Source organism: Felis catus, chromosome D1, assembly GCF_018350175.1.
Source record: "Felis catus isolate Fca126 chromosome D1, F.catus_Fca126_mat1.0, whole genome shotgun sequence".
Lineage (NCBI taxonomy): Eukaryota > Metazoa > Chordata > Mammalia > Carnivora > Felidae > Felis > Felis catus.
This window is the reverse complement of record NC_058377.1, coordinates 64,689,896-64,804,073: the sequence shown is the minus strand read 5'-3', so window position 1 is coordinate 64,804,073 and position 114,178 is coordinate 64,689,896. Positions and strand designations below refer to the sequence as shown.

The 114,178-nt window shown below is 39.3% G+C and overlaps 5 protein-coding genes and 1 pseudogene across 5 annotated transcripts; 4 read left to right on the top strand and 2 right to left on the bottom strand.

Annotated features, from left to right (window-relative positions):
- Positions 1–13,733: 13,733 nt before the first annotated feature.
- Positions 13,734–14,679, top strand: LOC101082942 (annotated as a pseudogene).
- Positions 14,680–23,156: 8,477 nt separating this feature from the next.
- On the top strand, positions 23,157–24,101 carry LOC101089140 (olfactory receptor 10A3-like). The gene has a single exon (XM_011286757.1). It carries the CDS (start codon positions 23,157–23,159, stop codon positions 24,099–24,101), a length of 945 nt encoding a protein of 314 aa, XP_011285059.1.
- A 37,279-nt stretch (positions 24,102–61,380) lies between these two features.
- On the bottom strand, positions 61,381–62,518 carry LOC101088875 (olfactory receptor 1030-like). The gene has a single exon (XM_003993081.4). It carries the CDS (start codon positions 62,510–62,512, stop codon positions 61,577–61,579), a length of 936 nt encoding a protein of 311 aa, XP_003993130.3. The 5' UTR covers positions 62,513–62,518; the 3' UTR covers positions 61,381–61,576.
- Positions 62,519–71,833: 9,315 nt separating this feature from the next.
- LOC101088612 (olfactory receptor 502) lies at positions 71,834–82,557 on the top strand. The gene is given in 4 exon segments (XM_019812948.1): positions 71,834–71,848; positions 81,601–81,679; positions 81,682–82,255; positions 82,257–82,557. Coding segments are annotated over 4 exon segments (969 nt in total).
- An 8,933-nt stretch (positions 82,558–91,490) lies between these two features.
- On the bottom strand, positions 91,491–92,483 carry LOC101088359 (olfactory receptor 10Z1-like). Its single transcript, XM_003993079.4, has one exon. The coding sequence runs from the start codon at positions 92,481–92,483 to the stop codon at positions 91,491–91,493; it is 993 nt and encodes a 330-aa protein (XP_003993128.3).
- A 20,033-nt stretch (positions 92,484–112,516) lies between these two features.
- LOC101088107 (olfactory receptor 10T2-like) lies at positions 112,517–113,509 on the top strand. Its single transcript, XM_003993078.3, has one exon. The coding sequence runs from the start codon at positions 112,517–112,519 to the stop codon at positions 113,507–113,509; it is 993 nt and encodes a 330-aa protein (XP_003993127.3).
- The last annotated feature ends 669 nt before the right edge of the window (positions 113,510–114,178 follow it).

Sequence of the window (114,178 nt, the reverse complement as noted above, 5' to 3'; positions counted from 1 at the left end):
TCAGGAAAAAAAAAAAAAAAAGTCTCTGGAAGCCTAATTCCTAAGCCAAATATTCACTTTTTACTTTTTGTTGTTTCCTTTGTTCATTCATTCATTCACTCATTCAATAAGTTTTTGTTAGAGGTGACCATTTATGGGGCTGCCCTGGGTTTATACGGTCTCTGCTCTGAAGAGTTCACAGCTTATCGGAAGATCACTGACTCTGAGATATCATGAAAGCCACACCACGCTTATGTCTTCATCCCAGGTGAAAAACAGAAGTTGAACTGGCAAGGTCAAGGTTTGATTGAATAATATGATGATGTCTCAGAGTCGTGCCAATTCTCTATTTGGTTTTAACTTTGACAAAAATAGCCAGTCCAAAAGGACCTTGTTGCAACTCTACTCCAAATGGCAGTCGCTTCGGCAGTACCAGCTTCAATCTCATGGCAGCTGGTAGGACTGACCCTTGAAATCATGCTTTCCTGGCGTCAACCACAATCAACATGGATAGGAAAAAAGTGGAACTTTAAAATATAAATCTTGGGGTGCCTGGGTGGCTCAGTCAGTTAAGCACTCGACTTTGGCTCAGGTCATGATCTCATGGTTTGTGAATTCGAGTCCCACATCAGGCTCTGTGCTGACAGCTCAGACATAGCTTCAGATACTCTGTCTCCCTCTCTCTCGGTGTCTCCTCCACTATCTCACACACAAGCTCTCTCTCTCAAAAATAAATAAACATTAAAAAAATAAAGTGTAAATCTTATGATGTCTCTCCTTGTTGAAAACGTTTCAATGGGTTTCTATGTATTCAGGATAAAAAAGCCTTTAGTGTGGTGTGTGGAGCCCAGCTTAACTGGGCCTGCTATGTTTTCTTTCTTTTTTCTTTTTTTAAAGTTTATTAATTTATTTTGAGAGAGAGACAGAGAGACCGAGAGACGGAGACAGAGACAGCACAAGCAGGGGGCATGCAGAGAGAGAATGCTAAGCAGGCCCTGAGCTGTCAGCACAGAGCCTGACACAGGATTCGATCTCACAAACCGTGGGATCATGCCTGAGCAGATATCAGGAGTCAGCCGCTTAACCAGTTGAGCCACCCAGGTACTTTCTGCCTATGCTTTCCACTCATTCATGCTGCACTCTGCCTTTTCCACACTCATTCACTCACCTACATTCCTGGTGCAAGGTCTGCTTTCCATTTTTTGGTGTCGCGATCCCACTCTGAGCTGAAATTGTCGAAACATGCCTTTGTCTCCATCTGATATGTTTCTCACTCCACTTTTCAACTAATTCTTAATCTTCCTGCAGACCTCCCTTTCCTTATGGTGGCCTTCCTTACTTCTCCCATGTCTCAATTGTCCTTAATTTTTTTCTCCCTCTGAAAACCCTGTCCTTTCTTCATGGCCTTTTATCTAAATTTTCTTTTATGCAGCAGAGTGGGATTTTTTTTTTTTTATTCCTAGTAGGAACTTGCACCCAGTTTCTAAGCTAAACAGAAATGTTTGTAAAGTGACACATGGTGGGGATGTAGAGATGTCCTTAGCTTAGTAGATAAAGTGCAAGACAACAACTCAAAGAAGTTCATCTTCATAGCATAAAATCTGATGTGTGCTTTTTCATTCAAACTGATCAGGCCATCTTGACGACCTCTGAAGAGTTCCACCTGCCCGCCTTCCCTGAAGCTCTCCCACTTAGTTTTCAATGGTTTGTTCACCACACTCAGCTTTTTTGTAATCTACCTGCGGGGGTCAAAGAAATTTTATAACAACTATAAAATTCTGTTGTCTTTTGATGTATTATCTCCCATCCCCTCCTACATTTCAGTGCCTTAATCATTGCACTAGCCAGTACATTTCCCTCCTTAGTTATATAATTCCAAGTTATCATTTCTGAAAGTTTTTATCACTGAATTTCCTGTTGTGCCGGGAGATGTCTACACTCCACCTAACAGAAGGGATGGGATTTATAGTCCAGCCAGGTGGTAAAGAGCCAGTCTCCAAACCCTATTTTACTGTCTGCTTTCACTGACTCTTTAAGTACCATCTGCGCTGGTTGGGTTCTCTGACAAGCAGACACTGAGATGGGGCCTCCCCAGGGAAGGAAAGTACCTGGGAAAGATAAAAGGTTGAAACAAGATTGTGCTGGATAAGCCCTTTGACTGCCAACCCGGACTGGAAAAGTCTTCTGCACACCCAACAGGGAGCTCTGGATTGTCCATTAGAGGCGTCCTGCGTGGGTCAGAATTAATAAGACCCATGTTCAGTTGTTGACCAGGGGCCTTTCCCAGAAGAGTGTGGTTTGGCTTGGAAGCTGAGTTTGACCATGAAGGGGCAAGTATCAGTCAATCACCACCTCTGCATTCACCTGGGCTGTGAGTCTATTCTTGGAGAGGGATCTGAGCAGCACATTTCCATATCCGCCGCAATGTGTCTAAATGTTTGATGTATAGATAGTTTAAATTGCAAGAGGGAAAGTATAAATTTCCAGCAATATACCAAGGCAAAACCATGTGGAAATAGATGTTACTTACTATGGATTTGGCTGGCAACAAAAGCAGATATAAACAAAAGAACCTATACAGCTGTTATATGCTTGTCAAAAGCATGTTTGAAGGATATAGTAGAATGTTTAATGAGCTAGAAAACACAAACATAGATTAAGTATACATTTCTCATCTTTGCTAATTACGTATGTGTGAAATATGATTGAAGGGATAGCGTGGTTTAAGAGGAAACACCAGGAACACACAGCAAGAGTTAAAAAAAAAAAACCCTGGGGGGCGCCTGGGGGGCTCAGTTGGTTAAACAGCCGACTTTGGCTCAGGTCATGATCTCGCGGTCAGTGAGTTCAAGCCCCGCGTCGGGCTCTGTGCTGACAGCTCAGAGCCTGGAGCCTGTTTCAGATTCTATGTCTCCCTCTCTTTCTGACCCTCCCCCATTCATGCTCTGTCTCTCTCTGTCTCAAAAATAAATAAACGTTAAAAAAAAAAAACAAAAAAAACCCAGGTCTCAAACACTGGCTCTGCCATCTTCCGTGTTTTGCCAGTTACTTCTCCTTTCTGAACATTAGCTTCTTCATCATAAAAGCATGAGGATAGTAATAATACCATTTGAGATACTGTGAGGATCAGCTACAATAACAGTAATAGTAGTTACAGAAGACAACAACAAAACGATCGCAAGCTGAAGGTCTTGTGTGTCAGGCATTGTGTCAAATGCCGGATACTCTTCTCTCATTGAATACTCACGACAACTATATGAGCTAGATACTATTCACATCTCTGTTCCTTGAATGACTTTTCTCTCTTCTCTTCCCCCCTCCCTCTTTCTCTTTTCTTTCTCTTCCTTCCTTCCTTCCTTCCTTCCTTCCTTCCTTCCTTCCTTCCCTTCCTCCCTCCCTCCCTCCCTCCCTCCCTCCCTCCCTCTTTCTTTCTTTCTTTCTTTCTTTCTTTCTTTCTTTCTTTTCAGGCTTCACTGACAGCACGGAACCAGGAACTCATGACACTGAGAGCAAACGTGAGCTGAGATCAAGAGTCTGACACTTGGCCACCTGGGTGGCTCAGTCAATTGAGTGTCCGACTTTAGCTCGGGTCATGATCTCACAGTCCATGAGTTCGAGCCCCATGTTGGGCTCTGTGCTGACAGCTTGGAGCCTGCTTCAGATTCTGTGTGTCCCCCTCTCTCTGCCCTTCCCCTCTTGTGCCTCTGTCCCTCTCTCTCTCTCAAGAGTAAATAAACATGAAAAAAAAAAAAAGTCTGACACTTAACCAACTGAGCCACCCAGGTGCTCCTTGAATGATTTTTTTGAATTTTTTAAATGTTTATTTATTTTTGACAGAGAGAGAGAGAAGAGAGAAGAGAGAGGGGGAGGGGGAGGGGCAGAGAGAGAGGGAGGTACAGAATCTGAAGCAGGCTCCAGGCTCTGAGCTGTCAGTACAGATCCCAAGGTGGGGCTCAAACTCACAAACTGTGAGATCATGACCTGAGCCAAAGTCAGATGCTTAACCGACTGAGCCACACAGGAGCCCCTTGAATGATTTCTTCAATAGTCTTTTAGATCTACTACTAGAACTGATAAATAAATACAGTAAGGTTGCAGGATACAAAACCAAAATACAGAAATCTGTTACATTCCTATGCACTAGTAGTGAAGTAGCAGAAAGAGAAACTAAGAAAACAATCCCATTTACAATTGCACCAAAAATGATTAAATGCTTAGGAATAAAGTTAACCAAGGAGACGAAAGGCCGGCACTCTGAAAACTATAAAACACTGATGAAAGAAATGGAAGAGGACACAAAGAAATGGAAAGACGTTCTATGCTCATGGATCGGAAGAACAAATATTGTTAAAAGGTCTATACTACCCAAAGCAATCTACACATTTAATGCAATGCCTACAAAAATACCAGCAGCATTTTTCACAGAACTAGAACAAATAATCCTAAAATTAGGATTCCTAAAATTAGGAACTAATTTTAATAATTAATCCCTAAAATTAGAAACCACAAAAGACCCCAAATAGACAAAGCAATCTTAAAAAGAGGAAAAAAGCTGGGGCATCACAAGACCGGATTTCAAGATATACCACAAAGCTGTGGTAAACAAAAGAGTACGGTATTGGCATGAAAACAGATACATAGATCCATTGAACAGAGTAGAGAACCCAGAAATAAACCCATGATTATATGGTCAATCAATTTTTTACAAAGGAGGCAAAAACTATGCAATAAGAAAAAGACAGTTTCTTCAAATGGTGTTGGGAAAACTGGTCAGCTACATGCAAAAGAATCAAATTGGACCACTTTTTACACCATGCAAAAAAGTAAACTGAAAATGGATTAAAGACCTAAATGTGAGCCCTGAAACCTTAAAAATTTTACAAGAGAACACAGGCAGTAATTACTCTGACATTGGCTGTAGCAACATTTGTCTAGATATGTCTCCTGAGGCAAGGGAAACAAAAGCAAAAATAAACTATTGGAACTATATAAAAATAAAAAGTGTCTGCACAGCCAACAATCAACAAAACTAAAAGGCAACCTACTAAATGCGAGAAGATATTTGCAAATGACATATCCAATAAACGGTTAGTATATAAAATATTTAAAGAACGTATACAACTCACTCAACACCAAAAAAAAAATAAGAATCCAATTAAAAATGGGCAGAAGACATAGACATTTTTCCAAAGAAGATGTACAGATGGCCAACAGACACATGAGAAGATGCTCAACATCACGCATCATTAGGGAAATGCAAATGAAAACCACAATGAGATATCATCTCACAACTGTGAGAATGGTTAGTGTCAAAAAGATAAGATATAGTAAGTGTTGGAGAGGATGTGGAGAAAAATGTTCAGTTTTTCAATAACTTTTCTGTATCAATCATAAAATGATTAGGAGACTTTTCTCCATTTATCCATTAATGTGGTGAATTAGTTGATTGGTTTTCATATATTTAACCAACTTTGCATTTCTGGGACTAAATAAACTTGGTCACAATGTATTACCTTTTTAATATACATTCCACTGATTCTCTTTTAGGATTTCTGTATCCACACTCATGAAGATTAGCCTGCAAATTTTCCAGTTGTGCACTGTCCTTGTTCTGTTTTGATATTACAGTTATGCTACCTCCAAAAGTAGTTGGGAACTTTACCCCCTTTTTAATTTTCTGATAGATTTATGGAGGATTGAATTTATTTCTTCCTTCAAAGTTTGGTAACATTTATGAACAAATTTATTAAGCATGGGGTTTCCTGTTCTGTAAGGCTTTAATTACCAATTTCATATCTTGAATAGTTTTTGGACGTAAGTTTTCTGTTCTAGTTGCAATTTGGTAAGTTCTATATCTCTGAGCATTCGTAGGATCTAACCTTCAAATATATGGCACAATATTTTTCATAATGTCTGCACGTTCAGTGGTGATGCCCAGTTTTAAAGTTCCTGATGATGGTTATATTTCTTTTCTATCTTTTATTAATCCAACCACAGGTTTAAGATTTACTGGACTTTGAACTGTGTTTGGCTTGGCTTTTTTGATCCTCTCTCTATGTGTGCTGACTTTCCATTTCACTAAGAGATGCTTCTTCATGAATGATCTTCGCTATCTCTTTCCTATGTTCTGTTGTTTTTATCTAACACCTGGAAGTGCACACTTAATTCATCATTTTTCATGCCTACTTTGTGCAGTGGATGCCTTCTGTGCTTCACTATTATTTTCTGCAGAATACTTTCTAATTTTCTTGCCTATTCATTGTGTTTCAGATGTTATTTACAAAAGTAATCCTCAAGTTTAAACAGGTTGTTATTTCCCAGTTATGTTTAATTATAGACGCCCTGGCAATAGTATTGTGGTCGCACAACATCCTGTATGGTGTAAATCCTTTAACAGTTGTGGATGATTTCTTTGTGGCCCAGTTTATTGTCAGATATTTGAACACGTCCTGCATGTGATTGAAGACAATGTGCTTTCTTCCCAGTGTTGGATACCCAGTTCTCTATGTGTGCTAGAGTAAGTTGTATGGTGAATATTTTCTTTGTCCTTATGGATTTTTATTTATTTCTTCTATCAATTACATAAAGAGGCATGCTGCAGTCTCCTGCTATGAGTGATAGTGCTTTAGGTTCCCTTGTGTATCTGTCCATATTTGCTTGTTATGTTTGCAGCCATATTATTGTTTATCACAGATTTAGAATTGTTCTATCTTCTTGGGGGGGTTGAACCTTTTCTCGTTATGAAGTGTGACTCTCTTCATCCCTAGTAATGTTTCTCGCTCTGATAATGATATAGTTATCTAAATTTCTCTTGGTTAGCATTTTGGAAGATCTTCCTCCAACTTTTTGTTCTTAACCTTCCTGTGTCCTTCTGATGTAGATGTATCTGTGCTGAGGAATGCTGTGGAGAAAAATGAATCAGGACAGTAGGGTGGGGCTGGAGTTGATTGTTGCATATGTTGACTTAGGAAGATGTCCTGGAGAAGCTGTCCCTGGAGCAAAGAGGCATAAGGGAGTTAGTCTTTTGGTGAGTCAGAGTCCGTGTGCAGGGCAAAGCAAAGGCAATAGCTATGAGATGAGAACATAGCTGTTGGAATCGAGGACCAGCAAGCAGTCTAGAATGGCTGAGTGAGAGGGAACAAGGGGATGCAATGGAGCTGGCTCACAGAATAATGGGGGAGGAGATCGTTAATCCATGGGTTTGGCTTCTAACCAAAGGGGACAGAGTGCTGTGGGAGGGTTTTGAGCAGAGGCAAGGCAGGAAGGAGAAGTTGAAAGGCCATGGCTATTATCCGATTGAGAGACAAAAGTAGCTTGGACCAGGGTATTAGCTCAAAGTAAGAGAAAATGCTCACAAGGGATATGCTGTGTTTTGAAGACGGAGCCACAGATAGGTTATGGCGTTGACATGGGTTTGGAGGACAAATGACTCCTTGATTTTCAGCCTGTGGAACTAGAAGCTTTGAGCTGCCGTTCCCTGAGATGAGGAATGCTGAGTGCAGAGCAGGTTTAGGGGAAGACCAGGAGCATAGTTCTGGACACACCGATAAATGAAAATGTGATAAGTTCATTTGCAAATGCTATCTTAGTGGCCTGAATTTCATTTCCAACATCCTGTTAGCTAAAGAGATACTTTCAGGGTGTTTTGAAATTTCCAAGGCTTTAGTTTTCTTTTCTACATTTGGCTGTTGTTCTGCTGTTTTGGTGTATGAGTATGTCATGTGTACAAATGCCAACTATTTTGTATTTATTTATATTTTCATTCTGACAGGTATATGATGACTCTTTGTAAATATCATATACATATTTTGGGAGGAAAACATAAAGTTAGCAATGTAAAAAATGTTGTTTCTCTCTTATATTTACTCTCTCATTACCATCTGTTAAATCAACCTTTTTATTATTATAACTTTCTCATTTTTATGTCTGTATGGTCTATTCTGTCGGCCAATCTTTGAGGATGGTGTTTTGAGAAATGGTTAATTTCTCTACCTTTTGGTTGTTCTTCTATTTAGTACTATTGGCTATAAAATTATAGTTTGACATTAATATTACTTCCTTTTTATCTCTTTTTGCATGTATCTGACATACTTGTACACATTTCATTGACATCCAATCTACATGTAGGAAGTGCACAAATCCTGACTCTACATCTTGACCTCTCCCAAACTGCATATCACCTGTGTTATCACCACTGACATCAAGAAACAGAGCATGTGTGACACAAGTGCCCAAGGGACATGGGTTGAGAATCAGGGAGAATACATCTTAGGCAGAATTCCCAAGCCTGGTGCATGTGAATGCTTCATGCCTGGGGTGTCATTCCAGGAGGGTGAATGACATTCCTGGATGGAATGTGGGAATGCAAAGCCCTTTTTGTCAGGATAAGGGATACATTTCCCATGGACACAGAGTAGACACAATGAATCTCTAAGTGTTGTTGGCAGCCTTATTGCTGCCAGGGGAGGTGAGCTTCCTTGAGAACGGAAGCTGCTCCAGAAACGTGCAGTGAGAAAGAGAAAAAGGTAACCTGCATTCAGCCTCATCGTCTGTCTAGTTCAGGACTGATCCAAGTCTTCAGAGTGATTCATGTCTTCACTCTGTGGGGACTGAGCCAAATGGTCTCCTTGATTGTTCAAGCTAGTGTAGATGGATCCCTGAGTCCCTTGATTTTCACATATACTCAGTGAGATTAACCGCATTATGTTTATTTTACAGAGAAAGTTAGAGAAGTAGTTAAGTTACATGATTTGTTCAAATCATACAAGCTAGTCCAGTACTCCTGACTCATACTTTAAAAGCTCTTTTGATGAAATCAATTGTAACGACACTTTGTCAAACATTTTCAGTGGCTCTATATTTCTACTACAAATGATCAAAAGTTCTTCGATGCTAGGAGTAAGCAATCAGTTTTCTACCCCTGGGCTTCAATGTACTTGCCATAGCTAGTTTCCCACCATTGCCCAAACTGTGCCTTCCATCCAATCATCATCCACCTCTAGCTCACCGACCTTTGCTCACACTGTCATACCACTCATCTCTCCTTTCCCCATTTACGACCTTTAGTCAACTCTCTTTTCACCTGCTATTGGAGATGCGGTGGTGAACTGTGTCTCTTGTGTGAAGAGGCATTTATTCCCCAAAGGACTATGAAGGAGTGGTGCTCCAGGTGTGTGCTCTTGAGGTTTCTCACCTGTGGGGCCAAGGTCCAGCCTCTTTAGTCATCATGCCAAAATATGAGAAAGTGTTTATGAAGTGATTCCAAGTTCTCCAGGGAAGGATTCTACAGGGCATATGATTCAAGGTCATATATAGTTCTAGAATCAGCGCCCTGAAGCATGAACTGTATTCAGAAGGTGGCTTTTGAGTGGAGTTTAAACTTCAGATAAAGTATTTAGAAATTTAAAGAGACAGAGTCAGTAGGTAAGAAAGGGAGGATCCGGCTGTGTGTATGTGTTTGTGGGTTTCCCATGTATACTTCCTCTCCAGCGGATCATTGGAGATGCTGTTGAAGTGGTGTCTCTGTGCTCAGGGGTCACTAGACAGAGCTGACACATTTGACTCCATGGACTCCTTGGTTTTGAAGCTGGTTGATTTCTCTTTCTCTTCTTTGCAGAGAAAAGTTTGGGCAATAATTAGGGGTATAAAGACTTTGCATACACTAATCATCAGATGTTAGAATTTTGCAACTGGAAGGGAACTTGGTAAATAAGTGCAACTCCTACCTTTTCATCTGAAAGTTTGAAGCCTATTTAGGCAGTGCTCTGGCTAAATATTTCTTTTCAGGAATTCTCCAAGACAGCATCAGGGTCTCTAAGTTACAGAGAAAAGGTGCAGCCACTGTAGTCAGTGATCTGTTACCGGTTGTGAACATTTTTTGCCCTCATCAGATGCTTACAATCAGTCCTACAAAGTTTTTCTATTTTATTTACATTATGCTTTAAGTTTTCCAATTTTCAAAACCTACCACTTTAAATATTTGGACCTTAATACACATTACTGTTTTTCTCATTAGAAATGGGTTTTAAGTGTTTGATCCTGTGACCATATTTTACTAATTTCTGGTGACTTTTCAAAATGCAAACTATAATCAGCATAGTTAATATGGACATGTGATTTTAATGAATGATATTGCCAAATTCATAAATAAATCAACTTGCTTTCCACGAATATCCTACTCTTAATATCCTACTGGTCTTTTCTCAAGACTCCATGAAATGTCTTTAGCTTGCTGCGTCCTTCTGTTCTCCTGGGTTCTTCATCTCCCACAGTGTATATCTCCTGGTTTTCAAAACATCACACAAAGGCCAGTAGGCCTCCATTGTAATGCTAGGATGTCATCCAATACTCTTGACTTGAATGAGTCCTCCCTCCTCCTTATGCCTTTTTCCACCTACTGTACCTTCTACTGGTGACATGCTATGGTTGTAGTTGTTCACCCCCCTTCTCCATTCAGAAGAGTTGGATCCCTCACAGAAATGTCTAATAGCCCCCTTGTTTTTACCTCTGCTTCCTAACTGTGTTGTTTTTGGTTTCACTCTTTTCAACATTGGATTCCTTACATATATATTGGATTTCCTCATTCTTTAATTCTATTATTCATCAAACATTGGTTTAGTATCAATACGGGCCAGGGACTGTTGTAGATATTGTGAATCTAGCAAGGAACGAAACAAAATTTTGTATCCCTAGAGTGTATAATTTAGTGATGGTGTTAGATTTTATATTATATTATGTGTAAAATTATAAATATGTAATACATAGATAGGTATACATGTAAAATGTAACTTCCTCACTAAAATTATACACACACACACACACACATACATAAAAATAAAATATCAGTTGCTGATAATGGAGATGAACAGAGAAAGATAGTAGGGATAAGAATTAGAGTACTGAGGTAACAGTGGAATGCTATTTTATGTAGTGTGTCTAGCTTCCTGTGGAGTGTGGAATTAATATGTCCCTGATATTACTTAGTCTAGGAAATGGAAGGTGCTCAATCAGCAGTTAATGAATAATTAATGATTAAGTCAACTTTCTTGATGAGAATGGTAGTAGGAATGAGAGAAAAGGGAGACAGAGATGGAGAGAGAGAGAGAGAGAGAGAGAGAGAGAGCATGTTTTAATCACAGTATTAGACTGATTGAAACTACATGATTCTTAAATCATTATGGTCACAAGGACTAGTCATAAAGAACTGGCCCTTAAAATTTCCCATAGAGGCCAACCTCACTATAATTGACCATGAAAACCTTTACAAAAATCAAGATGTCTGAAGGCAATTCACAGGATTTACACATCACCAAGATAGGTACATCTTTTTTTTTTTTTTAATATAATTTATTGTTAAACTGGCTAACATACAGTGTGTACAGTGTGCTCTTGGCTTTGGGGGTAGATTCCCATGGTTCATCATTTACATACAACATCCAGTTCCATCCCAACAAGTGCCCTCCTCATTGCCCATCACCCATTTTTCCCTCTCCTTCAGCCCCCCAATAAACCCTCAGTTTGTTCTCCATATTCAAGAGTCTCTTATGGTTTGCCTCCCTCTCTGTAACTATTTTTTCACCTTCCCTTTCCCCATGGTCTTGTGTTAAGTTTCTCAAGTTCCACATATGAGTGAAAACATATGATATTTGTCTTTCCCTGACTGACTTATTTCACTAGCATAATACCTTCCAGTTCCAACCATGTTGCTGCAAATGGCAAGATTTCATTCTTCCTCATTGCCAAGTAGCATTCCATTGTATATATCAACCACATCTTCTTTATCCATTCATCAGTTGATGAACATTTGGGTTCTTTCCATAATTTGGCTATTGTTGAAAGTGCTACTGTAAACATTGGGGTACATGTGCCCCTATGAATCAGCAGTCCTGTATCCTTTGGATAAATTCTTAGTAGTACTATTGCTGGGTAGTAGGGTAGTTCTATTTTTAATTTTTTGAGGAAAATTAATTTTTTGAGGAAAATTTAATTTTTTGAGGAAAAGCCACTCTCCAGAGTGGCTGTACCAGTTTGCATTCTCACTAACAGTGCAAGAGGGTTCCCCTTCTTCCACATCCTTGCCAGCATCTGTTGTTTCCTGAGTTGTTAATTTTAGCCACTCTGACCCATGTGAGGTGGTATCTCAATGGGGTTTTGATTTGTATTTCCCTGATGATGAGCGATGTTGAGCATCTTTTCATGTGTCTGTTGGCAATCTGGGTGTTTTCTTTGGAAAAGTATCTATTAATGTCTTCTACCCATTTCTTCACTGGATTATTTATTTTTAGAGTGTTGAGTTTAGTAAGTTTTTTTTTAATATATTTTGAATACTAACTTTTTATCTAGTATGTCATTTGCACATATCTTTTCCCATTCTGTTGGTTGCCTTTTAGTTTTGTTGATCATTTCCTTTGCTGTGCAGAAGCTTTTTATCTTGATGAGGCCCCAAAAGTTCATTTTTGCTCTACTCCCTTGTATTTGGAAATGTGTTGAGCAAGAAATTGCTGCGGCTGAGGTCAAAGAAGTGGTTGCCTGTTTTCTTCTCTAGGGTTTTGATATTTTCCTGCCTCACATTTAGGTCTTTCATCCATTTTGAGTTTATTTTTGTGTATGGTGTAAGAAGGTGGTCTAGTTTCATTCCTCTGCATGTGCTGTCCAGTTCTCCCAGCACCATTTGCAAAAGAGACTGTCTTTTTTCCATTGGATACTCTTTCCTGATTTGTCAAAGATTAGTTGGCCATACATTTGTGGGTCCAATTCTGGGTTCTCTATTCCATTCCATTGGTCAATGTGTCTGTTTTTGTGCCAATACCATACTGTCTTGATGATTATAGCTTTGTAGTAGAGGCTAAAGTCTGGGATTGTAATGCCTCTTATTTTATTACTTTGGCTATTTGGGGTCTTTTGTGTTTCCACAAAAATTTTAGGATTGTTTGTTCTAGCTTTGAGAAGAATTCCGGTGCAATTTTGATTGGGATTGCATTGAATGTGTAGATTGCTTTGGGTAGTATTGACATTTTAACAATATTTATTCTTCCAATCCATAAGCATGGGATGTGTTCCGATTTTTTTGTCTTCTTCAATTTCCTTAATAAATTTTCTATAGTTCTCAGCATACAGATCTTTTACACCTTTGGTTAGTTAGCTAAGATAGGTACATAAGTACAAGTCCCTTTCTGTGTTCCTGTAGAGATTACATATTTAACCAAGCCATTAACAGGCATTTTGAACATGATAAATATTTATGATAAGTAAAAATCAACTCTGCTGTAACTTTGAATATTTATGTTGTTACCAAAACTTATGTGGGTATCTTTTTCCCTTTTTCTACTTTTAATACTTTATTTTTTGTAGTTTTAAAATTTCTACATGTATAAAACTGAGAAAACCAGATGATTCTTTAGCAATGTCATGGAACCTAAGTCATAAAATATCTATGTTTGTTTTAAGACTTTTTAATTTTCAAACTATGTATTGTGCAAGTTACATAAGAATTTTAATGTTATTTTGTACTTTTCAGACAAGACTTCTGAGCCAGTATTCTTCACTTCCTCCTTTTTATTTTAAAAGCTTATTAATCCAAGTAATTGGCCATTTCCAAAATTGCCAAACTGAATTTAGTCAGGATGTGTTCCTTTTTATGTCTTCTGTCGAGAGTATCTGGGGTGAATTTCAGACACAGATTCTTAGCTTTTGGACCGTGACTTCATAATTTATATACATACGTCCACAAAAAAAATATACTCTCCACCACTGAAATGAAAAGGCAAAATCAAAGCTCTGTGGTTGAATTCATCCTCTTGGGCTTTTCTAACTTTCCTGAACTCCAAGAGCAGCTCTTTGGGGTTTTCTTGGTTGTTTACCTTGGGACTCTGATGGGAAATGCCATCATTATAGTCATCATCTCCCTGGAACAGAGCCTCCACGTTCCCATGTACCTGTTCCTGCAGAACCTGTCTGTGGTGGATGTGAGTTTCAGTGCAGTCATTATGCCTGAAATGCTGGTGGTCCTCTCCACTGAGAAAACGTCAATTTCATTTGTGAGCTGTTTTGCACAGATGTATTTTATTCTTTTTTTTTGGTGGGACTGAATGTTTTCTCCTGGGGGTGATGGCTTATGACCGATTTGCTGCAATCTGCCATCCCCTGAGCTACCCAATGATTATGAACAAAAGGGTTTTCATGAAATTAGTAATGTTCTCATGGGTCTCAGGGATCATGGTGGCTACTGTGCAGACCACATGGGTTTTTAGTTTTCCTTTCTGTGGCCCCAATGAAATCAATCACATCTCTTGTGAAACCCCAGCAGTGCTAGAACTTGCATGTGCAGACACCTTTCTGTTTGAAATCTATGCGTTCACTGGCACCATTTTGATTGTCATGGTCCCCTTTGTGTTGATTCTCTTGTCTTATATTCGGATTCTCTTTGCCATCCTGAAGATGCCATCGGCCACTGGGAGACAAAAGGCCTTTTCCACCTGTGCCTCCCATCTCACGTCTGTGACCCTCTTCTATGGCACAGCCAATATGACTTATATCCAACCCAAATCTGGCTACTCCCCAGAAGCCAAGAAGGTGATGTCATTGTCCTACTCACTTCTTACACCTCTGTTGAATCCACTGATCTACAGCTTGAGAAACAGTGAGATGAAAAGAGCTTTGATGAAACTGTGGCGAAAAAAGGTGGATTCACATGCATTCTGACTATGTTGAGAAGCTATGTGCTATTTGCTCACTGCCTGAACTCTATTTAAATTTAATAAATGGTCAAACTTTCTATATTCCTCAGTATGAACATGACTAATTTGTTATTTTTCCAGGCTCAATAATAGGGATCCCTATTTTTGATAGTGTACTGTTGTCATTCATTTTTCATATGATATATAATACAACAGTTCATCATTCCTCTAGTATGATCTAGGCCATTACTGGATCGTGTCATTAAAATGAAGCTTCAATAAACACCTTGTTCCCTACATTCATATGTAGTGATGATTTATTTCTGATACATTCTTCACAGTGATTCTGATGGGATGAAGCATATGCGTCACATTAACATGATAGTAACATTCTTTATAAACCTGTTAGTCAATTATTGCTCAGACACAAGGTCTTCATATGAAATATAACAATGTAGAATCCTAGGTCTTACCCAGGACTTAGTGAATTCCAAGGGATTCATATAGATCCATAGGGATCCCTATTTGAAGTTGGAGAAGCTCTGGTGTACAACACAGCTGATATCTTTACAATAAAGATGAGCTAGTTGTTCCTTTACTATCCTCCGTCATCAGATAATCAGAGCTCACATTGCCCTGTATTATTCTCCTGTTAGATAACTTCCTGAAACCATGGTGTATTTGTGTGATCCTTTGATCATCCATGCCTACCTGCTTTTCCCTTGTGTCAGAGCAGGTCCAGGGAAGCCTTTACCACCAGGTACCCAACCAACTCTCCTGGTTCAAACAGCAGGATGACTGCTCTGTCCACCACGGTGTGGTGCTTGTGATGATTCTCCATTGTAGTTGTAGGGCATCACAATCACCTGGATGGAGATAAAGACATAGATTTCTCTTCTCACAAAGAGTGTATATTTCAGAGATCTGTGGTGGTACCTGCTAATTTGCATTTAGAATAAGTTCCTTGGCGGTTCTGAAGGTATTGCTCCAGGGACTAAACTTTCAGAACCCTAAGTTCTAGAGAACTCTTCTAGCTTTGTCTGAACTGCCCCCGTGGAATCCCCCTCTGAATCTTCATGCATCATGTTTTGACCCTCACTGTTTTTGGCAAACCCTTTCACCTATTGTGATTTTGGATAAGATATGTACCAGTTTTTCTGAATATGAAATTTAGATTTATCTCATTACTATTGCTGTTTGGGGAAATTTCTAGGATGCTAATGCCATCTTTACTTTGATACTTATAAAGCTGCATTTCATTTTGTATTTTTAAACAAAAGCCTTGCTTTTAATTTTTTTTTTTACAAAGGTAATTATTTTTAAAAATTGGAAGAGTACATAGATACATAAAATAATGCAAAGGTCTCGCAAAAGCACCTCAACTCTCATTCCTAGTTCCATTTCTAGAGGTCATCACTCTAAATTGTTTATGTCCAGTCTCTTGAGTTTTTCTATGTACATTGAAGTGTTGGGTATGTGTACATACATGTCTTTTTATCAGAATAGGAGAACAGTTCACAGTCTATTTTCTAACTTTTCCATTTCATGCAATATTTTAAGGATATCATTTTATGTCTGTATGTATATTGCTTCATCCTTTTTTCTTTTTTTTGTTTTTAATGTTTATTTATTTTTCAAGGAGAGAGAGACAGAGCATGAGCGGGGGAAGAGCAGAAAAAGAGGGAGACACAGAATCCAAAGCAGGCTTCAGGCTCCGAGCTGTCAGCTCAGAGTGCAACATGGGGCTTGAACTCACAAACCATGAGATCATGACCTGAGCTGAAGTCAGACGGTTAACTGACTGAGCCACCCAGGCGCCCCTCTTCATCCTTTTTAATAAATGCATCCCATTCCAAATGAGTAAACATAATCAATGTGACCTATTTCCTTAAGTGAATATTTTACTTCCAAGTTTTCACGATTATGAAACTGTTGTAATGAACATCCTTCCACACATCTTGTGCATTTAGTATCTACTGAATTTCAAGAAATAGAACTGCCAAAGAGTGTCATGCTAGATTACTAATGTGGTATTATGTCAGATTTTTCTAACATAAGGTAAGGTTATTCCAACCACATCCTCCACAAGAGTATGTCACTTTGCAAATTCTTTCCAGTTCTAGATATTCTGTTCCTCAATACTTTATTCACCTGATTTGCGTTTTGAATTACTAGTGAGGCTCAAACATTATTCAAACACAACATCAGAAGTCAACCACTCTGATAATCACAGTTGGAGCTTTCATCTTTTACAGCAACATGATGCAAACTGTAATTCAGCTATCTCACTATGGACTTTTTCCCAATGTAGACTTTATACAGCTTTAAGATTTATTCACAAATACTTAATTCTTAGAAATATTTTGAAATTTTCATGTTCCAAAATTTTTTCCTTGTATATAAAAAACACTTTTGTAATAGTGATCCTGTCCTTTTTTGTTAGATTTATTACTAACTTGATACTTCAGAAATTTTTGGATTCAATTTTATACCAGTTGCTGCTGTTCTTAGATATAAAGTTACTTTTGTGGTGATTCCTTATCCAGAACATGTGTTAAACTTTGTTGTTAATGGTAATACATCATTCTAAGATCATTAACGTGTTCTAGGCGCATAATTATAGCATATGTGGAAGTGAGCAGTTTTATCTTCTCATTTCTAATCCTTCTCCTTTTAATTATTCCCTTTGCCTTACAGGCTACACGCTCCAGGGCAATATTGAGTAGAAACAGTGATAGTGGGCATCTTTCTTGTGCTCAGCATCTCAAAGGAAATGAGATTTCATGTGTCTCTCTTAAGAATAATTTTTGCTACAGTATGAGGATATCCATGATGAGACTGAGGGAGCTTTCTCACATCCCTAGTTTACAAGAGAGTTCATCATGGATGGATGTTCAGTTTTTCAATATCCTTTCTGTATCAATCATAATGATTAGGAGATTTTTCTCCATTAATCCATTAATGTGGTGAATTAGTTGATTGGTTTTCCTATATTTAACCAACTTTGCATTTCTGGGACTAAATAAACTTGGTCACAATATATTACTTTTCTAATATACATTCCACTGATTCCCTTTTAGGATTTCTGTATCCACACTCATGAAGATTAGCCTGCAAATTTTCCAGTTGTGCACTGTCCTTGTTCTGTTTTGATATTACAGTTATGCTACCTCCAAAAGTAGCTTTAACCCCTTTTTAATTTTCTGATAGATTTATGGAGGATTGAATTTATTTCTTCCTTCAATGTTTGGTAACATTTATGAACGAATTTATTAAGCATGGGGTTTCCTGTTCTGTAAGGCTTTAATTACCAATTTCATATCTTGAATAGTTTTTGGACGTAAATTTTCTGTTCTAGTTGCAATTTGGTAAGTTCTATATCTCTGAGCATTCGTAGGATCTAACTTTCAAATATATGGCACAATATTTTTCATAATGTCTGCACGTTCAGTGGTGATGCCCAGTTTTAAAGTTCCTGATGATGGTTACATTTCTTTTCTATCTTTTATTAATCCAACCACAGGTTTATGATTTACTGGACTTTGAACTGTGTTTGGCTTGGCTTTTTTGATCCTCTTTCTATGTGTGCTGACTTTCCATTTCACTAAGAGATGCTTCTTCATGAATGATCTTCACTATCCCTTTCCTATGTTCTGTTGTTTTTATCTAACACCTGGAAGTGCACACTTAATTCATCATTTTTCATGCCTACTTTTGTGCAGTGGATGCCTTCTGTGCTTCACTATTATTTTCTGCAGAATACTTTCTAATTTTCTTGCCTATTCATTGTGTTTCAGATGTTATTTACAAAAGTAATCCTCAAGTTTAAACAGGTTGTTATTTCCCAGTTATGTTCAATTATAGATGCCCTGGCAATAGCATTGTGGTCGCACAACATCCTGTATGGTGTAAATCCTTTAACAGTTGTGGGTAATTTCTTTGTGGCCCAGTTTATTGTCAGATATTTGAACACGTCCTGCATGTGATTGAAGACGATGTGCTTGCTTCCCAGTGTTGGATACCCAGTTCTCTATGTGTGCTAGAGTAAGTTGTATGGTGAATATTTTCTTTGTCCTTATGGATTTTTATTTATTTCTTCTATCAATTACATAAAGAGGCATGCTGCAGTCTCCTGCTATGAGTGATAGTGCTTTAGGTTCCCTTGTGTATCTGTCCATATTTGCTTGTTATGTTTGCAGTCATATTATTGTTTATCACAGATTTAGAATTGTTCTATCTTCTTGGGGGGTTGAACCTTTTCTCGTTATGAAGTGTGACTCTCTTCATCCCTAGTAATGTTTCTCGCTCTGATAATGATATAGTTATCTAAATTTCTCTTGGTTAGCATTTTGGAAGATCTTCCTCCAACTTTTTGTTCTTAACCTTCCCGCGTCCTTCTGATGTAGATGTATCTGTGCTGAGGAATGCTGTGGAGAAAAATGAATCAGGACAGTAGGGTGGGGCTGGAGTTGATTGTTGCATATGTTGACTTAGGAAGATGTCCTGGAGAAGCTGTCCCTGGAGCAAAGAGGCATAAGGGAGTTAGTCTTTTGGTGAGTCAGAGTCCGTGTGCAGGGCAAAGCAAAGGCAATAGCTATGAGATGAGAACATAGCTGTTGGAATCGAGGACCAGCAAGCAGTCTAGAATGGCTGAGTGAGAGGGAACAAGGGGATGCAATGGAGCTGGCTCACAGAATAATGGGGGAGGAGATCATTAATCCATGGGTTTGGCTTCTAACCAAAGGGGACAGAGTGCTGTGGGAGGGTTTTGAGCAGAGGCAAGGCAGGAAGGAGAAGTTGAAAGGCCATGGCTATTATCCGATTGAGAGACAAAAGTAGCTTGGACCAGGGTATTAGCTCAAAGAAAGAGAAAATGCTCACAATGGATATGCTGTGTTTTGAAGACGGAGCCACAGATAGGTTATGGCGTTGACATGGGTTTGGAGGACAAATGACTCCTTGATTTTCAGCCTGTGGAACTAGAAGCTTTGAGCTGCCGTCCCCTGAGATGAGGAATGCTGAGTGCAGAGCAGGTTTAGGGGAAGACCAGGAGCATAGTTCTGGACACACCGATAAATGAAAATGTGATAAGTTCATTTGCAAATGCTATCTTAGTGGCCTGAATTTCATTTCCAACATCCTATTAGCTAAAGAGATACTTTCAGGGTGTTTTGAAATTTCCAAGGCTTTAGTTTTCTTTTCTACATTTGGCTGTTGTTCTGCTGTTTTGGTGTATGAGTATGTCATGTGTACGAATGCCAACTATTTTGTATTTATTTATATTTTCATTCTGACAGGTATACGATGACTCTTTGTAAATATCATATACATATTTTGGGAGGAAAACATAAAGTTAGCAATGTAAAAAATGTTGTTTCTCTCTTATATTTACTCTCTCATTACCATCTGTTAAATCAACTTTTTATTATTATAACCTTCTCATTTTTATGTCTGTATGGTCTATTTTGTTTGCCAATCTTTGAGGATGGTGTTTTGAGAAATGGTTAATTTCTCTACATTTTGGTTCCTCTATTTAGTACTGTTGGCTATAAAATTATAGTTTGACATTAATATTACTTCCTTTTTATCTCTTTTTTGCATGTATCTGACATACTTGTACACATTTCATTGACATCCAATCTACATGTAGGAAGTGCACAAATCCTGACTCTACATCTTGACCTCTCCCAAACTGCATATCACCTGTATTATCGCCACTGACATCAAGAAACAGAGCATGTGTGACACAAGCGCTATGACTATGAAGGAGAGGTTCTCCAGGTGTGTGCTCTTGAGGTTTCTCACCTGTGGGGCCAAGGTCCAGCCTCTTTAGTCATCATGCCAAAATATGAGAAAGTGTTTATGAAGTGATTCCAAGTTCTCCAGGGAAGGATTCTACAGGGCATATGATTCAAGGTCATATATAGTTCTAGAATCAGCGCCCTGAAGCATGAACTGTATTCAGAAGGTGGCTTTTGAGTGGAGTTTAAACTTCAGATAAAGTATTTAGAAATTTAAAGAGACAGAGTCAGTAGGTAAGAAAGGGAGGATCCGGCTGTGTGTATGTGTTTGTGGGTTTCCCATGTATACTTCCTCTCCAGCGGATCATTGGAGATGCTGTTGAAGTGGTGTCTCTGTGCTCAGGGGTCACTAGACAGAGCTGACACATTTGACTCCATGGACTCCTTGGTTTTGAAGCTGGTTGATTTCTCTTTCTCTTCTTTGCAGAGAAAAGTTTGGGCAATAATTAGGGGTATAAAGACTTTGCATACACTAATCATCAGATGTTAGAATTTTGCAACTGGAAGGGAACTTGGTAAATAAGTGCAACTCCTACCTTTTCATCTGAAAGTTTGAAGCCTATTTAGGCAGTGCTCTGGCTAAATATTTCTTTTCAGGAATTCTCCAAGACAGCATCAGGGTCTCTAAGTTACAGAGAAAAGGTGCAGCCACTGTAGTCAGTGATCTGTTACCGGTTGTGAACATTTTTTGCCCTCATCAGATGCTTACAATCAGTCCTACAAAGTTTTTCTATTTTATTTACATTATGCTTTAAGTTTTCCAATTTTCAAAACCTACCACTTTAAATATTTGGACCTTAATACACATTACTGTTTTTCTCATTAGAAATGGGTTTTAAGTGTTTGATCCTGTGACCATATTTTACTAATTTCTGGTGACTTTTCAAAATGCAAACTATAATCAGCATAGTTAATATGGACATGTGATTTTAATGAATGATATTGCCAAATTCATAAATAAATCAACTTGCTTTCCACGAATATCCTACTCTTAATATCCTACTGGTCTTTTCTCAAGACTCCATGAAATGTCTTTAGCTTGCTGCGTCCTTCTGTTCTCCTGGGTTCTTCATCTCCCACAGTGTATATCTCCTGGTTTTCAAAACATCACACAAAGGCCAGTAGGCCTCCATTGTAATGCTAGGATGTCATCCAATACTCTTGACTTGAATGAGTCCTCCCTCCTCCTTATGCCTTTTTCCACCTACTGTACCTTCTACTGGTGACATGCTATGGTTGTAGTTGTTCACCCCCCTTCTCCATTCAGAAGAGTTGGATCCCTCACAGAAATGTCTAATAGCCCCCTTGTTTTTACCTCTGCTTCCTAACTGTGTTGTTTTTGGTTTCACTCTTTTCAACATTGGATTCCTTACATATATATTGGATTTCCTCATTTTTTGATTCCATTATTCATAAAATGTTGGTTTAGTATCATTTATTGGGTATGGGCTGTTGTAGACATTGGGAAAATAGCATAGAAAAAAACCAAAGTTTTGTATTCCTGGAGTTTAGATTTTAGAGATGGAGTTAGATTTTACACATGTATAATCTATAAATAGTATAAATATGTAATTTATACTTGTGTATACGTGTAAATCATATCTGCCCCATTAATATATAGATACAATGTCTGCTGGTAATGATAATGGAGAAATGGGGATAATGATAATGGAGAAACACAGAACAAGACATAATATTGGAGTACTGACATAACAGTGGAATGCTATTTTATATAGCGTTTCCAGCTCTCTTTTGAGACGAGGAATCCATTGTGTCCTTGAGATTCCTAACCTAGAAAACGGTAGGTGCTCAGTCAGTGTTTGTTGAATAATTAATGATTACATTAACTCGTGAGAAGGATAAAAGGAGAGAGAGGAAAGACAGAGAGAGACAGAGAGTAAATGTTCAAATCACAGATTTAGAATGATCAAAATTGGATGATTCTTCACTATCATGGTCACAAGGATTAGCCATAGAGAACTGGCCCTTAAAATTTCCCATGTAGGCCAATCTCAATGTAATTGGCCATGACAGCCTTTACAAAAATCAATAAGCCTGAGGGCAATACACCCTATTTACAGATCATCTAAGATAGATACATCTAACTGGAAACCCATTTGTAGGTTCCTGCAGAGTTTTCATATTTAACCAAGTTTCATACAGGTATTTTGAACATGATGAATATTTATAATAAATGTTAATCAACTGTGCTATAACACTGATTCATTAGGCTGTTTTAAAATTTGTTGTGTAACTTCCCCTTTGTATACTTTTTAATACTTTATTTTTTGTAGTTTTAAAAATACCTATTTATATAAAATTGAGAACAAGAGGTGATAGTGATAGCAATGTGATGGGAATGGAACCTCGGTTATAAAATATCTATGTTTGTTTTAAGGCTATGTTTAAAATAAAATTATATTAAGTTGTAAAAACATTTTGATATTATGTTTTGCTTTTCAGACGAGACTTCTGAGCCAGTATTCTTCACTTCCTCCTTTTTATTTTAAAAGCTTATTAATCCAAGTAATTGGCCATTTCCAAAATTGCCAAACTGAATTTAGTCAGGATGTGTTCCTTTTTATGTCTTCTGTCGAGAGTATCTGGGGTGAATTTCAGACACAGATTCTTAGCTTTTGGACCGTGACTTCATAATTTATATACATACGTCCACAAAAAAAATATACTCTCCACCACTGAAATGAAAAGGCAAAATCAAAGCTCTGTGGTTGAATTCATCCTCTTGGGCTTTTCTAACTTTCCTGAACTCCAAGAGCAGCTCTTTGGGGTTTTCTTGGTTGTTTACCTTGGGACTCTGATGGGAAATGCCATCATTATAGTCATCATCTCCCTGGAACAGAGCCTCCACGTTCCCATGTACCTGTTCCTGCAGAACCTGTCTGTGGTGGATGTGAGTTTCAGTGCAGTCATTATGCCTGAAATGCTGGTGGTCCTCTCCACTGAGAAAACGTCAATTTCATTTGTGAGCTGTTTTGCACAGATGTATTTTATTCTTTTTTTTGGTGGGACTGAATGTTTTCTCCTGGGGGCGATGGCTTATGACCGATTTGCTGCAATCTGCCATCCTCTGAGCTACCCAATGATTATGAACAAAAGGGTTTTCATGAAATTACTTATAATTTCATGGCTCTTAGGTTTTATGTTAGGTACTGTGCAGACCACATGGGTTTTCAGTTTTCCCTTCTGTGGCCCCAATGAAATCAATCACATCTCTTGTGAAACCCCAGCAGTGCTAGAACTTGCATGCGCAGACACCTTTCTGTTTGAAATCTATGCGTTCACTGGCACCATTTTGATTATCATGGTTCCTTTTGTGTTGATCCTCTTGTCTTATGTTTGGATTCTCTTTGCCATCCTGAAGATGCCATCGGCCACTGGGAGGCAAAAGGCCTTTTCCACCTGTGCCTCCCATCTCACGTCTGTGACCCTCTTCTATGGCACAGCAAGTATGACTTATTTACAACCCAAATCTGGCTATTCCCCAGAAACCAAGAAGGTGATGTCATTGTCCTACTCACTTCTTACACCTCTGTTGAATCCACTGATCTACAGCTTGAGAAACAGTGAGATGAAAAGAGCTTTGATGAAATTGTGGCGAAGAAAGGTGGATTCACATATATTCTGACTGTGCTGAGAAGCTATGTGTTATTTGGTCGCTGCCCGACTAAACTCTGTTTAAATATAACAAATGGTGGCAAAGTTTGCATTTCTTGGTATTGACTATGCTTTACCTCTTAATTTCTACATATTTGACAATATATAGGACTATCATCATATATAATGTTTTATTCTTTTTCATAGATGTATATTTGTTAATAGTGGGTGTAAACATTTCTTTAAATTTGTTTATTGGTGGCCATACTAGTGTTTGTTAGTTTTTTGTCCCTTGAAGTGTGTTAAATAAAGAAACTAGTTTTATACAAATATAAATATTGTGCTTTTAATTCCTGCACAGTAGGTTTTACAATGTGGATTTGATGGGCCAAAACAGCTATAAATTTGCAAACTTTTATAAATATCACCTAATCGCTTTTTAAAAATGTAATTCATTTTTGCATTGAAAACCCACTCTGTCCTACTGACTGGATTGAGCTCCAAGAAAACGACAAATAACGAGATGGTCTTTTTTTTATTTATTTTATTTATTTTTATTTTTGGGACAGAGAGAGACAGAGCATGAACAGGGGAGGGGCAGAGAGAGGGAGACACAGAATCGGAAACAGGCTCCAGGCTCCGAGCCATCAGCCCAGAGCCCGACGCGGGGCTCGAACTCACGGACCGCGAGATCGTGACCTGGCTGAAGTCGGACGCTTAACCGACTGCGCCACCCAGGCGCCCAAGAGATGGTCTTTTAATCTTTGGAGAGAAGATCTTTTCCATGTAGGAGTTGAAAAGAGCAGTTCCTTATGAAGGGAGATCACACTCCCTCCATTCTGGGACCTATAGAAGTTACAGACCACATCTAGCTTTCTTCAGGTTGTCTTAGAATGTATTCATGTACTGTGTGACTAGAAAGCAGCATGGGATTGCTTCTGAAGGTCATTTATTTACTTGACAACATTTGTTGAATGACTTACATGAACCAAGGACTGTGTCAGGTCCTGAGATCACAAAGATTAGTGAGATAATCTAATGTGAGACAAATATTAAATACACACACTAAAACATAACTATAGTTGTGATAGTTGTGATAACTATTAAACAGAAACTGCACAATACACCCTGAGATCATCACAGGAAGACCTTCTCTTACCTGGAGGGTGTGCAGGGAGAGCAGGGTCACTGGAAAGACCAGGAAGGCCTCCCTGAGAAAGCAGCATTGAAACTGAGCCTCATAGGCAGGTAGGAGTTATCCAGGCTCAACTCCAGGGTGAGGGGGAAGGGGATAGAGTCGTCCAAGAAGGATGGGTATGAAGGTTTGGGTGGGAAGGAACTTGATGTCATTCCAGTAAAGGAAGGAGACTGTAGAGCGAGGGAGGGATGATATGAAGAGGTAGGCAGAAGCCAGACCAAATAAAATCTTGTCAGTGCAAGAACTCTGAACTTACCTACCAATGACAGGTGGGCCGTGAGTTGTTAAGCAAAGCAGTGACATGGATATGTTTATACTTTTAAAATGTCTTTCTGGCTTATAATTGATGGAAGCAGTTCCAGAGTGGAAATAGGCAGGGAAGGCAATTGTTATAACCCAAGGGAGAGTGATGTGCTTGGGCTGAGGTGGTGGCAGTGAATTGGAGCAGTGTGGATGGTTCTACCCATACTTAAGAAGTCAAATGGCCAGGACTTGGTAATGGATTGTATGGGGAATGGGTGTGGGTAGAAGAGAGAGGTGAAGAATGAACACATATTTCTAGTTGGAGCAGAGAGTGGATGGAGTTTCCATCTGCTGAGATGGGGAACACTGGAAAGGAAGAGTTTTGGGGATGAAATCCAAGTTTGGATGAGTAAAGTTTAGATACCAGTGTGAAGTCAAAGTCAAGTAGATAGTTGGGATATATAGGTCAAGCTCAGAACAGAGGTTCTGAATTAGGGGAAAATGGGTACAGGGCAATACCTAGAGAGGGAAACATGATTCAGGGAGGGTCTTCTCAAGGTGGGGAGACTCCAGAATGTTTGAAGTTCCGTGGAAAGAATCCAAAAGAGAAGAAGTAGGAATTCAGTGTGGCTCAGGCCTGATACTGAAATGTTTCTACCTGAGGAAGAGATAGATACAAATGAATAAAGTGTTGCATGGATCACAGAGAGAGGAAGACAGAACTGTGCAGCTGTAGGGCTTCCAGGGACCAAGGAGCTGATTTTAGGAGACTACAGGAAGGGTATCAAGAGTAAAGGAAGTGGATCTGGAAAGATGCTTCAGGATGGTGCCTTCAAGCCTTACATGGATGAAAGCTCCAGGAGGGATTTAGTGAACTATGCCCAAAGATAGAATAAAGTCTCAGTGCCATCTAGTGGCTCAAGCATATAATTGTTACAACCTCACTGCTGAAAGCTTAGGGAGCTAAACTGTTCAGGATTCACTAATATCATCTCTGATGAACTCATAGAAAGTAAGAGAATCAATCACATCAGCTCTGGGATCAAAGAATTTGGACAAATGCAGTGGCAGGTTTCATGTCCTTAATAGGTATAGATGTATCTTTTTGTTAGGCTTAGGAGCAGAAGGGCTGAGGGACATCCCAGTTCTTCTCTCCTTTTCCTATCTCTTTTGCCACCGCTGCCATGACCACCGCCATCACCACCACCATCTTCACCATCACCATAATCATGATCTCACATCCCACACATTATATATTCACACAAGTGGGTTATGTCTGCAATCTCATTTCAATATCCATTCATAAATTCAAAATTGATTATTGGGTACCTACCATGTGCCAGTTACTGTGCTAGATATTAGGCACAACTTCTAGATTACTTTGAGTGATTGAAGCAAACAAATAAACTTAACCCCACTGTGTGGTGATGTCATAATTGTGGCTAACATTCGTGCTGTGAGACTTCACTGGATAAGACTCTTAAGACTAGGAGTCAGGGAAGGCTTCCTGGAGGAGATGATTTTGGTCAAAGTTTATAAAGACTATTAAGAGTTAGTTATATGGCAAAAAACAAGAAAGAAGATTCTACATATAGAGAAAAGCTGGTCTTAAAAAGCATGATAGATTTTAAGATCTTGAGTGGAGTTATGTGACAGCAGCACAGAATACTTGAGGCATGAAAGAAAACGAATTCTGACTATAAATGACTTCATGAGCTAAACAAAGGAGTTTGAACTCAGTGTTGAAAGGTATGGAAGAGTCACTGAAAGATGTTACAGAGGGGAGAAACAACATCAAACTTGCATTTTAAAAATAGCTAGTATTGGCTTCCAGAGAAGATGGCTGCGGAGGTGGATGCTGAGCTCACTGTGTCCTGCGGGTCACTTAGATTCCACCCACACCTGCCTAAATAACCCAAAAAATCGCCAGAAGACAAGCAGAATGGAGTCTCCAGAGCCAAGCGCAGACGAGAGGCCCATGGAAGAGGGTAGGAAGGGCGGTGAGGCGGTGCGCGCTACACGGACTGGCAGGAAGGAGCCGGGGCAGCCCACCGGCCAAGCAGAGCCCCCGAGTCTGGCTTGCAAAAGTGGAGGGGCCGGATGGAGTGTGTTCTAACAGCAAGCAGGACTTAACATCTGGAAGGTTATAAGTTAACGGATCTACTCGGAGAGCGGGAGGGCTGGAGGACAACAGGAGGGAGAGTTGTTGAGCCCTTGAAGACAGAGCTCAGCTTGGTGGGGAACAAAGGCGCTCGCCAGTGCCATCTCCCTCGCCCATCCCCAGCCAAAATCCCAAAGGGAACTGGTTCTTGTCAGGGAACTTGCTTGCACCGTGCAAACACCCAAAGCTGTGCTTCTGCGGATCCATCCCTCTGGTGGCAGGTCTGACTCCCTCCCACTGCTGCAGGGCCCCTCCCAAATCGAATCTCCGAAGGAAAAGCCAGCTGAGCCTGCCCTGCCAGCCCCTGTGCACCTTGCCGATCCACCCCAGCTAACACGCCAGATCCCCAACACCACAAGCCTGGCAGTGTGCAAGTAGCCCAGACGGGCCACCCCACCCCACAGTGAGTCCCGCCCCTGGGAGAGGGGAAGAGAAGGTACACACCAGTCTGACTGTGGCCCCAGCGGGGGGCTGGGGGCAGACATCAGGTCTGACTGCGGCCCCGCCCACCAACTCCAGTTATACACCACAGCACAGGGGAAGTGCCCTGCACGTGGGCACCACTCCAGGGACTATCCAAAATGACGAAATGGAAGAATTCCCCTCAAAAGAATCTCCAGGAAATAACAACATCTGATCAAAAAGGATTTAAATAATATAACACAAAGTGAATTTAGAATAATGGTCATAAAATTAATCGCTGGGCTTGAAAATAGTATAGAGGACAGCAGAGGATCTATTGCTACAGAGATCAAGGGACTAAGGAACAGCCAGGAGGAGCTAAAAAATGCTATTAATGAACTTCAAAATAAAATGGAGACAACCACAGCTCAGATTGAAGAGGCAGAAGAGAGAATAGGTGAACTAGAAGATAAAATTATGGAAAAAGAAGAAGCTGAGAAAAAGATAAAAAAAAAAATCCAGGAGTATGAGGGGAAAATTAGAGAACTAAGTGATGCACTAAAGAGAAATAATCTATGCGTAATTGGTATTCCAGAGGAGGAAGAGAGAGGGAAAGGTGCTGAAGGTGTACTTGAAGAAATCATAGCTGAGAACTTCCCTGATCTGGGGAAGGAAAAAGGCATTGAAATCCAAGAGGCACAGAGAGCTCCCTTCAGACGTAACTTGAATCGATCTTCTGCATGACATATCATAGTGAAATTGGCAAAACACAAGGATAAAGAGAAAATTCTGAAAGCAGCTAGGGACAAACGTGCTCTAACATATAAAGGGAGACCTATAAGACACATGACCGATCTCTCTACTGAAACTTGGCAGGCCAGAAAGGAATGGCAGGAGATCTTCAATGTGATGAACAGAAAAAATATGCAGCCGAGAATCCTTTATCCAGCAAGTCTGTCATTTAGAATAGAAGGGGAGATAAAGGTCTTCCCAAACAAACAAAAACTGAAGGAATTCGTCACCACTAAACCATCCCTACAAGAGATCCTAAGGGGGATCCTGTGAGACAAAGTACCAGAGACATCGCTACAAGCATGAAACCTACGGACATCACAATGACTCTAAACCCATATCTCTCTATAATAACACTGAATGTAAGTGGACTAAATGTGCCAACCAAAAGACATAGGGTATCAGAATGGATAAAAAAAACAAGACCCATCCATTGGCTGTCTACAAGAGACTCATTTTAGACCTGAGGACACCTTCAGATTGAGAGTGAGGGGATGGAGAACTATTTTATCATGCCACTGGAAGTCACAAGAAAGCTGGAGTAGCCATACTTATATCAGACAAACTAGACTTTAAATTAAAGGCTGTAACAAGAGATGAACAAGGGCATTGTATAATAATCACAGGGTCTATCCATCAGGAAGAGCTAACAATTGTAAATGTCTATGCGCCGAATATGGGAGCCCCAAAATATATAAAACAATTACTCACAAACATAAGCAACCTTATTGATAAGAATGTGGTTAATTGCAGGGGACTTTAACATTCCACTTACAGCAATGGATAGATCATCTAGACACAATATCAATAAAGAAACAAGGGCCCTGAATGAGACATTGGATCAGATGGACTTGACAGATATATTTAGAACTCTGCATCCCAAAGCAACAGAGTATACTTTCTTCTTGAGTGCACATGGAACATTCTCCAAGATAGATCACATACTGGGTCACAAAACAGACCTTCATAAGTATACAAGAATTGAAATCATACCATGCATACTTTCAGACCACAATGCTATGAAGCTTGAAATCAACCACAGGAAAAAAGTCTGGAAAACCTCCAAAAATATGGAGGTTAAAGAACACCCTACTAAAGAATGAGTGGGTCAACCAGGCAATTAGAGAAGAAATTAAAAAATATATGGAAACAAACGAAAATGAGAATACAACAATAAAAACGCTTTGGGATGCAGCGAAGGCAGTTCTGAGAGGAAAATACATTGCAATCCAGCAATTTTTCCAAGAAAAATCCCAAATACAAAATCTAACCGCACACCTAAAGGAAATAGAAGCAGAACAGCAAAGACAGCCTAAACCCAGCAGAAGAAGAGAAATAATAAAGATCAGTGCAGAAATAAACAATATAGAATCTAAAAACACTGTAGAGCAGATCAACGAAACCAAGAGTTGGTTTTTTGAAAAAATAAACAAAATTGATAAACCTCTAGCCAAGAAAAGGGAGATGACCCAAATAGATAAAATCATGAATGAAAATGGAATTATTACAACCAATCCCTCAGAGATACAAACAATTATCAGGGAATACTATGAAAAATTATATGCCAACAAATTGGACAACCTGGAAGAAATGGACAAATTCCTAAACACCCACACTCTTCCAAAACTCAATCAGGAGGAAATAGAAAGCTTGAACAGACCCATAACCAGCAAAGAAATTGAATCAGTCATCAAAAATCTCCCAACAAATAAGAGTCCAGGACCAGATGGCTTCCCAGGGGAGTTCTACCAGACGTTTAAAGCAGAGATAATACCTATCCTTCTCAGGCTATTCCAAAAAATAGAAAGGGAAGGAAAACTTCCAGACTCATTCTATGAAGCCAGTATTACTTTGATTCCTAAACCAGACAGAGACCCAGTAAAAAAAGAGAACTACAGGCCAATATCCCTGATGAATATGGGTGCAAAAATTCTCAATAAGGTACTAGCAAATCGAATTCAACAGCATATAAAGAGAATTATTCACCATGATCAAGTGGGATTCATTTCTGGGATGCAGGCCTGGTTCAACATTTGCAAATCAATCAACGTGATACATCACATTAATAAAAGAAAAGATAAGAACCATATGATCCTGTCAATCGATGCAGAAAAGGCATTTGACAAAATTCAGCAACGTTTCTTAATAAAAACCCTTGAGAAAGTCGGGATAGAAGGAACATACTTAAAGATCATAAAAGCCATTTATGAAAAGCCCACAGCTGACATCATCCTCAATGGAGAAAAACTGAGAGCGTTTTCCCGGAGATCGACAGGGATGTACACTCTCGCCGCTGCTGTTTAACATAGTGTTGGAAGTTCTAGCATCAGCAATCAGCAATCAGACAACAAAAGGAAATCAAAGGCATCAAAATTGGCAAAGGTGAAGTTAAGCTTTCACTTTTTGCAGATGACATGATATTATACATGTAAAATCCGATAGACTCCACCAAAAGTCTGCTAGAAGTGATACATGAATTTAGCAAAGTTGCAGGATACAAAATCAATGTACAGAAATCAGTTGCATTCTTATACACTAATAATGAAGCAACAGAAAGACAAATAAAGAAACTTATCCCATTCACAATTGCACCAAGAAGCATAAAATATCTAGGGATAAATCTAACCAAAGATGTAAAAGATCTGTATGCTGAAAACTATAGAAAGCTTATGAAGGAAATTGAAGAAGATATAAAGAAATGGAAAAACATTCCGTGCTCATGGATTGGAAGAATAAATATTGTCAAAATGTCAATACTACCCAAAGCAATCTACACATTCAATGCAATCCCAATCAAAATTGCACCAGCATTCTTCTCGAAACTAGAACAAGCAATCCTAAAATTCATATGGAACCACAAAAGGCCCCGAATAGCCAAAGGAATTTTGAAGAAGAAGACCAAAGCAGGAGGCATCACAATCCCAGACTTTAGCCTCTACTACAAAGCTGTCATCATCAAGACAGCATGGTATTGGCACAAAAACAGACACATAGACCAATGGAATAGAATAGAAACCCCAGAACTAGACCCACAAACGTATGGCCCACTAATCTTTGACAAAGCAGGAAAATGGAAAAAAGACAGTCTCTTTAACAAATGGTGCTGGGAGAACTGGACAGCAACATGCAGAAGGTTGAAACTAGACCACTTTCTCACACCATTCAAAAAATAAACTCAAAATGGATAAAGGACCTGAATGTGAGACAGGAAACGATCAAAACCCTAGAGGAGAAAGCAGGAAAAGACCTCTCTGACCTCAGCCGCAGCAATTTCTTACTTGACACATCCCCAAGGGCAAGGGAATTAAAAGCAAAAATGAACTACTGGGAACTTATGAAGATAAAAAGCTTCTGCACAGCAAAGGAAACAACCAACAAACCCAAAGGCAACCAATGGAATGGGAAAAGATATTTGTAAATGACATATCGGACAAAGGGCTAATATCCAAAATCTATAAAGAGCTCACCAAACTCCACACCCAAAAAACAAATAACCCAGTGAAGAAATGGGCAGAAAACACGAATAGACACTTCTCTAAAGAAGACATGCAGATGGCCAACAGGCACATGAAAAGATGCTCAACGTTGCTCCTCATCAGGGAAATACAAATCAAAACCACACTCAGATATCACCTCACACCAATCAGAGTGGCCAAAATGAACAAATCAGGAGACTATAGATGCTGGCGAGGATGTGGAGAAACGGGAACCCTCTTGCACTGTTGGTGGGAATGCAAACTGGTGCAGCCACTCTGGAAAACAGTGTGGATGTTCCTCAAAAAATTAAAAATAGACCTACCCTGTGACCCAGCAATAGCACTGCTAGGAATTTACTCAAGAGATACAGGAGTGCTGATGCATAGGGGCACTTGTACCCCAATGTTTATAGCAGCACTCTCAACAATAGCCAAGTTATGGAAAGAGCCTAAATGTCCATCAACTGATGAATGGATAAAGAAATTGTGGTTTATATACACAATGGAGTACTACGTGGCAATGAGAAAGAATGAAATCTGGCCCTTTGTAGCAACGTGGATGGAACTGGAGAGTGTTATGCTAAGTGAAATAAGCCATATAGAGAAAGACAGATACCATATGTTTTCACTCTTATGTGGATCCTGAGAAACTTAACAGAAACCCGTGGGGGAGGGGAAGGAAAAAAAAAAAGAGGTTAGAGTGGGAGAGAGCCAAAGCATAAGAGACTCTTAAAAACTGAGAACAAACTGAGGGTTGATGGGGGGTGGGAGGGAGGGGAGGGTGGGTGATGGGTATTGAGGAGGGCACCTTTTGGGATGAGCACTGGGTGTTGTATGGAAACCAATTTGACAATAAATTTCATATATTGAAAAAAAATTTTTTTAATAAAAAAATAAATAAAAATAGCTAGTATTTATTAGGCATTTACTATACACCTGGCTAAGCCCTTTACATGGTTGAACTCATTTTATTCTTCACAACAATACCATTTAACAGAGGAGCCAAGAGATACTAAATAATTTGTCCAAATATTCAAAATTATTTTGTGGCTGTATGGGATAAGAACGCACTTCATGGATGTCAGAGTTCATGCTTTTGGCCCAGAAGCTTGCTTTACTGCATCTCATATGGTGCATGAAAAGGAGCTGAAGACACTCTCAAGTTGGGCTTACATGCCCCAGGCATTTCTCCAATGGCCACGCACTGAGCTGTTGTCCCTAGTGTACATCCCTGGCTGGAGCTCGTTTCTGGAGGTGGCCTCATTGAGTAGACCTGTAGTCCCAGGACAGGTTGTCAGCAGATTGTCAGCAGAGTTGTTCAGATCAAATACTGATCATTCTTGCTTGGGAGGTACAACATCTGGGGTCATCACAGGTCCTTGTGCACGTCTCCCGGCATCCCATCATCGTGGGCAATTAGGGCATAACAAACTGTTGCTTTGGGGAAGTAGACAAAGGCAATTCTTTTCAGAAAGTTCATGTTTCCCTTTTTTTTCCCCACTTTCCCGCCTGGCCTTAAAAGCCGACACCAGACATTCATTGCACATGAAAATTCTTTCAATATCTGTCATTCCTGTTTCCAAGTATGACCTGCTTTTTCCCCTAAGATTTTAGCCTTTGCTAATAAAGTCTGTGGACTTATGATATTTGGCAATTTATAGAACATCAAGCCAGTGTTATAAAAAATATAGCAAACTTGGTTTTGGTGTGAGGGCTTCTAGATGGGCTATTTCTCTGCTTTTCTGATTACCATCTAGAAACAGGAGTAGACCATCCCTGATGTCATTGTAACAACATCCCAGCAGCAGACGGGAACTCCTTGTAGGTTGCAATGGTCAAAAGCAGCGGAAATATCAAGAGTAGGGCATAGACACTTCCATCTTAAACGCTTTTTTCAGCCTTTTTTCTTGGTCTATTTCTTTATGTTTCATTCAGGAATAAAGCTATTCAGTGATCATCTTTTATTGCAGTTTTCTTTAGAGTAGTGGTTCTCAAAGTTGGTTTGGGAACCCCTGAAGGACACTGAGACCCTTTTAGGGGTTCTGTGAGGTCAAAATTACTTAAAAATATGATTTGCTTTTTATCTATCATTCTCTCAGAAATGCAGAGTTTTCCAGAAGCTACATGATGCATTATATCACAACAGATTGAATGCAGAAGATGAGAATTCAGCTATGTTCTTTTATTAAGCCAGGCATTAAAGAGATTTGCAACAATGCAAAACAATGCCACTCTTCTAAATATTTTCTGAAAATATAACTATTTTCCATCAAAATGCGTTATTTCTATTAATGTACAATGGGTTATACTATTGTTATTTTTAAATGAATTAATAAGTAAATATTTATAAATGTCTTAGTTTTAATTTCTAGTATAGTAAGTATCAGTTATTCTAATCTGTATAAATAAAAGCTCTTTGAGGTTCTCTATAAATTGTCAGACTATAAAGGGGTCCTGAGACTAAACAGTTTGAGAATGGTGGTTGGAGAATTCACTGTAGACAATTTCTCAATGACTTTTTTAGAGGAGGATGCATGTCCTGATTGACTTGGCATCCCCCTCGTGCTAAAAGAAAGCAAGAGGCAGCAGAAATACACATGTTTACAGCTCCCTGGTCTCCTCGTGTTAAACATGCCGGTCGGTACAGTTGATCTGTTTCCTTGGTGACTAAACGGTAGCTGCCTTGTGTGGCCTATTAACAACCTCCCTCTGTTGGCTGGATTCCATAGGGTGATGCCTGTCTGGGAATAATTAGGGAACTTGGTAAGGAAGTTTCCTCAGGCAGGAAATTGGTTCCTCTGGAACTTGTTAGACATGAACTCCACAGCCAAATCATGAAAACATTTACTGAAATTAGTGATAGCGTTCAGGTCCCCTGAGAACATTTACCAAGGGTGAATGGTGTCAGGAATCGGGGACTATGAGTTTATTCTTAAAGGTTTAGGTGTCAGTTTTAAGATGTGATGATGGAGCAATTATGTTAAAAATGATTCCTGCATTTCTAATGAAGCCACACTTTGAAGTCTCTTCCCAGAGTTAAACACTGGTCTAGGGGAGGGATGTGTGGTGTAATTAAAGTCTATTTCAATCCAGATGTGCCCTTCACTGAGCCCCTTTTGTTACCACTGGCAAGTAAAAGTAACAAATGCTTGTTGATCCTGGAGAAGTGGGCCACACTTCAGATAGTCTCAGTCAATCATGAATTTCTAACAACTTGATCAGTTTCAAGTCTGAGTAGAAACCAATAGAGTTTTCCCTAGCTAACTCTTCAAGGCATTAAGACTTGTCTAACATAAGCATATGAACCTAAGGTAAAAATGAAACAAATTGATAAGCAAAACACACCTATATTTTTCCTGAAAAAAAAAATGCTGAGAATGCAACAGAAGTGAAAAAAAAAAAAAAAAAGAAAGAAAGAAAAGACAAAGAGCAGAGCATAGAGGCCTCTGCCTCAGTGACATATCCTGTCACCCCCCAGAAGGTGTCCATGCTGGGGGCTGCAGCCTGGGGACCCCAGCTCTGAACCCCAGTTCTGGTAGTGCTATCATCTCCTCTTTCTGGGTGTCATTCAAATGCTTTATAGATGGCCTGAAATGGAAGAGTTTTAGGAGCACCTAAAAGATTATCCAATCACATTGAAAAAAGTATGAGTGGACAAGGTGAACATTTCAACCTGAAGATTTTGAACAGTAGAAGAAGAAAAATAAAGAAGTATGAAAATACAATAAATAACACTGCTGAGTGCCTACCAGGAGCTGGGCAGGTGCTGAGTGCTTTTGTGCTGTTGCATTTAATGCTCTTAATCAATCCTCTGTCCCTACTGTGATGCTCATTTCACTCAGGAGGACACCTAGCTTTGGAGAGCTTACATATGTTGTCCAAGGCTAAGTGGCAAAAGTAGAAACAGAATATCTTTCCCTCTAATTCCAAGTTCCAAGTTTTTGACCACAGCCTCCACTCATCATTCCCTTTTACTTCTTCTACTAATATTTACTCAGGCATCTCTCCACGCCAGACTCTAAAATACGGGGCCAAAGTAGACAGTGTTCCTGCCCACATGGAGCTCATGGTAAATCACAAATGATATAAATCAAATAACCACACAAATTAGCACATCATTGCAAGTTCAAGGTAAGTGTCTGAAGGAATATATAATACAAACCAAGGACTTCACACACACACACACACACACACACACACACACACACACACACATTTCACCTTGTCTGGAGAGGTCAAGAAAGATATCTCTAAGAAAGCAATACTGGCATTAATATCTGAAGTTTAAGTAGGAATTTACAAGAAAGTTTGTGGAGGGTAGGTGGTAGAAAGAGTGTTGTGAGCAGAAACAACAAAGGGCCTGTGGCAGCAAGAAGCAAATCCCAGGAAAAGAACCCAAAGAGGTGCAGTGTGTGATTTATGATTGGAGAGGTAGCAGGAATTGGGCACGTAGGAACCTAATAACTGTGTTAAAGAAGTATTGAAAAAGTTCCGTTGCTATGTTTTCATTTGGAGTTTTGTTTGGTTTGAAATTTCTTTGGCTGTGTTTTCTTCTGTGAGAAATAGTTCATGTATGCAGGACAAAGAAGAATGTAAGGACTATTCATGTAACCAGTACCAACTTAAAGAAAGCATTATACTTAGAGGATGCTTTTGAATAATATGGCCTCAATTATCATTGAAATCTCTTGTATACCCAATGACATTGAACAATTTTAAGCCAACGGCACACATGAACAGATTGGCATTTTGAAAATGTCTGTGCGTAGTTGTGGAGAATGAATTAAAAGGGAACAAGCATGGATGTGGAGAGTCCAGCCAGCTGATGAATGAGGCTGTCCTAGTGAATGGGGTGCTGGTAGAAGGGACAGAAAGAACAGACAGCCTGGGGAGGGATCAAGATAAAACTGGTGAGGCTTCATTGATTGATTGGTGAAGAGGAGTAAGGTGGTAGAATGTGGCTGAAGAGAACTTCTGAAGTACTCTCTCATGAAATAAAGTAATGTTTCTAGGGGGGAAAGTATCTACCCTTAATGATGATCACCAGAATTAAGAACAAAGTACAGCCAAATTAAAATAGAAACAGAACAAATAAAGTGGTTGTTGAAAGTGTACAGTTAGATTATGTGTATGTTCGCTTTTTCTAGATTATGGTAAACTGTATTCTAGAATGGTTGTACTAATTTGCATCCCAAGGTAAATTGGTGTTAAGTTTTTGAATGAGTTCAATTCTGAAAAATTCCAACTTATATTTTAGATTGACACATTGTTCACCAATATCTCTGTCTACTATATCTTTCTCCTTCAGTAAGATTAAAACCATGGAATACTCTTATTTCCTTCTTCCCCAAACCCACTCTCTCACCCTGCACTATTACCTGTCATGTGGAGATTGTTTCCAGCAGTGATCAATTGGGTTTAATTATATGATTTACTTATTTTTTACTTCATCACGTTGGGGTGTGTGGAGATAGGGGAGAGAGAAAGAATGAGAGGGAGGGAGGGAGGGAGGGAAAGAGGGAGAAGGAGAGAGAGAGGGAGAGGGAGAGAGAGAGACATCTTCCCTTAATCTGATATACCTGGAGTATATCTTTGAGTAGTCCTTTCAGGAAGATTCTGAGAACAATAAATTTTCTGAGTTATGTTTGAAAATGCTTTATTTATATGCTAGTTTAGGTATAGGATTTTAGGTTCAAAATCAACTTTCCTCAGATTTTTGACGTACTACTTTGTCGCATTCTTGAAAAAAATGTGTTGCTGAAGAGAAACGTGGATTTTTTTTTATTTCTTGAGAGTCAAATTATATTTTCTCTCAGGAAAAATTTATAGCATTCCCCTTTATTCTTGGTATTCTGAATTTTACTGGATTTGATCCTCTATGACATTTTTTGGATTTGATCCTCTATGACATTCTTCAGGCTCACCATCCAATGGGACTTTAACCTGAAGACTTTGTTTCTTCAGCTTGTAAGGAATTTTCTTAAAGTTTGACTATTTCATCTCTTCCATTTTCTTTATTTGCTTTTCTGGGAACTCCTCCCAAACAGGGCTTGAGTTTCTGGATGTATCTTTCATATATCATCTTTTCTCTCTGTATTGCTTTTGAGGGAGAATAACTCAATTTACTTGTCTAGCCCACTCATCCTTTCCTCAACATTATTCATTTGCCTATTCAGCCCATTCTCCTTCCTGTCTAGTAAGTTCTCCAGTATTTTTTCAACGGTCATAAAGTATTTCCCATGTAATGGAGGTATTGTTTTATAACACATGTGTGATTATATTAACTGAAATAATTTTCACGTCTTTTTGTTTTGTGATTTTATTAGGTATTATCTCTTCTGTTTATAAAATTGAGTTCCTCTTTTTTAAAAAAAATGTTTATTTATTTTGAGAGAGACAGAGAGAGTGTTACACAAGAGCAGAGGAGGGGCAGGGGGAAAGGGAGAGAGAGAAACCCAAGCAGGCTCTGTGCTGTTAGCGCAGAGCCTGATGCAGGGCTCGATCCCACGACCGTGATCATGACCTAAGCCTAAATCAAGAGTGGGACGGTTAACCAACTGAGCCACCAAGGTGCTTCTGGGTTCCTCTTTTTCAAAGCAAAGGGTTTCCTCGAATGCTTGGCATTTTTTGATTTTCATCTCACCTTTAGATTGAAATTACCAATTTATTTAGCTATGGCTCTGGTTTCTGATGAACCTCCTTTCATTGTTTGGAGGAACAGAACACGTTGCCATCTGGAGGATGTCAATGGTTTTAAAATTTGTTTTCTTAGTGCCTCCATCCATCATGGTTTCCCCATCCTACTTGGAAAACTATCCTGTGTCTCTTTTCCCACTATCTAGACTCACTGCTTTAGTTTCACACAAAATGAGATTTTGGCCTGCTGCTCAGCATAAGCAGAGGAGAAGGGATTGAACAACCATTGGTAATTTCTCATTAATCATTCCAATAATTAGCTCTAATGTCTCTTCTTCCTGCTTGCATCTATGGATTCTGAACTTAGAATTCCCCTGGACAACTCCTAACTCTTCTGCTTCTGTTTTTTTCTCAGAGTGTTTCCATGTTTTTCTTCATCAATTTAAGTAGATAGTAGTATGTGGAAAAAATGACAATTTTGGTCATTTTCTTTCCTTCTTTTGCCATTTTCTTCCTCTTCAGCTCCCTTTACCCTCACCTTGGCACATTGCATTGACTAGGACTTCTAGAATATAGTCTCCCACCAGCTGACCATAAATACAGATGTGCTGGGATGGCCAGAACAGATAATCAACTGTTTGTCTGTTGTGTCCAGGCACAGATAAAATCTCTTTTACAGCATTATGACACACACATTATCATTTTTAAAATGTGCTGTGATGTGAAAAAGATTGGAAACTACTGCTCTAAAACAGTGTGGAAAATAATCCCCTTCATTTATATGTTTTTAATTATGTCACAAAATAGCATCATATTGAACCTACCAAATTCTTTTTATCTGTGGTGATATATTTTTTCCTCATTCTAATTTTGTGTTCTCTTCTCTCTTTTCCTATATCTCTTTCTTTTCTTTTTAAAAAAATCTTCCTCAGGCTGACTTGCCCAGGAGGTGCCAATAGGTCATTTCAAAGAAGGAGGTATTTTTCCCCTTTAAACCAAGAATACGCATTTCCTGAAATTTATCTAATTGGTACTTTTATATGTATCAGTTTGTTCTCTTAAAATTTTTTTAATGTTTATTTATTTTCAATAGAGAGAAAGAGAGAGAGAGAGAGCATGAGTAGGGGAGGGGCAGAGAGAGAGAGGGAGACACAGAACCCAAAGCAGGCTCCAGGCTCTGAGCTGTCAGCACATACCCTGACATGGGGCTTGAACCCACAAACCGTGAGATCATGACCTGAGGCAAAGTCGGATGCTTCATCGACTGAGCCACCCAGACACCCCTGTTCTTTTTTACTATATTAGCAGTAGTATTTTTCTCACACTGTTTCTTTTTTTTCTTTTAAAATTTTTATTTAAATTCTAGTGAACATACAGTGCAATATTGGTTTCAGAAGTAGAATTCAGTGATTCATCACTTATATACAACACACAGTGCTCATCACAAGTACCCTTCTTAGTACCCATCACCCATCTAGCCCATCTCCAACCCACCTCCCTCCGTCAACCCATAGTTTGTTCTCTAACATTAAGAATCTCCTGTGTCTTATTTCCCTCTCTATTTTTTCTTTTCTTTTTTTCTCCTTCTCATATGTTGATCTCTTTTGTTTCTTAAATTCCATTTATGAGTGAAATTGTATGGTATTTGTCTTTCTCTGACTGACTTATTTTGCTTAGCATAATACATTTAGTGAATGTTTCATTTTATACATAATTCTCATTTTTAAATAGTGCTAGGGCTACAAGTTATCTCCAGTGTACCATTTTGGACACACAGTGATATGCATTGCTTTCTTTTAATGACAATGGTTCATTTCTAATTATGCCATAAAATGGAAGCTGTTTAAAAACTCAAGTCATTTATAAGAGAGGCATTTATTTCCAAGGGCTTAGAAACCTTTTTTTTTCTATTTTCCACTATCAATTTTCAGCTTTCATTTATTTTGGTAAAACAGTGTACCATATGATTTCTAGCTCTTGAGATTTATTTAGATCTTCTTTGCAGCCTCATATGTGATTAATTTATGTAAGTGTATCACTGGCATTTGAAAAGCATATGCATTCGCATTGGGATCTCACGTTAAGTACACACATTCACACACATGCATTCACAGGTACATCTCATGTTTCCTGCTCCATCATCACCCATCAGTGCACTTGATCATTTGCCTGCAGCCACCTGCTGGCCAGGCAGGAGCTCAAATGCCTTTGTGCTGCTGCTGACCTCCAGGCAGCCTGGTAGTCTTAGCTGCCTGCAGTGCCTCATCCAGAGTCACTGCCATTGTAGAGACGTCTCAACTGCTGCTGGAACCTGGATAGTCTCGGAAGTCCAAAACAAAAATGGAGTCTGGTGGAGAGATTCAAGTAATGTTCACTGGAATCGCTAAAACCAGTATTTTATAGGTCATGAGACATTAGAAAGAGGGAAGAATCAATAATGATATATGCTTTATGACTACTATGGAACCAGATAGCCAAATATGGGAAAAGCACCCCTACCCAAAAGCAGCTGGAGGGAAAGTGGAAAATTGGAAACAGCCACAGAGACTAAACTAAAAAGGGAGAAAAGAGAGGGTTTAAATTCCATTAAGACTGTAAAAAAGGGGAGCACAAAGGCTGCAACTCCACAGCTCGATACCTGGCGGTGCTCTGGTGAGAAGGGCAAATCCCCAGGAACAGAGTGGGGTCCGGGAGGTTCTCGAGCCACATGGGGAAAATCAGTTCCACTGCTGGAAGGACATTTGGTAGAGACTACTGAAGCCACTTGGTCCCAGCAGACCCCAGAGGGTGGCCACATTCACTGGTACTGGGGCAAGGTCGTTAAGGGTAAAGCCTGGTGCCAGATGTGGGTTGTGATTTTCTATAATCCCTGAAATGCTGCTGCTACACTGTCTCGCGAACACTTTCTGGGGTGGGCTAGCACCTGGCCACAGTCTCAGGGCACTGGCAACAACAGGGCCCAGCGGGCATTCCTGGGTGCAGTCGATATTCAGCCATTGACCATTCAGCCATTGCTCGGTGAGACCCTCCTGCAGAGGGGAGGAACAGATCAAAACTGTAGTCCTTCGGAAGTAAGGGACTGGGGAAAACTTGAGACAAAACTTGGGAGACAGGTACTGCCTGGGGCCTGGTTATGGAGAGTGAAGAAGTGGGGAGTGGACGAAAGCTGAAGACAGAGGATGGGTGTACAATTGCTGATCCGGGAGAACAGACTGGGTAGCTGGGTGGTGCCATTTTCACCGCTCCCGCGCATGTGCACATGCACCTACGAGCGCGGCAACAATCCACCCCAGTAGGCTGGCAGCGCCATCTAGTGAAGAGTGGAGAGCGCCATCTAGTGGAGAACCCTGCCCAACTGGGCCAACCTCGCTCTTCAAGAACACAAGTCTCACCACTGGCTTAGTTTATGGACTATAAAGCGCTACATAGACTGACTTCTAGGGGAAATGAAGTAATTTCAGTCCTACTTCAATCTGTTAGCAGGTCCATCTATTCAATTTTCTTTGTTTTTTCTTTTTCTGTTTTACAATTCTTATCTTTTTCTAGAATACAGAAAGAGAAAAAATTCATTTTTATTTTCAATTTTTATTAAAAATATCTTTCTTTAATTTTTATTACTATATTTTTTAATTTTGTATAATTTTTTTTCAAATTCTACTTTACTTCCATAATTTATTTTAGTCTACTTCAGTGTATTCACCTTTTCAAATTTTCAAACAATTTCCTTTTTTTTCTTTTCTTTCTTTTTTTTTCTCTTTATCATTTTTTTCTTGAATGCAGAAAGAGAAAAACTTCATTTTTATTTTCAATTTCTATTAAAAATATTCTTATTTAATTTTCATTACTATATTTTTTGATTTTATATAAATTTTTCAAATTCTATTTTACTTTCATCATTTTATTTTAGTCTACTACAGTGTATTAAATTTTTCAAATTTTCAAACAATTTACTTTTTAAAATTTTTTTAATCTTTTTTTTTCTTTTTTGTTTCTTTTCTTTTTTCTTTAATACAGAAAAAGAAAAAATTCATTTTTATTTTTAATTTTTATTAAAAATATTTTTATTTTTTTTTCTACTATATTCTTTACTTTTGGGTATATTTTTTCAAATTCTATTTTATCCCCATCATCTCATTTTAGTCTACTTCAGTGTATGCATTTTTTCAAATTCTCAAACGATTTCCTTTTTTTTCTTCCCCCCCTTTTCCTTTCTCCAATCTGTCAAACCACTTTCAACACCCAGACCAAAACACACCTAGGACCTAGCATAATTTATTCGATTTGTGTGTGTGTGTTTTTAATTTTTAATTTTAATATTTTTTTAATTTTAATTTTTTTTAATTTCAGTTTTTCTACCTCATTAATTCCTTTTCTCCCTTCAAAATGACAAAGCAAAGTAATTAACCCCAAAAGAAAGAGCACGAAGAAAGGACAGCCAGGGATTTAACCAACACAGATACAAGCAGGATGTCTGAACTGGAATTTAGAATCACGATAATAAGAATACTAGCTGGAGTTGAAAATAGATTAGACTCCCTTTCTGCAGAGATAAAAGAAGTAAAAAATAGCCAGAATGAAATTAAAAATGCTATAACTGAGCTGCAATCACGGATCGATGCAGCGGCGGCAAGGATGGACGAGGCAGAACAGAGAATCAGGGATATAGAGGACAAACTTATACAGAATAATGAAGCAGGAAAAAAAGAGGGAGATTAAGGCAAAAGAGCACAATTTAAGAATTAGAAAATCAGTGAGTCATTAAAAAGGAACAACATCAGAATCATAGGGGTCCCAGAAGAGGAAGAGAGAGAAATAGGGGTAGAAGGGTTATGTGAGCAAATCATAGCAGAGAACTTTCCTAACCTGGGGAAAGACACAGACATCAAAATCTAGGAAGCACAGAGGACTCCCATTAGATTCAACAAAAACTGACCATCAACAAGGCATATCATAGTTAAATTCACAAAATACTCAGGCAAGGAGAGAATCATGAAAGCAGCAAGGGAAAAAAAGTTCCTAACCTACAAGGGAAGACAGATCAGTTTTGCAGCAGACCTATCCACAGAAGTTTGGCAGGCCAGAAAGCAGTGGCAGGATATATTCAGTGTGCTGAATCAGAAAAATATGCAGCCAAGAATTCTTTATCCAGCAAGGCTGTCATTCAAAATAGAAGGAGAGATAAAAAAGTTTCCCAGACAAATAAAAATTAAAGGAGTTTGTGACCACTAAACCAGCCCTGCAAGAAATTTTAAGGGGGACTCTCTGAGGGGAGAAAAGATGAAAAAAATTACATATATATATTATATATATATGTAATATATATACGTATACAGATATATGTATATGTATATATATAATATATATGTATATGCATACATATATATGTATATATATTACATATATATGTATGCATATACATATATATTATATATATATGCATATATATATATGTATATATATATATTTATATAACCAAAAGCAACAAAGATTAGAAAGGACCAGCAAACATCACCAGAAACTCTAACTCTACAAGCATCATAATGGCAATAAATTCGTGTCTTTCAGTACTCACTCTAAATGCCAATGGATTCAATGCTCCAATCAAGAGACATAGGGTAATAGAATGGATAAGAAAACAAGATCCATCTATATGCTGTTTACAAGAGACCCACTTTAACCTAAAGACACCTTCAGATTGAAAATAAGGGGATGCAGAACCATCTATCATGCTAATGGTCAACAAAAGAAATCTGGAGTAGCCATACTTATATCAGACAATCTAGACTTTAAAATAAAGACTGTATCAAGAGATTCAGAAGGGCATTATGTCATAATCAAGGGGTCTATCCACCAAGAAGACCTAACAATTGTAAACATTTATGCACCAAATGTGAAGCACCCAAGTATATTAATCAATTAATCACAAACATAAAGAAACTCATTGGTAGTAATACCATAATAGTAGGAGACTTCAATACCCCACTCACAGCAATGGACAGATCATCTAATCAAAAAAATCAACAAGGAAACAATGGCTTTAAATGACACACTGGACCAGGTGGACTTAACAGATATATTCAGAACATTTCATCCTAAAGCAGCAGAATATACATTCTTCTCCAGTGCACATGGAACGTTCTCCAGAATAGACCATATACTGGGACACAAATCAGCCCTAAGTAAGTACAAAAAGATCGAGATCATACCGTGCATATTTTCAGACCACAATGCTATGAAACTCGAAATCAACCACAAGAAAAAAATTGGAAAGGTAACAAATACTTGGAGACTGAAGAACATCCTACTAAAGAATGAATGGGCAAACCAAGCAGTTAAAGAGGAAATTAAAAAGTATATGGAAGTCAATGAAAATGATAACACCACAACCCAAAACCTTTGGGATGCAGCAAAGGCAGTCATAAGAGGAAAGTATATAGCAATCCAGGCCTTCCTAAAGAAGGAAGAAAGGTCTCAGATACACAACCTAACATTATGCCTTAAGGAGATGGAAAAATAACAGCAAGTAAAATCCAAAACCAGCAGAAGACAGGAAATAATAAAGATTAGAGCAGAAATCAATGCTATTGAAACCAAAAAAACAGTAGAACAGATCAATGAACCAGAAGTTGGTTCTTTGAAAGAATTAACAAAATTTATAAGCCACTAGCCAGTTTGATCAAGAAGAAAAAGGAAAGGACCCAAATAAATAAAATCAAGAATGAAAGAGGAGAGATCACAACCAACACAACAGAAATAAAAATAATAATAAAAGAACATTATGAGCAATTACATGCCAATAAAATGGGTAATCTGGAAGAAATGGACAAATTCCTAGAAACATATACACTACCAAAACTCAAACAGGACGAAATAGAAAATTTGAACAGACCAATAACCAGTAAGGAAATTGAATTAGTAATCAAAAATCTGCCAAAAAACAAGAGTCCAGGGCCAGATGGCTTTCCAAGGGAATTCTACCAAACATTTAAGGAAGAGTTAACACTTATTCTCTTGAAACTGTTCCAAAAAGTTGAAATAGAAGGAAAACTTCCAAACTCTTTCTATGAAGCCAGCATTACCTTGATTCCAAAACCAGACAGAGACCACACTAAAAAGGAGAATTATAGACCAATTTCCCTGATGAACATGGATGCAAAAATCCTCAACAAGATATTAGCCAACCAGATCCAACAATACATTAAAAAAAATTATTCACCACGACCAAGCGGGATGTATACCTGGGATGCAGGGCTGGTTCAATATCCACAGAACAATTAACATGATTCGTCACATCAATAAAAGAAAGGACAGGAACCATATGATCCTCTGAATAGATGCAGAGAAAGCATTTGACAAAATACAGCATCCTTTCTTGATAAAAACCCTCAAGAAAGTAGGGATAGAAGGATCATACGTCGAGATCATAAAAGCCATATATGAACGACCCAACACTAGTATCATCCTCAATGGGGAAAAACTGAGAGCTTTCCCCCTAAGGTCAGGAACAAGACAGGGATGTCCACTCTCGCCACTGTTATTCAACATAGTATTGGAAGTCTTAGACTCTGCAATCGGACAACACAAAGAAATAAAAGACTTCCAAATCAGCCAGGAGGAGGTCAAAGTTTCACTCTTCGCAGATGACATGATACTCTATATGGAAAACCCAAAAGATTCCACCAAAAAACTGCTAGAATTGATTCATGAATTCAGCAAAGTTGCAGGGTATAAAATCAATGCAGAAAAATCAGTTCCATTCCTATACACCAACAATGAAGTGACAGAAAGAGAAATCAAGGAATCGATCCCATTTACAGTTGCACCAAAAACCATAAAATAACTAGGAATAGATCTAACCAAAGAGGTGAAAAATCTATACGCTGAAAACTATAGAAAGCTCGTGAAAGAAATTGAAGAAGCCACAAAAAAATGGAAAAAGATTCCATGCTCCTGGATAGGAAGAACAAATATTGTTAAAATGTCGATACTACCCAAAGCAATCTACATATTCAATGCAATCCCTATCAAAGTAACACCAACATTCTTCACAGAGCTAGAACAAATAACCCTGAAGTTTGTATGGAACCAGAAAAGACCCCAAATAGCCAAAGCAATCTTGAAAAAGAAAACCAAAGCAGGAGGCATCACAATCCCAGACTTCAAGCTATACTACAAAGCTGTAATCATCAAGACAGTATGGTACTGGCACAAGAACAGACACTCAGATCAATGGAACAGAATAGAGAACCCAGAAATGGACCCACAAACATATGGCCAACTAATCTTTGACAAAGCAGGAAAGAATATCCAATGGAATAAAGACAGTCTCTCCCAGCAAGTGCTGGGAAAATTGGACAGCGATATGCAGAAAATGAACCTGGACCACTTTCTTTTTTTTTTTTTTAATTTTTTTTTCAACGTTTTTATTTATTTTTGGGACAGAGAGAGACAGAGCATGAACGGGGGAGGGGCAGAGAGAGAGGGAGACACAGAATCGGAAACAGGCTCCAGGCTCCGAGCCATCAGCCCAGAGCCTGACGCGGGGCTCGAACTCACGGACCGCGAGATCGTGACCTGGCTGAAGTCGGACGCTTAACCGACTGCGCCACCCAGGCGCCCCTGGACCACTTTCTTACACCATACACAAAAATAAACTCAAAATGGATGAAAGACCTCAATGTAAGACAGGAAGCCATCAAAATTATCAAGGAGAAAGCAGGCAAAAACCTCTTTGATCTTGCCGGCAGCAATTTCTTACTCAACACGTCTCCGGAGGCAAGGGAAACAAAAGGAAAAATGAACTACCGGGACCTCATCAAAATAAAAAGCTTCTGCACAGTGAAGGAAACAATCAGCAAAACTAAAAGGCAAGTGACAGAATGGGAGAAGATATTTGCAAATGACATATCAGATAAAGGGTTAGTATCCAAAATCTATAAAGAACTTATCAACCTCAACACCCAAACAACAAATAATCCAGTGAAGAAATGGGCAAAAGACATGAATAGACACTTCTCCAAGGAAGACATCCAGATGGCCAACCGACACATGAAAAAATGCTCAACATCATTCATCATCAGGGAAATACAAATCAAAACCACAATGAGATACCACCTTACACCTGTCAGAATGACTCACATTAACAACTCAGGCAACAACAGATGTTGGTGAGGATGCAGAGAAAGAGGATCTCTTTTGCATTGTTGGTGGGAATGCAAGCTGGTGCAGCCACTCTGGAAAACAGTATGGAGGTTCCTCAAAAAACTAAAAACAGAACTACCCTATGACCCAGCAATTGCACTACTAGGCATTTATCCACGGGATACAGGTGTGCTGTTTGAAAGAGACACATGCACCCCCATGTTTATAGCAGCACTATCAACAATAGCCAAAGTATGGAAAGAGCCCAAATGTCCATAGATGGATGAATGGATAAAGAAGATGTATATCTTACACACACACACACACACACACACACACACACACACACACAATGGAGTATTACTCGGCAATCAAAAAGAATGAAATCTTGCCATTTGCAACTACGTGGATGGAAATGGCGGGTATTATGCTAAGAGAAATTAGTCAGAGAGGACAGAAATCACATGAGTTCACTCATATGAGGACTTTAAGAGACAAAACAGATGAACATAAGGGAAGGGAAACAAAAATAATATAAAAACAGGGAGGGGGACAAAACAGAAGCGACTCATAAATATGAAGAACAAACCGAGGGTTGCTGGAGGGGTTGTGGGAGAGGGGATGGGCTAAATGGGTAAGGGGTATTAAGGAATCTACTCCTGAAATCATTGTTTCACTATATGCTAACTAATTTGGATGTAAATTTAAAAAAATAAAAAATTAAATAAAAAAAATCATGTTATTGACACACTGTAAGAAAAAATGGAAATAATTATTCAATATTCGATATTATTACAATGTAATTATTACAATTACATGACTGGTGGACCCCAAATTCAAACTCAGGCCGCCTGACTCTAGAGCCTTTAACCACTACGTAATCCCAGTAATACCATCCCTAATTCTGGCCAATGGGCTGCTGACTCCTGGCCCCACGACTGGCCAAATGTTGTGGCATCATTCCTCATTACGGAGAAGAATTCTACATTCTTACTTTTCTGGGTCCTCCATTCACATAATAAAAAAAGGTGCTCCAAGATTTAAAGGCATTTAGAGACTCCAGAAGTGTATTTACTATACATAAACCCTCTAAATGCTTTCTGAGGTTATTTGAAACATTCACATTCTATCAGTCTTGTAAAACCATTATTTGATCAATAAAATCAGTGAACCTCAAGGTTTCCTGGTATTTTCAGTGGCTCCCTATATTTTCTTTAGTTAGTGCCTCCTCCTGATTGCCTTCTAATGAATCTTGTCCTATTCCTGGAGGGTGTTTATGGGAAACACACCTTTCTCCCAAAATGTAGATGGCTCCTCTCCTACACCCAGATAGAACGAATGGTTTTCTTTTGCTCCCACGGTGCCCATACAGTCCTCTACCATAGCACACAGGACATATTTCTTCCACTTTTCACTTGTGAGACTCTTGCGGTGTGGGATCATGTCCAATCCAGCCTATCCACTCAGCACTGAGCCTGGGGCTGAGGACATATGAGAGAGAATGGTTTTGGAGGTAGGCATGTTATCCAAAAGGGGCCAACTTGTGAATGCACTATCATCCTTGCATAGGAACTCTCCCTCTGTCCCAGAGTTTATCTGATTTGTGGATTCTGAGTCACTCTAATAAAGCTCACAAAAGGCTTATGGATATATGGTCAGATGCCACTTTACTTAATTACAAGAAGGAAAATTTGAAATCTAAGTTCAAGTAAGCTGGAAACCTTCCTCTCCCCTAAGGCTGGAATCAGAGTAGGGGAGTTCTGCTATGATGTAGCCATTAAATGGCTAGAGGTCCTGGTGTCTTGATGCATCCATTCTCTAAATCAGGAGGACCAGATATTAGGGTTGGATCCACAGAGCTCCTCTCCCATAGATGTTTGATGTGTTGTTGTTGTTGTTGTTGTTGTTTTGTTTGTTTGGAGAGAGAGCAAGCAGGGGAGATGGGCAGAGGTGGGGGGAGAGAGCGGTAGGGGTAGGGGGAGAGGGAGAGGGAGAGGGAATTTCAAGCAGGGTCCACACTGACTCTGAGATCATGACCCAAGCGAAAATCAAGAGTCAGACACTCAACTGACTGGGCCATGGATAGTTTTTAGATGGTACTATTATTGGTGGCTATGAAAACCTTTTTTCTTCCTTTGCTGATACATTCTCCTTTTAAATGGCACACTGTTCTGAAGTATGAACAATCCTGTGTACTATTCATTAAGGACCAGGACCATAGGATATGAATGGAGGATGATGTAAACATCAACAAAAATGAGAGAAACTGAGCATCCACATGAGATTATGATGCATTCCTGTCCTCAAGGAGCTCACAGTCTGGTGAGAGCCATAGGCATGTCAATGACCATTGCAACATAAGTGGTGGGTGCAGTGGAGGAAGCCTGTGGAGGAGAGAGTGGACAGTTTTCTTCTGGCCTGCTCAATCTTTTGTTTTTGTATTATTTCTACTGGTTTCTTTTAGACTGTTACTGCTTTTATAACTAAGAAAGGCATACAAATAAAACCACTTACCAAAAGCAGAAATAACATGTGACTTGATGTAGAGTTTACAAAGGCTACAAAGACCAGGGGTGCCTGGGTGGCTCAGTTGGCTAAACAAAGGCTACAAAGACCAGCTCCTTTTCAAGAGGGTCCAAGTGCTGTAACTTTCCTAATAATATCCTCATAATTTTCTCAATAGCAGGATTAGTATTAAATCCCGGGGGAAAGTTGCAAGAACCCATTTTCTCAAGTTATTTAAAACTCAGACTTGACAGACTCCCCCCATTTATACCACAGTATGAACCTGGAGACCAGACATTCAAGGTAGCAAGGGCATGCATGTACATGGCTGCTAGCTGCAATGCCTCAGATCTTTTTTGAAAAGTGAATTTAAAATTATACAGCCCATAGGCATTATATCTGGCTTAAAGAAGATTAAAAAGTTAGATTTGAATTCATCAGAAGGAATGTGTAATATATCTGACAGTTAAGCTCAACTTGAATTTTAAATCAATATTTTAAAATATTTTTATTACAATATGCTTGAATTCTGCAAAGTTTTTAAGTTATCATAACTTGAAACATTTTTTAAATAATGCTTTAAAGGCTCTTAATTAAAATGTTTCTTCTTAGTTATGGGTTTTTTTTTTTTCTTGCAGGGGCTTATGAATTATGTGTTGCTGCTCTACTAATCAAGCAAAGGTTTGTAAGGTTTTAGAGGCTGTTCCTTTCTTTTCTTTTATTCTTAGTCCAGAATGTTAGCAATTGTTAGGTGCTCATATATCACATCTCAAAATTTGATTTTCATTACAAAACTGGGAGGTTTAAATGGGATTTAAATTGTCAAAAAAATTGGGTCCACTCTCATGCTTTTTGAATCATGCCAGTAATTTGATCCTGTAGCTTAAGAATATTGAGAAAATGAGAGTATAAAGAAATAGAGGGCTCAGACATCTCCTCTGAGGCCAATGATTTACCAGAATGGCCCATAAGAGGAGACCCACCTCTTACCATAAGGAGCCTGAAGTGAGTGTTCTTTGGAAGAGAGGAGGTAAAGCCTTCAAAAAGCCTGCAGAATATAGTAACTCCTTATTATATTTTGGTCCCTGAGAACACTTGGGACAAAAGAACACTTCTGGAGCAGAGGGCGGACTGTGTATGGAAAGCTATGCTGTGCTAGGGTAACCACCAAGAACAGTCTCTGGCCAGGCCAGCCGGGCCTCAGCTTTCCTGTGTTCTCAGCACTAGGCTCTCCCACCTGAGCCGTGGGGAAGCAGGTCATTCCCACCAGGCAGGAACAATATGTCACAGCCCACTACCAAGCTCCCGGAAAGCAGTATGGGGTCCAAAACCAGCACCACCCTTTACTTTTGGGTTATACCCAACCAGCATTCCAATAACATGCCTGCCATACTGCTAGATTTCTTCTCCCCACGTTGGAATCTGACCTCCATCAAATGCATGCTCTGTGATCCAGGATGTGTCACTTAGCTTCTCTAAGTTCGCTTAAGTTACATCTGCTATTGTGATGATGAAGGGAGACAGACCCTTGCAAGCAGAGTGCTCAGCGCTGCCTGAGAGCCCAAAGCAAGGTAAGTGCAGGGGGTTAGACCCCTGAGAAGGGCCCACCTCTTTGGGGCTGATACCCTGGGCATTCTGAGCAGACTTCTTGGTGCATTCTCTATGTTAGTTAAGTCCAGCACACAATAAGGAAACGAAATATGCCAGTGACAAGTTCAGATGAGAAGGGCAGAGATTTGTACTTTCCTAGGCACCAGCTGAATTCTGACAACTAGACAAGTGAGAACAGGAGGACTGGACTTCCTTCTTTTTCTTGAACCTGGAAGTCACGGAAGACCTCTCTGGAAAAGTGGCATTGCAGTCCCAGGGCAGAACCCCCACACAGAAGAAAGGCTGAGGTGACTGGGTAAAAGAGATCCGATTCCAATTGCAATGTTTTCTTTATTGTTTTGAACTGCCTTGATCAGTCTCTTCTTGGAATCTCCAGAGAATATTGCCAATAGAGTACTGATACATCAAACTATAATAAGGATCATATGGAACCACATTCATCCATTAAAGAAACATTCAATCACCACTATGTTCAAGGTTCTGTGTTAAGTGTCTAAATACCCAACATCTTCCAGCTAAACCATCTTCTCTTTTGGCCAAGGGCCTCCCTGTCAGACAGATCTGAAACTCCAGCATCATCTTTAACTCCTCCTTGTCTAATTTCGCCCTTTTCCTGCTATCCTTACTCACTATATATCTAGACTGTGGTAGCATCCTTTAACTTGGCTCCCTGACTCTGGGCTTGAAATTGGGTATTAGAAAGGTAATTTGGAGTTAAAAATGTAGGATAGAATCTTGGCTAAGGGTTTAAGACTATATGTGAATTCTTATTTTTTTATTTCTAAACAGCCAGTAAAAAGAACCTGGAAATGACCAATACCAACCACTGCTAGCAATTTGTATATCTCTATATATTTCACATAATTTTTAAAAATAAAATGACATCATGTGCATAATTGGAAATCCTTTATACATAAACCATGAGCATTTTCATGAAAATAAACTATACCCACATTTTTAATGGATACATTATTATATATACTATTGTATCACTATTCCTTAATTTATTTAGCAAATCCTTCATTGATTTACCTTTATATTGCTACTGATGTTTTACTGTTATAAACATTATTATAGCAACTTGCAAAATGCATAGATATTTGTACATTTCTTGGTGTATTTTCATCAAATAAAATCTCATATAGGAAGTTGCTGGATCAAAGAGGTATTTAAGGCTTTTGGTAAATAATGTCAAATGGCCCTCTGGAAATTTTATACAAATTTACACTCCCAAAAGTAGACTAGAAACATGGCTCTTTCCTATACTATCACCCAGTTATTAATATTCTTTAATATCTTCGCCAATCTGACAGGTGACAAGTGATCTCATTATTGTGTTAATTTTATATTTCCTTGAATACTAATGAGATTGAGCAATTTTTGCATATTTTAGGCTATTTATATTTCTTGTTTTTTGAGTTGTCTGCTCATATCCTCTCATTATGCTATATTGATTTACCTGATTTGTCTATATTAATTCTGCTATGTATATATTAAATATTCTCCCACTTGATGTTTGTGTTTACCAATTATTGGAATAGAAATTTAAAATTTTGATTTCACCAAAACTGTCACACCTTTTATTTACAATTTGTGACCTTAGTTTTTTTTTTTTTTTTAGAAAGGCTTTTCCTATTTCCAGACTAGCAAATATTCATCTATTGTTTTATTCCAGTATTTTCAAAGTTACATTTACTACATTAAAATCATATTGATATTGGATTTATTTTGATATAAGGCATAAGACAAAAAAGTATATGTATGGCATCATTTGTTCTAATTTATTGATAAATCCATCATTTCCCCGCTGGTCTGAAATGCTGATATTCTCACTGACTATACTCACGCATCTGTGAATCTGCTGAGGATCTTTGAGGTGGGCAATTAGAAGCAAAGACACAGGGAGGTTCAGATATGAAGTTATGATAAGGGCGGTAATAGGAATGAAAGGATGGGGATTATGAATGAAAGGATAGATTAATAATGGATAAATCTTATCTTCTCTTTGAAATGTGAAGATAATAAGGAGAGCTAAAGAGTAACAATAGCTTTTTTTGAACCAGGAAAGTGTCATGCATAAAACTGTGAAAAGCAGGAGTTGGTTGTGAAATAGAAGATGATGATTATTTGATCATTAAGATTTTGAGCTTGTGGACTCCATGGAGCATCTATGTGATGGTGATGATGATGATGATGATGAGAGAGAGAGAGAGAGAGAGAGAGAGAGAGAGAGAGACAGGAGAGGGCCAGGGAGAGAGTGAGGGAGAGAAAGTAAATTAAACTAAGATTCAGATGAATTTTATTGAGCATCTCCTGTATTTCATAGGTAGTGCTGCAATTTCCTGGATGGTTCATTGGCACTTGAAAGATTTTGCTTTCTTCCTCAGAGAAGTAAAGCAATAGCCAGGGGCACCATGGAGTCTGAGAAATGGCACATCAGCTACTCCCTAATCCTCCCTCATCCTCCTCCCTCCCCTCCTGCCCAGCCTTAGAGCCTCACATCTCATGTCCCTAGTCACCCTCCTCCTGGTGTGAGAGGAGGTGGAAATCCCATCCTGGAAGCCCACATGGAAGGTAGAAAACACTGGAGAGGAGATGGGAGGGGAAGAGGACTGGCACTCTGGGGTTATCTCCCCTAAACTTCCTCCAAGTCTATGGCCAGGGCAAGCAGAGGTTGAGGAAAAGGAGCAGGAGAAAGTGAGCGAGAGCCCCAACGCTGCTCCACCACACAGTCTGGCCCCACAGCTCACTCTTAGTTGCTCTTTCACAGGCTGGGGTGCAGCCAGAGAAGCTCAGGGCAGCCACATTCGTGGGCATGAGAAAGCTGCCTTCCACAACAGTAGGTGTAACAAGTAGAAGTGGAGTTCCCAGTGGCCTGATTTGGAACGTCAGACCTTTGTTCTATGGGAACATGTGAGCTGAGTCATTCAGGGTCAAAGAAATGTCTGTGGAGATTTATATGAATGAAGAAGACTTTCATGGTCTGCTCCCACACGCAACTGTGTTTCCTTGGACAGTGTGTCCATGTTCCAAGTCACTGACTTGTGAACAGACATTAGGACTGAGGCTCCTGGAAGTTGGAAATGGGCTGTACTAAGTTTCCCAAACAAGCAGATGAAATAAAGAAAATCAATCATTGGAGACATACGCAAACTTCCATACTTCATAGAAACATTACAGGCAAGGATTTTCCAAATTCTTGCTTCAAATCAGAGATCCTTGAAGTTGAACACTAGTCAGAAGTAGTAGAATCCGGTTATTAAAAATAAATGCTTTATACTTTTTAAATGTTTTTATTTTTATTTTTGAGACACAGAGAGACAGAGCATGAGCAGCAGAGGGGCAGAGAGAGAGGGAGACACAGCATCCGAAGCAGGCTCCAGGCTCTGTGCTGCCGACGTGGGGCTCGAACTCACAGACTGTGAGATCATGACCTGAGCTGAAGTCAGACGCTTAACCGTCTGAGCCACCCAGGCGCCCCTAAATGCTTTATACTTTTAAACATTTCAAATATACTTTAGCATACCTCTACTATTTTAACCCATGATGACCCTGCAAGAGATGATTTCCCCATTTTCTAGATGAAAGCTGAGACTAGGATGGACCAATGCACTTGACTGATACCATGGTTCAGAGCAGAACTAGGACTCATGAGGACCTTGTATTCTATCCCCACTCTCTATTACCCCACCAACATACTGCCATCCTTGAAACTCTGCCTTTTGAGGCCACTTTTTTTTTTTCAATAGCAAATCTTCACCTCCCAGACCATACATTTTTTTCAGGCCTCAGCATGGTTTATTTTGCTTGTTTGGCATGCAGGCATCCGTTACATATCCCAAATATGAATTTACAGATATGATCTGAAGTCTGTTATAAATTTAGCGAAGTGGTCACATAGACAGAGCCTCCTTTTGATAAATGTAACAATTTAATGTCCTGGGAACATGTATAGGTCAGGATATAAAAGCTTAGCAGATCATGTTTTACTACTTAATCAATGAAAGCAGAGAACGTTGTACTCTTAGATAAACGCGTATAGTGTTCTTCTGTGCTTATGGACACTTTAGGACATACTTGTGATTTGTGGTAAATATAAGAAGGAAAGATCGCCCAACGTTTGTGAAAGATACTTTAACATTTTTTTGTAAAAATCACTCCTCTCAATATAAATAGCATTAATCAGAATTTCTTTTCAAGTTGCTTCTCTATGGCTATATTAATTTTACCATTAATTTAAACTCCACTCATGAAAGATTTTTTAGGCAGGCTTCTCCCTAGTTTTGGTGAGCAGATGATAAGGAAAACATACTATTTATGATATCAGCCTTCAGATGAAATAGGAAATGATATGATAAGGAGAGTTAAAAATGAGTCTACTAGGAAAGACACTAAGAATGGAATAAAAACCTATGGGAAATCCAGAGATTAACCTAGGAGTCCTCCCTAGTCTTGCCCAAGTATGAGAAGCCTGTGTTCATGCAGAGTTGAGTCAGACATGGGCTTGAGAGTGCAAGCCTGGCTGGCCCCTTGCCCTATCCCTTCTCCTCATACCATGTCCCATGTGGTCAGAAACAGGACTTCCTGTAAAGAGGGGAAGATGCCGCAAGTTGTTAGGTGTCCAGGTGCCAGAGTGGTCAACACACCCAAGCAAAGAAAGTGATCTTGTAAGCATAAAACATTCTCTTTCAGGACACAGAATAAAACCATCTGGGAAGTGTCTGTTAGGGCAGGTAAGCTGTTGCAATGGTGAAAGAGATAATTATTTGACTTTTATTTAATTTTTAAAAGTTTACTTATTTATTTATGAGAGAGAGAACATGAGAATGAGCAGGGGAGGAGCAGAGAGAGAGAGAGAGAGACAGACAGACAGAGAGAATCCCAAGCAGGCTCTGTGCTGTCAGTGCAGAGCCCAACGCGGGGCTGGAACTCACTAACTGTGAGATCATGACCTGAGAGGAAACCAAGAGTCAGAGGCTTAACTGGTTGAGCCACCCAGGTGCCCTGAGATAATTATTCGATTTTTAAAACAAAAGATTATCATTTCCTCACTGCAATTTGCATTGTATCACCAGAGATGGAAGTTTTAGTTATTTTTAGAACATTTGTATTTTTACAGCAAGAAAAGAGCTTGGAGGAATAGGCTAAATCTGTCACCTTCCCAGGAGCCTAAAGTCCCCAAGTTCTGACATTAGTGGTTCCCTATCTCTCTGGTGGATGTGCCACTTAATTGTAGGCAGAAGCCACTCTGAAGCACTGAATTAACATTTTCCTGTCTCACCTTGCTCTCCAAAGAATGCTGGAATTGCACATCCAGGGCAGAGTTGAAGATTTGGGGGCACACATTTGAGATTTTAAAATTCTAAGTTTTTGAAATACTATACATCAAATAATACAAAAGAAAATGAATAGTATTTGCCTTCTCATATTTCCTTTTTCATGATCAACATCATAAAAAAATCCTCTTGGTATGTTTTTAAGTATGACAAATTACTAGCGTAGTAAATGAGGATAAATAAGACATCTAAAATTAAGCTGATTAAAAATTCAGCATTTATATGCGAATCAGTATAAATTTATAGACACATATGTAGGTGTCCAATGTTTCGGTAACATATTACAATTATTAATGGAAGTTGTCTATATGGTAAACGTTGGCAACTAATACGTTTTTAGGATTACCATGAGGAAAACAGATTTCCATTTTATTTATGTGTGAGAGAAGTTTTATTTTCACTTTTAATGAAATGTTGGACTCTGAAAATCCAATGAAGATAAAACATTTTTATTTTGGCAACATTACATATTGAGTTATTTATTTTGGGCTGAAAAATTAGTGTAATTATTATGAGTATTGATTGAAATAGGTTCACTTTATAAGTGAAAAGATCGTATTGGTTTCTTATATGGCTTAAATATTGTCATGTTAATACTACACATGTGTATAATGTGCTATATATTTTTTTTTAATGTCACTAATTTATTAGAGAATTCTGCATCTGAGACTTTTCTTACCATAAGGCCCAAATCAGGGAGATAAACTTTTAAGAGTAAGGAGCCCCAATGAGAAAGGAAATAGAAAATAGTATCTCAAATTCAGCTAATTCAGACCCTTCTTCATAATCAACTCTTTGCTTTATAGGTCTTCAGGAAATTTGTGAAAACATAGATTCATATCCTTCATAACTTATGAATATATTATTATTAAAATTTTTTTTAATGTTTACTTTTGAGAGACAGACAGACAGACAGACAGACTGTGAGCAGGGGAGGGGCAGAAAGAGAAGGAGACACAGGATCCAAAGCAGGCTCCAGGGTCTAAGCTGTCAGCACAGAGCCTGATGCAGGGCTTGAACTCACAAACTGCAAGATCACGACTTGAGCCAAAGTTGGATGCTTAACCGAACGAGCCACCTAGGTGCCCCACTATGAATATATTATTATTAATTTTCTACTTTGTTTTACAGAAAATCAAGGAAGCACTTGGAACAAAGTCCAGAAATTCAACAGCTGGGAAGGCATTATGGAGAAAGCAATTTTGATGGGTTTTCTTCAATTTTCTCTAAAAAGAGCCAAAGAACTGATGAAATTTACTCTTAGACCAAATATTCCTTTAAAAACATGAGTACAATACATTCTCTAAGAGACATGTGTTAAAACATGATATCTACTTACTATTTTTTTGGTTTCTAAACTGACATGAAACTAGTTCTAAAAATATTTAAGAAATGGGTATGATTTTTTTTATAGGAAACATAATTTTCTCATTTGAGTGTTGGTACCTGCTCATTTTCTTCACCTAAAAGCAACTCTTCCTATTGTAACGGTCCCTTGCCTGCCACTGTCCATTGTCAGCTCTAGCTATTGCCATCTTCCCAACAGACCAACTTCCTGGATGCATCTTTTTCACTGGCCAGGATGTGTTGCATTCATACATCTTTCTGCCTTAAAGATGTAGCCTCCTTGGGGGGACATTAAAAAACGGTGTTCCTGTCATGACTGCTGTAACTTCCTTTTCTCTGTTGCTTCCCAACCACAGGGCCATTACTGGGCACCATGTCCTCCCATCCACCAGAATCAGGAATAAGTATGGAAGAGTTCATTTCGGTAGAGCAAACAGATATGGTGTTTCTGTTCTGCGCCAGGAACTGTGGTAGGTGTTGGGGTGCAAAGTGAAGAAATAATGTTTAGTCTCAAGGAGTTTATGGTTCAATAATCTGTCTCAAATTATCCTTCAGTGTGATCCCATCCACTTTGCTTGCTCCTTTCTTGTTCATTACCTGTGCAAGCTCTCCTGGGCTTGTTTCATATCTTTCCTCCCTTTGTTCTTTAATCCTGTAATATCTTTCTTTTTAACCCCATTCCCAAGTGTTCAGGAATACAGCTTGCAATGGAGGTCTCAGAAAGGCTTTCTGAGCTAAATAAAAGAAGCTATAAACATTTAACTTTTTTTTTTTTCTCTAAATTACCAGATCAAAAGCAGCAATAAAGCAAAAGATCACATCTCATTATCTGAAGTGTTAATCTGGGGACAATAGGAACCTCTTAGTTTCTTGATTAATTTAAAATTTCTATGTAATTGATTGACAATATATGATCTTAGCTACTTAAAAAAATTTTTTTTAATGTTTATTTTTATTTTTGATATAGAGACAGAGCATGAGCAGGGGAGGGGCAGAAAGAGAGGGAGACACAAAATCTGAATCCGAAACAGGCTCCAGACTCTGAGCTGACAGCACAGAGTCCAACGTGGGGCTAGATGTGGGGCTGGATGCAGGGCTCGACACAGGGCTCAAACCCACAAACTCAGATCATGACCTGAGCCAAAGTCGAATGCTTAACCAACTGAGCCACCCAGGTGCCCCTGGTCTTAGCTACTTTTTAAAAAATCAAAACAATAATCACATTTGAAAACAATTTAGGGAGAAAATCTAATGGTTTATGGAAGATTTGTACATCTTAAGAATTATTTTGGATGAAATATTAAAACTGAAACTTGGAAAAACCAGAGAATGCTCATATCCTTGCTTAAATTAAAAAAAAAAAATTAAAAGAGATTTTTCTTGTGCCTATCCCCAACAACAGCAAGAACCTGTAGATTTATAGTTTCAACTCTAAGGAAATTGGACTGTCAGATCTGCAAAAACAGAAATAAAGAACATGGAAAATGTTGCGAAACTAAAGTATTTCTCTAGATTATTCAAATTATTTAAGACAATAATTTTATTTCTCAGAAACATGCATACTCTGGCCTGGTACCTTAGGAGACTCTCTCTCTTTCCCTTTCTTGAACTCAGGTAGGACTCCCTCCTCTGCCCTGTAAAATCACTGTAGCTGTGGTTTCCAGAGACTAGAAAAATTAAGCCCTAGATATTGAATAAATGACCACTTATAGCATCTCTGAAAGTAGCCTAAACCTTATCTCTTCTTTTTTTTTTTCAAGTTTATCTATCTTTGAGAGAGAGAGAGTGTGTAAGTGCACATATTCTAGCATAAGCGGCAGGGGGTCGGGTGGGGGGTGGGCAGACAGGGAAGGAGACAGAGGATCTGAAGTAGGCTCTGGGAAGTCAGCACAGAGCCTGATGCAGGGCTCTAACTCACACACCGTGAGATCATGACCTGAGCTGAAGCCTGACGTTTAATGACTGAGCCACCCAGATGCCCCAAACCTTATCTCTTCTAATTAAACAAACAATTTCACTGATTTCCCCATATTCCCCCAGTTTCCCCATATTTCACTGATTCATGGTTTTTCTGTTCTCCTCTCCACTTATTCTTACTATAATACTATTATTTCTATTGTTCATTGTAAGCATGTAGTATTTCAACTACATTTATAATAAATAAGCTTCTTGCAACCTGGTCTTGAAACTTAACCACGATCTATAGTAATACATTATGAAGAAATATATTTAAGACTAACAAGTGATTTGCTACAAAACAGTGTGTTAAGCTGGAAAATATTTCTAACACTATAGATATTCATGTATGGATTTTGTACTTAGGTTCATTAATTTATAGTTTTACCCAGAATATTGCTTCTTAGGATCCTTTAAATTTTAGAACTCATATTATTATGTAATTGGTAATAAGTCACTTCACATTCAACATACAAAAGAAGTAGCTGTTAACAGTATAGCTTGTAAATCAATTCTGATTAGTCCATGATAATTGGTTGGATTCATTATTACTACATCAAGCAAATGGCCCAGTACATTTGCTCTTAAAAACATGCAAATTGGATTGACCGAATGGGAATGGGCTGCTAAATTTCCATCATGTTGGTTATACTATGTCAGAGTATCACACTTGCCCAATGCTACCTTATGACAACTCACTCACTATGGCTCTTTGCCTTCTAGCATCTTTTTCAGGGTGTCCTTTACTTCTGTGTTCCTCAGGGTATAGATCAGGGGGTTGAGCAGGGGAATGACAAGACTATAAAACACAGAGACCACTTTGTTGTACTTCCATGAATTCCCTGCTTTGGGTTGCTGCATGTACATGAAAAACAGCGTTCCATAGAAGACGATGACCACAGTGAGGTGGGAGGCACAGGTGGAAAAGGCTTTGCACTTGCCTTCAGAAGACTGAATTTTTATAATGGAAAGGAGGATGCAGATGTAGGAGATGAGGACAGTCAGGAAGGATCCACTGAGATTCACTGCAGAGAAGATCAAGAGCTGCTTCTCTTTGGTGCGGGTGTCAGAGCAGGAGAGGGCAAGGAGAGGAGGGTCAGCGCAGTAGAAATGGTGGATGATATTGGAGTCGCAGAAAGACAATTGAAAAGTCAGAACTGTTTGTATTACAGAGTTCAGGAAGCCGTAGGTATAGACGCCTATCACCAACTCCTTGCAGACCCGCTGAGTCATAACGGCTGGGTAAATCAGGGGGTTGCAGATAGCCATGTAGCGGTCATAGGCCATTGTGGCCAAGAGGAAGCATTCAGTAGTGGCAAAAGCACTGGAGAAGTACAGCTGGGCAAAACAGCCTGAAAAGGAGATGGTTTTTTTCTTTGCCAATAAATTTTGTAGCATCTTGGGCCCAATGGAAGATGAGTAGCAAACATCGATGAAAGCCAGGTGGCTGAGGAAATAGTACATGGGGGTGTGGAGCCTTGGATCCACCTTGATGAGTAGGATCATGCCAAGGTTTCCTACCAGGGTGATGAGATAAATTACCAGGAATACCACAAAAAGGGGAAGCTGCAGCTCAGGACACTCTGTGAATCCCATAAGGACAAATTCTGTCACTGTGGTACGGTTGCCTCTTGCCATTTTCTTCTCTTTCTTGTTGGAAAAAAAAAAAAAAAGAAATATGGCTTCAAAATGATTAGACTAAACAAAAAGGTTCTTACCTCTTTGTTCCAGTACCAGATGACAAAAATTTGGCTTCACAATTTCAGTGGCTAAAGGCTGTCATTAGTCATGGGGCTTTAGTCTGCTCACTCAGAGGGTTGGAATTCATTCACTTTCTTTTTTGATGGAAATTGACCAATTGACCTCCACGTAAGTTGCACCAAGTTACACTCCCAAAAATGTTGTACAAGAATGCTGATTTTCCCACCAACCCTAAATCTTATCAAATTTTAAACCTTTGCCCCCATGATGGTGAATACTGGGTAACTCAGGTCCTCTTGATTTTTAAAAATTATGAGTAGGGATTAGCATTTTCTCAAACAATTATTTGCATGCGTATTTCTTTTTCATGACCGGTCAGTTCAGTTCCTTTGCTAATTTTACTATTAGGTTCTTGATCTTCTAAGCATTTTATTTACAGGGCCTCTGTTTATTAAGGAGATTAGCCATTTGTTTGCTACATGTATTGCAAATTAATTCTTAGTTTGTCACTTAACATTGGTATGGTATTTTTTTTTCTTTCTGCTACGCAGTAAATTTTAAAGGGTTTTTGTCAACTTTATCGATCTGCTTTTTGAATTCTGATCTTTGTGACATAGTTAGATACATTTTTCTCTATTTAAACTTATTTTAAAAAATGTCTCTTGCTCTGTTCTAGGGCTTTACGGATTTCATTTTTACATCATTATCTTTGCTTTATCCAGAGTTTGAGTTTGATATAAAGAATGAGGTAGTCAACTCATTTTACTTACTTCCCCAAATAGCTAGCTGGGTGTCTGTCCTAAGGCCGTTTGTTAGTGAAACAATTTTCTGGTTGATTCTGCGGATTTAAAACTCCAGCCTTAATGTACAGTTAAACATCGTAAGTACTTGGGTCAATTTCTGATTCTTTTTCTTTGTCCTCTCTTCTAGAACAAGGACCAAACATTTAATCCGAAGCTATAAATTTAATTTTAATATCTGGTAATACAATTTCTGGCTATTTTCACACGTATATTTTCAAGATGAGCTTTGGCATTATTTTATCAAGTTCCAAAAAAAAAAAAAAATCCTGTTTTCACTTAGAGTGCTATTGTATTGAATCGATATGTTAATTTGCTGAGAATTGACAGCTTTACAATCAAAACTTCTATAACTAAGGAATGTATGTATTTATTAATGACGTCCCTAAATAGTCTTTCCTTAGAGTTTTCTTTAAACTTTCCAGATAAATATCTTATATTGTTCTTTAAAGTCTATTCACGAATGTTTTATATTAACTATTGTAAATGAAGCTTTTTTTTTCATTTTGTGGTTTATTTAAGTACTGTTTACATATGGAAAAACTACCAATTTTTGAAAAATTGATTTTATAACTATCTTCTTTACCATAGTTTCCTATCATTTAAAAATAGTTCTTAGCTGATTCTTTTGGGTTTTCAAATATAGATTCATATAATATGAAAAGGATATGAACTTCTTCCCTCATTTCTGTAGAGCATCTCTCATTTTTTTCACTTTTCAACTTGTATTGGCTAGTACTTCCAGAGTATTACCTTTCAACCTTTTAAAGCATGCTCTAAAAGTGCAAGGAGACCCCCAGGTATATAGACATACAGCGTAGCCTATGTAATATAACTGATGTTTGAGAAAGACAAGGCTTTAAAGAACTGCACATATTTGGTGTGGTTAAAAAACTGACTCCCCAGAAGCAAGCCCACCTTTGACACTGGAAGAGCCCAGGGCAAGAATAACAAATGGGGGCTCACATATCTACGACTTAATAAGAAAAAGTTAAAAATGAAAATAGCAAATTAATAAGATATGTTCTAGATTTCCTCCTCAACAAATATACCCTCATAATAACCTGGACGATGGAATCCTCAGAATTCCATGCTGGAATGAGGTGGTGGGAGAAATTGTCTCCAGCTCACATGTGCACAGCCACACGTGTGTGCATCTGTTCACACCCCTGCAAATAGCCATCCCTTGGTTACCCCTAAGACCTAAGCATGTGAATATCAGCATTGTGGTTTACCCTTACAAGGGTGATCTTGGAAAGTGACTCTTGTAGACTCTGGAAATAAGTTGAGGGCCATCTGGGCAAGGAATTTTAGGGTCCTGTTACCTGGAAGATGGTCTAGAAGGGGTGGATAGGATAAATGTTGTGTGGGCACATCCCTTTGGCCTTGTCCACTGGAGTGAGGTACAGTAGGAAGAGGCCCAGAATTTCCCTAAAGAATGTGACCAAGGCAGTGTCTCTTTTCTTTGGCTCTAAGGGTAACCAAACTTATAGGTTTGCCTATAAGTAAATGCATGTCTGGGCTAGATAATTGAGGGTCTCACTCATTTTAAGGAGTTTGGTCTGTATCCTATAGGGAGTGGGAAGCCTTGAAATGAACAGAGATGGTGATTGGAAAATGGAAATAACCTCAAAAGATGAAAGATAGATTCAAGGAGAGCATTTTAGGAGGGGGGTTGAGTCAGAGCAGCTCAGAGCATGTTTGGGAGACTGCGCATCCCTTCTGTTAAGAAAAGTACATCTGAAAGAGAGTAGTGAGAAACAAACTGGAGGGGGGGAGGGGGTACCATATTGTTCAGAGCTTCCCATGTTAGGGAGATTTTAATGACTAGATCAGTAGTGAATGTGGACATAGTGAACATCTGAGCAGTAGAATGACTTGGCCAGTGTTCAACTTTTAGGGAGTTACTCTGGGAGCATGTGCAGGATGGGTTGAAGGGAGAGAATAGTCAGAGGGATACCAGCTAGGATGTTAGGAAGGAGAGATAGCCCAAAGGCAGAGTCTGTGTCACTTGGCAATTAACTGGGATTCAAGTTTTAAGTCTGAAAGACCAGGATAATGGTAACCTGATAATTGGTAGTTTAATTAAATTTTATCTTTTATCTAAGGTGATCTGACACAATTTAAATACACACACACACACACATGCACCAATAATATTGAGAACATATTAAGGGGAAGATAAAAAGATTTCCCACTGTATTTATAACTAGTCACTGTGAGGTGGTGCTTTTAGTAGGAACAGAAAGTCTGGGCTAGGAATGGAGTAGGAGGGAAGGAGGTTGAATTCAAACTGAGAGGATTGTGGATGGCTATCACACAGACACAGCTGGTGACATTGATTTGGGAGTCATCAATGGACAGAGGATGGTAAAAGCTAGGGAATCAACGAGATGGTTCAGGGATAGGGAAAAAGGTAACAGAAGGTTCAAAGACAGACCTTTGGGAAAATTGTATCTTTAAGGTTTGGGGAAAGGAACAGCAGTCTTAGATGCCTGAAGATGTTCAGGTTAGCTCATATCAGGAAATAGTAAGGGGTCTTTTAATATGGCCTTTCTAGCTCTCCTGGTGTATTTATGGTAGACAGAGCCTGTTTGGTTGTGGTTTTGCTTCTCTCATTAAGAGCTTAAAGCAAAACCAGACATGGAGATCTTCAGGAGTTACACATAAGCAATTTTTTAAAAATATGATTTATTGTCAAGTTAGCTAAAATACAGTGTATACAGTGTGTCCTTGGTTTCAGGGTTAGATTCCTGTGATTCATTGCTTACAGACAATACCCAGCACTCATCCCAACAAGTGCCCTCCTCAATGCCCATTACCCTTTTCCCTTATGATATATGTATATATAACATTTATTGCGTTTAATATATTCAATGTCTGATGATTCAAAGTATTGGTTTGTGTTTTACCACTCATTATTTGAGTAATTCAAGTAACTTTGTTGAATGACCTAAGAAATCTTCTTAGCCCCTGGGAAGGGAGGGGCACATGAACTACTTTGAGAATCTGGTAAAAACTAAGTATCTGATCCTAGGAAAGTTTCACTCAGACAACATCCTACATGCAATTTCAGAGGTTTCATGAGTTTATCAGGTCTATCCTATGGTTTCCTCATAGAATGATACACTGACAAAAAATCCCAGCTTTCCTAAGGGTCAACCAATCCTCTCCCATTGGCTTCTCCGACAGAAGGAAAGCATACCTGTCCTAAAGCCCTGTACTCTTCACAATCCCAGAACTAAAACCCTTCTCTTCACTGCCTTGCTTTTACTATAGCAGCCTTGGAAATGAATACAACATACCGAGCACCTATTGGGCAGTCAGTCAGGGTTTCCAACCTTCTGGAAGCATCCACCTCGAGTATTTCCAGTGAGACAAACAGACTTCTTCATGTCTGACTGGAAGACTTGGTTTCTATGTTCTGCACCGGCAAACCTACGAGTATTTATAAAATGTAATGAGTCTGTTATGTCTTGTTATTCCAGAGCTTCCTGGGTACCAAGGGAAAGGTGTATACAGAGTTTCTATGAGATACTTTACATTTGATTGAAACCACCCTTGGGAATTATATCTCTGAATCATCCTGGTAACATAATGATGGCCTGGGTTATGATGCTTTGGTGCATGTACTCAGGATGACTCTCAAGTCCAGAACCTTCAGTGTGATACTTGGAGACAGCCTTTCTGCCCTTGGCAGGGCATATGCAGTGGGGTGGCCTTGAAACTGTGGCTGGCGTGGGTGCCCAGGGAATGTGTTTTAGGGGACAAGGTAAGATTATGCAGATTGTAGGACCAGGTTGCACATGAGACATTTTTTGCTTGCAAAGAAAAGGTGGCCTTGGCTAGCATATTTATCACAACAGACAATGAAAGAGAAAAGCAGTCTTCATTTTCCCTATGGCTATATATTTCCTGTTGAACCAAATTAAGGAATAAAATCATATGCAAAGCCAGGTCAGCAACTAAATGTTCTAATGGCTCCATAGACCTCCCTCCCTTTCTCTCTCCCTTCCCCATTCCCCTCTGGATTGAAATTGGGGCAATCAGCACACCTGATATGGCCAGAGGCAGTTTTCCGGTTTTTGGACCCTGGCCCTCTAGGTCATTAATTGTAGTGATTTGGTACATTCTGTAAACTATTGCTGCAAAGAACATTGCCCTCAATGTTGGCACTCAAAGCAACGCAGAGCTAATGTGAGAGTGTTCTCCAACTGGAAAGTGCATTTGCTGTCTCTGGGCATTTCCCAAGTTCATTAACTCACCACACAAGAGGAGGAAGCTGGAAGAGAAATGTGTTTGTGTCAGACCTAGAGACATGGTTCTAGTGGCCATTCCTAGTCAATTTTTGCCATTTTAAGTAACTTACAGCGGGTAAATATATGGCTTTTCATTCTGGTTAGAGGAGAAAATTTCTAGGCTATAGAGGGCATAGACTGAAACAGAAGTTTGATTTGGTAATTGAAGTAGTCCATGATTTTGCAAATGGCATATCTGATCACAAGCAGGTTACCCTGACACTAAGAAACCAGACTTCTATTTTGAGATTCCCTAGGACTGCTCCCCTATGTAGTGACCAAGAGGGCTGGAGAAAGGAACAAAGCAAGAGTCAGCTGAACTACTTCCTGTTCTGTCACATCTCATGTTTGGTTCCAGTTCAAATGATAATCAGTGTCCTTTTTATCAAGAATTTTTTTTTTCTAAGGATTTCTCATTCCCAAATGAGCCAATTACAGGAATTAAATATCTGGATGTGGGAAAAGCTAGGCCTCCTAAAGGCTGTTCTTGCAGAAATGCAGGTGATATTGTACATCTTGTCTGAGCAAATGCCTAGCAGGGGGAAGGTGAGGAGAGAAGCCAATACTGACAGAGCTGAGGAAAAGTGGGCCATGGCACTTTTGAGCCAGAACTTACACTGTGCCCCATTCCTCAGCCCAACTGGGAAAGAAGTTCTAGATCTAAGACTAGCGGATAGTCTCCAGTGATATTCTCAAGGGGAAGGCATCTTGAAGAATCTGAGTCATGAGATTTCATTGCAGTTTTTAGGAAGGACTCGTATTAAAGGAAGGTGCACATACGATTCATGCATTCAGCTGGGGACAAACTTTAAGAAAGAGCATTGTCTGGGTGGGCAAGAATCTTGGTAACATTTGGATCTAAGGGTGGTGACTAGTAAGGGCATCAGAGGCATAACTCAAAACCGTTCATACTTTTTGTTCTACCACAACCAGGAATCATACAGGTTTGTCGATTCTTTCACCGAACTGTGAATCAGTGGGTGCTCTGACTTACCATGTTTGCCTCAGAGCAGCGTTGCACTTGGTTTGAGGCTTAAGTATACATTTAGATTTTCCTTGGTGGAAAGTCCCCATGTTAATAGGGTGGAGTAAGTTAAGCAACTGGGAGTGTTCACTTATAATTCTGCCCTACTGTTACTAAAAATTTAAATAGGCCTGAAAGAAATGTGGGTGTTATCATCTGAGTGGAAAAAGCTCAGCTTTCAGAGTAAAGAAAGGCTTCTTCACTCGTATATTTACTATCTTTGTGAGTCATGCTCGTGCTGCGACTTCCCATCAGTTTGGCTTGTTTGGCCTTTTTACGATCTGAGGAAAGAGACACGGTGGCCAGTGATTCTACTGGGGGTATTGCAATTCAGCTGCCTGACTGATGACATCCACCTGTGGCCAATTTGAGTGGTATCAACATATTGACCTATAGGATTTGCTCAATAATGTGCTATCAAATAATTTTGCAATAAAATGAGAACCCTTGGAAATGACAATTTGCTATGTATTTTCCTTCAGATAGAAAAGCCTGCAGATGAGAGTAACTCAGGATTTTCGCTTGTTTACTTTGTAAGCTCAAAATAAACAAGGTATGTTCCACAATATGAGAAATGAACCCCTTCTGTATTTACTACCCACAGACCCCACAGTGTGCAACAGAGACAAAAGGAGTGGTATAAAGAAAATTTTTATTTGAGAAAATAATAAATAAACAACCGCTAACCAAAATTTCTAATATGGACTGTTACTCTTGTTTTATGCGCAACATTTTGGTTTTCTGCATTTGATAGATTTTGTAATTCAAGCATTGTATCCCAGCTTCCAAGGCCACTGACACCAGTTCAGCTTAATTATTAGCGGCAAGAACTGCTTTCCTTTGAAGTACACTTAACAATCTTTCTCTTTGGTGCTGTCCCTGAGAAATTCCTTCCCTAAGAAAGCCTTGAGGTGTGTGACAGGGGAGCCAGAATACTTAGGGCCAGAGTTACCTGGTCCAAGTCAGGATAAGATTTGAGCCAGTTTGTTTTGGAATCTCAAAGAAGAAAGTTGGATAGACCCAGGAATGAGAAGTGGAAGATGTAGCTAAAAAAAAGTTTCAGATGGGAGAATTGTTGGGACTAAAGCCAGGATGGATACCTGAGAGATGAAGACAGTCCTAATAGCACTAGGGATCTTTACAGAGACATAATAAAAAAGTAGGTTTTCTGTTGAGTAAAATTCCCAACATCCAAGAGCTAGAGTCTGTGGGACTATATAAGACAAGAGGTGGATGATGGTCCAGTCAGCAAGCAGCAGTAAAAAAGGCTATGATTGCATGTGCCCTTGAACTCAAGTGAGCCCTGGCCAGCAAGTTATTTTGGATTTCTTTAGACAGCATGATTGCATAGTTCATAAGGTGACCGATGGACATGCATTTCCCATAGGATACTCTGGCCAGGAGACAATCATTCCTGGTGAGGGGAGCATGTAAGAAATGACATCTGTGTGAAGGTGCCCATAGTAACAATGGTTGTTGTCTGTAACAGGAGACTGTGCAGTAACCTGAGGGAAAGGCAGCGCCCCCTGCAGACTAAAATGTGCATAAGACAAGAGAAATTCCAACCAAAGGGGTTTATCAGGATTGTCTCCTGTTTCCTTGCAAGGATGATGACATTCAATGCTAAGAAAAACACAAAGAGGGAACTTTGATGTTCTTGATTTTTCTGGGAACTAATGGGGGAAGTGTTTGGGTCTGGTACACTGAATTTCTTCAGTCATTTTGTTTGTTCTTGAATTTTTTTCTTCTGGAGGGGAGAATGAGAAAATAACAGACATTAAGGGAAACAATGAGTGATTAGGAGGATTGAGATTAGATGTCAACAGGGATCCTTCACCACCCCTCCCGTATCGTTAGTGTGGATAAAGAACATTGAACATAAACTTTTAAAAAATGACATTTGCTTCTATGGATCTTCTCAGTCATATTTTCTTCACTCCTTCCTTGAATTAAGCACTACAGGCTTGCATTCAGGTAACACCCCACTTACATTACAGACCAACTGTAGCAATTGATTTCTGAAGAATAAAAATGTCTGGGTAAAGAGATGATCTAAAAATCTTCAATGGAAGGAATTCTGATGATAGATCATGGTTTGATCTTTACCTAAGAAGATATTAAAATAACAGCTACCCAGCATAGTAAGTGCAAAAAAGTCACATACCAAGTTATACCACCATAAAATTTCAAATCCTAAAAACTTTTCAGAGAGAGAGATTTTTAAAAAGGTGTTAGAAAAGCATCAACACACCTCACAACAGCTATGCTGAAAACTGGAAGACAATACATTGGTTCAAAATGCTAATGTAAAAGTATTTCTTTCCAGCCAAGAATTCAGTAACTAGCCAAATTGTTACTCAGTTGTGAAAGATAGAATGTATTTTCAACCTCGAAAAAAAGAGGATATTAAGATATAACTGGCATGGGCACTGTTGACATCTTCATATGGTTTAAAGAGTGATGGTAAGATAAATAAAGATTGAATGAATGAGATAATAAGATGTTGGTATTTGGTACTCCATTTGTGTCCTCCTCCCCTACGGATAGATACTCAAAGAGCTCACAGTAGAGTTCATTGCTAGACTAAACCATCACATCCGTTTCTTTCTGCTCTTTGCAATACCAATTTATGTGAAAAATGTCCCATATTGACCAATTGAATTCCTAGAACTATAACATTAAATAGCTAATTCATGTTTCAAAGCTATTGTTGCATACTCAGCTCTATTGTCTCCAGCCATTCTTTTTTTCAGAATTATTCTAGCTTATTCACAAGCACATGGAGTTAAATAAGAGGAACGTTTTGCTTCAGTCCACATACTTACTTGTGCGCAATATGAAATTTCAAATTCCTTTTTTGTGTGTCTCATATTGCTTTTGCATTTGTTATTGTACTATTACTATATGTTTGGATATTCTTCCCCCAAGTACTTAAAGCTAAGTAAATGGACAAGCTTAAAAATACACTTTGCATGTAATTTGAAAAGAAAAACAAAAATTGAAATATTCATCTCCTTAATTGTGAGAGAACCCAGCTGAGAAAGGCAATTTGATAAAACAGGGCAGAATATGACATCTGTGATGACAGAATATGAAGATGTCAGTAATTCTTTTAAGCGTTTTATGGTGCAACAAAATGGCGAAAGATTCGGTATCTTTTTGGCCATGGGTTATTTCTACAAAGGCTTTTTTTTTTTTTTTTGAGAGAGAGAGAGAGAGAGAGAGAATGAGAGCATGCTAGTGGGAAGGAGGGGCAGAGGAAGGGAGGGAGGAAAGAGAGAGAGGGAGAGAGAGAATCTTAAGCAGGCTCCATGCTCAACGCAGAGCCCAATGCAGGGCTTCATTCCACACCCTGGGATCATGACCTGAGACGACATCAAGAGTTGGACGCTCAACTGACTGAGCCATTCAGGCGCCCCCAAAGGTAATATTTTTTTTTTTTTTTTTTGGGACAGAGAGAGACAGAGCATGAACGGGGGAGGGGCAGACAGAGAGGGAGACACAGAATTGGAAACAGGCTCCAGGCTCCGAGCCATCAGCCCAGAGCCTGACGCGGGGCTCGAACTCACGGACCGCGAGATCGTGACCTGGCTGAAGTCGGATGCTTAACCGACTGCGCCACCCAGGCGCCCCGTTAATATTTTTATGTGAGTTTTCAAATGCCTTCGTTAGCCTCATTTATGCTCTTCTAGCTTCACTGTAAGTCAGATTGTATTTGCTCGAAACCTAGATCCTACCATACCTAGAATCTTTCTCATCTCTTGTTTAGTCAGCATGCACACATTTGCCCAGGACGTGGCTGATGTAGGAGAGGATTTTCAAGCCTGTGTTGATTCCTGAATGAAACCCAACCGGGTGTCCCCTCTCAGTGGTGGGGCAAGCTTCAGATTCAGATGGTACTTACCAGTCATCCATAAAGTCGTTAACAGAGATTTAAAAACAATTTTTTTTAATGTTTATTTATTTTTGAGACAGAGAGAGACAGAGCATGAACAGGGGAGGGGCAGAGAGAGAGGGAGACACAGAATCCAAAATGGGCTCCAGGCTCAGCTGTCAGCACAGAGCCCGACGCGGGGCTCGAACTCACAGACCGTGAGATCATGACCTGAGCCGAAGTCGGACGCTTAACCGACTGAGCCACCCAGGCGCCCCAGAGATTTTAGAGATTTTACTAGAAATGCTAGTTTTGGGGGCACCTGGGTGACTCAGTTGTTTAAGTATCCAACTCTGGGGATTTCGGCTCAGGTCATGATTTTACGGTTTGTGAGTTCGAGCCCCATATCTGGTTCTGGTATTGTCTCCCTCTCTCTACCCCTGCCCCACTTGCTCTCTCTAGCTCTATCTGAAAAAAAAAAAAAAAAAGGCCAGTTTTGTTTAATTCCAAAGAGCCAGGTACTTTCAGGCCTCAAGAGAAGATAAATTTCTCTAGTATTTGTAATTTCTGTTTGAATACATACACATATATATGTCTCTTTCTATGTGTGTGTGTGTGTGTGTGTGTGTGTGTGTATATATATATATATATATATATATATATATATATATATGGAGAGAGAGAGAGAGTTAAGAATTAATGACATCCCCTGTTGGTCTAATGCCCCTGTTATCTGGGTAAGTGCTATGATTTGCAGATGTGTTACCTTGAACTGCTGGGGAGACAGAGATAGGCAGAGACTGTGTCTCACCTATGAGGCCTCTGGGACCAGTCTTCAGTTCTGTACCTCAACTTCAGTTCCGAATATAGGAGATGTGAATCCCTGAACTAATCCTCAGACACAGCGTGTTTTCTAAAATTGACTATGAGCAAAGGCTGCCCTGCTCCCCGAGGAGTCATTAAAGCCATCTACTCTGAGCCATCTAATCCAAACCCAAAGTCTAGCTTCAGGAAAACAACTTCCTCATCAAAGGCAAGTTGTTGTTCTAATGAGCTTGAAAACTTATTTGCTTATAATTGCAATAAGTAGGCCTTGGTTTCAGATCAGAGCCAGCTTCCTTGTAGGACTGAATAATAATGCTAATAAAAAATAAGAGTAGCATCATAGGTAGTAGTAGTAGCAATAAATTAATTCTAGTGCAAACATTCTTTCTTCCTTTGAGAGTGGAAACCAGTGAGTGACAGTCATCTGTTACAGCTGGAGCAGTGAGGGGGCCAGGGTCCTAGAAGCAGAACAATGCCCATTATAAACTGGGTTACTTCTGGCACGCCTGGCTGGCTCAGTAGGTAGAGCATGCAACTCTTGATCTCAGGGTTATAAGTCTGAGCTTCACACGGGGTGTAGATATTACTTAAAAATAAAATCTTAAGGGGTGCTTGGGTGGCTCAGTCGGTAAAGTGTCCGACTTTGGCTCAGGTCATCATCTCGCAGCTAGTGAGTTCGAGCCCCGCGTCGGGCTCTGTGCTGACAACTCAGAGCCTGGAGCCTGCTTTGGATTCTGTCTCCCTCTCTCTCTGCCCCTCCCCAACTTGCTCAAGCACGCGCTCTCTTCTCTCTCTCTCTCTCAAAAATAAACATTAAAAAAATAAAATCTTGAAGAAATTGAGCTATTTGTATAAAATTGTAAGTGTTCTTTATAATTTGATACAAGGCCCTAATCAGATGTATGACATGCAAATATTTTCTTCACTGTGTTGTTTCTTCACTGATTGATAGACTCCTTTTAAGCACAAAAGTTTTAACTTCAACGAAGCAAATTTACCTATTTTTTCTTTTGTTGCTCACGTTTTTGATATCATCCCTACGTGTCCATTACTAAATCCAAGATCATGAAAGATGGAAGGAGTGGACGATATAGGAGCATGTATGTGTATTAACGTGAATGGCAGAGGTGTTCAGAATGTCAGTTGATGACTATATAAAAACTTTGGCCCAATTAAAAAAATGGCATAAGCTATAGAAATACAAATTTTAACCTCCAAGCTATTTAATTCAGCCTTGACTAAAGTTAGAGTTACAGTCAGAGGGCTCATATCACTAGCTGCAAGCTTGAAAGATCAAGAAACTGAAGTTTTAAGTAACACAGACTTTGAGATGAAAATGAACTGAACTAGCCATTACATCTTGCTGTATAGATATGAGTAAAATGTTGGAAAAATACTTTTTACATATACATAATTAAAGAAACTAAAGACCCATTTTGAGGGAGTAAGATTTGTATTTCTTAGCTAGAATAAAGTTGAGATGCTTATAGGATAGGGAAAGATAGGATATAATAGCCAAGGAGGGAGGCTGCCTGGGTGTTGAGTATCTGACTTTGGCTCAGGTCATGATCTCAGGGTTCGTGTTTGAGCCTGCATCGGGCTTGCTGCTGTCGCCCTGTCAGCACAGAGCCCACTTCGGATCTTCTGTCCCCGCCCCTCCCCCACTCACTCTTTCTCACAAAAAATTTAAAAAAATAGGCAGAGAAGGAAAGGTTAGAAGTTGAGGTCTCTGGGTGGGCAAAAACACATATTTTGAAACAATGCTGGGAGCATCTGACCACAGTAAGCTTAAGGTTCCTCTTTAGAATGTAACAGTCACTCCTTGGAGGATGGAAAAGAATGAAATCTTGCCATTTGCAACAATGTGGATGGAACTGGAGGGTATTATGCTAAGCAAAATAAGTCAGAGAAAGATAGATATCATATGACTTCACTCAGGTAGAATTTGAGAAACACAACAGATAACATCGTGGAAGGGAAAGAAAAATAAAAAGAGAGAGGGAGGCAACTCATGAGAGACTCTTAAATACAGAGAACAAACTGAGGGTTGCTGGAGGGGAGATGGATGGGGGGATGAGCTAAATGGGTGATGGGCAATAAGGAGGGCACTTGTTGGTATGAGAACTGGGTATTACATGTAAGAGATGAATCACTGGGTTCTACTCCTGAAGCCAAGACTACACTGTATATTAACTAACTTAAATTCAAATAAAAAAATACTAAAAAAGAAAAAAAAAGAATGTACAGAGAGCACCTACTCTCCCTCCCCCCTCAGGTTCCCCTCAGGAGTTTGACAATCAAAATATCTAACCAAAATAACTAAACCATGAAACTCATGTTATACAAGGGACAGTATGACCACAGTCTGACTCCTCACACAGCAGAGTCAGGCCAATCAAGAATGGACAACCCAGCACCTAGAGTTATCAAGCCAATAAGGGTAGAACCTGAGAAGGAACAAGGGAGAAGGGAAGTGGGGGGTAGGGGTAGCCCAGAACCTTATAAAGCAAAGACCCTTGCCTATAGTTGGGGGTATTCAGCTTCGAAAGCTCCCCTCTCTGCAAAGAGAGCTTTCATACTATTCTTACTTTCTAATTTTTTACTCTAATAAACTTTTGCCTGCTGCCATTTTGTTCTGTGTCCACCTCTTTGTGGGACCCAAGGAATTTAACAAAAATCCCCTACCCCTGGACAAACAGAGCAAGACTAACTCCATTTTATGCTACACCCACCATCTCATGTATAACCCCCACATGACCTACTTATTGCTTAAGACACTCCCCCACCCTAGTCAAGCCGCTGAGCATACCCTTACTGGAAACCGGCTCATATAGGAATGCGGAACCCCTAACCACCAAAGAATGTAAACCCCGCCTTTTGTCTGCCAAACTTGCACGCCAATTCTTAAACCCCACCTTTTGCCCGCCAAACTTTCAGGCCAATTCTTTTTTTTTTTTTTTAACGTTTATTTATTTTTGAGACAGAGAGAGACAGAGCATGAACGGGGGAGGGGCAGAGAGAGAGGGAGACACAGAATCGGAAGCACGGACTTTTTCGCGCCAATTCTGACCAGAGTGATAGGCTAGTTCAAACAGTTACTATAGGGTAAATTGTAATTCAATTGGCCACCTGCGTGTGGATTGACATGACTATGCAACTTTCTGTGTGTGTTACAATCTCATTGGCCACTGGCCCCTATGAAACTGCTACGCCTCTTAACCTAGGGGTCCAAGTCCCTGCTCCGCTGTGTCGGGTATACTTGGGCCCAAGCTTGAGCTTGCAAATAAACCCTCCTGCGTTTGCATCGGTATTGGCTCCTTGGTGGTCTCTCGGATTTGAAATCGGGGACATTACACTCTTCATTCTTTGAAGTGGTGAGACAACGAAACCCGGGTATTGAGGTAAAGGATCCTGCAACACTTGCTTTTAATAAACTTGCCTGTGAGATTCATTTTACCTCTACTTATTGATTGCTATGTATCTTTCAAACTTGACACCACCCCATTCTAATGCTTGTCAGCTATGAGAAATTATTTTTGTGTTTTATCTTTGAAAAATATTGAACTAAATGTATTCTTTCTTGATATCCAATCCTTGGTTACTCTTGTCTGACCTAGTTTTAATAAACTTAATGTTAATAATATCTGTAATAATTCTTAGACTTGGAAAAACCACTGTTTTTCTTCTTGTAACAATTATGTTCAAATTAAATAAGTAGGGAAAATAGCAGTAAAGGTTCTGGTCATGAATTCCAATGTAGTGGGTGGGGGAGCCCCCATAACCACCAAGTAATTCTCTGGACGTTGACTGAGTGTCATACAATTCAACTCAATTCTGACACTATCTACCTGGAGGTAACATCAGATCCTACAGTTTAAGGGCTCAGTCCCACAAAACTACTGCCCTATTATCCAACTTCAGCTGCCAATACCAAGCACAGGTTATCATCTGTGCTTCTGACCCACCCGCTATAGATTAGAGGTTCCTACAACCCCTGCTTGGACTTCAGACACCAGTCACAAGTTCAGGTTATTACCTGTACTTCTGTCTGACTGGCTCTAAATTAGAGGTTCCCACACCCCCACCTTGGGTTTGATCACTTTGCTATAGCACATCACAGAACTCAGAGGAACATTTTACTTATGAGATTACGGATGTATTATATAAGGATACAACTCAGGAACAGCCAGATGAAAGAGATGCATAGGGCAAGGGATGGGGAAAGGGTGCAGACCTTCCATGCTCTCTGAGCAGGCCAATCTCCCCAAATCTCCATGAGTTCACCAACCCGGAAGCTCTCCCAACCCCCTCCCTTTGGGGTTTTATGGAAGCTTCATTTCATAGGCATAATTGTTTATGGTGGCTGACTCAATATCTCGCCCTCTCTCCTCCCCAGAAGTCAGGGGGTAGAACTGAAAGTTTCAGTTCCATTCCTCCGTCTAATCACAGGGTTCATTCTGAGGGCAATGAGCGCTAATCCCCACTCAATCCAAAAGTCGCCTCATTAACATAACAAAAGGCGCTTGGTTGCTCTCACCATTTAGGAAATTCTGAAGGTTTTAGGAGCTCTGTGCTAGAAACCAAAACTAAGAAATATATATATTTCTTATTATTCATCACAATATCACAAACAAAACACAGAAATCCTAATTATTCTTTAGGAAAGCTCTGATTTACAGACACTGACGAATCTCAACCATGAAGTAGTTTAAAGAGTCCAAAGTGGTTTCCTACTGGGAGTGGGAATTTGGATTTGTAAAGAACTGGTCAGTGGGCCATTGTTTTCTTTATGAGCCATTTTAACTAAGCGCATGTAATTATGTGAAAGTACAAAAAAATGAATATTAAATTCTTTTAATAAATAACTCCCTCTGGCTGCTGTGTGGAAGGCCAGATGTGCATGTCGGAAAATCAATAAGGACAGCTAGTGTAGTGTTGAGATCCAAAGGGAGTGGACACATTCGATAGGAATTTAGGAGGTAAAATCAACAGGAGGTGCCCACTAATGAACACAGGACAGGAAATGAGGGTCCTGAGTTCTGGCCTGTAGGTCCCGCCAGTTTTAGGGAATTGGACAGAGTGTCAAGGGCAGAGAGAAAAATGTAAATCGAGGACTAGCCGGGAACCAGTGGTCTTCATTGAGGCACTCAAGTCTTGAAGTTCACTAGATGACAGTCCTATTAAGAGTGCACATTTTAGCATTTAGTCTGACCTGGATTTTGAACCTGGGTTTAGTTTTACCATTTGAGCACATTTGGACAAGTGGCTTAATTTAAACCTCAGTTCTCTCTTGGTGAAGTTGAAATAGTGCAAATACTTGGTTTACTAAATTATCATGAGGATTAAATGAGAAGAGGTAAGTAAAAAGTCAAGCACAGCGCTTGGCAAGGAGATAAGTCTGGATGAAAGTTGGTTAGTATTATCACTGGAAACCCATCAAGGTGCATCAGGAGAGCGAGATAGGACTTTCTCCAGTTAGGATTAGCAAGAGAATTAGAATGAGTCTCAGGTTGAAGACAGCTGTTTCTACCATTATTCTTCTAGTCAGATAAGCCACTAGCCAGCTCTTTGAGGCATGTAGGCTAAATCCAATCTGGAAGTCATCCCAAACATCATCTTACTTCACAGCTCCCTGTGTATACAATTTTAAAAGATACTCATTTCATACTTTTTGCTAGAAAAAAATGTATACATGTCTTTAAAATTGTGTTATTTAAAATTCAACTTTATATGGCATTCCATCCCAAATTACCCTGGGTAGCTAATGGAGTGCCTTACCTACATCACTATAAAATGCTTACAAAATGAACACATGTTGAATGAATGGAGCTAAAGTTATATTTTATATTTTTTAGTATTCCTTAACCTGAAATATCAAAGTAAACTTAGAGCCAATATTTAGCCAGGAGATTATTTATTATATTACACTCCCAGTAATTATCAAATGAAAGTGCACCAATACCTAGATAAAAAGAAAAAAAATGAAGAGATCATTTGAGAACTGACAGAACCTTTAAAGATTAGCTGTGTCTGTGTGAAGGGAACTGCTCAATATTCACTGGAGAATGTGATAATGACCCTGGTGCTTGTGAATTCACATTTGAAACTTCAGAATCTTCTGAGAGATTTATTCCCAAAGACAAACAACAATATAAGATAGCATGGCTGCTAAATAACAATGACTTTGAATTTATTGCTCTAGGATGAATGAATTCTTATTTCAAGAGGTGAGGTTTTGGCTTTTACAGCTTAATACTATTTTCTAAAATTGTATCATTGTGGAGAAACAGGGCAGATGTAACCCAGCAGTCAGCTAACAAGTGACCTGAGCTGAATTAACCTAAATTTCTGCGGTCTATTTAGTGCATATAAACAGGCATACTTCAAGGTACCGGGATTCGTCATTTATCCACTCATAAGACCAGAAACTCACAAGGTCTTTTTACGCTATCCAAACTTGGAACTCAGCCATAATGCTAATAAATTCACTAGCTTTGTGATGCTTTGTGGACTTACTGTTTGTAAATATCTCGTGGAAAGATTTCCTTTGTTTATTGTTCTGAATGCTTTAGCTTACAGGAAAACAGATACTTTGGACAAAGTCTAGAATATAAAACCAGAAAGCAACGGAGATGAGGTTCAACCTGACCACCGGCTGGGCAGACCTGGGTAAACTTCTTAACTTTTCAGGCTGGAACTTTATTCAGGTGTACACTATGTCAAAAATAAAATTATTTCATTCTATAATTCTCCAGTGAGAAAACATTGCTACATCAGGAAACGATTTGATTTGTTTGAATAAATGTAGTTTAATTATGTCCTAGATATTAATCATCTATATTGCATAGTAATTAGGTTGATATATCAATCTACTTGGTAAAACAATATTTTAATGGTGAATATTACATGTACATAACAAATTTACAATAGGTGACTTCATTTATAACCTTAACTTGAAATTCCCTTCTATTTCCTATTTGTGCTATCAAGAAAATTGTATTTCTCCTTTTAAAAAATGGTCTTGTTTGGGGGTGCCTAAGTAGCTCAGTCGGTTAAGTGTCTGACTCTTGATTTCAGCTCAGGTCATGATCTCACAGTTTGGTTCATGAGTTCAAGCCCTTATTGGGCTCTGTGCTGACAGTGCTTGGATTCTCTCTCCCTCTCTCTCTCTGCCCCTCCCCTGCTTACTCGCGTGCGTGCGTGCATTCTCACCCTCTCAAAATAAATAAATGTTTAAAAAAATGGTCTTGTTTTACTGGCACTGTAAACTTTGTGATTTACTAGTACCTTTTTTACATGATAAATAAATAGGCCTATATCTACATATTATTATCGTTTCTGTTATGCTTACCATTCCTTTTGTTCTTTTCATAAATCTTACATTTTTTTTTGTCTTTAGCTTTAAAGCTACTTTAAATACATTTTATAAATATATAATATAAAGACAAAAGAGTGTACCCTGTTTGGAGTTTCCATAGTATTTCTGCTGAAAACTATTCTTAAGATATAGAATACTCATATAAATATATAAACTTTTGACTCTAAAATCATATATAAAGTGTATACGTTTTGTACTATAAAATAAAAAAAGTCCAAACTTAGCTTCAATATTAACTTTGTTATTGAATTTTTTAAAATGTTTATTTATGTATTTGAGATAAAGAGGCATGAGAGAATGTAAGCATGAGTGGAGGCAGTGAGAAAGAGAGAAAGAGAGAGAGAGAGAGAGAGAGAGCGAGAATCCCAAGCAGGCTCTGAGATGTCAGCACAGAGCCTGGTGCTGGGCTCAAACCCATGAACTGTAAAAACATAACCTGAGTGGAAATCAAAAGTTGGACGCTTGGAGCGCCTGGGTGGCTCAGTCGGTTAAACGATTGACTTCGGCTCAGGTCATGATCTCACAGTTCGTGAGTTCGAGCCCTGTGTCGGGCTCTGTGCTGACAGCTCAGAGCCTGGAGCCTGCTTCGGATTTTGTGTCTCTCTCCTTTTCTGCCCCTTCCCTGCTCATGCTCTCTCTCTGTCTTAAAAATAAATAAAAACATTAAAAAAAAAATTAAAAAAAAAAGTTGGACGCTTAACCAACTGAGCCACCCAGGCGCCCTGAATATTTACCTGTTTATAATAACCTCTTGGTGTCTTAACAAAAATGAAACCATCAAATTTGTAACTTCTGTAATGTTTTCATCAGAGCTTCAGTTTGGTAGCAGCTCTGTGGCCTCGTGGATTCCCTGGGGGATGGGAACCACACTGCAATGACAGGGTTCATTTCATCGGGCCTAACTGATAACCTGTCTTCTGAGCCATCCTCTTCATAACCATCCTTTGCATCTACCTGGCGACCATATCTGGCAACCTCAGTACAATCATTCTTATCAGACTCGCCTCTCAGCCCCACCACCTTAGGTAGTTTTTTCTGAGCTGCCTGCCCTTGGCTGATATAGGCTCTTCATCTTCTGTCACACCTCATATGCTTGTAAACTTCCTGATGGAGAGACATACAATCTCCTGTCTTGGACGTGCTGTCCAGGTGAGCTCAGCTGTTTTCTTTGGGTCAAGTGAGTGCCTCCTTCTGGCTGCCATGACATCTGATCGCTTCATGGCCATCTGTGACCCGCTGCTTTATTCAACCAAAATGTCCACACAGGTGTGTGTTCGCTGACTCACGGTGGCTTGTGTAGGTAGTTTTCTCAATGCTTCTCTTCTACTATTTGCTTCTCTTTTTTTACTCTTCTGCGGAACAAATCAAGTCCATCACTTTCTCTGTGATTTTGCTCCTTTAGTTAAACTCTCCCACTCTGGTATCAGCACCTCCGCAAGTGTCCCCTCGTAGACGGCTGGCTCCATTGTTGTGGTCACGGTGTGTCAGAGCTGCCTCCTACATCCGTATCCTCATCACCATCCTGAAGATGTGCTCCACCAAGGGACGCCACAAGGCCTTTTCCACTTGTACATCCCACCTCACAGCGGTCACTCTGTGCTATAGGACGAACACGCTCATTTATGTGATGCCCAAGTCCGGCTACTCAACGGACCAGAACAAGGTGGTGTCTGTGTTCTACATGGTGGTGATCCCCATATTGAACCCCCTCATCTACAGCCTCAGGAAGAGTGAGATGAAGGTGGCTCTGAAGAGAGAGAGCTTGGCAAAGCTTATTTTATGATACTTGATATAATAATATGCTGTAAATATAATAGTAAAAAGGATAGAGAGTGTTTGTGGTCTAAATATATCCGTCCGTATGTCAGCCAGCATGGAGCTTTTTAGTCAAGTAAAATTTGTAAATCAGAGGCTTATAGTGAGTTACCTTTAACAAAATTAACTTAAATCTAAGTTATAAACACAAATTGGTTCACATGAAAACATAATCAACTGAAAATCCTTCATAACTTGTATTCATATTTCTTCAAAAGTTGTTCTCTGCATTAGTTAAGGTTATTGTACCTCTGAACCTTTAAGACTATGTCCATTTCAATCACAGCTTATCTTGAAATGAGCATGATAATTACTAGGACTGAGTATATTCTGAGGGGAAATGACTAAGGGGAACCAGAGAGTAAAACAACTGGAAACATTTTTGCAGTAAGGTTATCTGCTGGGGACGGGCTCTGTGGACCCATAAATGCTGGCCTGTTTGTGGACCCTGGCTCCAGCCTAGCTGCAGAGGGCCTCATAAAAGAACAGGACGAGATGCCCCGGCCTAACCTGTGAATGCCTCTGTCAGGTCAGACAGGTGACTTCTCTGTGGGAGTGAGTGTGACTCCTGAACTCCTCAGAGACTGAGTAAACAAACAACTCTTAGAGTGACTTGTTCATGGAGAGACTCACATCCTGTGAAGGCAGCTGGAGGGGACTGGGTTGTGTTTCCCCCCCATAAAGCTTAACTTTCCTTTATGTGCTGACCACTATCATGCTTATTTCTCTTTCCTAGTCCTCTCTTTAATGTTTTAGACAAAAATATTTTTGTCTAATAAAAGCCGAGCACAGCTTATCTCAAACTAAAGTATTATTTCCCACCCCAAATTGCTCCCTCCGATACTCTGTAACCCAGTAAGAGGTACCTCATTCAATCAGCTTATGGATTCCAAACCCCAAAAAGAAATTGAATTCTTTCCCCTCCTTCACATTCCTACATCCGATCACAAAGTGTGATACATTCAGAGTCCAATATTTACTTCCTACGTCTTTTCATTTCTGTCGTCAGCAATCCTATTTCAAACGACTACCTCATACATTTATTGTACAACAGAACTACCGTGATAGCTTACTTTTACTCGGCTATGGTGATCAGTTGTTTGGTCAAACGCCAGTCTATGTGTGGCTGTGAAGGTATTTTTAGATGTTAGTAATATTTAATCAGTAGAATTTGAGTAAAGTACATTACCCTCCAAGGGTAATTCAATTAGTTGTCCAATTAGGGTTGTTCAATTAGTTGAAAGCCTGAAGAGAAAAAAACTGAGGTCCTCTGAAAAAGAAGGATAATACCTTTGGACTCAAGACTGCAACATCAATTCTTATGGAATTTCCAGTCTGCTGGACTGCCCTGTGGATTTTGAAACTGCTGATTGTAACAACTGTGTGAACCACTTCCTTAAAATCTTTCTCTCTCTCTGTATATGTACTTACATGCTCATATATATTTTTTTACTGGTTCTGTATCTTTGGTGAATCCTGACTAATACAACCCTAACTAGCTTTCCTCTACCATCTTTTACTCTCTTCCAATTCATTCTCCATACACCAACCATGACCATAAACCTAAAGAGATTACTTCTTTAATTAATATTCCCCAGAGAGCTTAGAAAAGAGGCAAGATTTATCCGTTTAATTTTAATTCCAGTTTGGTTAACATACAGTGTTATATTAGTTTCAGGTGTTCAATATGGTGATTCAATACTTCCATCCATCACCCAGTGCTCATCATGACAAGTACACTCCTTAATCCCCCTCACCTATTTCACCCATCCTCCACCCATCTTCCTTCTTGTAGCCATTAGATTGTTCTCTATAACTGAGGCTGTTTCTTGCTTTGTCTCTATTTTTTCCTTTGCTCCTTTGTTTTGTTTCTTAAATTCCACATATGAGTGAAATCATATGGTAGTTGTCTTTCTCTGATTGACTTATTTCACTTAGCATTATACTCTCTAGCTCTATACATCTTTGCAAATGGCAAGATTTCATTCTTCTTTATGGCTGAAAAATATTCCACTGTATATATATACCACCTCGTCTTTGTCCATTCATCTATCCATGGACACTTGGGCTGCTTCCATAATTTGGCTACTGTAAATACTACTACTGTAAACATAGGGTTGCATGTATCCCTTTGAATTAGTGTATATCTTTTGGGTAAATATTCAGTAGTGCAATTACTGGATCATAGGGTAGTTCTATTTTTAACGTTTTGAGGAACCTCCATACTGTTCTCCAGAGTGGCTGCACCAGTTTGCATTCCCACCAACAGTGCAAGAGGGTTGTCCTTTCTCCACATCCTCACTACTACCTGTTGTTTCTTTGTGTTTTTGATTTTAGCCATCTTGACAGGTATGAGGTGACATCTCACTGTGGTTTTAATTTGCATTTACCTGATGATGAGTGATGTTGAGCATCTTTGCATGTGTCTATTGGTCATCTGGATGTCTTCTTTGGAGAAATATCTGTTCATGTCTTCTTCCCATTTTTAAATTGGATTATTTGTTCTTTGGGTGTTGAGTGTTATAAATTCTTTATATATTTTGGATACTAACCCTTTACCAGATATGTTATTTGCAAATATATTCTCACATTCAGTAGGTTGCCTTTAAGTTTTATTGATTGTTTCCTTCATTGTGCAGAAGCTTTTTATTTTGATGAAGTCCCAATAATTTATTTTTGCTTTTGTTTCTCTTGCCTTAGGAGACATATCTAGAAAAATGCTGCTACGGCTAATGTTAGAGACATTTCTGCCTGTGCTCTCTTCTAGGATTTTGATGGTTTCCTGTCTTGCATTTAGGTCTTTAATCCATTTTGAATTTATTTTTTGTGTATGGTGTAATTGGTCCAGTTTCATTCTTTTGCATGCAGCTGATCAGTTTTCTTAACACCATTTGTTAAAGAGACTATCTTTTTTCCATTGCATATTCTTTCCTGCTTTATCAAAAGATTAATTGACCATATAAGTGTGGGTTTATTTCTGGGTTTTCTATTCTGTTCTATTGATCTATGTGTCTATTTTTGTGCCAGTACCATACTGTTTTGATTACTGCAGCTTTGTACTATAACCCAAAGCCTGGAATTGTGATACCTCTGGCCTTGCTTTGCTTTTTCAAGATTGCTTTGGATATTTGGGGTAGCCAAATTTTTGTGGTTCCATATAAATTTTAGGATTTTTTTGTTCTAGTTCTGTGAAAAATGCTGCTGGTATTTTGATAGGGATTGCATTAAATGTGTAGATTGCTTTGGGTAGTGTAGACATTTTAACAGTATTTGTTCTTCCAACCCATGAGCATGGAATGTCTATTTGTGTTGTCTTCAGTTTCTTTCATCAGTGTTTTATAGTTTTCAGGGTACAGGTCTTTCACCTCTTTGGTTAGGTTTATTCTTAAGGTATCTTATTATTTTGGGTGCAATCGTAAATAATACTGTTTTCTTAATTTCTTTCTGCTGCTTCATTATTAGTGTATAGAAATGCAACAGATTTCTGCATATTGATTTTGTATCCTGTGACTTTACTGAATTAATTTATCAGTTCTAATGGTTTTTTGGTGGAATCTTTAGGGTTTTTCATATAAAGCATCATGTCATCTGCAGATAGTGAAAGTTGTATTTCTTCCTTACCAGTTTGGATGCCTTTTATTTCCTTTTGTTGTCTGATTGCTGCGGCTAGGACTTCCAGTACTATGTTGAATGAAAGTGGTGAGAGTGGACATCTTTATCTTGTTTCTGACCTTAAGGAAAAAGCTCTCATTCCCCTCCCCCCCCCCGCCCCCGAGTATGATGTTCTCTATGGGTTTTTCATATATGACCTTTATTTTGTTGAGATGTTTCCTCTACACCTACTTTGTTGAGGGCTATTATTCTAAATGAAGGCTGTACTTCATCAAATGCTTTTTCTTCATCTATTGAGATGATCATATGGTTTTTATCCTTTCTCTTACTGACATGATCACATTGATTTGCAAATACTGAACCACTCTTGCATCCTGGGAATAAATCCTACTTGACCCCTCAGTCTTTTTTTTTTTTTTTAATTTTTTTTTTAACGTTTATTTATTTTGGGGACAGAGAGAGACAGAGCATGAACGGGGGAGGGGCAGAGAGAGAGGGAGACACAGAATCGGAAACAGGCTCCAGGCTCTGAGCCATCAGCCCAGAGGCCCACACGGGGCTCAAACTCACGAACCGCGAGATCGTGACCTGAGCTGAAGTCGGACGCTTAACCAACTGAGCCACCCAGGCGCCCCCCTCAGTCTTCTTTTAAATCCTTAAACATGTGCATATTCTTTTTTCCTTTTAATGTTTATTTTATTTTTGAGAGAAAGAAAGAGACAGAGCATGAGTGAGAGAGGAGCAGAGAGAGAAGGAGACACAGAATTTGAAGCAGGCTCTGAACTGTCAGCACAGAGCCTGACATGGGGCTTGAAACCATGAGATCATGACCTGAGCCGAAGTTGGACGCTTAACTGTCTGAGCCATCTAGGTGCCTCAAATATGTCTATATTCTTTGCTGCCGCAGGACCCTCTTACATGCAGTGCCTCTACCTGAATTCATTTTTCCCCTCACCTTGGTAACACCTACTTATGCTATAGATACCAACTTCAATGTTGTTTCTTATCCTCTGAGAAGCCTCGTTGAGGCTCCAGAACAAATTAACTATACCTGCAGAACTCTGTATATTTTCTTCAGAATACTCAGTGCACTTACAGTTACAGATTTAATATTTGCTTTCTCCACAATGCTGGAAGCTTTCCACAGATACTACAGTGTCTCTGCTCTTCCTCCATGCATCTAGTTTATACACAGCCAGCCTAAATGCGTATTTGAAATGAGTGAATGAAAAATTAATAAGTGAATGGATGACTGAATGAGCTTTTGCTCTGGCATGAACCGCTGACTCCACTGCCTTACAGTCTTGGCCACTGAGCTGCTGAATGCATCACACCAGCTCAAGTAAGTGAGCGTCTGGGTCAGATCCTGCTATGGTCATAAGAGGCTTTTACACAAACTCATGCTCACCACAATTATGCCACTGCCTCCACATTGTTTCACAGACTGGCAACTAGAATCTCATCCTAGTTTAGTAAAAGTTTTGTAATCGCCCTCCTCAGTCAAATGATGTCTCCCTCATGTATGTGCATGGCTGCAGAGTTACAAGATCTAGAAATCAAATGTTAGCAAAAGAAGTAATACCAGCTACGGTGGTATTTGCAACAGGAGCTAACACGATGGGATTGTTTACTACACTCCAGGTACTGTTCGTGATTTACATGTATTCACCCAATTAATCCTCAGAATAACCTTATGAAGTCTTTTTTCTAACCTGTTTTGTTTTTGTTTTTTTACAGAGGCTGTAACTGAGGTGCATAAAGGTTAAGCAAAAGCTCAAGGTCACAAATATCCTCTAAATATTTTGCCTTCTTTTAAGGCATATACTCTCTGGAGGGCTGGAGTGAGGGTCTCCTTGAAACATCTTCACCGCTAGAGGACTTTTTCATCTGTCCCAGGTACATTCCTTTCCAGCCAACTCTTTCTGTTCAGAGTTTAGGGTAGACATTTCTGTGTTAGATATGTCAGGCTAGCTTGTATTAGACCAGCTTGTCATCACAACATAAATAAGAAGGTGGATAAATATCTTTAAATGTTTGAAAGCATAGACTTCTGGTTCTATTAAAGATGAAGTAGCTCCATTCCTCTCAGGACCTCCCTCTTGTTGGCAAAAACAAAAACAAAAACAAACAAACCCCCCCCCCCAAAACAAAAACAAAAACAGAAAAATCCCCCTAAACACTTACAGATAAAACAAATAAGCAAAGGAACTGAGTAACAAACAGCAGTGAGTCCCTGGGTTTCCTTCTATCCTGGACAGGATGCTACAGAAGCCTCCAGTCCAGAACCACCAAGAGACTCAGACAAAAAGGCTGCTATGAAAACCCAGGTTCTCCTAGCCAAAGTGGAAAAGAATGGCCTTAACAAAACAGAAAACCTTTTGGCAATACCTTCCCTACTCCAGACAAATACCTGTGGAAAATCATACCTGCTACCCATCTCCAGGTTTCAGTGGGGCCAAGCAGGTTGCTGATGTTCACCCCACCCACCCTCTGAATCCTTGATCAGGGTAATGTCAGCGGAGTCCAGGGGCAAAATGAGCCTCCACTGTCACCTGGCAGCATGAGACTTAATGAGGGAGTGTGAGGTGACTGGTAATGGTATCTGCTCCTCGTGCCTCCAGCCCTACTTGGGAGTTGCACCAGTGGGGAGCTGAGCTTTCCCCCATACCCTGCAACAATAAGGCAGAGTGAACCAGCTCTCTGCTCCCCTGCTTAGTAGCAATGGAGCCCAAAAAAAGAGCTGAGCTCACCTGGAGGCAAGGAGGCATGCGCCAGTGTCATACTCTCTGAGAAAGAGCCATCAGGGCTGAAGATGGCTTCATCATCAGGGATGAAGATCAGGGCTGAGATGGATCTCAGCCATGTGTAGGCAGGCAGCGTGAGTTGGCACTCCATTTTGCTAGAGTTGTGTCAGTAGTGCCCAGTAGGAAGCTGAACACACACACTCACATGGTGCTTGCAGCTACACTTCAACAGGGCTGAAAACACGTTTCATATGCCTAACTGCTGGAAGCCGAGCTATCCAACCAGCCTGATGGCAGAGCCCGGGTGGTGGACGGATCGGGACTGCATGGCGGCCCACTGACAGTGAAGCTTCTTGTACTCCTGCTTTTATGTGATGTGGCCTTAGCATTGGTCGGGGCAGCCCCCCTACCAATGAAAGTACCTGGGGATCTGTCGGTTGGGGAATTGCCCACGACAGACTCCCCAGGAAAAGAACCATCGGGGAAAGAAGAAGATTACGCAGGGAAATTATGCGGCCCTACATCCAGCCCTTGCCACTCCCTATAAAGACTCCTCTACCTAAAGGAAGGATAGCCCCATATATTTCCCAGCCAAGGAGGGGGAAATGGGTTCAAAATCCCCACTCGGCAACAAAGGAATGTATCTATGGATACAAGTTACTCCAACCCCTAGGCCCACTTGGCCCCCAGGAGGCATTCCAGATGATAACTGGACCTGGTGGGTTAAGGTAAAGAATGATTCATTAGTTCCTAGGTATACATGTCTCTCTGGGAGTGCATAAGGCGTGGGTTCCCAGGGCCCTCCTGGCTCCCTCCCGGCACCCCAAAGTGAATACTTTTGTCCCTTGTACTGCAAATGGTACAAAGGAACAATTAAGAAGTCATGTCCTTGTAAAACATTCCACTTGAGGTGTTGAGAGCTAGATGACCTTGAAAGGGCAGGAGGGAATGTTACAAGAAAATAACTATATTGTTCCCTAATGTGTGACTACACAAAGGAACATTTTGAGAATTAGGTAATGGTGAGAAACGTAGATAACACACGCTACAAGGATTTTGCTAACAAATATAATGCCACGCTTGCCACAATAAAGCGGCCAGTCTAACACACTGCTGTTGTCTGTATCCTTTTATTTTATTTTATTTTCGCCAATGCTGTTCATCATTCGGGAACCCCTGGACCTGCTAGGGCTGGACCCCGGCACCTAACCTACAGAACACCTAGCCCAGCCTTCCTTACACATGCTCAGAACCCTAGCATTAGCCTACAGTTGGGCAAAACCATTTGACACAAACCTATTTTATAATAAAGTAGTGAGTATCTCATGTAATTTATTGAATGCTGTACTGAAAGTGAAAAACGGAATGGTTGTGTGAGTACAGAATGGTTGTGAGTGTTATCGGTTGTGTGTTCTCCTGTTGTAACTCCATGCCGCCACCCAGTATCACAAGTGCCAGGAAAAGGTCAAAATTCAAAACTGAAGTATGGGTTCTGTTGAATGAAAATTGCCTTCACACCGATGTAAAGTTAAAAAAAAATTACAAGCCAAAACTGTCGTAAGTTAGGGACCATCTGTACTAAAAGCAAAGAATTGGCAAATGTATTTACGACTGGCAAGATATAGCCTTCAGAAACGAAGGAGTAATAAAGACATTTCAGATGAAGGAAAGCTATGAAAATTTGCTCTGTTTAACAAAACAACCTTTGAGTGATTGCTAAAGTAAGTTCTCCAAACAGAAAATAAATGATAAAAAAAAAAGACCTGGGACCTCAGTATTTAAAAAATAACATACAACAGAATGAAAATAAAAAGGCAAATATCAATACATGTGAGACTCAGCTAAAGCAGTACTAAGAGGAAAATTCACAGCACTAAATGCTAAGCACTAAAAAAGAAAGGTCCTAGAATATATAAAATAATTTTTAAAGAGAAGAATAAAGTGAAGGATACTGATGGAAGTGTGGTACTGATGAAAGAATAGATGTATAAACCACTGAGGCTGAAGAGAATCCAGAGAAAGACCTATACAAGTGTGTTCAGCTGATTTTTTTAAAGGTACAAAGGAATCCAGTGAAAGGAAGGGCTTTCAACAAATGGCTCTGGAGGAATGAGACATCCATGGAGGGCAGAAGCACCTCAACATAAAACCTCACAATTTATATAACTATTAACTCAAAACACAATAAGGACCTAGATGTAAAATGTATAACGATAAACCTTAAGAATAGGAGAAAAGAGGAGAACATATTCAAGATGTACAACTAGTCAAAAAGTTCTTAGGAATGAGACCAAAACAATAATCCATGAACAGATTCATTCAGCTCCTACTGTGAAAATACTGTGTCGCAAAACATGTTTTGATTCACTGATGCATTCTTATATGTATATATGCATACACACATATTTACACATATTTTAAAACTATATATAGTTTGTACTAGAAAAAATGCTGGTGCCAGGATATATTAGGTAATTAGTTAATACTTCAAATGTTTTGTACACAAAGGGTTGATTTGATTAGAAATACTCCACTTTTTCCACTTTTATTTATCAACAGTCTGTACATTTTTAATGTCCAGTGTTCTTCTACTCCCCATCTGAGGGATGAACCTATTTGTCTTGCCTAATACCTTCCTTAGGGCTGTCTGCATGTCTTTGTTTCTGAGACTGTAAACGATGGGGTTAAGCAGAGGTGTCAGCACTGTGTATGTGACCGCCATCAGCATGTCTTCACGGAATGAGTCCCTGTCCTTGGGCCTCAAATAGACAAAGCCAGCAAATCCATAGTGTATGCACACCACAGTGAGGTGGGAGGAGCAAGTGGAGAAGGCCTTATACTTCCCCTTGGCAGAGGGCATCTTCACAACTCTGGACACAATGAAGACATAGGACATCATAATGAAAACAAAGCTGCCCACCAACACGAAGGCAGAGAGCACAAAAATAGCCATTTCGTGATGGGAGGTGTAATCACAGGCAAGGCAGACCACAGGTGAGATGTCACAGAAGAAGTGCTCGATGATGTTGGAGTCACAGAAAGACAAGTTGAATACAGTGATGACGATGCACAGAGAAACCAGGAACCCAGCCATCCAAGAGGCCATCATGAACTGAAAGCAGATCTTATGGGTCATCAAGACCTTATAGTGCAGTGGGCTGTGAATGGCAGTGTAACGGTCGTAAGACATGGCAGCCATGATGAAGCAGTTATTGGCTCCCAAGCCAAAGAAGAAAAACATCTGTGTGGCACACTCAGGAAGAGAGATGGCCTTGCTATCTGACAGCAAGTCCACTAGCATGCGGGGGATGATTGCCATAGTGGTACAAGTTTCTGAAAAGGACAGGCCACAGAGGAAAAAATACATGGGGGTGTGAAGGTTGTGACTCAGCTTGATGGCCACCATTATGCACACATTTGCAGCTAGGATGGTCACATGGGAGAAGAAAATCACCACAAAGAGGAGACCCTGCAAGTCTGGGAAACTGGAAAACCCCCACAGAAGGAATGTGCTCGCTGTGGTATGATTGCCCATCATCTTAATGCAGGCAGCAACTTTCTTCCAAAGATGCAGAGCTTCTTGAGGTTAAGACTCTGAGATGGTTATAAAAACCTGCCACTGCACAGATCTCACCTAGACTTTAATCAGGGGAACTGGAGGAAGTTTCAGGCAACTCTTCATGGGAGAGTCTGAGAAAGGGATGCTAAATACACTTGATTGATGTCAAGTTCAGGAGTTAGAGTGATCAGAATGATTCTAGTATGAGAATCCGTATGAATAACTGAGGGTGGGCCCAAATATCTTCTTGGATCCTACTCACAAAAGCACTCTTATCTCTCTCTTTTCCAATCAGGATCTGAATGTAATCAGGAAAATAGGAATAAAATTGCTTTGTTCTCACCGACTGGATTTTGTGATGACACATTTTTAAATACTTTTTTGAGATCTACTGGTAACTTGGTAGTTTGGTGTGCTTAGTAAACTATTGATTCAATGAGCAATATAATTCAAAAATTTAAATTGTTTAAAATGAATATGTCATTAAAAAATTTAAGGAGGTTAATGGAATACTTTTTCATCAGTACATCACCATGAACCAGCTCCAAAGGTGATAACTGTAGCAATGACTAGACCATAGAAATGAAGATAACATGTTGTAACTTCTGCTAGATTTCTATCCATAGCAGTATTCAGTTCACAAAGATTAAAAACAAAGAGATATACAAGATTATTTGCTTTTTTAATACATATCAATAATTTTAAAGTTCTTAAAAACTTCTTATTGAAGTTTTTTTCCATTGTGTATATACAATATAAAGGAGTAGTTTGAACTTAACGCGATTTTGAAAGTACTGTCTCATTCTAGAATGGCATATTCTGGTCATAACATTCTAGTCAACTTTTGAGTTTTTAGCAAAACATCCAGGATATTTTCTAGCAGGTATAGTTGTTATGTGGTTTTCTCTGAACTGCAGATCTGAATAGAATCAGCTCAAATTTCTCAGATCAATTTGGGAAATCATATTTCTATTTAGATTTTTCATTAAACATCTAGTCTTATAACAGGTGAAGACAGAGAAGTGATAGGAAGACACTTGATAGAATTTTAATTAAAAAAATTTTGTATTATTATGTTTCTTTGTTTTGAAAGAGTGTGGGGGGGAGAGAGACAGACAGAAAGACAGACAGAGTACAAGCAGGGAGGGGGCAGAGAGAGAGGGAGACAGAGAATTAGAAGCAGGCTCCAGGCTCTGAGCTATCAGCGCAGAACCTGATGCAAGGCTCAAATCCACAAGCTGTGAGATCATGGCCTGAGTGGAAGTTAGACGCTTCACCCAGATGCTCCAAGAGAATTTTAATTTTAACTTCAGTCACTGTTAAAGGTGAAGGGAAAGAAAAATAGTAAAGTATCAGCAGTGGAAAATGAAGGAGTGTACAAGAGAAAGAAATAAACACTGTCTGGAAATTATTCCATCGGGTTCACAAAGATTAAAAACAAAAGAAGACAAGAAGAAAACAAATATATTGTGAGTTGAAGAGTTGCTGTTTTCTATTTGCATTGTCGTTTGTAGGCAAAGAATACAAGAGGAGTCAGGCCAGGTAACCAGTACCTGCTTAATACTTATAATGTGCTGGGGTTAGATAGAGCTGTCTCACATAATCCCCACCAGTCTATATGGAATTCTCATTCTGATTTCTAAAAGATGAAACCAAAGCACAGAGTGGTTAAATGACTATAGAAGTCATGAATTCATTCAATACATATTGACTAAATGCATATGATGTGCCAAGCATTTTTCTACATGGGAAACAACATGGAACCAGACCCATAGGATCTCTGTGATGTGAGAGTAAATGACTGCTTTTGTCTGTGGAGTCAGGGAAGCTCCCTCTCTGAGAGGGTGACATGCCTAAATGAAAACTAGAATGGCAATATGCCACCAACAGGTGAAGATCAGGGGAGAGAACATTATGGGTACGGTTCAGAGCCAACACAAAGATCCTATGTGGCAAACTCATCCACCCAAGCGATCTTTAACCTAGACCCATATGGCTTGTCTTTGAGACCACACCATGCTCCGTTTCCTTGGAAGGTTCCCTGTCTATTCACCTCTAAAGGAAATGTTCTTCCATTCTCATTGCTTCAGCTACCACTTACCTTGTGTGATTCTCCAATTTCTGCCCCCACCAAAAAAGAATCCTCAATGTCCTCTGGCACATTCCCAGTGCCAGTGTCCCCTCTAAGTATTGAAGGAAGAATTTTCATATTTCCCCCATCAGACCCAATTTTGACTCTTTCCTCACCTTTATTTACCGTTAAGCCACTTCCAAAATTCCAGATGTCTGATTGCCCTCATCTTTTTTTTTTTTTAATTCCCCCTGCTATTGTTCTGGAACTTTCCCACAGGGTGGATATGGTGCCTGCATAGTTGTTATTAGGTGTAAATCTGTTGCATCTTTATTTCATTCACCACCCTGTAACCAGATGTTAGATTCCTAAACACAGGATATGTTAAGTCACTGATAGCATCAAAAATAGTGAATAGCTGTGTATAGGAGGAAATCAATATACCCCAGCATGATGTCCAATCCTCATCACAACTGATCCCCAAATACTGCTCCTGGCTCAGTTTCTATCATATCCTATCTACCCAATCAGGCAAAGTACCCTCCATTTTCCATGCACCTCATGATCCTCATGCTGCCGTGCCTTTTCTCTTTTTCAAATTTTTTTAAGTTTATTTATTTATTTTTGAGAGAGTGAGAGAGTGAAAGACAGTGCACGTGCATGGGAAAGGCAGAGAGAGAGGATCCCAAGTAGGCTTCGCACAGTTAGCACACAGTCCCACCTGCCAGTTGAACCCACCCACGAACTATGAGCCAAAATCAAGAGTCGGACGCCAAACCCACTGAGCCACCCAGGGGCTCCTGCTCTGCCTTGTTTACATGGTGTTCTCTCTGCCTCCATTTTCCCTGCACCATTTTATTTCCTATCAGACTTTTACTCATTTTCCAGGCCCTAGTTTAGATTAATTTGACTCCTCATTCTCTCTTGTTGTCCAACTTTTCTAGGTTCTACGATCCTAACTCAAAAGTGTCTCCTGCATTCTACTCTACCTCTCGTTTGGATTTTTATGACAGCCTCACCTTTTCCTCTCCCAGTTCTATTCTTCGTCTACCACCAGCTTTTCTATGTTCTACCTACAATCATGCTACATCTCTTCAGTGTAGACTTCTTTTAGATCTTCTTTGCTTACACACCAGATAATTCTAATAACTTCTAATCTTTATTGCACGAGTCAGTTACACAACCTCCTACAGCCTCATAGCTATCCTAAGAGAGAAGTACTATTACTATGATCATGTTTGCAGTAATAAAACTATGGCTTAGCAAGGTACTTAATTTGCCAAAGGTGATAAGGCTGTAAGTGTGCACGTACAGTGTGTTTACAGCAAGGCAGTGAGTCTGGAGACCTATTTGCTTGATAATAGGGCTAGTTGATAATAAAGCCTCCCACACGAAAAGTGCCCTGGCATGGCATCCAAGGTCTTACCTGTCCAGCCTCATTTCCTGCTGCTAACCTTCTCCATGTGGGGAACATCCCACTGTTTCCAAAAATAGTATGTCCCTCAAGGCTCTCCTACTTTGCATATGTTTTTTATAACCTGTAATGTTCTTCCTTCCCTTCTCTGCCTGCTAAAACTTAGTTCTCATGAGCAAATGATTCAATGTCTCCTCCCTCTTGAAGCCTCCTCAGGCCTCCCTGGTTGTGTTGGTCATATCTTCTTTCAGATTCACATCTCATTTTATTGTGATGAGATGAGGCTTTTTTAAATTTTAAATTAAAAAAAAAGTTTTAGCTTGACTCCCTATATTTGATAGGGCAGAGATTTATTTTAAAATTTTGTCTCTCCCAAGTTACAGGCTAAGCCTCATGAATGCACAGTTTTTGCTAAGATGTGTTCACAATCTGAAGGAACAAATGGGATAGCATATTCTCCAGAAAGCCTCCATGGTTACCACTTCAATGTACTCATCAATACACTACTTGGTCGACTCAGTATTTATTTTATTCGGACATGTACTGAAGATAATTAGTTGCTCTCTAAATAGATTTTAAGAGCAATGTTACCTAGTAGTGTGAGTGCATATTTAGATGCTTTATACATTCTTATTTTAATTTACAAGAGGTGAACAAAAAATTTCTCAAAATTCTAGCAGTGATTGCGGAAAGTCCAGGAGAAACCACCATTTGTGAACTCTGGACATAACCCCTATTTACTGTAGTACTGAATCACATTTGACCCACATAAGTGATCATCTACTAAGGGGCATCCCAGTATTGCTAGAGGAGCTTTCTGAAAACAACACATCTCCACTCATATCCACAAGTTTTTTGCAAGCTTCTCCGAGAAACGTCCAGGGTGTGAGGGTATATGTACTCTGCACAATCTTTCTCGTGGTTTTTGGTTGAAAAGTTTGACTTTCATGATACATTGTTTTCATATATGTTGATGGTAAATTCTGTTTTTAAAATACTATTCTAGTACATTAGTGGTAGAAAATTATGTCAGTATGACATTATTTCCATTCTTCCCGATGACTTTGTTAGGTGCCGGAGAGCAAAACGCCTATCCAATTTCTCAGCCCTTCTGTTTGTTTTCCCCAAGCCCTGCCCTCTTTATTAACCTGGCTTTTGCCTTGAGTTTACTATCCTATTCTCTGTTTTCAGTTCTCCAAATCTTCCCTTGTGGGGTTTTTGGATTCCCTCTCTACCCAGAAGTAGGGAGTTGACATTTTTGATTTCTAGCTTTTCTGAGGCCACAGTTTCTTTAATACCTCCTAACATGCTATTAACCCCATGGGTACTTAATTATTAAAGAATATAGAAAAATGTTCATTATAGGGAGTAAAACAACTGTAAAATTCCTACCTTCCACAGAAAGATCACCTCCAGTCCTTTAAAATCACAAGGTATTAAGCTACAAGAACGTACAGTCTTGCAACTCAGGTGATTTTCTACAGTTCTTGCTGTGAGTTCATGTGTCTCCAAATTCAGGAATAAGTTTTAAGGCTATTTTTCCCTTTGAATGCCTGTGATGAGTCCCGTCTGACACTAGAGTCTCCTATAACACAAAAGGTTGAGTTTTTTCCATTCCTTAAGAATGGAACTCAGTACCATGAAGATTTTAATGAGAGTTCTTGGGCCACTGGAGACCATTATCTTGAGACCACTGTTTTCGACACCAGGAGTCTCGTGCTCTATGTATCTAGTACCCAGTGTGATGTCCTCAAAAATATTTTTAAATCTCGACATACCATAGAGACTTTCCAGTGATGTGTACTTCTTCTGAATAACAATCAGAATGATGGAAATCCAACATGTTGAAAATATATCTTGGGATATAGATATTCCCTCAGGGATGTTTTACTCCCTGTCAAATATCATTTATTTTGTAATTCTGAAAATTTGCCAAGTCCCTCAGATCTCCTCTGCCCTATACACAGGGCAATGGAAGGACAGGTCTGGAGAAGCTATTGCCTGGGGAAATGTTCAGAGGAAGGGGAGTAGGAAGAAAATGAACACACAGCAGGAGCACTGTGATTTCTCTCTCATGAGGCAACTCTGCTGGGGAGAAACTTGCTAAAAAAGAAACTCCCAAGCACTAACTGCTATTTATGATATTCACAACAGCTCCTAATTGCCTCTCTCATCAGCTTGGACTTCCAAGTCTTCTTCCACCATCGGTGCCATTGTCCACCTAATGTGCAATCAAGTCTTTTCTCCAATATCTGCTATCATAACCCTCAATAATTGTGGCAAGCCAGTCACTACCCTGTCTCTTGATTAAATTCTGTGCTTTCCTCATTCTGAAGTCTATTCTGTCTGGAAATTCCTTTTCCTGAGTTTACCTATCCAAACTCTGCCCTTTCTTAAAGGTTCAGAACAAATACCTATCCAAGAAGCCCTTTATTTGTATAAAGTTAAAAAAACAAGAGAAAAACTAAGGTCATTAAGAAGGAATTCTATTAGGAGAGATATTTTTATTTTCAAATTTTTATTTAAATTTTAGTTGCTTAGCATATAGTGCAATATTGGTTTCAGGAGTAGAATTCAATGATTCATCTATTACATACAACACCCAGGGCTCATTATAACAAGTGCCCTCCTTATTACCCATCACCCAGTTAGCCCATCCACCTCCCTCCATTAACCCTCACTTTGTTCTCTATCTTTAAGAGTCCCTCATAGTTTGTCTCCTCTCTCTTTTTTCCCCCTCCCAATATGTTCATTATCTGTTTTGTTTCTTATATTTCACTTATGATGAAATCATATGGTATTTGTCTTTCTCTGAATGACTTATTTCTCTTAGCATAATACATTCTAGCTCCATTCACGTCACTGCTGATGGCAAGATTTCATTCTTTTTGATGGCTAAGTAATATTCCTGTGCGTGTTTGTGTGTGTGTGTGTGTGTGTGTGTGTACACACATACATACCACCTATTCTTTATACACTCATCAGTTGATGGACATTTGGACTTTCTCCATAGTGTGGCTATTATTGTTTGTGCTGCTATAAGCATCAGGGTGCATATACACTTTTGAATCTGTATTTTTGTACCCTTTGGGTATATATCTAGCAGTGCAATTGCTGGATCACAGTGTAGTTCTGTTTTTAACTTTTTGAGGAACCTCCATACTGTTCTCCAGAGTGGCTGCCCCAGTTTGCATTTCCACTAATAGTGCAAGAGGGTTCCCCTTTCTCTGCATCCTCAATCTTGTGTTGTTAATTTTAGCCACTCTGACAGGTGTGAGGTAGTATCTCATGGTTTTGATTTGTATTTCCCTGATGAGGAGTGATGTTGAACATCTTTTCATGTGTTTCTTGGCCATCTGGATGTCTTCTTTGGAAAAGTGTCTATTCATGTCTTTGAGAGGCACTTTTTTAAAAATTTGTTTTATTAAAATTTTTTTAATGTTTATTTATTTTTGAGAAAGAGAGAGAGACAGACAGAGCACAAGCAGGGGAGGGGCAGAAAGAGAGAGAGGGAGACACAGAATCTGAAGCAGACTCCAGGCTCTGAGCTGTTAGCACAGAGTCCAACACGGGGTTGGAACTCATGAACCGTGAGATCATGATCTGAACTGAAGTTGTATGCTCAAATGACTGAACTATGCAGGTGCCCTAAGAGGCACTTACTTTGGATGTCCTCCACTGCATTCCAGACCCTCAGTCCTAACAGATGTGATGCAACAGTCTAGTGAGCTGTAGATAACGGTACGATGGAACTTTTAAACCAGAGAGACATTTTTTGTGTCTTTCCTATATGTCTCTTGCCAAGCCAGTGAACAGCTTCTTTGAGAGCTGGCTGCTAATGTTCACAGCCACACTCTTTTGAAAATTGCTCCCCGCTGAAAGGAGACTGGAAATATCTGGGGGTGCATGTTCTCACTCCCAGGGTGGCCCATAGCCAACAACTGAATGAAACAGTGATTTAGGAACAATGAAGACAAACACACCCTATTGCTGCAGGGTAGGACAACTCTGAGGTGCCATTCCTTGCTCCAGTGCTCCCTGTGGGATCAGAATGAAGCTACACTTCTGTAGAGCCCACAGCTTTATCTGGCTTCTCCTGCTTTTCTCTCATCCTTAATAGTTTTCCCTAGAGATCACTCCTCACTAAACCACTTGCATAAGAAGTGGTCTCTAAGGCTTTGCTTTTGGAGAACTTGTCATAAGACAGTCTCGATGCATATGCAGGAATGAGGGCTGTATATATTTTACTATGCACACATAAAATAAAAAAATATAAACATCAGGTTCTGATTGCTGCCTCCGATTCCTCCTCCCAGAGAGACTAGTTCTAACACCCATCACTGACAGTCACGTCGGTGGAATTTCTGTCTATGAGTCTTTTTGCACTTGCTCCTTGCTGTGGGGATTTCTATTTGCTGCAAACTGGCTCTGATTAGTAGAGTCTGGACTAACTCAAGTCAACCATTTTTTCTGTGATTTTGTTCCTTTAGTTTAGTTCTCCTGTTCTGATATCAGTATCCCTGCAGTTATCCCCTCATTGACAGCTGGCTCCATCATTGTGGTCACGGTGTGTCAGAGCTGCCTCCTACATCTGTATCCTCATCACCATCCTGAAGATGTGCTCCACCAAGGGACGCCACAAGGCCTTCTCCACCTGTATGTCCTACCTCACAGCGGTCACTCTGTGCTATGGGACCATCACATCCATTTATGTGATGCCCAAGTCCAGCTACTCAATGGACCAGAAAAGGTGGTGTCTGTGTTCTGCATGGTGATGATCCCCATATTGAACCCCTTCATCCACAGACACAGGAACAGTGAGATGAAAGGGACTCTGAAGAATGCCCTTGGCAGAAAAATATTTTCTCAATGCAATCTGTTATTTTATGGTATTTGATATAATAATATACCATAATAATAAAAGGAGGGGTGCGTGGTGGCTCAGTTGGTTGAGCATCCAACTTTGGCTCATGTCATGATCTCACGGCTCGTGAGTTCAAGCCCTGCATCAGGCACTATGGTGACAGCTCAAAGCCTGGAGCCTGCTTCAGATTCTTTGTCTTCTTCTCTCTCTCTGCCTCTCCCCACTTGTGCTCTGTCTCACTCTCTCAAAAATAAACCAACAGTAAAAAAATAATAATAAAAGGAAATAGTGCCTATGTTCTAAATATATTGGTCCATATGTCATAAGCCAGTATGGAGTTTTCTAGTAAATGAAGGGGGTGGATTTTTTTATATCAAATTGTAAATCAGAGGCCCATGGTGAGTTACTTTAATGAAATGAGATTCATAATTAGAAACACACATTGATTCATGTGAAAAAAACCTTATCAAAGTTGAAATTCTTTTAAAATATAATTCACATATTTTCTTCAAAAGTTGTTCTCTGCCATAAGGTAGGGTTCTTGTACCTTCAAACCTTTAAGACATTTTCTATAACATTTTATCTTGCAATGAGTGTGATAATTCTAAGTATGACCGAGTACCTCTGAGAGGAAATGACAAAGTGGAACCAGATAGAAAATTGATGGAACTGTTTTCTTACAGGAAGGTTATCTGCAGAAGATGGGCTTTGTGAACCCATGACATTCTGGCCTGTGTACCTGATCTCTGGCCCTGTAACCATATGGTGGTACCAAGAGAAGAAGAGGAAGGGGTGTCGCTGACTGACCTGTGAATTATATCAGGCCAAAACAGGTGACTTCTCTGTGGGAATGAGCAGGGTTCCTGGCCTCCTTAGGGACAAGGAGTGAACAAACTCTTGGAGTGACTCATTCATGGCAACCCTATCCTGCTCAGGAAACTGGAGAGAACTGGATTTTGACTGCCCCCCTGCATAGACTTAACCACTTTCATAGGCTGAAAACAACCACACTTATTTACTTTTCCTGTCCCCTCTTTAGCATTTCAGACACACAATCTCTTTTTGCTAACAAACTCAAAGGGCACTAATCATTTCATTCATTCATCTATTCTTTCATACATTCAAAAATTATATTCAATGATCTTTTTGAATGCATGAAAGAAATGTAATTATACTGAATGATCTTATATTCCAGGGATTGTCCTAGGCTAGGGAATATATATGGCAAGCATGCAGAGATACCTGCCTACCTGGAATGTATCTTCTAGCATGGGAAAGGCAATAACATAAAGAAGTTGGTGATACAGATTACTAGAAGGTAATACAGATTATTATAAAGCAGAGTAAGGAAGACTAATGTGTTAGGAGATGAGAAGGGTCAATGCAGGTCTCACTGGGAAGATAACATCTAAGCACAGATGCAGGAGGTAAGGGCATTTCTTGTCTTGTCAGGCCATATGGTTACCTGTGTGCATATGTGCAAGTTTAGTCTTCCACTCATATGCATATAGTTTACCTTTGAGGCAATGGCTAGCTTGACCAATCCAGTGGTGAGCACAACCAAAACAAATGATACAATGTTAAACATATCTTTAACACCACATTAGAGGATAACAAGGAATTGCCTCACCAGCGACTGTGAGAACCCAGAGAAGTAGACCTAACACTCAAAAATACTTTTGGGGGTGCCTGGCTGGCTTAGTCAATGGAACATTTGACTCTTGATCTCAGGGTTATAAGTTTGAGCCCCACGTTGGGTGTAGAGATTACTTTAAAAAATCTTTATTAGGGTGCCTGGGTGGCTCAGTCAGTTAGGTGTCTGACTTCAGCTCAGGTCATGATCTCACAGTTTGTGAGTTGGAGCCGCATGTCCGGCTCTGTGCTGACAACTCAGAGCCTGGAGCCTGCTTCAGATTCTGTGTCTTCCTCTCTCTGCCCCTCCCCCGCTTACTCTCTCTCTCTCTCTGTCTCAAAAATAAACATTTAAAAAATCATTTTTAAAAAATGCTTTTGCCATGAGAGAATTTGACAAGTCAGAAGGAAGTGTTGTTATCAACCCAGGCTGTGGATTTAGTGTTCTTTTGGGACGAGAGGAGGATAAGTCAACATCTAGGACAACGTCTAGGTGACAATTCTGAATGAAACACCTCACCTGTATCCTCAGGATAAAGGGAAAACTGAAGTGAACAAATCTTGTGCAGATCTGCAGCCCTGGAGATGTAGAGTCTCAAGCCTTGACTTGGATAGAAGATGGCCAAGGGCAGGTAGTGCCTCAAGGTGAACTGAATAAGCAAAGAACTCAAGCCTCAATTATTCCTATCAATGACTATTCAAATACGATAACTAGCATACAATGAAAGATAACAACTAGCAAGAAAGAAAACAAGGTACCAAACGTGGGAGGCAGTCAAACAACAAACAGCAGAAACAGAACCACTCAGATTTAAGATATGGGAATTAATAGACACAGACTGTAATAATACTTTCTTTACAAAAAAAAAAAAAAGATAAAGAAGATGATAGCAATGTCAACATCCTGGATGTAGTATTGTACTATAGTTTCACAAGACGTTGCCATTAGGAGACATTGGGTTGAGAGTACACAAGGGCTGGGAAATGGACAATGTCCTCATTAAAAATATTGAAGGCATACAAGAGCTACAAAAGCAAAAATGGCTTGAGTGCCCATGATCCTGGAAAGCAGAAAAAGCCCATTCTGGGAGCTCACCATCCTGTATCACTTTTCACTTTGAGGAATTGGCTAAATGTAAAGTAGTGTCTGAGAGGCTAAAAAACATACAACCAAGATTACTTGCTGATAAACCAAACAGAGATTTTTGAAGCTGTAAGGAGCTGGGGAAGTTATAGTTCAAGGTCAAGCAAGGAGGCAGGGTCCCAGTAAAAATCCTATGTTTTCAACTGGAACACTCAGAGCATTTGACTTCGGCTCAGGGCATGACCTCACAGTTTGTGAGTTTGAGCTCCATGTCCGGCTCTGCACTGACAGATCAGAGCCTGGAGCCTGCTTCAGATTCTGTGTCTTCCTCTCTCTCTGCCCCACTCCCCTCACACTCTATGTGTCTCTCTGTCTCAAAAATAGATACACAAACATTAAAAAAAGAGTTAAAAAAATAAAGAAAAATTAATAATAATGAACAGTGATTTTATAAGTACCACCTTTCAAAGTTCTCTGCACAAAACCCAGAACTCTTACTTCATAGACAGAACACAGAATTTTTCATGACTGTTCCTTGTTAGCATACAGAGACACAACTGATTTTTGTATGTTGATATTATACTCTGCAACTTTCTTAATTTGTTTATCAGTTCCAACAGTTCTTTGGTGGGTCTCTCGGATTTTCTAGATGTAAGATCATGTTATCTAAAAACAGTGACAGTTTTACTTCTTCCATTCTGATTGGATGCCTTTTAATTCTTTATGTTGCCTAATTGCTCTGGCCAGGACTTCCAGTACCATGTTAAATGAGGGATACTAAGAGCGGATATCCTTTTCTTATTCCTATTCCTGGAGGAAAGCTTCCAATCTTTCACCATCGGGTATGATTTTAGCTGTGGTCCTGTCATCTATGGCCTCTATTATGTCAGGGTCCGTTCCTTCAATTCCTAATTTGTAGAAAGTTTTTATTATGAGACTATGTTGAATTTTGTGGATTCTTTTTCTGCATCTGTGGAGATGATGAGATTTTAATTTATTTTATTAATGTGGTGTGTCACATTTATGACCTGCATATGATGAACCATTCCTATACGTCAGGGATAAATCTCAGTTTATTATGGTATCTAGTCATTTTAACATGCTGTTGAATTAGGTTTGATATTATTTTATTGAGAGTTTTTGCTCCTGTGTTCCTTAGGGAGCTGGCTTCTAATTTTCTTTTCTACAGTGTCCTCATCTGGCTTTGGTATCAGAGTAATGCGGGCCTTGCAAAATGAGTTTGGGAATGTTCTCTTCATTCTTTTGGGAGAGTTTGAGGAGAATTGGTGTTAACTCTTCTTTAAATGTTTGTTAGAATTCATCAATGAAACCATGTGGTCCTCAGTTTTTCTTTGAAGCGATAATCAAAAACCTTCCAACAATCTCTTTACTCTTTATTGGTGTTCAGATTTTCTATGTCTTCAGGTCCAGTTTTGTTATATTCTTTCTAGGAATTCATCCATTTCTTCTAAGTCCTCCAATTTGTTGGTGTTTAGTTGTTCACAGTAGTCCCTTATGATCCTCTGTATTTCTGTGGTATCAGCTGTGCTGTGTCCTTTTTCATTTCTAATTTTGAGTCTTTTCTCTTTTTTTATTAGTTACTCAAAGATTTGCCAATTTTGTTTTTACTTTCAAAGAAGCAGATCTTAGTTTTGTTGCTCTTTTCTATTTTTTTTTTTTTGTCTCTTATTTATTTCTGTTCTTATCACTGTTATTTCCTTCCTTCTGCTAACTTTGGGCTTAGTTTGTTCTTCTTTTTTTTAGTTCCTTGAAGTATAAAGTTAGATTTTTCTATTTTCTTAATCATTTTTTGTGGAGATGTAATTGACATATTACATTATATTAGTTTCAGGTATACAACATAATGATTAGATATATGCATGTATTGTGAGATGATCATCACAATAAGCCTAGTTAACATCCAGCACCACACATAAACAAATTTTTTCTCTTGTAATGAGAACTTTTAAGATTTACTCTAAGCAAATTTCAAGGACACAATACATTAACGATAGTCACCATGTTGTACATGAACAAATAGTTTGTACTCTATGACCAATATTACCCATTTCGAACACCGCTTAACCTCTGGTAACCACTCTTCTACAATTTGTTTCCCTAAGTTCAATTTTTCTAGATTCCACATAGATACCATGCAATATTTTTCTTTCTATCTCTTGCTTATCTCACTAAACTATATGTCCTCCAAGTTCATACACAGTATTGCAAATGGTAGGGTTTCCTTTTTTGAAGGCTGACTAATATTCCATTATGTATATATGTAAGTTTCTTTATCCGTTCATTTATCAATGGATGTTTAGGGCATTTCTTCCACAGTTTAGCTATTGCAAATACTGTGGCAATGAACATGGAGGTGCAGATACCTCTGTGAGATATTAATTTCTTTTCCTTCATATATATACCCAAAAGTGAGATTTCTGTTCATATAGTAGTTCTATTTTAAATTTCTGAGGAACCTCTATACTATTTTTAATAATGGCTATATGAATTTATATTCCCACCAACTGTGTACAAGGGTTTTCTCCACATCCTCACCAACACTTGTTATTCCTTGTCTTTTTGATAATTTTCATTCTAATAGGAGTAAGATGATATCTCATTGTGGCTTTGATTCACATGTCCCTGTTGATTAATGATGTTGAGCATTTTTTCATAAACCTATTGGCTATTTGTACATCTTCTTAGAGAAATATCTATTCCGTTCCTTTAACCCCTTTTTAATCAGTTTGTGCTATTAATTTATGAGGTTCCTCATATATTTGGATACTAATCCCTTATCAAATACATGGTTGGCAAATATTTTATCCCACTGAATAAGCTGTCTTTTTGTCTGATAATGTAATACACTACACCAAAGTAATGGATAAAAATCATATCTCAATGGATGCAGAACTAGCATTTGACAAAATTCAACATCCTTTCATAATATAAAACTTCCAAAAAATTATGTGTAGAAGCAACAATCAACATAAGAAAGACCATGTATGACAAGCCCACAGCTAACATCATACTTACTAGTGAAAAGCTGAAAGCTTTTCCTGTAAGATCAGAAACAAGTTGGAGATGCCTAAACTTACTACTTTTATTCAACACGATTCTGGAAATCCTTGTCAGAGAAATTAGGTGAGGTAAAAAAAAAAAAAATAGAAGGAACATGAAATGAAAGATATAAAATAATCTGGTTTTAGATGACATGATCTTATATAGAGAAAATCCTAAAGACTCTACAGAAAACTGTTAGAACTAATAAATGAATTCAGTAAAGTTGCAGGACACAAAATCAACATACAAAAATCAGTTGCATTTGTATACAAAAAAAGGAAAACTAAAATCTTATAAAATAGAGGGCATATGATTTGATTCCATTTGTATGAAATTCCAGAACCTACAAGACAAGCCATGGTGAAAAAAATAATCAGAACAATGGGTGCCTCCCTTAGGGGGAAGCTAGGACTCGCTGGGGAGGGGTATAGGGGATACTGTTCCCAGGCTGATACTAATATTCTTTTTTTAATGTTTATTTGTTTTTGAGAGAGAACGAGCGAGCATGAGTGGGGGGAGGGGCAGAGAGAGAGGGGGACAGAGGATCCAAAGCAGTGTCTGAACTGATAGCAGCAAGCCCAACGAGGGGTTCAAACCCATGAACTGTGAGATCACGACCTGAGCCGAAGTCAGATGCTCAACCTACTGAGCCACCCAGGTTCCCACTAATATTCTATATAATGAGAGGTGTTTGAGTTACACAGATGATGCATTTACTAATTCATAGTGATCATATATTTAAGATTAGCATATTTTACTTTATGTAAATTTCCATAAAGTTGCATAGAATAAAACATGTAAGAGGTATTGAACTCTAGTTATTGATATGTGTACAAAGGTATTAAGGAGGAAGTGTACTGATGTCTGCAATTTCCTTTGTACCGTAAGATGGATTAATACATGGATAAAGTACAAAGAGACATGTGATAAAGCCAATATAGTAAAATCTTAATGTGTGGCATAATGTATTTTCCAAAAATGGTGACAGCAATAATTCCAGTCCCACATGTTCTTCCAGAACTTTGTCACTGTCCCATCAAGGGCCGTAATCTCTTTTTACCTTCTAGAACCTGGGTATTACTTGCAGGCTGTCTGAATGAAAAGAATTCAGTACAAGTGAGGTGGAATATAAAAGTTGATATGGCATCCATTTGGCTCTCATGGAATGCTCACCCACTGAACCCAGCCACCATGCACATGCAGAAAGGTTCAATCCCAATGTAAGGTCTCACACAACAGCTAACCATCAACAACCTGATTAGAGTGTGCAAGATACTTGAGATCTCTGTTAATCCCTGTTGAACCTCTCTGCATGAATTTAGTTAGACCCACTAAGATTTGGGTTTGTTTGATACAATAGTGGATACTAAGAACAGTTTAGGTCCTGGATACACAGATGCCAACAAGATAATTATTGTAGCATGGCTTTGTGTTTCAAAAATTTCAGGGATCCTGGGTGGCTCAGTCAGTTAAGTGTCTGACTTCAGCTCAGGTCATTGATCTCGCCTGAGTTCAAGCCTCCAAGTCGGGCTCTGTGCTGGCAGCTCAGAACCTGAAGCCCACTTTGGATTCTCTGTCTCTCTCTGTCTCTGTCTCTGTCTCTCTCTTTGCCCCTCCCCCTTGTGTTCTCTCTCACACAAATAATCATTTAGAATAGATAGATAGATAAGAATTTCATTACATACTGGGAAAAATTTTTGAGTGGCCCTGCAGTCAATGGAGGTTTCAATTACAGTGGATTTTCCTCTTCAGCAAGAGTTATTTCACAAGGAAGCAGTCACAACAAACGTTCTGTGTTCATTATTTTTTCTCCACCTTTCTTCTGGCCAATTCCCCAGGCAACAGCCTGTATGACAGGCTCCTCTCCCTTGCCCTGCTCATAGGACAGAAAGACTTCCAGGACTTGGCACATTTTCAAAACTAAAAAAAATAATGGTATTGAATATGAAGTAAAATACTTGAGGGACTCCTTCATATTCTAAAATGTATTTGAACAAGTTGAATTTCAAATACTTGATTTGTTTTTTCATATAAAGAAGAGCAAACTTCCCTGAATAATCGCTAAGTTATATCAAAATAAAAACAAGGTTTTGTGGACATCACAATGAGTTCTAGGTCCACAGAGAACAATCCTCCTGGTATCTAATGGAAAGGAAGAAACTCGGGAGTAGTGTCAAGGGGTAATGGTCTCAGGTGACCACGAACCTCTCACTGGAATGTGCATGGAACTCAGCTCCGACCATAAGTAATAGAGAAGATGCTGCCCTAAGGTTATAAGAGACTTTGTAATTTCAGACAGAGTGAGCTCATCACAGTCATTCAAAGGGCAAAATGGCTTAAACACTAATCTTTAAAGGGCACTAGAGAATTATAGAAAACTGTACATGAGCACAAGTTCCTCATACAGCTTACTGTTTTCTTCTTTTTAAGAGTTTGGAAGTGACTCCTCTTTGACATAAGGTGGGAATTTTATTTTATATTTCTATTTATCACAAACATTGTGCTCTATCCACTAATAATGAAGTAGCTGTGGGGGTTAATCAGCAGTAAAAGTAATGAATATAGTAAGGGTACAACTGGATGGAGAGAAATGCTGTAGTTTTCCTATTCCTGGCACAATTAGCACACAGACGAAGCTATGAGAGGTTAGAAAGCTGCAGAGAACAGGACTGCAAACTCCATCCCAAAGCCAAGTGCGCAGCCAAGAGGGAATGACTCCACACAGCCGATAAGCAGAAGGGGACTTGTGAGCAGGCAAGTGTTGCTGAGCCCCTGTTGGAAAAGTTGTCTCTACACCATGTGATGTTTTAGCAAACGGGAATGGAACCAGCAGGTACTTGTCACTTATTATCTGATAAGATAAGGATATGCGCATAGCATTGTAACCCTGCTAGAAGGTATATTTAGGGCCATGGATAAAAGTAGCTACTTACACATATGTAACAGAACAGGGTTTGGATGTGAACACAGGTCCCTCTAATTCTGCTCAATACCCCACCCGCCCCCACCGCCGCCATACAAAACAGACTGCAATATAATTCCAGGTCTAATCTCAAGGCTAATTTGGTGTTTTCATTCTATCAAAAGAATTAGGCAGGAAAGAGTAAAGAAAAACATTTATAAAATCCTGCATTTTCCATATTTTACCCATTATTTCATCATAAATTTCACTGTGAACCATTGGCAATTTGATTCTTTGTGGGACTCCCCCACCCCACATACCTTTTTCCCTTTGACTACTTGTGGACCATTTGATTTCATATTTAGCAGTTGTGATATTTAAAAACAAGTATTTCTTTGGTGGATCTAATATATAGCTTCATTAAAAGAGCCAAGGAAATAAGTTTTCTCATATATATATATATATATATATATATATATATATATATGTGTGTGTGTGTGTGTGTATACACACACATACACACACACACACACACATATATATATATATATATATGAACTCAGAAAGCCATTTACAACTAGAGAAAACAGAAGCCTTGTGAAACTCTATGTAAATCTTGTTAATTTCCTATAAGAATTCAGACCTATAAATCAATAAAGCACTCCTTTATTTTCCCATTAAAAATATCAGGGGTGCCTGAGTGGCTCAGTGGGTTAAGCATCCTACTCTTGATCTCAGCTCAGGTCTTGATCTCAGGGTTGTGAATTCAAACTCTGTGTTGGGCTCTGCGCTGGGCATGGATCCTACTTAAAATTCTAAAAATATCCCTATCTTCTCTGAAAATTGTTGAAAACCTAACTCAAAGCTGACTTTTCTTCTGATTGGGTTGGAAGAAACTTAAATGCACTTTTCCAAACACTTGGTTGTAAATATTCACCTTTGAATGTTGCCCTATGATCACAAATTAAGCGTAGCTGTCAGGAAAATTCTCCAGTTCAGCCTGGTGAGGAACGATGAGTGACATAGTGATCCCAGCACTCCCCAGACTGGCCAAGGTTTTGATGTACCTCTTGGGAGGTAGATTGGCTTATGGTGTCCACTGTGCAGGGTTTCGAATGGTAGTGGGACAAAAGAATCTGCCAGGTGGCTTACATCAAGATGCAGCCTCAAATTATGTAGGCCTCACTGCTAACTCAGAGAAATTAGACATACTAAATCCACCTGCAAGGGTGGGAGCACGGATAAACCAGAAAATGGGTTTTTCAGAAAAATAAATCGCTTAGGTCCCTTTCAGTCTACAGAAGTGTTATGAGTTGATCACAAAACATCTCCTTTGAACTCTGCCCTTGGAGAGTGATTGGAAGTAATGAGAATGATGTCATACTGAACGTATTCTCAATCACTAGCTCCCTTGAGTATTAGGAGGAAAGCAGGATTTATTATCACTACAAAGGAAAAAAGAAAGTAACAGAGTCATAGAGTTTCAAATAATCCCAATTTCTCCTTCTGTTTTTCTTTTCTCCTCTTTGAAAAGCATGCCAGAAACCTGGGATGGATGTGAGTGAGGATATATAACTCTCAAGAATGCTTCCCTGGTGACCTAGATATGTCCCTATTATAGGAGAAGCTGTGACAATTGTGTGCTATTTGACCAAATAAATATTTGTGGAATTCATGAATTGGCTTTGGATAGCCAGTTAAGCAAACCTATACCTTAGAGTCCATGTTTGTAACATCAGGACCGACATCCCTACCACAGAGTCACAGGAAGAAATTTAGTGAGAAAATTCTATCAAACGCAAAGCATATTGACCAGCATATTTCAGATGTGAGTAAATACTGGTTACCTGACTTGCCTCCTTGTATATTTTTGTCCCAGTAACTGACTACACAAGGATTATACAAACTTTACAGCTAAAGGTATATTTTCTTTTTTTTCTCTTCAAGCTTTGTGGATTCTACAAAACATGTGTCTCTACCATTCTTTCCCCAAACTTCAACTGCACACCAATGTCTTCTCAATGTTTTCCTTTCCTTTCCAGACAATAGTGCCTGAAACCAAAACCCACATTGGGTGGGAAGTACCTGTGTTACTTTCATCATGTCATCTAACACACAGAGTGGATAGTTTAAGAAGCAATGGAAATGACCTGAAGAACTTGAGTTCCTCTAAGAGCTGGGCTGCAAAGAAGCTCTTGCCACCAGTGAGCCCGTTAGAAAATGTCCTGGAAATTTTCCTGAAAGTTCAAGAATTCAACAGGGTATCATGGACACAAATGAGCCATCTAGGATGGCATAGCCTCTCCATAACCATTTTGTCTCTAAGATGTGCCTGAATGGGAGACAAGGATTGAACACCTCCAGCCTCAACTTACTGTCATAAATAGGAAACCAACACAAATTTCAAAATGGTACGTTCATTTATTACATCTATTCATTGGCATAATTGTTAGTCAAGCAGCCACTGCCTTCTGGGGAATAACTCTAGAGATTCCAGGAATGTTTGGAAGCCATTCAAAATCTTTTCCTTACTTCTTAAACTAGTAGTGATTCAGTCAACATTGTTAGGCACTTCCGTGTGCCAAGCTAGGACTAAACCACATAAGCATTTTACGCCTGTTACTTCTCATACTCCTGTAGGTGAGAAAGTAACATTTTTTCCTTCATATTTCCCTCTTTCATGCAGATTCTCACTGTACAGGACAGAAAGGAGTGATATGAGGGCGTTCCCAGAATATATTTTAGCCTACTCTGTGGCATTTAGGCAGATTCTTCTACTAGAATCTTTCTCCTCATCACTCTGAACTTGAATTCAGCCAGATGCATTTAGCTCCCATTGCTTAGGTTCTCTCATTAACATTTGTCTTGCTGTTGCCCAGGAGCCCTTGATTAAAGGTCAGGTGACCTCAGTGCTTTTTATTATCTTGAGTATTGACCTCAAGAATGTCTGCACCTGTGGGAGAAAGTTACTGAGCCTAATGAATGATGGACAATCATACCACAGTGAGCACATTCCTTCTGTGGGGGTTTTCCAGTTTCCCAGACTTGCAGGGTCTCCTCTTTGTGATGATTTTCTTCTCCCATGTGACCATCCTAGCTGCAAATGTGTGCATAATGGTGGCCATCAAGCTGAGTCACAACCTTCACACCCCCATGTATTTTTTCCTCTGTGGCCTGTCCTTTTCAGAAACTTGTACCACTATGGCAATCATCCCCCGCATGCTAGTGGACTTGCTGTCAGATAGCAAGGCCATCTCTCTTCCTGAGTGTGCCACACAGATGTTTTTCTTCTTTGGCTTGGGAGCCAATAACTGCTTCATCATGGCTGCCATGTCTTACGACCGTTACACTGCCATTCACAGCCCACTGCACTATAAGGTCTTGATGACCCATAAGATCTGCTTTCAGTTCATGATGGCCTCTTGGATGGCTGGGTTCCTGGTTTCTCTGTGCATCGTCATCACTGTATTCAACTTGTCTTTCTGTGACTCCAACATCATCGAGCACTACTTCTGTGACATCTCACCTGTGGTCTGCCTTGCCTGTGATTACACCTCCCATCACGAAATGGCTATTTTTGTGCTCTCTGCCTTCGTGTTGGTGGGCAGCTTTGTTTTCATTATGATGTCCTATGTCTTCATTGTGTCCAGAGTTGTGAAGATGCCCTCTACCAAGGGGAAGTATAAGGCCTTCTCCACTTGCTCCTCCCACCTCACTGTGGTGTGCATACACTATGGATTTGCTGGCTTTGTCTATTTGAGGCCCAAGGACAGGGACTCATTCCGTGAAGATATGCTGATGGCGGTCACGTACACAGTGCTGACACCTCTGCTTAACCCCATCGTTTACAGTCTCAGAAACAAAGACATGCAGACAGCCCTAAGGAAGGTATTAGGCAAGACAAATAGGTTCATCCCTCAGATGGGGAGTAGAAGAACACCGGACATTAAAAATGTACAGACTGTTGATAAATAAAAGTGGAAAAAGTAGAGTATTTCCAATAAAATCATTAGTTTGTGTGCAAAGCAATTAAATTCTATTCTAATTGTCTGATATGCCCTGGTCTCACTTCTTTCCTATTAAAAACCAGAGGTAGTTTTACAATATTTTAAAATGAAAAAATATTTTAAAATGTTATTACACATATGTGTACATATACACATATAAATGCATATACATACAGGCACACATGCATGTAGTAAACATATCAAAAAGCAGTTTGGAAAACTATTTTCATAACCTTTGTTGCCTTTGGAAGAAGAAAAACATACTAAAATGGAAAAGGAGAAAAAATGAAAGAGCAATGGAGAAGGAAAGAAAAAACACGAATTTACTTAGTCAAAAGAGGAAAAACTATAAGCACACAAACTTAGACTTGAAATGAGTGAAAGGCTACAAATATAGAGAAATTTCCAGGAATTTTAAGAAATACCTTGCTCAATTCTATTCAAAGAAATAAGGAAACTAGATGGGAATGGAAGAATTTCTGGAAAAATAAACTGATGAAAATTACCACAAAACAGACATTTTTTAACATACCAAATTTCAGGAATAATATAGAAAAGTCTGTCAAAGAGCTATTCTTCCTATTGCCCAGCAAAGGAGTAGGCCGGATGGTTTCATAATTAACTTTCTCAAGCCCTC

What these genes read in the sequence shown, in the direction of transcription:
- LOC101089140 (XM_011286757.1), top strand. Translation starts at nt 23,157, where the DNA reads ATGAAAAGGCAAAATCAAAGCTCTGTGGTTGAATTCATCCTCTTGGGC.
- LOC101088359 (XM_003993079.4), bottom strand. Translation starts at nt 92,483, where the DNA reads ATGATGGGCAATCATACCACAGCGAGCACATTCCTTCTGTGGGGGTTT.
- LOC101088875 (XM_003993081.4), bottom strand. Translation starts at nt 62,512, where the DNA reads ATGGCAAGAGGCAACCGTACCACAGTGACAGAATTTGTCCTTATGGGA.
- LOC101088107 (XM_003993078.3), top strand. Translation starts at nt 112,517, where the DNA reads ATGATGGACAATCATACCACAGTGAGCACATTCCTTCTGTGGGGGTTT.